The sequence below is a fragment of the Anser brachyrhynchus genome (assembly GCF_964034855.1).
Source record: "Anser brachyrhynchus genome assembly, chromosome: 2".
NCBI lineage: Eukaryota > Metazoa > Chordata > Aves > Anseriformes > Anatidae > Anser > Anser brachyrhynchus.
The window spans coordinates 16,097,313-16,208,203 of NC_137695.1; the positions used below are offsets into that span (position 1 = coordinate 16,097,313).

The 110,891-nt window shown below is 41.6% G+C and overlaps 1 protein-coding gene and 1 long non-coding RNA gene across 18 annotated transcripts; one reads left to right on the forward strand and one right to left on the reverse strand.

The window, feature by feature from the left end:
• The first annotated feature begins 25,940 nt into the window (after window positions 1–25,940).
• Window positions 25,941–103,702, forward strand: ARHGAP12 (Rho GTPase activating protein 12). Of its 17 annotated transcripts, none has more exons than XM_080581718.1 (19): window positions 25,941–26,098; window positions 31,870–32,624; window positions 58,246–58,509; window positions 64,244–64,384; window positions 65,968–66,048; window positions 74,109–74,234; window positions 77,957–78,031; window positions 81,235–81,296; window positions 82,931–83,012; window positions 85,470–85,592; window positions 90,082–90,183; window positions 90,535–90,633; window positions 92,974–93,073; window positions 93,981–94,100; window positions 97,007–97,105; window positions 99,137–99,214; window positions 100,280–100,414; window positions 100,680–100,782; window positions 101,226–103,702. In XM_080581718.1, exons 2-19 carry the CDS (start codon window positions 31,956–31,958, stop codon window positions 101,398–101,400), a joined length of 2,634 nt encoding a protein of 877 aa, XP_080437844.1. In that variant the 5' UTR covers window positions 25,941–26,098; window positions 31,870–31,955; the 3' UTR covers window positions 101,401–103,702. The 17 variants fall into 17 exon arrangements, with proteins under 17 accessions (XP_080437844.1, XP_080437836.1, XP_080437841.1 ...); XM_080581720.1 differs by lacking the exon at window positions 25,941–26,098 and adding an exon at window positions 26,594–26,617; XM_080581719.1 differs by lacking the exon at window positions 25,941–26,098 and adding an exon at window positions 26,736–26,873.
• A 1,226-nt stretch (window positions 103,703–104,928) lies between these two features.
• Window positions 104,929–110,168, reverse strand: LOC308190396. The gene is made up of 3 exons (XR_013947153.1): window positions 108,967–110,168; window positions 107,236–107,668; window positions 104,929–107,018 (listed from the first exon to the last, which is right to left on the reverse strand). It is a non-coding gene; the product is annotated as an uncharacterized lncRNA (long non-coding RNA).
• Window positions 110,169–110,891: the final 723 nt, after the last annotated feature.

Sequence of the window (110,891 nt, forward strand, 5' to 3'; positions counted from 1 at the left end):
GCATCACTGTATATACGATATGCTACACATAAAACTCTCTTGAATCACTTAAGTCCATCACACTGCCAAGGGACACAGCAACCACATCAGAAAAATTACTACTAAAGACTGACTGAATCTATCAGGATTTTTGCCTATGTGGTTCTGAGCTGATTCATCTTCTTGAGCTTCCCCTCTTTCCCCTCTCTTCATCACTTTATTCTAGAATTACAGAATATCTTGAGTTGGAAGGGGCCCTTAAGGATCAATGAGTCCAACTCCTGGCACCACACAGGTCTACCCAAAAATTCAGACCATGTGACTAAGTCAAATGCTTCTTAAACTCCAACAGGCTTGGTGCTGTGACTGCTTCCCTGGGGAGCCTGTTCCAGTGTGCGACCACCCCCTCAGTGCAGAACCTCTTCCTGATGTCTAGCCTAAACCTCCCCTGCCTCAGCTTGACACCGTTCCCGCGGGTCCTATCACTGGTGACTAAAGAGAACAGATCGGCGCCTGCCCCTCCACTCCCCCTCGTGAGGAAGCTGTAGACTACGATGAGGTCTCCCTTCAGCCTCCTCTTTTCCAGGCTGAACAGGCCAAGTGACCTCAGCCACTCCTCATAGGTCTTCCCCTCTAGGCCCTTCACCATCTTCGTAGCCCTTTTTCAACCAATCCTTCCCGGGGGAGAAGGGGCAAGTGAAGTGGGACTGGGAAGAGTGCAGTTTTAACTTTAACTGCTTTTAGTCTTTTGTTCTGAAAGTTGAAAATGCAGAGGGTATCAATTGACTAGGCTACGCAGTGTAATGGGGAGAGAAAGGATTATTTGAAGAAAAATGTAATACATGTGGATGAGACTGTTGTATAAGGCTGTATTTAGTTTATCTTTGAAAAGGAAGATACGAGGGTGATGGCTATCTAGGGGGAAAAAAGGGTGGGTGGAGGGCCACGCAGCGTGGTGTGGCAGACCTGTGTCGTGGATACCTTGAAGGTAAGGAGTGTTGTGGAGTCTGTCATACCCGTGTACACCAGGCATTTTGATATTACTGAATCAAGCTAAATCTACCACATCTTTTCTACCTAAGAAACTGGGGGAAGTTTTGATAAGTATCTCCAGCAAGTAAGGAGAGCAGCAGAACCCAAATTCTCGGCATTCCTGAATGCAGAAGACTGGGTGTGGAGAAGGACTCCTAACTGCCCCCCGCAGCAAGCTCTCAGCGAGCCATCCCTGCGGCCTCTCTTCGAGTAGCTCCTAGCAGGGGCCCCTAATAATGTCCAGAAAGTGAACTCGGACTTCTCTGCATGTGTGGGGTCATCGGGAGAATACGCCTTGTAGCTGGTAACACCGCGTTGGAGATGGCTGTGGAGCCACTCACACTGTTCGGTGGGTGCTTGGCTGGGCTTTGTATCGGCAGCAGTGTCAAAAAGGGAATTAATTAATTAGCTCAGCGAGGCTGCTGAGGCTGGGGCTGAGGTCCGGGCACCAAACGGCCGCCGCCAGCTCCGGGGGCGCCCCCGGTGCCGCCAGGGGGAGCGCGGCGCCCACCCGGCGCCTCCCGGCCCCCGCCCGCAGCCCCGGCGGCTTCGGCCTCAGGCCGCGGTGCCCGGCTGGATGGCGGCGGTTTGCGCTGGGCTTTGTGCCTGCCCTCCCGTCCCGCAAAGGTCTCCGCATAAATCCGCCCTCAGCGCAGCTGGGCCCGGGAAGGCTCCAGCAGGGGGCGGAAAACAGGGCCTGGCCTCCTCGTCGCTGAGCGCGGGGACCACCGCCTTCCTCCGGCCTCTGCCACCGGCCTCCTGGGCCCGCTCAGCTGGCAGCCGGCCTGGTCTTCACCCTCTGCTCACTCGTGCAGAGCTTCGTGTCCTCCCCAGCCCCGTGGTGGCTTCACCCCGATGGGGCGAGCAGCTCAGCTCCAGCACGACACCCGCTTCTACCTCGTCCCCCTGGGCGGAGCAGGGAACAGGGCATGGGGGCTGCGGTCAGTCCCTGACGCTTCGTCTCCGCCGCTCCCTCACGGTCCCTCTCTGCCCCTGCTCCCCATGGGGTCCCTCCCACGGGATGCCGTCCTTCCCGAACTGAGTCTGGGGGGGCTGCCCACAGGCAGTAGCTCTTCAAGACCTGCTCCCACACGGCTCCGTACCACGGGGTCCGTCCCCCAGGAGCAAACTGCTCCAGCACGGGTCCCCCACGGGCGGCAGCTCCCCCCAGACCCCCTGCTCCTGCGGGGGCTCCTCTCCACGGGCTGCAGCTCCAGCTGTAGCACAGCAGTTTGATTTTTTTTCCCCTTCCTTCAATCTGCTCTCCCAGAGGCCCAACCAACATCACTCACTGGCTCGGCTCTGGCCAGTGGCAGGTCCCCTTTGGAGCCGGCGTGAGCTGGCTCTGCTCTGACATGGGGTAGCTGCAGGGCTCACAGAGGCCACCCCTGCAGCCGCCCACAACCAAAACCTTGCCATATAAACGTAATACAACTCCCCATGTCCTTTTCTGCAGGGCTGTTGTGCAGCCAGTTGCTACCCTTGATGCCTTCACCCCACCTGTGGGGAGAAACCCTATCGGCTTTCTAGAGGTGCAGCATCAGGCAGATCCCCTGATGTGTGACCTTTACAGAGTCACTTAACTCGAGCCTGCAGAATTCATACTTATGCTATTTCTTTTTTTCGACTAGCTCTACTGTTGTCATGCAGAACAAGTGCCATTTGTCACAAATAAATGCTCCGGGAGCAGCCCCCTGTGTGTCTCTTTCAATACTGCTCTATGTAAAGTGATGACTGTAAAAGTCTTCTGTCCCACAGAGGTGCATAGAATTGAATCTTGACATTAAAATATTGTGAAAAGCTGCATATTGTGTTTCTGAATAAGCACTGCAGTATTCTTCTAGGCATTTTCTGCTCTTTATTTAAACAATTTTTGCAGGAAGATATTTGGAAACATCACAAGATTTCATATCTTTGAGCTGCAAAGCAGTGATATAAGATGCAGAAAGTCAGAACTCTCATCTGTGCAATGGGTGAATCATTGTCAAATGCACTCACAGGTGAAGCTCTGAGACATTTTTGTATTCCTCTCTCATCTCCAGCTGACTTCTCTCCATTGATCCACAACACATGAGCAGCATGAGAGAGGTGGGAAGAGTCATTCCTGATGAGAAATGGATTTCTTCCCCCACACTCATTATTTTAGAGGACTGTCAGTTTCCCTTGGCAGCCCATACAATGGGCTGTGTAATAAATGCAGATAGCATAAAATTAATGTTTCATTCCCATGGTGACAAGCAGTGGCATCCAGTTCCAGCGCAGGATAATTCAGTGACAATATGGCAGCAAACAAGCGCTTTGCCTGTTATGGGCTAATAAGAGATGCAGAGTGTTTGAATTGGACTAAAAAGCTCCACGTAGCTTAGCCCGAGTTTATTAACCTGGAGACACGCTGGTGGAAACGAGCAGGAAATGAGAGAATGTGCATAAAAAATGAGCTGAAGCACATAAAAATATGCATAAAAGCCCGAGTGGATTTTAATAAAACATTTCCTTCTCCTTTTCATCCGGCTCTAACCAGCGGCTTTGCAGAAGCTGTCAGGAGAGAGCTGTGTCCACACCTGAGTGCAGGAGATGAGTGCATGTGGGGATGAGCGAGGGGATACCTGGTGATGGAGCTGGCAGAGACCAGGCCTTCACGGCTGCCAGCCTGGCACACGGCAGAGACACAACCTGCGGTTTGGTGGTTTGTGTTCGGTCAGACAAGTGGCCCTGCTGCTTCCTTTGGCAACACACGGCGAGGCAGGGCGGCAGGGAACCAGAGCCAGAGGCGTTGGGGAACTGCTGCATGAAAGAGCCTCTGTAGACACGAGCGATTCACAGCAGCAGCACTCCGGGGTGGTTGAAGCCAGGAGGGTGTCCCGAGCCCTGCGGCTGACCCCAGGCTGCTGGGGAGGGGGCTGCTGGCCCCAGGGCAGGGCCTGGCTCTGAGGATCCCCCCTCCACTTCTCCTTGGCTGCCTGTGTCCCCTCCTCCTGGATGCATGGCTCAGCCGTGGCTGGTGTTGGGGCTTCCTCAGACCCGACAGTAAGCGTGCCTTTCTTTAGACTTTATAATACATACAGGTGGGCACTCCAGAGGCAACAAGATACCGAGATCTTGGGACAACCTCCAAAGAACAGATGTGCCAGGAGAGGGAATTCAGCCGGCATGACTTGCCCCAGGGTTTCCTTCTGCGGGGCAGCAGCTCTGCAGAAGGGGCAGGACGGGCTGGCAGCCTCTGAGGAAAGCGGGGCCAGGTGAGGCTCCCCTTCTGCGTGTGCTGGGCCGTGTGTGCTGCGTGTTTCTGAAAGGCCAGTTCGCAGTGTGCGCTCTCAGTCAGAGCAACGCCTCGTTACTGCCTGGGATACTTCGGTTACTGCCTGGGATAAATCTTGTGGGTGCTATTCGCTGTGTGCTTTTCATCAGATTAGTTGTTTAAGAGTGTCTTATTCATGTCCCTTAGAATTATTCAAAAGATTCTCATCACACTTGTTTTTTTTTTTTTATTAACGAAAGCTCTTGGAGCCACATCTGACAAGTTTTGTTGATCATAATCTCGTGGCTGGGAACTGATCTTGGTAGCCATGGAAGCAGAACTTCTGGTTTTTAATGTCAACATAAGTCCACAAAAAGTGGAGTAAGGGGGAGCAGGTCATTTACATTACTGAGCAGTTAAGAAGTCTTTTTTTTCTGTGACTGGTTCCAAGTTTTCTAATTTCATGCACTAAGTAATGGATAGGAACAAAATATTTTGACAGCTATTTCTACTGTGGAAGCTGATGAAAGGGGGTAACGTGGATGCACACGATGTCTTAAGAGGCCTTTCTGCTGACCGTGGGCTGCTCCCTTCTGCGGGGCTGCAAACACCACAGCGGGCTGAGCACATGGGAAATGTTCAGATGTTCCCCGTGAAGGAGGACGGCAGGTGTCTGAGCGCAAACCAGGCTGGATTGGACTTCACAGGTGTTCCTGGAAACCCCCTGAATCCTGTCCCTGGTTCTGAAGGAAGCTGCAGTGTGTCCTGTTTACAAGCCTCATTAAGGTAGGGCCGTTAGTCCTGCTGTGCCTGTGTATTGGGTTTGTGTGGCAAGGTTTTGGTAGTGGGGGGGCTGCAGGGGTGGCCTCTGTGAGCGAGCTGAGCTGTCCCGTGTCAGAGCAGAGCCAGCTCCAGCTGCTCCAAAGGGGACCTGCTGCTGGCCAGGGCCGAGCCAAGGAGCGACACTAGTTGGGCCTCTGGGAGAGCAGAGTTACAAAAAGGGAAAAAGAAGAAAAAAACAAAAACAAAACAAAACAAACAAAAAAACCTGCTGTGCAACAGCTGGAGCTGCAGCCCGTGGAGGAGCCCCCAGTGGAGCAGGTGGATGTGGCCTGGAGGAGGCTGCGGCCCATGGAGAGCCCCCGCAGGAGCAGGCCCCGGGCCGGAGCTGCAGCCCGTGGAGAGGAGCCCCCGCAGGAGCAGGGGGTCTGGGGGGAGCTGCCGCCCGTGGGGGACCCGTGCTGGAGCAGTTTGCTCCTGGGGGATGGACCCCGTGGTACGGAGCCGTGTGGGAGCAGTTCTCGAAGAGCTGCTGCCTGTGGGCAGCCCCCGCAGGCTCAGTTCGGGAAGGAGGTGAAAGAGGGTGTGTGTGGGGGGGGAAGGTGTTTTCAGTTTGCTTTTAGTTTCTCACTGCTCTTGTCTGTTAGTAACAGGCCATAATCTCCCTTCTGCCCGTTTTGCCCATGAGAGCAACTGGTGAGCGATCTCCCTGCCCTTACCTCAACCCATGAGCTTTTTCTATTGTATTTTGTCCCCCTGCTCTGCTGAGGAGAGGAACCAGAGAGCGGCGTGCTGGAGCAGAGCTGCCTGTCGGTGTGAGTCCACCACACCCGGCAGGAGCAAAGTCGGAGGAGCAGCACCATGGAGGTGCAGGGGCAGCCAAAACAAGCGGTGGGTGGATGCAGCTGCCTGCCTGGCTTCCCCTCGGGGCATCCCAGCCCTGCAAGCAGAGAACTGCCCTCAGCCTCCAGCAGATCCAGCTGAGCTGCGGCTGCCGGCCTGTTCAGGTCTGCAGGAAACTACGTATGGGTATAAATAGTGCTCCTAAAAAATGCTGGAGATTTAACCCTCTCCATCATCTTTTGTAGGTGAAAAAAAAGCCCCTTGGAAGTGCTGGGGACCACAATGCTGAGAAAGCCCCTGCAGGAAAAGGGCAGCTCCTTCCCTTGGGCCCCACGGCTGCCGTCAGGTCCCTTGGTAGGTAGGTGATCAGTGCCAAGCACTTTGGTGGCCTCAGCTGGTGCTGGTGTTCCCCAAGCTCCACTCCCTGCACAGGGTTGTGTGTTTTTTTTTGTGTTTTATTTTATTGATTTATTTATTTTTTCCCAGTGATTTATGTTAAATCTCCTGCCTCCCCAGCAGGGTGCTGTGGATGGACCGAAGTGGCCAGGGCTCCACATCCGCCTTTGCCGCAGGCACTTGGGCCGGTCCGCAGCACCAGCATCACCTCCCCGTGCAGCCGGTGGGGATGGCACAGCGGGGCGGCCGCTCACGCGTGCTAATCCCCGCACCGGGTCACTGGCTGGGAACAAGGCGAGGATTGTTCCTCGGGCTGGGGAAGGCACGGCGAGGGGAGAGGGAAGATGTGCTGCCCCCCGCCAGGCAGCGGCGAGGAGAAGTCAAAGGGGACTTCTTCAGAGAAATGGGTGCTGTGTTTGGCTGGAGGGGAGAAAATGTTTAGAGATTATTTTTTTCCCCCACAATCTCATTTCTTCCCTGCCCTCCTGGGCCTCTAGACCACAGAATCGTGCTTACTCGACCCAATAAATATTTATGGCTTCAGACAAAGAAAGGGAGAGTTTCAGCAGGTGGAGCTGAGGGCAGGGAGAGCGTGGAACTGCCCTTGGGCGGAGGAAGGGGCTGGAGCCGGGTTCCCCACACCTCGGCTGACTGCTTTAACCGCGAAACCATGGGTGGAAGCAGCAGCAACAAAAACAAAGCCCGGCACCTAAATGAACCAAACCAGAAAGCCATGAGTCATGCCTGGGTCTACAGAGAGGATTCCTTACTCACACTTCCTTTACACCTTCAAAGAGCCGAAAACCCACCTCTTTGTTGGCGGTGTTGGTCGTGTTTTTGTTTTGTTTTGTTTGTTTCATTTTGATTTTATTTTTTTTGAAAGATGGGATTCGAATGAATATTTGTAAAGAGGCGTTTGAACCTGTTTGAACCCTCACGTGGAGCAGGGCTGGGCTCTGCCCTCCCTGTTCTCGCTGCTCTGACTTTTAATCTCATGGGTGGTACCCGCCTCTTCTGCGTCCGCTGCGTCATCGGGATGTTGTGAATACCGGCCTGAAAGGTACACACCACAGCGTGCTCGCACAGCCCAGGTCATCCCCGTGACCCTCACCCCTGTTTATTGCGAGCCATCTGGGTTGAGTCCTGCGAGCGGCATCGCGCAGCAGCATTGTTTTCTGGGCTGAAACTGATGGATAGAGGAGGAGAGCAGGGCAGCGCGTTTAGCTGAGGAGTTAGGGTTATCGTCTCTCTGTATTACTGATACAATCGTTCATATTTGACTCAGTGAGTGCTCACTTACACATTCCGTAACAAACACCCATTAAAGTCAGATAGAAGCTGGCTGCTGTCTAAAACACCGAACACCTCGAGCTACGCACAGCGCTACACAAGCATGCAGCGTTTATCCAGCTTCTACATGCATAGGTTTAGCTCTACACATACATACGTGCACGTACACGTGTGTGAGTGTGTTTGCATTTCCTGTTCCTCGAGAGAGTTCTGCTGATCCACTGATGCCGAAGCAGCCTTGTGGGTGCTCCCTGGGTGACACAGGCCAATCCAGAGTGGGACGTGCGTGCTGGGGGACACCGGGGCGTCCTCCCGTGGGTTGAGCCCTCACCAGCACCAGGGAGGCTGTGGCCAGAGGCCTCGGGGAACAGGACAGGCACGGGGAGCATCCCTGTGGTACGAAGCTGCTTGCTGCCACCTCTCTTTGCGCCCAAGCTTCCCCAGAGCATCAGCACAACAGAAGATCTCGTCCTGCTCTCTGACTTACTTGGAAAAAGATATGTCACCCCGTATTGACTCACTGTGCAGTGAGACTAATGCTTCCCAAACAGCTGCAGGTCTCTCCTACCCCCTGAAATATTCTTGCGGGGGAGTGATGTGGAATATGTTCCCCTTTAAAATGCTAGTTTCATTTGATGTGTGTACTAATGGGCGTGCAATACTGCCACTGAGATTACCCAAGAGTGTCACATGCTGGAGACTCTGTACCATTTGTTTCTCTAATGACACTTCTTAATGCTAGAAATTTTAAACCTGTTAAAAGTGAAAAGCAAACAAACAAATATTGGGAAACTCTTGCTTGAGATGGGGAAAACGGCTCCTGGGGGAGAAGCTTTTTATTGCTCTCAGTTTATGAAACTCTTCACAGAGGTCAGAATTTTTCCTGTTTGAGGATCGTATATGTGGGTGCAGAACTATTTTCTGAAAGTCTCATAATACCTCAGTAGCAGAGAGAGAATATCTTTTATTAATCAGGCATTAAATAATTAATGTTAATAACCAGCTAAGATGCTGACGAAGGATGTGGGGCTGTGTTCAGACTAAAGCACCTTGCTCTTGGTCTGCCTCTTAAGCTGCTTTCCCGGGAGCTCGGCGATGAACGTTGTGTCTTTACCTCTTCGCCTCTGCTCGCCGAGCGGCGGCCACCCCCGTCTCCTCTTGAAGAGCAGGGCAGCCCCCTGCCCAAAGGAAAGGCACTAGTAAAAGGCAAAGCCAACCAGCACCCAAAAACCAGGTCAGGGCACTGCCTGGGAGGGAGCGAGCTTGCTCATGCTCTCCCCCGTTACTCACGTCCTCGGTGGTGGGGCAGCCGTGCTGCAGGAGGGCCAGCTGAGGCTGTTGGGAGGAGCGTGATTCACAGTCGTGTTCTAGGTAAGCCCCCGGGTTGGGTGATGCTCACCCGGCGGGGGTAGAATCCCCTCTTCCCTTTTTGGCAAGAGCACAGGTGGATTTCCATCCCACAGCGGGATGTGCCCCCAGCCGACGCTGCTTGCCTCCGGGTCACTGTAATGTCACCCTTCCTGGGTGACCGACTTGGACACGTCGCGTATTTGATGTATTCCTGTCAACCCTGGCTATGTGAGCAGGAACGAGCACAGAAGCACTCGTCAGGACAGCAGTAATTAGTTGCAACTTTGGAAATGAAATGCGTAATTACTGCTGTTTCACGTGCCAAGTAGCAGGCATGCAGTGAGAGGGTTGTGATGGTGATTAGGGATTGCAGAGTTTTAGAGCAATTGCTGCTCCCCAAATCCCGCTCAACTCATAAAAAATGTCCCCAGGCAATTATAATCCATTGTGCAGCACCAGGCAGAGGGGCAGTTTGCATCTGTCAGTAACTCTTTTGCAGTTTTATCTCCGAAGAGGTAGAAATCTGTCTGCACTGGGGCATGTCTGTGGGTGACAAAGTCAGCCCTGAGCCTAAGCGGGAGCCAGCCCCTCTCCCTGCAAAAATCAGGCAGTGAGCACTGCAGGTCCTCCTGCTCACCCTTCCTGGCCTGAAATCTCCCCCTGTGCAACCTCTGCGAGCCCCCTCCCTCCCTCACGAGTGTCTCCCTTCCCCAGGGGCAGGGAGCAGATGCGTGACCGGAGGCACAGGGCTCCACCGCTGACCCATGCAGGAGCACGGGGACGGTGATGGCAGCACCCACGCGGTCACCGCAGCCACCACCACGTCATCTGCTCTGAGGCACCTGAGCGATGACAGCTCGTGAGCCACCTCCCAGCAGGGGCTGCCATTGGAAAAGAGATCCTGGAGGACAGCTCCGCCTGGCTGGTGCCACCACGGTTGTCCTCTGGTCCCATGGAAGGCTTTGGGCATCACAGGGATGCTGCCACATGAGGTTGGTTTGGGAAGAAAGCTGGCATTTCCCTGCCTTGGGTTGCTCTCAGGCACGGCGAGTGCAGGTGATTGGGTTATCTTCATCTTTCCTTGAGAAATTATTTCGCATTGTTATCAAATAATTCATCACGGAATCTAATGAGATCACCTTTGCAGCATTAAACACACCTTTACATTGGTATCTGTCTTCTCACCGATACCTTCTGTTTTATTAGTTCAGTTTTAAACCCTTCAGAAGTGAGGTGCTGTGCAGAGAGGCGATTTGGCTGCTCTCGGTTCTGTGGTGCTGGCTTCCAGCGCTGCTTCTGCTGCCCTGCGATGCTTGCCTGGAGGTGTCCGGCAGCGACCATGTGTGCATCAGCCGTAACGTCACAGAGCCGTGTATGGGACCTATCAATACACGTATCGATCAGGACCGTGCCAGTGTTCTGGCCTAGAAAAGCGATAGCCCAAGCTGTTATATAAACATAACTATTCAAACTCCCAACCTCTTTACCCAGACATCGAGAGCAGGTATCCTCACACAGCCTGTGGTGCGATGTGCCAGGGATGGATGTGAATTTTGCCTGTGTTTCTGCCCGAGCTGGTGTGGGGAAGCTGTGGGTGCCCTTCCCCTGTCAGGGCCAGGACAAAGCCAGCCCCAGAGGGACAGGCAGATAAGGACACTCCTGTTCTGCTCTGGTCACAGACTGTGTGTGAGACCTGCAGCCCTGTGATGGCTGGACACAGGTCACACTGCCACTTTTGCCCCAAAAAAACCTTGCCTAACCATGGCTTAGTGCTGGAGCAAAACATGACCAAAACACGGGGGTAAAGTAATCGCTCATAAAAGCAGGAGCTGCTCATGCAGATGGCACAGCAAACGGAGAGAAGCACCGGGATCTCCATGATGCACCACAGGAGTTGTCTCCCCGTATTGCTGTCCGGTGGAAGTTATTCATGCACAGCAGTATAAAATTGCCTTAAACTGCATACTTTAAGGGTCTTGGCTTACTGTCTCCGTGACTGGATAGCTACCCTCTGTCCCATAGCGATGACTGTAATAAAAAGTGTCTACATAAAACAAAATCCCTTTCTAATACCCTGTGCTGTAAAATAGAAGTGTTGCTGGTGTGCTGAGACGTGATGGGTGCTTTTATGTGCTGCCCCCGTCACACCACCCCCACAAGCATTTTGGGGTGGTGAGGGGACATCCCGGGTGACAACCCCGCTGCCTGCCCGGCCGCATCCAGCCCCTGAGTCCTCCACCTGGCCAGGGAGCGCTCGCCTGGGCACAGCGAGCAAGGGGAGGGGGACAAATCAAGGGGAAAAGCACAAATAAAAGGAATATTGAACATATAGAATGGGAAAAGTATTGGTAGATACACCTCGGTCTCATATTGGACAGTCCTGGCTGATACCAAACTACTTTGCTAAGAGTCCACATTACATCAGGTAACGTCATACGGCTTGCAAATGAGCTTCTTTATTATGAGCTTAGAAAAGAAATTCTAGCCTCCAGGGCTGTTCTTTCTTTTTGATTTGCAAGTAAATAAACTTTTTAAAATTTTTCTTTCTTTTGCACCAAATGCCTCCCACCCCTATAGCCCAGGCTCCTCTAGACCTGTGCCTGTCTTTCCTCAGCAGTTTGAACCGCCTGCAACTTTCACGCCTGTCCCCAGCCCCTGCTGCTTCAGCTTTTGGAGCCTCCCACCCCATAATGGTCTTCTTGCAGTATTTAACTCCTCCCACCTTGAATAATGGAAGATTAACTTCATTCCATGTCTTATTTACATAGTAATTGTTACTAAATCTCTGAATCCTGATGCCATATTATTACTGCTGCAGCTACAGGGGCTGATCCAAGAACCAAATATTGTTTTCACTGTAGGCTTCCCGCAAGTCACTAAATGGATGCCGGAAAGTGCCATTATTGTTCTGAACAAGGATGCAGCCCCATCCCAGCACTGTGAACTGGTTTGAGAAAATTACTGTGTTGACTTCAGCAGCTGGACTGAAGTGTTAATAAAAGAAACAAAGGTCAGAGTGAGATAAAATTTTCAGGTGTTTCTTTTAGGTTAAAAAAGCCTTGTTCACCCACCTAAACCATTCCATCTGATGCAAAGCACATCCTTTTCCTGCATTTATTTAAAAAAAAAAAAAAAGAAGAAGAGGAAGAAAAGGCTACCTGCACAAGTCTGTACCAACAACAGTACCTCACGCAGCAGAAGGAAAAGACAGGCTGCATTTTCCTGTTTCCCCAGTGAAACTTAATTCTGTAATTCAGATCTCCCAGTGCACAGCTCACCTCCACTTCTGCAGCTGTGTGAGGTCGGTGTGATCAGGGACCACACAGGGCACACGGGGCTGCGTGCTTCAGGGTCTGCCCTGGGTTCGGCTGGCCCAGAGGGGATGGGGATGAACACAGGGGGCCCCAGTGCCTTGGGAGAGACATCCCTGTCTCCCCAGATCTTTTCTTCCCCGACCCAGCAGGTTTCCAGGAAATCATGTGGATAAAGCCTTTGTGAGGAGAAGTGAGGGATGGTCATGGGGACAAGGTGGAGAGGAGGAAGCCACGCTTACAAACCCACCGAGCCGTCATTGTGCTTGCTGCGTGACAAAGGCTCTGCCAGGTTGTCACGCTGACCCAAACCATTGCAGCTGTGTCTAGCTGATCAATAAATCACGTCTTGTGTGGACACCTCTCCTGAGTAGCTGGGCAACTGCTGCTTGTTGCTTTCCCTCTCCCATCAGGGATGTTGGGAGTGGATGTGAGCTGCTGGTGCAGCTGGCGTGGAGGTCCTGTGGGACACAGACCCAGCACTGCCACTGAAGAGGATGGAAAAATTGTCGGTAAGGGTTATTTGGTTGCCTATGTGAAGGCCAGAGGTGGGAGCCTTTGGGCAGGTGGAGACCACGTGCAAGAGACAGCAGTGAGACAAAACATTTTCCAAACAAAGATCTAATTAAGGATTAGGGAGACTGCTGCACAGTGTAATTAGGAGATTACCGCCTGGCATGGGTTAGACTCAACAGAAAAATCTGTGCCCTGCTGTATAAAATCTTCCAGGCTCGGAAATGGAAACCCATAAGGAAAAGTTCTTCGCTGCCATAACCCCGTGTCCTGAGGCGCTGCTAAGGCACTATGAGGCTTGCCGGTCACGGAGCAAATCGGCACCTGTGAGGCCTCCTGGGTCAGAGGTAGAGAAAGCCACATCAGGAGGTGGCCAGCAGCTCCGCGGGCTGCTGCCTTGTGGGGAAGTGGTCGCTGCCTGGCCTGGCGTTGGGAGGGAGGAACGGGCCTGCGCCCAGCCCAGGGGCTGCAGGGTGTCGGCCAGGCCAGACTCAGTCAGTTAATGACAGAAAACATTGTGAGAAACAGCCACAGCAGTTAAATTCCCAAAGCGTTTCTGAAATCATTAACTAAAAATAAAGCCAAATTGTTCCTCTAAATGGACTCCCAGCAGGATGGGTTGTCTGGAGAGGAACCAGAGAGGCGGTGGAGTCTCCTCAGAGACCTTCAGAAGCCCCCTGGACACGGCCCTGGGCTCCCTGCTCCTGGTGGCCCAGTGTGAGCAGGGGTTGGGCCTGCTGGGCCCACAGCTCCCTGCCAGCCTCAGCCACCCTGCGGTTCTGTGATTAATCCTTGCTAAAGGTCAATAAAACATCGCAGTAAACATCCCCTGGATCAAGCAGCGAGACCAATGCTGTTACTCAGCCTCAGTGTCTTTGATTGTGCCCACAGCTGTGGATTCACCAGACGAGAGCAAGGGGAATGTGGAAGATCAGCGCCCTCCCGCAGCTCCGATCCCTTCCTTGTGTTTCCTTGTCACACAGTAGGTTTGCAGGGCTCCCTCAGCGTCGTCTTCTCTTCCCATACCACTTTTTTCTTTTATCTAGTATTAATTCTTCAGTGTAGGATCCACCTGTTTACTGTGCTGTGTCTATTAGTTGTTTGCAGCAGTACAGACTGTAAATACTAACAATTTTGGCTATTTCAGTTAACTCCTTATATATTCTCCAGCACACAGGTGTATAATACAATAGTAATCTTCATTTTAGTGCCAACTAGCAATAATAAATTAATGGATGAAATGCACGTGGCAAAATCCCAGTAAGGGAAGGCCCTGAAACCTCTGCAGAACCAATTTCTTTTCTCTTTTGGAAACTCGAAAATCAATATGAAGTTTCAAAGCCCATCACAGGTTAGTGTCAGGTAATAAGAGAAGATCTTGAACAAATCAAAGCTTATTTTGCTTTGGGGAACATTGCTTTTAACCAGGTCATTTGCCTTTCTCTTGCTGTGCAATCACAGAATCAAAAATTGCAGAATTTACAGAAAATAGACAGTCATCAGCACGTCATCTTGTCAGACTGATTTGTCTGGAGACGAATGCCTGTCAGATTTCCTCAGCCTTGGAAGCTGATCTGAATACTGTCTGTGGCCTAGCAACCTCACCAAACGCCCCAGCGCTCACACCAACAAAATATTCAGGATACTGAAATGAAGATATTTAAACATGTGGTTTTGATTAAACCATCCTCTTTGAAAGTATAATTTGGAATTATTTTGCAATTTTTATCTATAATATGGACTAAATCCATGTTGTACACTATAGGCTTGCCTAGTAAGGTTAACTGTCTCCCACCTGCACTGTACTTTCTTGGTCGAGATTATTGCCTCCTTGGGTACCTTACTCAGCCTTTTGCTACCTGACAATCCAATCAAAAAATGTTTAAAATTGTAAGGAAAATTTTAGAACTAGAAAAAGTAACCTGCTTGCTTCTATAAAAGCACCTACCTGTGGGATTTTTAATGACTGCAGCATACAGTCAGGAAAAAAAGGTAATAGAAAATTGGAGCTGTCATCTCACCTCCCATTAAGAGATTAATTAATTTTCCTCTGACAGTGATATCAGTTGAGCTTCAACATAAAGACACAAGATATGAAACCATAAAAGTTATTTTTAAAAGTGCATGTTGGTAGTCATCTGCCGCGATGCTACAAAGCACAGGAGCTGTTTTTTATTTTATTTATTTATTTTTTTTTCCACTTTTGGCCTAGCAGGACCATTGGGTGGTTTGTCAGAGGCCACAGAAAGGCAACATCAGTGCTGTGCTGGAGCTTAGCAGCTCTGAAAATTAAAATGCATTCCCATTTCCGAGTGCTTTTTTTATTTTTGTAGGATGTTAAAGCTTTTATTGCTTATAAAATATCTAGTTGCTTAGGGGAATTTTAAATGAGAGTCTTCTCACTTGTGCTTGGAATTAATTAACCTCTGGGAGGAGAAAAGTCTTCTTGTGTATCTAAACAAATGCCCTGGAACGATCTGTGCTTAAAAGAAAGCCTCCCAGCTGCGTGACAGCCTTGCTCCATGTAATAACGCCGTCGCAGCAGCACTGCAGTTGCTTTAGGGTTCCCCCAGGGCCCCGGGGACAACTTGTGCCCAGAAAGCCCCTGGAGATGCCACCTTGTGCTGCCCTGAGGCCCAGCTCCCGGCTCAGCCCCCGGCTTGCTGGCGTCCATCCGGACTGAAGCGTGCACATTTCACAGCTGTGATGACGCCCAGTCAGTGCCTGCTGTTAACAATTTAAGTGGCCTGACTCTATTTCCAGGAATTCGGGCGAGGTTATCTGGCAGTCCACCCTGCCTTTCCGGCAGATGGCAATAACCCATAGCGGGTGAGCAGGAGGGCGGGAATGCACCCATGGCGCTATGGGGCATCAGCAGGGCTGGGGCGGAGAGGGCAAGGCAGGAGAGAGCGAGCAGGTCCATGAATAATAGATGACTAAAATCTAGCCAGGCAGCAAGTGCATACACAGGAGAGGGGGAGAGTGCATAATTCATCTGTAATTGCTTTGGGGGGAATTTTAAATAAAGAGGAGAGACAAGTCACAGATTCCCTTCGTTTCTTTTCTAGGTTTTACAGCTCTGGAAGCGTGTTTTTGTGCACCCATCCAGGCCCTAGATCGCAGAGGTGACCCGGCTGCAGTCAGATATCTGTCAGGTGGCGTGGTGGCCACACACCAGGGTACCAAGTGTGACTGAGGCACCACCCCTAGACGACTGCTGCATGCAACGTTGCGGGCCGAAGGTGGCGAGCGTAGGGGATGCGCCTGCAGGAAGAGCGCGATGCAACACTGGTGCTGCCTCTCTCGTGGCAACTTCATAGCTCCTGGAAATACCACGGAGGAATTTCTATCCTGTGATTCACTGTTAATTATCCTGCTCACTTGGCAAACCATCTGATTTATGTCAGACTGGCTTTTGTCACAGCGAATGGAGTCCTGTTTAACTGTTTTTTTTTTCCCTGGAATAAACAAGGAAACAGGAGAGTACACTACAGAGTGACTAACCTGGAATCTATAAATAATGATTTCCTTGGGAATCAAGCATACTGGTGTCTAGAAGTGATAATTTTATGTGATAAACCTATATCCTGCATTCGTTAAGATTCAGTTCTTCAAAATCTTGTTGGCATTACAGACCCATAAATACAGACCCATAATGCCAGATCAAAGGTCTGTTTGTGCCGAAATCCCTGCTCTAAGAGCCAAAACATTCAAAGTTCTTTTGGAGTAAATGAGACAACCTGCCCTGGTTTTCTATTCACTGAGGGGAGGTACAAAAGACCGGTTTATGCTGTAAAACCTGAGGGTTTACAGCCGCTGCTGTTACACAGGGACCTGTGTAAAGCTCCTTTGTTTTCTGAGCTCGCTACACTTCTGGCCTCAGTGAAAGACTTGGGCAACAAGTCCTGTGTTCTCATCTGTGTGAAAAACATTCTCAGTTTCTAATTTGTAACATTTCACTATCACTGAACATTCCCTTCTTCTTCCTCCTTTTTTTTATTTTTATTTTTATTTTCTTTTATGAAACAGAGCAATTGGAAACTCTTGATCTGCTTTCCTTCTTTCTTTTTACAACATTATATTTTTTCTTATCTTTTTCCTTGTATGGGTCTCTCCCAAAAGGAAAGCACTCTCATTTTTGTCTGTCTCTTAAAAAAAGGCACAATAAAGTAGGAAGAATGGTTAATGCCCACTCATAAAACATACAGAGCAACCCTGAAATATTTTTATGGGAAAAGGAAGTTCTTCTCCTTTTATGTCTCACTTGACCTCTCCCAAGAAGCAAATTAAAAGTGCTGAGAAAGAGAATTGCTTTGGGTGGCGCTGTGGTTGAGATCCTAATAATAACATAATTGGAAGTGCAATAGCCAAAGACCTCTATCTGTTAAAATACAGTGACTTTTTATTATTTACCCACCACCTCGCCAGCAGACCTGTTTTAACTCCTATTGTCATGACAGCTTCTCAGCCTGCACAGCACCAACTTCTTTTGTAATTATTTTTGAATGGTTGGGTGTTCAGCACCTCACGCGACATTTGGCTTGTGGCATGCATGGAGAACGTGCTCTGGATTGCCAGCTCTGCCTTTTTGCTGTTCTGTTACACGGGAGATGCTGCAGTGAGGCGAGTGCTGGTGCATCACTTGGTGCTGGACAGACTGACCCAGAAAACCGCAGTCTGAGAGACCTGCTACAAGTAAAGAGGAGGAATGGATGATACATTTCCCAGTTAGCAGTAAATTCACAAAAAATATGGTCCCATTCATTCAAAAACATAACAAATTTGATCTGAATTCATTTGAATGATGCTGCCTAAGGAGAGAAAAAGACCAGGGATGTGACTGCATTTCCATCGCAGAGCTGGGGGAGGGGGTGCCTCTTTTTGCACGTTCACTAAAGATGTGGAAGACGCAGGTTCAGCATCTGCTCAAGGGCTTTCAAGCCCCCTCCACCTCCCCTTTCTAAGCACGTCACCACTAACCCCTGTGCCATTAAACGTTCGGGGGTGCTTGCAATCCTGTTGCTGCTGTTACAGTTAGCATTAATTATTAAAGATTCACTGGCGGAGGGACGGCGCTTCAGATATCTCCCATCCTGGAGGAGTGCTCCAGGCTGAGAAGCATCCACGGCCTTTGTTTAAATGACTGCTGATGTGTTTTCCGTGATCCATAATGGTGCCAACCAGGGGGACTGAAGGTGGCCCACTTCAGCGCGACTGCCCATGGTCAGGATGCTAATCTGGGGGATATGGCAGATGATTTTCAATCCAGTTTCTGCCGTATTTGAACTAAACTACAAGGTCTTTGTTTTGCCATGAAAACTCTCACATTTAAATTTGTTTTGCCCCAAGCTGGGACTTGTTTTTAATTTCATTTTCCCCCTTACTTTTTTTTTTTTTGTCTCAGCAGGATGCCTGAGAACCCTCCCTCCCTTTTCTTTCATTGCAATTGTAACTATAACAAAGCTCCAGGCCAGTGAACACCTCTTGCTTGGCTTTGGAGTTTATTCCTCCCTAAGGTGTAGTTATTATTTCGTAACTGAAAGCACCTTCTAGGTATTCTTTTATCAGCGGGATAATAGATACTTGTAGCTCTGCTGTAACTTCCTGGTGAAGCCGCCGTGATGCCACCGGCTTTCATCTCGGCTCAGCTGTTTGCAGTGGCTCTGGGACTCCTCCCTTTCAGGAGGCAGTTTCATCACGAACGAAACCAGCATCCTACGCAGCCTGGTTCTGTCGCCAGGGCAGACTGGTGCCGCACCAGGAAAAGATCATGATCTCCACACTTGGAGCACACGTATTATGTATTGCTAAAGTCATTACCTAGTAGGCACAGTGCTCCCAGACTTTCTCATTAGGTTCTGAGCTAATTAGAAGTGGCTAAGATGTCCGCATTTTGGACATACTTTTATTGAGTGGGCTTCAAGGGGAGGTACAAGACTCTCCTCTTTCCAAAAATGTTTATATTCACCATCAACATTTTCACTAAAAGGTTTAGCAATTTTTAGCAAAAAAAAAAAAGACTTTACAAATGAAGTGATTACATCATCCAATGGTTTTGATGAGGAGAGTTTGGGGATTGGCTTAATGAGCGTGGTACAAATAAGAAGTTTCCACGAATGCTTTAGGGAGTGCCAGCACAGTGAACCGATGAGGCCGGGGGAAAAGGAATTAGGCAAAGGCTGTGGAGGAGGCATGCATGCAGGGCCACGGCTAGCACAGTTGTTCTTTTCTCCCTTTTTTCAGGATGCGGCGATCATAAAGTCAAGCTATGATCCAGCTCAAACATACCAGGGGATCCTTCACATCAACTCAGTGTGTAAACGGCTGCTGGCCCAGCCAAAATAACAGTAGCTTTCCATTCTTTCTAAAGACTAATCAGTTTTACTATTAAAAAACACATACAAATAAGGAAGGCTGAGCCAATTCCTTTTTATGAGCTTTTTTCATGGTCTGCTCTCTAGTGAAAAATGTGAATGACTCATTTCTGGCTAAAACCAGCTGATCCAACAGAACGAAAGACAGCATTGACTGCCATCACCAACAGCGTTATTGCTACGCCAGCCTTAGAGCGATAAAATACTTTGTAAGGGTTTCTTTTCCTTTGTCGGTGGAAAACAACTGGGCAAATAGAAAGAGCAAGGAAAATCAGCAGAGAAACTTACAGGGAAACAAACATACAACAAAATGAGGACTCGGATTCCTGAAGATATTGTTCTTGGAGGAAGGAGCGACAGGATTGGAAAGGGTCTGTTCCCTGAACTCCAGTGACTCCTCGGGAATGGCTATGATATGCTGAAATTACTAGGAACTCCAAGCCAGCACATAGTTTCCATCATACCAGCCCACTCAGGGACTTGAAATAACTTTTTTGTCAGAAGCAAAACACAAAATTGAAAGAAAGAAACACAGCATGCCATGGAAATGTCATAACCTTCCACCTGCTTCTTTCTGCAGTAGCTGTCAGCACAGAAAGTTTCCTTTATCTTTTATGAAATAGGGAATGAAACAGACAAGAGTTGGTGCAGGGGCTGTAATGGAACAAAGGGACTGGATAAGGAAGAATAAAAGTTGACATCTATGCCAGCAAATTGAACATGGCCACTGGCACTGGAATGTGATCATCCACATCGTTAACTTGTAAGAACAGTCCCTTCCTACGGTTTGGCTGGAGGGTGGCATACTGTGTCCCACACACCTCCTGCGACGAGACCTTTCCCAGTTTAGATGAGAACACCAGATTTTGAGCAGTAAGAGCATTTAATGGTGTGGCTGTGGGCCCGGCAAGGACGGTTGGCTTCACCCTCCAAGGCCTGTTTAACCCCGTGGTATGGACACAGCCACAGAAGGTGCAGGGACACCCACATCCATCCTTCCTTTCATGTATGCAACGAAGTCATACTGTCTTTTCTCTAAATGCATCTAACAGCACCTTGAAAAGAGTTAGATTTTTTCTGACTTCAGTGTTCCTGATGGCAGGAAGCTTTTTCTTAGGAAAAAAAAAAAAGAGAGAAAGAGAGAGAGAGAGGAAGAGAGGAAAAAAGGTCAATTTGCATCCAATTTGTTTAGACAGAAAAGCTTCTGTTGGTGTTTTTCCTTGATATATTTACACAGAGGAATCAAAATCTCTCCTCACCTTTGCTGTATTCAACTAAATACAGGAGTATGGAAGTGGTCAGGGGCCTGCCAGAAGACAGAGTGCACAACTCACCTGTTTCAAGCCACCTTTCATGCTGCATGCTAAAAAAATAAGTATTTTTTATCCTTGTTACTACTGCTTATTCCAGTTCTTACTTCTATCATAGTTAAAAAGCACCTCCGAATTTCCAACTCACACCTGGCCAAAACCACGTGCCAAAACCACGCCAGGGACCGTGCTACCAGTTTAACACTGTGGGTGGCCGTGTCTGTTTGCCAGCACAGACATAGCTTGAGACTGTGATTAGCAAGAATGTTTACTGAGTTGAGTATCACAGTTACCAAATGAAGTATTTCTCTGAATCGCCTGGATCCATAGGCTGCAATGGGTTTGCAGGATTTGAACTCTCTCATCAGGATTGCTCTCTAGCTCTGTCCTCTCCAAGCCCCAGGGGTTAGCATGGCCACCAAGCAGCGAGAGAAATTATCACACTTAGAACAAAAAGATGTCAGAGAAACTGAAAACCAATACATACACATCCATGTTTCTGAAAACAGGTAGGCTTAAACTCAGTGTACGCAGCTGAAAATCAAACATCTGTCTCTCATTTTTTTTCTCATGAATTTGTCTAATTTTTTTGAACATGTAAACTGGAATTCACTGATTCCAGTAGTAATGACTTCCACTGTTCAACTGCATCAGTAAAATCTAGAGTGTGATCGAGCTGATCACATACAGGCATCCACGATGAGGTGAATTATTCTTCAGACTCTTTTGACTTTTTCTTGACTCCTTCTACTCTTTGAGTAGAATTCCACCGGTCATCTAGGGAGCACAGACATCTGCCTAGATGTAGATACATATTAACAGACACCCACAAACCTTAGATTCTTAGGCAGAATGGATCTCTCCCCTGTCTTGAAGCTATGCCTATGCAGGTGAGATGAATCCTACCTTGTCTATCTATTTCTGGTGTTCCTCAGCAATAACATTCATTATAAACTGGACAACCTCAAGCAACTTCTCTTTGACAGTCCGGCCCTTGAGAAGCCGCTCAAGGCTCAGAGTGGCTTTGTGCTTCCAGTTTCAGATGGGCCTCGCAGCGAGCACGCTGCTGCTGAGCCAGGCCGGGCCTTGAGCTGGAGTCAGCTCTGAACCTCTATCATTTGGGGAACCAGAAACTCCCTAGTGTTTCTTCTTTCACATTGGATTTCGTGCATTTTTACAAAAGGAACTTCAATATAAATAAAACATTTAACACAACAGGTTCATTCTTTTGGCACATCTTTACATTTCTTTTGACTCTGCTTATCAGTGGTTCACAAATGCAATTCCTTCCTTTCCCTTAGACAAAAACAAACAAGCACAAAACCAGTCCACCTACTTAGAAATTAAAGAAACTGGTGCAGGACCCTCCTTAATTCTCCAGTGTATAAATGGACATTTACATTGTGCTTTTTGAATATCAATACCTTTCATTATAGTTTTATCCCAGGAAAGAGACACTATTATTAAAAGAATTAATTGTGCCTTTTGTATGGTTGTCTGTTAGCGCAAACCCTTGCTACACCAAGCACAACTGGCTGTGTGGACGTGACTAAGACCTAGCTTAGTATTTCTGTGCTAAGGCAAAGGGCTTGAGCCAAGGCAGCAGAACAGAATGCGCTCCTTCATCCATTGCTTGCTCTAGAGAGCGTATCCAAAATAGATTTGCTACCTTTCACCATTTTTAATTTCATGCTGTGACTCGGAGGTACATTTTCATGCTCAGCATAAAAGTGGTTCATTTTTGAACATCGTGACCAAGAAGAGAAAGGCGACGTAAAAAGGTAATGTCATGGGTAACTAGTGAGCCTGTTCCTGGCAGGAGCAGACCTAAAGGATCTGTTTGACCAAAACAAGTACTACTTTGTACTTTAATAATGCTGACAATTGGATAGTTGATAGACTGCTCATGCAAAAAAAAAGTCAGATTTGAAATTTTGTCACAGCTTTCACTGGATGGTCTCAGAGAGAAATACAACTATTAAACACCACAGTGACCCTGTGGCAAATGAACAGAAGAAAGCAAAAAAGCTTGCGCTGACCTCAGTCCATTCTAACATGATTTAAAAAAAAATGTGCTGGAAAGAATCTTACAAACTCTTCCCTGCTTTTTCATAGTAAAAGAAATTATCTTCTCTGAACTGTGGATAAAAATTCCTGCTTAAGGCAGAGAACATTCCTCTGCAGTGTAACAGCAAAAGAAGCTCTTCACTGAACTTCTGAGAAATCTGGGTTCCTTTGCTATATTCCTTACTTTCTTTGTTCCCCTTTCAATTGATTTTCCTTTTAATGAACAGTTATATAAATAAAAATGGCTCATCTCTGAGTCGAGGCAGGAGATGGGGAGTAAATTGACAAGTTCATGCAAAAAGCCCACAGCATCTGCACGTCGTTAAAAAGTGCCTTTGTAGTAGTTAGAAAAAAACAGAAAGGAAGAATTGATTGTATGTACACGTGTGGGTGGTAAAAGTATTTTTAGCTAGAGGTGAGAGGCTAGAAGCTGTCAAAAAACTGAGAGTAAGAGCAGAGTAGACAGGAGATGCCCCAGGTGATGTATTTTAGATCAGGCTAGTTGAACCATTTTATAAAATAAACCTGTAAGTAGTACGGGAAGTAAAAAATATTTCCTATTTATATCAGAACAGTTTGCTAATTAAGTGCATTTCTTTGTCTAAATTTAGAATGGTTTCTCTATTGCATAGCACTATTGAGGTCATAGTTCCAAACACAAAATCACTGAAAAATGGGCTGAAAACCCAAGGATAAAGGAAAAGGACTAAAGTGGATACTTGCAGTATCTGCCCATTAGATGTGAGAAAGCCTTTTTTTTTTTTTTTTTTCCTTTTCATCCATTTCTGAAAAAAAGAATCAATGTAGGTCATAATGAGCTTAGCCTGTGTAGTGTTAAATCCAGATTGTTTATTTATTGTTTCCCATCCCCTGATCACATTTTAGGCAGCACATTTCTGTTATCTAACATCAGTTCTGGCACTATGAATAACAGGATGGCAGTGTCCAATCTTAGGTATGCATTTCAAATGAATTAAAACACAGTGCTCATCTAGAATTACTGCAACTGAGTCATGACCAAAATAATGGATAGCTGAACTTGTAGAGATTTGAATTTGAGGACTCATAGAAGAAGAAACATAAATGGGATTTTGCCCTTCAAATTTAATAGACTCAGATTTTTATACACATGACCCTGCTATTTCAGAACTCTTAACCTAAGAGTTAACCTAAGGAGAATAAGTATTCTTTCTATTTCAAACACCAAAAAAAGGATTTTTCCAAGACTGGCTTTTCAGAACTATGACACTTATTTTCTGTGGATTTGTGTTTTATCACAGAGGTCATAAATGAAAGTATGAGGTCAACTTTTTCTCCACGTTTGTGGATTTTATAATGTCACTTTCTTATGTGTCTTCTCCTGCCCTTCTATATAGCTGCCTGCTTTCACAAAACTTTCAAGAGTTTAGCTACCTTTAAGACAACGCCCTTTTGGCAAACATAGATAAATTTGGACAATGGTATTGGAAGATATGAGGTAGCAGGACTGACAGACACAGATTGAACACTGGCTTTATATAAGGAATCAGTTTACAAAGGCAGAAATTGATATTTAATATTCAATTTATGATATAAAAACATTCTAAATGCTATAGATACAAGAATTAAGAGTCTGTAGATTGTATAACAGTTCACAATAGTACCTAAAGCAATTGTATTTGGCAATTCTTTCAATCTGAAGTTCATGCCGTAACTGCACGTACTGGATCTTTTCACCTCAAGTATGTCTCAGTCCTACATGAGGCATCAAGTGTGACAGCAACACTGCACTTGCACATCTCGAGGAAAAAAACAAATCACAGTGAGTAAAGGTTGTGAACTCTAGCTCTTTTTACTCCAGCAGAATTATAGAGAAATCCTTTATACGCAGAATACATAACATGCTAAAATTGGAACTTGAGCTGGACAGTTTGTGTGTGTTGTGGAATCTTTCATGACTGCACTTGGGCAGGGACTCAAAATTACATATCTTCTGGCACCTTCGGCTCTATTACACGTTAGCATTATGTGGGACCATTGGTTCTACCCTGACTCAGAGGGAAGAGTGCCTCATTCTGAATCACTAATGCCATATCCTGCAGCACTCTAGCGAAGCCCTGGCAGTAAGAAAGGATAATTACAATGTGGTTACTAAGACTGATTTTTGAGATGCTTTTATGCATACCTCAGGCATGTCAGTAGGTAAAATGCAGTCAGCTTGCCTAGAAATACCCAAGTGTCTTAAGTATATTATTTTCTACCACAAAACCGGGCATGCGAGCTGAATCTTAGTAGACAAAAACGTCCAGCTGAACACTGTATCCGGAACTACTGTGCATGTATTTTCATACACATATTTGAAAATACTAGGTATGAATACAAAACTATTTGACAAGTTTCTTTCGCCTTTTAAGGATAAATAATGAACATCTATATAAAAGATGTTGTTTCCCTTGCAATAGAAATAGTAGTCTCTACTGTTTTTCTGGACTCTGTGAATAACTTCTGAAGAAAGAGGTGTAACGCTGGTACCAGCCTTGCTCCATCAGCAGACTTCACAGGATTTTAATGACTTTCTGTGAACAGTTAGCCCAAAATCAAACGATCCTTGGTGTCATGGGGACACTTGCATAAATATTCAGGCTAAGATACATAGAAGCAAAGCTTTAAGATATTTGCACTGTTTACCACTTGTCTTGCATGTTGTCACACATCACCAGATACAAAATTGCAGGGAAATATAATTACTGGAAATATGTTCAGTATGAAAATGTGTCCACATGTTCATTTATACATACTCATGTCATTTTTCTCTTTTTTTTCCCCCTCAAATACAGCCTCTGCTTCTCTTTTCCTCAAGTGGAGTCTCTTTTGCTTGCACCCTTCAGGTGCTCTCTTCCCATTGCCTTTCCTTTCCTTCAGCAAAGCCTCTTTTTCCCACCTCTAAAGGATTTTACTGTCTCCTTCCGTATTCCATGTGCTAAAATAATCAACAAAGAAGAAGTTTGGGCCAACGTTAGCCTGGATTATAGGAACAGAGCGCAGTTTACATGTCTCAGTGCCATTGTTTCAGGACGTTTGCAGATCCGCCCAGATACCCCCGCGTGGGTTACACTCAGCTCATGCTTTCAAGGAGGACTAGTTACTATATTTTTTTTTAAAAAAGATAAGATAAATCACAATTTGAAAACGCCGCGAAGGTCACGTAAACGTTCCCACACTGGACGTGTGACGACTCTGACTGGCAGACTAAGAGACACCACACGAACTCCGAACAAGCGAGGATGTACGTTTTTTTTATTCCCCCCCGGTCACACCAAGCACCGGGTTTCTTTTCCACAGGTGACCCCCTCACGGACACCCCCGTTCCCCCCCCGCCCCTCACGCCCGCCATGCGCAGGCCGCGCCCCCCCCCCCCCTCCCGCGCTGCCCCGGGCCAGGCCCCAGCGGCGTCCCGGAGCCCGCCCGCCCCCGGCACGTGACGCGGGGCGGTGACGGCGCCGTGCCCGGGAGCTGGCACTGGGCGGCGGGGACGGGGCGGGGACCGGGGCGGGAGGGGACGGGACGGGACGGGAGGGGAGGGCACGGCACGGAGCGGCCGCCGCTGGATCGGGGCCCGCCGCCACCCCGGGGCAGGTGAGGGGCTGCGGGGCGAGGAGGAGGAGAAGGAAGAAGAGGAGGAGGAGGAGGAGGAGGAAGGTGGGGAGGTGCCGCCGCCGCCGCCGGGAGGGCTCGGGGCACGGCGGCGCCCCGCTCTGCCGCCGCCATCCCGCTCGGCGCGGCGGGGAGGCGGCTCCGGGCCGCGGGGAGGCGGCGGGGAGGCGCACCTGGGCGCTGCGGGGCCGTAAGGAACCGCGCCGGGCCGTACCGCGCCGCGCTGAACCGAACCGAGCCGTACCGGGTGGTACCGAGCCGTGCCGGGCCGTACCGGGGCGCACCGAGCCGTACCGAGCCGTGCCGAGCCGCCTGGCGCAGCCTCCCCTCACCTGCGCCAGCCGCAGCCGGGCTGCAAACAAAGGGAGCGCGGCGCTGCCTCTCCCCGGCTCCCCCCCCTTTACCCCGGTTCCCCCGGCTCACCCCCCCTCCATTTTGGGGTTTTTCGCCCCTCTCCCAGTAGCTCAGCACCGGCGGGGGTTTTGGAGCCGTTCGGAGGCGGTGCGTGAGGCCGCAGCACGGTGCGAGGCGCGCGGTGAGGGCAGGTGGGCTGGCGGTGTGCGGGGGGTCGGCCGGGGGTGCGCCAGGAGCCCCAGAAGTGGCCCTGGGCAGCTGTCTGAAATCCAGGGCTTGTGCAGGGCTCTGAGTCAGTAGGCGATTGTTAAATGGTTACTTATTAAGCCTTTTAATTTTTAAGGAAGTCCGAGCTCCGGGAAGCTGCTTTGCTTTGCGCTTGTGCTTGATTTCTAGCCTGACGGTAGGTAGCTCTGCGAGGAGACAGCGCAGGAGTGAGCTTGCCTTCAGGAGCCTGCAAGTTTCGTCTGTGTTTGTTGGTCGCATTTGCATTTTGCATGTATTTTTATACAACTTCTGCGGGCCGCAAGCGCAGGCTTTGCAGGCGGCAGTTTTTGCAGGCGCTGGTTGGGTGCTGGCTGCTCGTCTGACCCACCAAGTCCCCCGAGAAGGTGGCTGGAAGGGGTCCCCAGGGGAAGAGCAGCATCAGCGGGGAGAGACTGGGACAGACGGGGCTGCTGTGGGGTCGGTCTGCTCAGAAACCATCATGCGATACGTCCTGAAGTGCTGAGAAAGCTGCCAGTGGAGAAGCAGAAGCACAGAGTATACTGCACTGCAGCCAGTTTATCTCATCTGGCCCAAACCGATAATAACTTATCCCAATTTAGCTTCCGTACTTGGGTTTATTTCTGCAGCAGCTCCTCAGAAGGGTTCATTTCAGTAGTGGGTAAAGTTTGATTCTGAAAATGGAAGAAGATGGCGCAAGTCAACTGCTGCTCCTTTGTAGGACATCATGAACAAGGTCACAGGAAGAATTTTAAGGAGATCAGTTAATATCCTCAGTGTTTTGTATTTAGTAATTTGCTGTGTTTCTATTATGAAGTAATTACATGCTGTGGTAAGTCTCCCCCAAGACAAATATAGAAGAGAAAGACTTGAGTTATACAGAAAAGGCTTCTGCTTAATTACTTGGCTCTAGAAGATCAGGAGAAATTACTCTGTGTGTAATAACTTGGGGAGTGGTAGGAATCTTACATTGTGCACCTCCTGATTTTTATTTTTGTCTTGAGTTCTGGGGTAGTGCTGAAGTTAGGAATGATCATACTCGATGCAATACATAGTATTATACATGTTGTACGTGGTCCTCTCTGTGCGCATATGTCTGTCTGTGTATGCTAGGGCTGTGCTTCTTTCAGGTCCATTTCCACACGCTTCAAGATGAGTTTAGTGAACATCTTTCTGCAGTTAAGAGTGAGAGTTTCAAGCAGATGAACTGCAGGGTTTCAGTTTCCCTAGGAAAGGCCTCCTTGTAAACAAATACAAAGATACCTAGAATGAACCACTCCAAGCAGAGATGAATTTGCCATTGCGGCTGGTTGGGTTTGGTAAGAAAAGATCCCGGTTTGGTGAGAAACGCCCAAGTTCCAGCTGGGCTCAGAGGCTGGCTGCAGAGCTGCTGCGTGCCCATGCTGAGGGGTGTTGGAGCTGGGTGCGGGCAGGGCAGAGCTGACCTCAGCGAGCACGGTGGGCTGCCTGCTTTGCTCAGCCTTTGCCAAGTAACAGCTGGGAAGGGTTTGTATTGGGAGCGGGAGCTCGAAGAGATCCACGCCATGGCGTTGGGTGAGAGAACTCGTAACCGTCGGCCCTGTCTGTGTGGGGACACAGACACGGGTGTAATCGTGAACATGCTCGCTCTTTGTAGCAGCCCAAGTGCTCTGTTAAGTGGCAGGATGTATTTCTACGTGGGGATGTGGCCCACCTTAAATTAGTTAACCTGTAGCATTCAGGTTTCACTTGCCAGATGGAAAATGTGGCCTGAATCTGTTCTTTGGCATTCGTGAAAAAAGTTTCTTCATGTTTTTGTTGTCAGTTGGGGGCATTCATTGTTATTAATCTGTTCACCAGGTATTAAGACTTCATTTAAGGTATTAAAGCTTATGGATGTCCTCTGTTTGCAGTCGATGGCTTTTTCATGCCTATCACTCTCTAATTAGGATTCCTCAGCCTTCTTTACTGACGTGGCTGTCATCCAGCATTTCAGGTAACTCTAGAAAAAACAGCTCAGGGGCTGCGAGGCATGACCCGCTGTATCGCTTCCGTGGCTGCCCAGTAGCAACAAACTCACGTGCTCCAAATGTCACTGCTGTGCTCTCAGGTCTGAATTCTTCTGTGCCCTGTGCTGTAGAGGCTCAGCCCAGGCTCCCGGGGCTCTGTAACCGAAGCTCCACGAGGCAGACGGGTGCGTCCTCAGAGGATGTCACCAGTAGCTGTCCCCTGGGCTATGCACAGGGTGCAGGCAGTCCTGTCTTCTGTGGTGCAACAGCTGCATAAAAAAAAATGAAGTAAAACTTCTGCGTTTGGATCCGCGAAGTCAAGGCAGTGCTAGTTGTTTGCAGACTTAGAGGCTTAAGTCAATATTTATTAATTAAACTCGGTGGGAAGGATTTCCCACCTATACCATAGGTGTTTCTCTCAGGGGAGGTGCAGAAGTAGAGCCTGGCTTGATCCTGATGATGTGAGCTATTTATAAATCAGTTTCACTGTTCTGGCCAGCCGCAGAATACAGCCTGTCTCTTTTCATCCGATGTTCAGTGTTACAAAATGCTTGCTATTGACTTGATAATTTTGCAGCTCAGCTGAAAGAACAAAAAACTGTGCCTTTTTTTTCTTTTTTTTTGGAAAAGGCATGGGGTTACAAAACTGACTTCAGAATAGGGTAGAGCTATTTTTGTAGCTACTGCATTTTATTTAACTTCTATTTCTCAAAATTCTGTTAACTTTTTTGAAGTGTAAAATGCAACTTATATTGAGCCTATCTATCTTGAAGAAAAAAATAAGCATTAAGCATGCATTCTCACTAAATAGTTATATGAAGCAGGCAAGAGAATGAAAATTCCAAGCTTTCAAACACTTGGGAGCCCTGTGGGAAACCACGGGTATACATTCTTTCTTTTGGGAGAAGTAAAACCAGCGTGAGTGGGTTGTCTTCTTACATTTTAATATCCAAGGCAGCATACCTTAATGGTAGACTGTAGCTTGGAATCGCTTCTATTTTTCTGGTATATGACCTTGAAGCTGTGAAAGGGATTGGTAGCGATGCTGGAGAAGTGTTGGGAGGAGTCAGATTTAGTAACAAGGAGGAAAATAATGTTTGTATGCGAGAGTTTCCAAAGCTGCGAAGAGAGTGGGTATGTTTACCTGCTGCTGGAGTTGCTAAACAACTGCAGAAGTGCACTTAAAAATACCGATTTATGTTGAGCAGCAGGTAGGCTAGTTGTTCTGTACCCAGACTGTAAATAGACTGCAGTGCTGCAAATGTCAGTGTGCTGTTTTATGGGGGAGAGAGTAAAAGGGAAAAAAACAAAACGCGCACACAAAACCCCAGACAATCCGAGCATTCTTTCCTGCTGCTTTGTGTCCCTCTCGTCAGCTTTGTTTGAATGTGGTACCATCTTTCTTTCTGCCAAGTCCTGCAATAAAATTGCAAGTCTGATCTTGTGACTCCATTTGGAGTCCGGTAAGCAATTGTGGCTTTAAGGCTACCCGTAGGAAGTGCGTCCTGGGTGTCGATGGTGGACTGTGGGAGAAGGGACGACATGGTTTAAACACAGATCGTTCTTTCCAGGCTTCGTACTTGAGCTTTTTAGGGTTGTCTCTTTCTATTGAGTTAAGTGGGAAACGCAACGTATTCGAGGATCGGATCAAATAGCAGAAATGGTGAAAGAAAAATTGAGGAACCGTTAGGGGTTTCTGCTTCAGCTCTCCCCAGAAGTCCCTTTTGTTGTTTGTGCACTTAGTCCCTCTTACAGCCTGCATCTGTGTGCCTGCATGGAATTGCATTAGTTCCGCTGTGTTTCAGGGTAAACACTGTAAATCTCATCATGAAGTCTCAACTTGCAGAGCAGCGAGTTTCTGAATTGTTTTTCTCATTCACAAAACATGCGGGATTTGTTTTAGACTTATCTGTTAATCTTTGGGGGTTAAAATGGCAGCATTTTATTGAATTCTCCTAAACTCTGTTTGAATGTTAGAGGTCTTCCCCATTTACTCGTATGCTTCATTTTTTTTTTTTTTCAAGATTAAGGGACTGTATCTTACAATGAACACAACGAAGTAATGTGGAAGTTGCTAAGACTGATGCTTACCAACTCGTGAATCGCAACTTTGATGTTAACATGATTAACTAGAGGAGAAATCGTGGTAGTTCATGGATATGGGTACAGTTGTCGTTGTCTAGACTGTAGGATGCTAAAAAGCCCTTTTCAAAATTTTCATGTAGTATCCTTTTATTATTTATTTTCAGTTTTGCTTCATAATCCTGTTTCATTATTTTTTTGGGTCTTTGTTTTAGCACATATCGCTCTTGGTTATATCAGGTTTTCTGTGAAGTACATTAAAACTAAAAGCTATAAAAGTAATTAAAACTAAAAGCTCTTCTAAGAGCAAAGTGAATAGGTAGAATTTAAACCGCTAAAACCAGAGTATCTTGGAAACTTTAAATATTTCTTTTAACCTGAAACTGTTTTAGCATTACAATAGTATATTGCAGTTATACCAGCAGTTTATAGAAGTAAATCAGCATTTTTGAAGACTGGCTAGAGGTAGAGGCAACATGACGTGCGTGCTCAGATGGCACAGGTTGCCCAGCTCCTTAGGGATCAGTTTCGGCACTGAGGTGGAGGTCAGCAGAGCCTGTATACAGCGTGCAACACGTGGGGCAGGGATTGCCAGCCCATGCTGAACTTGGTGACTGGCATGTAGCATTGGAGGAAGAATTAAAGGATTTTGTAAGGAATTCTGAGCTCTCTGAAGGGACTTGTGAACTGAAGGACAGCTCAAAATAAGCAAACCATAATCTTTTCCTTTTAAATATATTAAATCCAGAATAGTGATGCAGTTTCATAAGAAATTAAGCCTGTATGTAAGCAAGAGAGAGACTCAGACTAGTCTCCCCAGTGATGGTTAACCTTGCTTAGTAAAAGAAGCAACAGGGTTAACAGGTAACTTGGTAGCAAGAGGCTTCTGCGAATACGAGGGTTAAATCAGGGCTTCGGTTGTGTTGTTGACTTTGTTTTATTGCTGTGAAAGGTACCTGAAAATCTTGCTTTTTTTCATCAATCTCTCTGTCTGAGGTTGACATAAATTGAATATGCCGGGTTATTTTTGAAATTATTTTCCTTTAAAGTGCTCTTGGACAATTACTTCATTATGTAGATATAACTTTTCTTTTTTCCTTGCAGCTCTGATTATTAACAGGAAAATAACACTTCTGAAGCAGAATGTCGCTTACTGTTTGCCGGAAAAGGTGAAATCTTTTCAAAGAGAGATGGCTGATAAGGGTGGGAAGATCCTTCCAGGACAATTGTACATTGAAGTGGAGTATGACTACGAGTACGAGGCCAAGGACAAGAAAATTGTGATTAAGCAAGGAGAGAAATACATCTTAGTGAAGAAAACTAATGATGACTGGTGGCAAGTCAAAAGGGATGAAAATTCCAAACCCTTTTATGTGCCAGCACAGTATGTGAAGGAAATACCACGAAAAGCACTGATGCCACCTGTTAAGCAAGCAGGAATGCTGTCAAATAATGCTTTAAAGTTGACACACGGATTACAGAGGTCGACAGAAAATGTGAATAAGTCGCCAGAGCTTTCTAGTTTTGGAAAATCTTCTCCAGTTCAAGTGTCTTGTTTAGTTCGAGATGCCAATCAAAATCTGGGACCGAACAATAGCCCTGGTCAAACTCTTGGGTTGAGTCTGGACCTTACTCAAAACAATGGAAAACTTAACAACGAGTTGCAGTCTCCCAAAATTTCCAATCAGTATAGAACCATCTCCATGGGTCATTTCCCGTGTCCAGAGTTCTTGGAAATAGAGAAGACCAGCTTTTTGCATGAACAATCTTGTGATTCAGCAGGAGAAGGCTCAGAAAAAATTCATCAAGATTCAGAATCTGGAGATGAACTCAGTAGTAGCTCCACAGAACAAGTGCAGGTAAGCTTAAAAATGGTTTCTGTAAATGTGTGTTTTTTTTTCTTCTCCCTATTTCCTTGTTACCATAATGGTTTGTTACAGTTTTGATTTTTTTTTCTGTAATAAATTGAGATTAAGTCAAAATGTATTGTCTCAGCATGAACTAGCTGTTGAAGTCTAACCAGTTGACATATGTGGTTCTATTACTTGCAGAAGTACTTTGGTTTGGGGATTAATTCCATTTACGATTCATGCGATTGAATGTTACAGAAACAGCCCTTCTTTATTAAGTTTGTTTGGAGATGACGCTTAATTTGGATTATTCTCTTCCAGAGGAAGCGAGCCTGTTGCAGTAACTCACTTGGATTTGTGAAAGCAGAGGAAGATAATAGTGCTAGTTACAGTCAGCTTTTTCTAAATCTGTGTGTAGATAGTGTACAAGCTGTAAATTGACGTATTAGAGGGTTTAATAGCTTAAAAAGGGTACATTTAGATTTGTATGGAGTTTAATTTCTGGCTTGATTATTTTATTTGTAGGCTCTTGTAATGAGTCAGCCTTGCCAATTTTGCTTCTCACAACTTTACACTGGATTAAAACTCAAAACATGTGAGTTTTGTTAATTAGTATGGAAGAATCTCAGGAATGATGTACTCCCACTTCAGGCTAAAACTGAGCATTGATTTCCTTTTTCTTTAGTGAAATGGAAGTCATTTCATTTACTTCCTTTTTTTTCCTTTTTTTTTTTTTTAACACCTCCTTGCCCTTCTCCCCCATTAACAACAACAACAAAAAAGTTATCACTGATTTAGATAATTAGGTCAGACTTCTGGTATGGATAACCAGGTTAATTGGTCTATTGTAATTCCAGATTAGTTCTTGAAGTATTGATGTGTGCATACATGTGCATATTTATGTATTTGTGTAATACAGAGATTTTAATCCCCAATATACAGAGATTTTAAGTTGTTTTAAAATTCTCAGATTAAAAACTCCCTGCTCTTAAACTTCCTTACACTTTATTGTTGCGTGTGTACAAACCGACCACTATAATAAATCCCATTTGTCAGCCACTCGCTTGCCGCATTCAGGACTCACTTAAGGGTGGTATTCAAATGAAAGCTGATGCTAACTTCAGAAATGAAAATATTACTGTGGAGAATTGTGCATCAGCACTGGTTTGCTAATAAGACACAATTTGTACAAAGCTGCTTAGTTGATATGAGTGAGTATAGAAAGGTCTTAAAGATACAAGATAGATTGGGTGATTTACGTAGTCATGAACTCTTAATCTATATTATTATGTAATATGTTGATATTTATTGAAGTACCCAGAATCAGGAATTCTTAAATATCCCACTCTATTCTTGACCTCTTTCTTCAAAGTCAGAGTTCCTCTAGTTAGGGGATTTCATGCCTCTAATATTTGTTACCTTTTCTAACAATTTTACTTTCACTTTTTTTTTTTTATAATGTGAATAATATGGAATAAATGGGATTACTGAATTTCATTTCTTCAATTTTTTAGTTTTAGTTTCATTTTGTACTTCATTAACATAAAGATTGTTATGAACAAAGTGGAGAAAATCGATGTCCTAGCTCACAGTAGCTGATACCAGCTGCTTAGAACTAAGGATAAGATAACTGTTAGGCATTTACTATAGAAACGTGCAGTGGCTCATCTGCTGTTGGATTAATTGAGTGCTGAATGAATGACAAAATACTAAGGAATGGTTTGAAAGTATATTTTACTCTAAATAGTTTATCGCACTTATGTTTATGTTGTGTGTCAAGACAGTTTCCTCTAGTGTGTTGAATAAGCATCGCCTTTCCTAGTTAAAGTAGGTGAAATCGATGTTACATGGGTGTCTTCTGCCACACAGTAATTAACATTCAGACCTGCTGTCCAGTTTTTGTGCAACTTTGTGGTACTGATACAGTGACACAATCTTTTCACCTTTCTCCTCCATCCCACTGCCTCACCACTAGAACCTTTTTATATGTGTGGACTTCGGTGGGACAAGTATGCACGTGTGTGTAGACTTTACGGGGTTGTAAGGAAGGTCTGAAAATGGAAGGTGTCCCAGTGCTTAATATTCCAAATCCCTACAGCTGAAACACCACATTTTTAGGAAAATCACGGTGGCGTTTGACGTGTGTTGCCGTGGAACTTGTCCTAATCACAGCCTCGGACATCAAGAGAGCGGGTGCTCAGTATGCCTCGCAGTTGCCTTATTTTAAAACCATGAAGTAACTTCATCTCGTCATGCGGAATCATGGGCTCTTTCAACACGATAAAAATATTTGACATTTCGTAGCCATAGGGATTAAAGCAGTAGTAGAACTGATGTCACTGCAGCTCAGTCTAGATACTATGAGTGCCAGCCTTCTCTGGAACAGGCCCATGTTTTTTTTATAATTCTCTCAATAATGAGCGTTGTTTAGTACAAATCAGCTGTGCCGAAATTAATGGCTTAGAAAGCTGTTTTTATTGCTTTTTAGTCTGTAGCGAGAACATCAAGTTCCCTGCTTTCGCACACAAACAGGATTTTGCTTCCCAAGACAGTCCGACTGCGGCTCTTCCTTCCCTCTGCCTGCTGTGGGATTCAGTTTTACGCCGTCTGTACTGCAATGAGCTTCAAGCTACAGGTGTTTTCTCTTAAATTTGTAAGGTTAGATAGAGACTAGACTGGCCTTGATAGTATCTCTGTGTGGGTGACTTTTTATTTCTTCCTAGACTCATGATTTAAGAGTCTGGCTGGAAGGGGAGTTGACATCGATGTCAGCACTGAGCTGGTACTGAGGAAGCCTGAGAGTTAAGGGGTGTGCTTTTGTGGTCGAGTCGGTTTGGAGAAGGAACCTTTGAACTTACCCAGCCCAGCGGCATGGTTTCCAGCCAGCCACGGAAATGAGGAATGGGTTAGTTTGAGGTGACGGTAATTTTTTGTCCCTATCCCAACCTGCAGCGTTTTTTCAGTATCCTGAGTGTGAATATACGAGATGCAGAGGAGTGCTTGTATTACGAAATACTTCTGAGAGATGGGTACGCTGTTCTCTGAAGATTATCCTACTACTTCTTTCCAGTAAAGAAGTACAGCTTCTGTGGCTGAACAGCCTCCAGCTCATACATTTGCTGGCTGTGGAAATGTTGGAAGATCCAGTCTCCAATGTACTGCATAAAGGAAGGATTTTTTGAGATGTGGTATGGAATGGAGGTTAGGGAGGTGACAATGTGAGCAGAAGAACTTGCTAATGAAGATGAGGGCAAAATGATCTGATCAAGAGGGAGGAAAAAAAGGAAAGGGTAATGAATACTTCTGGCTCTTTGTGTAAAGAAATTCCAAGTACTGGGTGTAACTCAGATGCATAAGGTGCGCTAAGAATCAGATGTTTGCTTATGGACTTGAACTGTAGGAAGGCTGGAGGTAATTAGAGAAAGCAGGGCTTGAGAGGAAATGTTCCAATTTAACCAGATTTAAATCTGGTGGAGATAATACCTGCCAGTAGAACTGGTATTGAATGAAATGGATCAGGATTGCGCAGATAGAATCACTGGCACGCTGATTGTGATCAAATCTGACAATCAATGGATGTTTTCAACAGAATTTTAGGACAGTGGTGTCAGGTGTGATGTCCAGATCCTATGAAAAGGGCAGAAAACAATCCTTTGAGATGCTAGCAATGGGAAAGAAGGAAACTAAGAGGAGAATGTTGCAGCAGAGGATGCGCAGTACTTGAGAGAAGCAGCTGAAAGGTTAGTGATGTGCAGTATAGGCCAGAATAATTGTTGTGTAGGTGTGGGGGGGAACCCAAAACCTACGCATATAGCCACACCTGATTTCTTAGGAAGGAAGAGTTGAAGCAAAAGTGGAAAAAATTTAAAAGTGGTTTAGAAGGCTTTGGGACAGTGTTTGCAAGTAAAATGCACTCAGAGATTTTGAGAGAGGGTGTGCAGAGAGGGAGAAGTTGGTTAAGTTCAGAGATCGTGCCAAGGATGGTTAGGTGTTATCTTTATAGAAAGATGGTACTTTGGAATAAAATAGCTGCAGACAGAAATTAATCTGCTTTCAGCAATGCTAATGTATAACTTACCTGAAATACTTTTTCTGATGAGGATGAGTGTAACTTCCTACTGTGTCATCAGAGACATGGATTATATAGGTGATAATGTCTGTGTATGAGTAAAATATTTGCTCTGACTTAGTGTTACTTCTTATGCTCATTAAAAGTTACTTTTAGTAGCAGGCTGTTTTTAATCATTATAAATATAGACAGTGACCCATTTGCAAAGATTGTTCTGTCTTTCATCCTCTTTAGTAATTGACTATTGCATAAACTGTCAAGTGCTAAAGGGGATTATCACTAGGATGACTGTTTTGCTTTGCTTAATTCTGAGTAGTAAAGATCTTGCAGAGAGATCCTTCTGTTTTACTGTAGAGATTTCTGTGGGAATTGTTATAACTTCTTGAATGGAGACTTTTTGTGTGTGTGTGTATGTTTCAGTAGATAGTGTGAGTGCATCATCTGGAGGTCTTAGCATTTTTGTCTATTTTGCCACCTAGTTGAAAGGCTGGTGGTAAATCTTCAGTATTAGACTACCTCGGTCAAATACTAAAACTCTAAATAAGTCTTTTGTTACTGTTTTTGTGGCCTTCAGATTTAGTTTGCATAATAACATTTTTTTTTTTAACTTCATTAAGTAAGTTAGAATACGCTGAAATATACCCATTATAATGAGGTGAAGAATAAAGCTTTTAGTTCCTTGTCATTAGAAGTTGTCTGTGGTATTTTGTAAAGCATTAAAACAATTCTTTTTATGTAATTCCAATAACTGCTGTTAGAATTTAGAAAAATGTTTCAGGCTGGTTAGAAAGTTGTATCAGTTACCCTGAACCTGCCTTTTCTTTTAAGCAGTACAAAATACCACCTTCAGCTCTGACAATGGCAGAATCTCCGCAGCCGGTAAACGCTTATACAGAAAAGCAGTACCAGGAAAATGAACTGATGTTTTGTCTGGCTGCTGCATAAACTTAAAGCAGCAGGCGATACTGGAGACTTGCTTGTTCTCCATTGGCAATGCTTCTGTCGGTTTTTAAGTTGGGAACTTCCAGATGCAGAACAAACTCAAATTGCTTTGTAATAAACAAAAACCCTACTTGAGAATATTTGATCCTATCTTGTTCTTGCACATTGCGTAACTCTGAGAATAAACAATTGCATTCTGTATATATTTACCTAGTTGCTTTCTAGACAGTTGTTTAATGTTCCAGTGCTTGTATGTTAAATAAATGTGCTGTTATTTTGTAGAATTCTAAAGAAAGTCTCACTTGTTTCACAGCAGTGTGACAAAACAGTAGGGAACGTATGACTGGATAGAATAAAATGCAGAACGCTTTTTTTTTGTCAGATGGGCAGCTCTCTGGAATAGTAGACGTTTGTGCTTAAAAAAGGAAAGTAAAGTCTGTGCACATCTAGTACCCAAACAGCTGATATTTCTGTGTCTTTGCAGAGGTGTTTGATTTAAAAGTGATAGACAGAAATGCGTTTTGTCCTTACATGGATTTTATTCTAATATTAAAGCCAAATACTTTTAAACAATATAATCTTCTTCTGAATAGTGAGAATTGATGAAGAGTTTCAAAGACTTTTGTGATGATGAGTGATTGGGCAATGTAGTGTTAAATTACACTTATAACTTTGCATTTAATCTATCTTAGTGTGGCTTCTGAGCTAGTTCTTGGGAAAGATTGTAACTGTTGAGTACACCACTTTATGGAAGTGTTAGGTTAATATAAAGAAGTGATCAAATAAGTGTGGATAACGTCAGTTGTAGAAAACATTAAAAAAAAATGCAGAAGTTTGTAACTAATTCCATGGTATTTCAGTATCTTAAATACTTTGCAGTTGCAGTCATCTTTCTCATTGAAAATCTCTCATGGAAAATGAGAGAGTGCTGAAAACAGCACACAGAAAGGTGAAAGGTATGAGCAGAGGCGTGGAATAGTTCCCATGTGAAATCTTTGCAAAACCTTTTCTCTCCGGGTGCACATTTAGTGTTACATCCAGAATAGGTATTGTAATTATTGCTGCTGAAATGGCTGAGAGATTGTTCAGAACTAAAGTAGTCTTATTTTTTTTGTCTTTTAACATTTTTTTCTGCCTGTCTTTTCTGTTGTAAACTCTTGAGGGTTGAGAACTTGTGTACAAAGATGTTCTGACGATGGGCGTGGGTATTGTGAGTCTCTGTTTCAATGAATTGTAGTTCTCCCTCAGATAAAAGTTTTGTAAATGAAACCTTAAAGCTGAGGGGTTGAGCTTATTGCTTTTGTTGGTTTTTGATGTTGTATTATCTGGCTTCAACTTCTGTTTGTAAGCAGAGTTCCTGATTAGAATTTACTGGCACCCCTCTTTAATCTGCAATTACATATGACTTTTGAATTTAATTAATAGTTTTAATTGTTCCCTTTTTAAATGGTTTGCCTGGGGCTTCTGGATGATCTTCAGATCATCCAGTTAAATTAAGTAGCTTCCCCGTGTTCTGTTGAAAGGCACTGCTGAAGAGCAGAGTGTTAGGCAGGTTTTCTGGCCGTGGCTAGCACAAGCAGATGTCATCTTTCTCTTGCTTTCGTGGATTATCATTCAGCTGAATAACTTTGCTGCTCTAGTCACCACACGGCTCTGTAAATATTTATTGCTGGTAGAGCATGGAGATGGAACGGTGCTGGCTGGAGGAGTGCTGCGATCGAGTATGTAAATACCGGTGCAGCAATACCAAAGGCTGTGCGTACTCCTTTATTACAGCCTGAATAGCTATAAATAGTCTAGTGCAAAGTTTGTAAGCCTGGTGGACTGAAGGACTCACTTGCCTTTTTAGTACAACTTAGGGGCTGAGATACCTACAACAAAGGTACTATGTAAAGGACAACATAATGCCTGATAAAAGCAAAAATACTACTCCCCAAAATCTTTCTGAACTTGTTCAATATATATAAGTGTTGTATACAAATTTCTTTTCTAGGCAGCTTGACAGGTTGCCAGGATGTTGTTCAGAATCACTTGCGCTACGCAGAAATTCCACAGCACGTTGCATGTAACCGGTGTGACTCCCTCATCCCTACGCTCACGCCCGTGCAGATAAAGCCGGAGGAGGCTTTGCTGCTTCCTGCCCGGCCCACTTGTCATGGCCGGGCCCCGTGGCTGTGGTGTTAGGCCTGAGGCGAGGCAGCCCGGCCCGAGCTCCCTGAGGCCTGCCAGCGGCATGGCTGTCACGGCGCTCTCCTTCCAGCCCCGTGGCGCTCGGCCTGTCATGGCGGGCAGCCCCTCACGGGGCAGGTGCTCGTCGGTCACCCACTGCTGCCCTCACAGCTCCCGACTGCGGCCTTCGGTCTGACTTGCTTTCTCCCATCTCGTCTTTGTTGGCTGGAAGGATTATGTTCTTCGTTTGTCACCTCTGAGAAGGGAGGACATTTACTGGGGAGCAAATAAAACTTGGAAGGGATTTTTTTTCTTGGTATTCTTCCATGCCCTTCTCCCCAGAAGAGAACTGTCCGTTCCTTCTCTCCCCAGTGTTAGAGTACTTGTTCTTATAGCAGGATGTGGGTTGTGATGTACCGAGGTTGAAACTTAAACTTTGTTTTCAATTAACTGTGTGTGTAAAAACCTGTATTTCATCCCTTTCCTTCTTTTCTAGTTTACAAGCTGCTATTGTAACCATTGACTAAACAAAACTTGGGTATGTTCTTGTGCTCAAATTTATTTTTTTTATGGAGAATGAGAAAAAAAAACAACTCCCATGTGCTTTGCAAGTTACTTGTTTCTTGCTTTGTAAAGCTCTAAAGCCTCAGCAGACTTTGTCCAAACTTAGGGTCTGACGAAACTCCAAGTAACATTTATGAAGGATGTAAGACAGTGCTATCCAGCAGCTGCAACTCTTTGGCATGCTGTTTGTTAAAACAAATAAAGAGAACATTATGAGGAAAGATGATGTTGCGCTGACAATTTATTTCTTTGCAATTGGTTTCAGAGGGAAGATTTTTTTTCCTTTTTATTTGCGATCCATCAGTTGACTCTTCTGTTAACTCTTCAGTTAAACCTCCCTGTGGCTTCTTTCACTGTCAGTTTTGTGGCTCTTCCCTTGCCTTCTTGTAACATGGTTGCTTTCTGCAACAAATGTAATCAATATCCATAAGATATTTCCAATTTTGTTTCTCCAGCACTGTATACTAGGCCAGGCTATATGTTGCTGGTTGTATGCTTCTTTGTGACACATCATGAATTTCCTAGCAGGAGAAAATGATGCAATACTTCACATCTTGAGTTCTGTGTGTATACTTGTTATATATGTAGTCATAATTGGTGGGTAGAAAGGATAGATCAAAATCATGTTGCTTTTTACACTTTCATAAACTTTCTCTTTAGTCGTGATGGGTCATAGCTGTGCTTAGAAAGATCCAGTTACATTACTGCAGCACGTAAGGATAAAGCTCCAAATCCTGGAGTGCAAGTCTCATACTCACCTGTCTGTGGGAACTGTTGTTGGTTGGTAAGTCTTCCTTTTGATTAGAAACTTACCCACCCTTTTCACCTACCGAGCATTTGCTGAAAATTGCAAAGTATCTTTTTGGTGTTTATTCTCAATGCAATCAGTTGTTAAAGGCAAATGTAGAGGTCAGGTAGAAAGAAGACCGACCAATTGCTGTAGCTTGAAGGGCTGAATTTAAAAACTCTCTGGCGGTGGTCTCAGGAATTGCATACACTTATCCTCCCCTCATTTCATCTTTTCACTGTGCCTCCTTACTGTCTGTCTGTCCAGAGTGCTTGCTGCTTTACTTCACCATATATTATGTTGTAGACTGTGACTTGTGCACCGAGGGCCAGGCTTCTCTGTTGCCCTTGCTGTGGTTGGATTTGGGTTGAGTGCAGCCTCAGAGCTGTTGTAAAGTTAATAAAATTCCACAAATACTACATTTTCTTTATATGTTTGCAGCTGTCACAGGGGAAAAAAAATCTGGTTTAGTATCTAATTTCATTGAAGCATTGTGGTAGCTGCAGACTTGGTTTAAATTCTGTTCTAATGTTGAAACACAAAATGGAATGACAAAGTACACTTCTTTACTCTGGATACTGAATTGCAGAAATAACTGTTCTTAAAAATGAAAGAAATTCTTGCTAGTGTAAGGAAAATAAAGGGGAAGAAAGAGTACAGAAATGCGTGGCTGTTAAATGCTTTCTGCCCTAAACCCAAGTGCCAATAAACTGTCTTGCGAGTAGAGAGAAACAGTAAAAAGTACAGTCACAGGACAAATATGTATATTTTTAGTCGTTGCGAGGGGGGAAAAAGCTGCAACCTGGTTGAGATTCCCATGAGAATTTTCTTGCTTTGCTTAGCTCTCCTGTAAGCATTATGTACAGTCCGTTGCTGTGTTCGTTGGGATTTCAATGTAGTTTTTAACAGTACAATTATGTACTTGTTGTTAACATTAAAAAAAAAAAAAACAACAAAAAAAAACAGAAAACTGAAAAGTGATCTTAGAAATCTCTAACTTGTTGAAGTTATGTGCTTTGTTTTCGATGTAATTCTAAAAATATTGATCTATTTCTAAAAATATTCATCCTGTTTTGTATTCCTTTGCAAAATGGAATCAGAACATTAAAATCAGCGGTACTGTAGTCTATTCTAGCACAATTGAAAATGGAGAATTAAAAAAGAAATTAGAAGCAACATGGCACAATTTCTTATAGGCTTTTCTGTATGTCTTTAAACAGCAATTAAAGGAAATATTCTTACTTTGCTCAAATTTTTAAATACCGTATAAATGCACTGGCAATGAATATTTTTTTGTTGCTCTTCATCCTATTACGTCTTTTAGGACAGAATTTGAAGCTGCGGTCTTGATGTAAAATGTTGTCTGTGTCTTGTCTGGCATGAGACTTGCTTTCCTACTTCATGATCAGAAAAAAATGTTACGCCTGGTGTAACATTAGATGTTCTTTTTCTTATGCCTCTAGAATAAGTGAGTTCGGGGGTGGGGTGGGGTGGGGGGTGAGATGGGGGGCTCAAACAGCCCTAACTAAACCTCAGAGTTTCAGTTTTGTGTTGGAGAAAATATGTTGTGTAGGCAATGTCTTCTGAATTTAGAAGGACTTGTGACACTCTGTCTTAATTCTTCATCCCTTCAATTCATATTCATTCATATTCTTCCTTCTCTCCTTCTTTCTCTCTCTGATCAGTGCTAATATATGTGGGATTTTCATGGTTTATTGGGAACTTCATTTCCACAAGTGTCAAAATCAGAAGTATTTTTCCTGGTCAGAGAAGTTTTAAGCAGAAAACTCATCTAAAGTGGGTTTTAATGCCAAACTTTTTTTTTTGCCATTTTTTGCTTTTTGCCTTAACGTTTTCTTGATGAAGGCTGATAAATGTCCTGTTCTAAAAGGACTCCAAAACAGTAAGGATGACAAATGCAGTATCTTGAAATAGCAAATTCCTTTGGAAGTTAAATTACAATCTCTGATTTTGGTTGTTGTACCGTGACTGTCTTGCACCTTCTACAAAATCGTGCTGTCTGTCATGGAACCCACTAATTATATGCAGCGTTAGCATTAAAAATGTGAGAGAATACTGGATATGAATGCAGATTCCGGAAAGAGACTGGTATAAGGCAAGTGGTGTTTAAAGACAAAGGCCAACCTGTTCGCTGCTGGTTGAAACCTGCTAGGTAAAAATCAGTTTTGATTCTAAATACAGAAATGTAAAATCAGTTTTAATAGTGCGCTAAATGATTAAGGGGAAGCGTAGTGTCTAGTTTTAAACTACGTATTTAAAAGGAAATGAAAAATTAAATGTTAGTTGAAATAACATTTAAATATGTGAAAAATGAAGTGTGTGTGGAAACTACTTCTGTATCATCTGAGTGCTTGGCAGAAGATTTATGTGGAGAAAAGCCTGTGGAAACAGGCAATCCGAAAACCTACCAGCTTCATGTCCCAGTTTGTTTTCAAGTAGGGGAACTCTTTTCATACCAGCTTATGCTAAGCGTCTCAGTAAAGGTATGCTTCCTTGTAGTGACAAAAATGTGGGTGTGACATGTCTTTTTTAATCAATCTTTTTTAACATTGCTGCTACTAGACCTGTTTTGTTACGGGGTGCCAACGTGGCCAAAAGCTCTATGCTGCTGCCTTGGTTAAAGGCAGCATAAAATGTTAGCTTCTGCTCTTACATGACTTTTTATGGTACAGCGTGAAGTATGCACTGGTGTTCATAGCAGAGATTAGTGGTTTAAAATCTTCGTGCTGCTCTTCTCCTGCATTTCTCTGTAGGACAAGTGATGGCTGCAAGGCTCGTGGTACCGCAGGTCCAGCCGAATGGCTTTGTTGTAGGTTGGGTTATGATTGTTGCGCCAGATCGATTGCCCGTCCTCTAGTCCCTCGATTTTAATGGCATTCTAAAAAGCGTAATTATTAATACTGATGCCTGCGGTTAGATCTCAGTGATTGGATCTCATTAAGTGTTGTTGAGAAGATGCAGGTAACCCCCTAGACACTCAATTGCAGCTCTCGTGAAGACAAAATAATTGGGAGCAATGCTGCTCTTAAGCATGTATTAAAAGGTATTTAAAGTTTCCAGGTAAGCCATCTATGTTTAATGTAGCTGTTGTACTAGATGTGACTGACCAGCAAATGGAGCTTTATTTAATGGCAGTGGCGTTCCAGGAAGGTTTCTGGGTAGCTGGCTGGCCAGGCGTCGCTGTCACTTCTGCAGACCGTCCTGGGACCTGAGCCTTGCAACAGCAGGCATCGTGGGCTCTTTTTTTCACCATTGTAGAGAAGCTCAGTGGTAATACTGAAAGTATCTCTAGAAAACAGCATTGAAGTCAATGGAGAAATATTCTTGTCAAAACTTCGACGTGGTAATTTTAAATCCATTTTAAAAACTTGTTTTTCTGTCTGCCTTAATTCATGGCAAACTGTCACTTTTCCAGAAATGGTAATACTTTAAATTTCGCTTGTGATATTTGGCTTTAGCGATACCATCAAACAAATGCAATGACCTTCTAAAGGTGCATGTTTATAATAGAGAAATAACACGCCCTTTACCCTATTACCTGTTTTTCTTGGAGACTCCCAGAAAGTTCAGCTTTCGTTGAACTTGGTTTCTGTAGCTGAGCAGCTGCTTTCCATCAGCTTTCAAGAAAACCTTTACGTGCTGAGCTCTGCCATATACCTCAGCGCAGAGATTTTAATGCGTGCGAGTCCTTAAAAGCATTTTTTTTCCGATAGCTTGGCAGATAGTGCTGCCATACTTTCTAATACTTGCAGTTTCAATGGGAATGTTCTGTAGAGGCTCGTGGCTGGCTGATCCGCTGACTGCTGAGCACAGGGTTGTAATTCAGCTGCCTGGGGGAGGGTGCTGTTTGCTCTCAGTGCTCGGGCACCCGCTTGCTGCGTGTTGCTTAATCAGCATGAAACTATTAGCAAATTCTTGCCTTCTCAGCTATAATGCATTGCTAATAGGTTTGCTTTATTGCACAGCATAGTCAAAAAAGAGTCTGGAATGTTTTAGTAATTTTAAGTAGCATAACATTCTGCTTAATGACGTTAGGTGTCATTTTCTGAACTCCCTCGCTTAATGCACTTGTACTCCTGTCGTACGAAATGCTGGTTACTTACTTGTACCTTTTCTTAAGGAAAGTTTTATTACTTAAAAGCTTTCTACGTAATTTTAATTTATAATATATTACATAAAATGGACACCTGCCAACAAAAACATAGTATGAGTTCAGTTTAAACTACTGTCTTAATTTTGTCAGAAGGTCATGCAAACTTTACTTCAGTCCAAAATTTTGAGTTTTCTTTTTTTAATTGACACCCCCCCCCCCCTCGTATTTTAGGAAGTGCTTTGTAAACGGGTGTGCAATGCACGGGGAGTGCAGTGGCCTCGCTTGCACCATCAGCAGTACGTTTTGGGGGGGCTAGTGCTAAATTTCTTGATCTGTCACTTTCTTTTGCCTATTCTCTGCCTCTTGCTTTAGAGCAGTAACTTCTGGTTTTTGTGGCAGTTCAATCATGTCTTCCTTTTACCGATAAATCAGAATGGATCTCTGACATCTACAGGTTGGGACAGTTTTTGGTTTTAGTTGTCAACGTTGAAATTACGAGGCAGAAAGCCAATTTAATTGTTAGTTCATTTTGCTGCTTTTAGTAATTTGAGAGATTGGTCGTGGTCTCCTAATAATCATGGCAGAAACTGGAAGGGCGCCCTCCCACCCCCCTGCTTGCTGGCTCTGCGCTGGATAGACTGCATGAGTTCTCCGTGTTGTGGTCGGAAACGTGGCAAAGAATGAAGCTTCCTATTTATACTGTGAGATCTGGTTTGCTTATGGCTGCATTAACTCATTCGGAAGTGTCCTATCTCGCTTCTGGAGACGGACTTTGAAATAGACTTTTACAATCCGAATCCAGAGACGGGCAGACGAGATGCCACCTTTCTGATAGGTGCAGCCGTAACCGACCCTGTCGGGATTGATCCCAGCGTGACACCAGGACTTTGGAGACGAAGCCTTTACTGGAAATATCAAAATGCTTTTTTTTTTTTTTTGCTATTTCTGGCAGGCTGTAGCTCTTTGTTACTGATCTTCTTAAGGGATCTTTCATTGTATGAAAGCTTTGTTTGAGAAGGACCTGCTGACAAGAGGATTTCTGTTAAACCTCCGACTGTGATTAGTTGCTGATACTTGTATGAAGGAAAGAAATCAATGCAGAAAGATGGAATGAGACTTTAAAAATCACTTTTACTTCTGTGTACTGTTACTTAACAATTTCCTGCTGATGCAAATGCAGCATTTTTTGATGAACAGACAGTTCCCAGCCTTTAAATGAAAAACTTCAGTTTAGGATGTCAAAATTTTAAATAGTGGGCTGATTTTTTCTTTTCGTTTTGAGTTATCAAACAACTCAAAGATAGCACACTCAGTGATACTTGTAATAACTTCATATGCTGATTTATCACTAACATTGTACACATATAGTGAAACAAAAAATATTTTTGACAATGTTAATTATGTCCAGTCTGTTTTCACTGCCATATAGCCTTTAAAATGTGTGCTTAAAAAAAAAGTATAATGAACTATGTTCTGGGAAACTTGGTTGATGTTATACTCTCTAATCTTCCTTTGTTTCAATTTACACCCTAGCATACAGCTGGAAATACTGAAGTGGGGCTGTTTTTTTTTTTTGTTATAGTAGATCTAAGGAGTCAGAAAATAAGTATTTTAATGTGATTACTGAGCACTTGATGAGATGCTCATTCTCAAGGCACCTAATTTCTTCTTTTTAAACCAAGCAGCTTTTTTGTAGAGGGGGCCTGTAGTCTCTCGATTCTCTTGGTGCTTGACCACCAGACTATATGGTTGCCTATTCAAAGGTAGTCACACCAGCATGGGAATGGAGATATCTTCTTGTTTTGTTTTTTTTTCTCATTTCAGTCATAACAAAAACTAGCCGAATGTCAAGGTTTGTTTTACCTTCTTTTCCTTTTTTTTTTTTGTTCAGTTCAGAGCTTTTTAATTTGAATTGCTCAGTAGTTCATGTAGGATATAAGGGACCATTAAAATCTGTTGTGGCAAATGTTCTGTAACGCATACCAGTGAACATTAAGCAATAATTTTCTGTGTAAAATGAAGAACTGTTCTGATTGAGGAAGACTGCTGGAGGGGGGAAAATAGTCAGATAAGTTTTGTTTTTTGGGTGTGGATGGATGTGCTGAGTCTGTGGGAATAGGCTTAGTCCATTGCTGAGCAACCCATTCATTATTACTTTGAGTATTTTGGCATAAACTTGTTAAAAAAGTAAATTTCTAGACTGTGACACTGCCTTGTCCCTTCACCAGTTCTTTTAGTTAAGATATTACAGACAGCAGGCACTGATGCCATTTTGTGGTTCTTTCTTGATTACTGTAGTACACAATCCAGACTTTTGTCTTAATGGCTACATTAAAATTTTATTGGAACTGGAAAAAATAAAACCAACTGCTTCTGGAAAAAAATATTTAAGTTTCGATTGCAATGCAGTCGAAAAGCCCTAAGCCCCAGTTCACTTCGTTTGCAAGACCTCTATTTTGTATTACAAATGAGCAAATGATGAAACAAGTTGCATTTTGTAACTTCTCAAGGAAGACCAGTGACTTGAAGTTTCCTGTGCTGCAGCTGTGGCAGCCAGCAAGGGGGAAATAGCTGCGGGTCTCAGTAAAACTGCTCTTCGTGAAACGTGTGGTTTTGCCATCTAACTTCTAAGATTCTTATTTATTTATTTATTTATTTATTTATTTCAAATTGCACCTGGGAGTTGTCTTACCCAACTCTATTTCTGATGGCTGTGAAGTGATAATTCATAGTTAATGAAGAGTAACTTCAGTACAAGCACTGCCTGTTGTCTGGCACGTTACAGGATATTGGAAGGGGTGATATACATTTTGTGCTACAAAGCTTTCTAATACAGATTTGGTTTTACTGCCTTTCATCGTCTTGGAACACGAAGGTGGATTTGTCCCTTAATGAGCTTCCTTGCTCTGAAAAATCTACCTACTAACTCCGAAGTTTAGTAGTATTGGGTTTATTTTCCTGTCTGGTTTGGTTTGCTGTCATCTTGTTAACTTTTTGGCTGAAATGCCTGGGTGAATGGGACAGGAACGGTTGTGGGGTTGGTGTGACAGAGTGAAGGGGTACAATTTGTCTGAAACCGGAGAAGCCTGACTCTCCTGAGCTCTGCTCTGTGATCTGTGGCAGTGTCTGAAGGCAGAAGCATGACCGGATCCAGTGGAAACTTCTTGATTTATCCAGGGCAGTTTTGCTACAGGTTCAAGAAAACCTCTTCAGCTTAAAACTACCTAAATACATCCCCTTTCCTTACTGGCATATTTCTGAACGTGTTATATCTCTTCTGGGTTATAACTTATTTTTGGTATTGATACACCCTGGAGGTTTGGAGAAGAGCAGAAAATAAAACATCTTTCCTTGCTTAAATTGATTAAGGTATTCCCAGCATACCTGACCCAGGATTTTTCTTTCTGCTGAATATTAGTATTAGTAATATGGGTTTTGTTAATCTTACAGAAAGTGACTAAGCACTCTGAGCAACATAATGTTTCTTCTGAAAAATAAGAAGTCTATAGGCACAGCTGTCCAGCATAGCTAAGAGCATACATTAGTCCTTTACCTAACTCCATCTTGTTTGATGACAACTGCGGCAAAAGCATCCCGTGTCTTTCTAATTCTGTAAAGTACCACATTAGATGGAGGGATAGGCGGTTTTTGTACTTAGCCGTGCAGACCTGTGGCATACTGGAACCAGCGAATGCCTCACGAGGAAACGTGGAGCTTGTGCCCTTGTCCCTGCAGTAGCCGAGCGTGTTGAGGTACCTCGGTTTAGCTTTGCTCGGCTCTTTGCGTCGAGTAGAGGGGCTGGCTGGCCGCTGCTGCCAGCAGTGGGGTGCCGAAGGGCAGGGGGCAGCCACTCGGGGCTGCGGGGCCGGGAGGGGGCTCTCACCCCTCGGTAGCGGTGTGCTGGCCCACCCCCCTGGCTCCGGCATCAGTCTTCTTCAGAGGTCTTTCATTTTCTGAGATCAGTAAATCGGTGTTTTTCTTGGTTTCTAAACATTGAATCGTTGGCCGAGTCCTCTGAACTGCGTGCTGTATTAATCTGGCGACACGAACTGAATTAGCAAAAGTATTTGCTGAACTCTGGGTGTAAGCAGAAGTGTCAGTGTGGCTTCTGCCTTTATGCACAAAGGAAATTCTTCCTGGGCGTGCAGGGGGAGTTAGGGTAACAAACGCGTTTAAAACAGCGAATTACTTTACTCGGCGCTTCCCTTTCTGCTAAGACGAACGGACTGGTTTTTCAAAAAGGAAAAAAGAGCAGAAACCAATTTTTTTATAGTAGATGTTTTGCTGTGTTTAAAAGGACAGCTGTTGAAAAAATCGGCTGAAAAAAGAGCTCTGGGAACAATCGGGACTTCACATACACAGCTTTGAGAACAGTTGCATCCTGAGATCCGTATCTCCCTACCATATGTCTGGTCTGTGTTAGAGTATGACTAAACTACTTGGTGAAGAGTGTTCATCGTAACGTTTCTAGATTTTGGATGTACAATTTGATTTTTAGGTTTGTCGAGATATAGAGCTAGCATGGCAAAATGTGGTGTGTCAATCTGAAATTGAAGAGCCGTGCAGAGTCCTGAGAGCATACTTTTGGGATGTTGCTCAAGTTTTTATAAATCGTGTGTTACTGACGCTTGGTTGTCAGGTTTTTGGTATAATTGCTTATGGAAGTTAATGTGAGTGTTTACAGGAGTTGTTTTCTGAGGTGATTTGCTCCATTTCATCCCAAGTGGGACGCCCATCAAGTCAGCTGCCCACCAGAGGTCTGGGGAACACGTGTAGTGAGGCGGCTCAAGGGTAGTAGTTGTAAATAATAACTGGAGAAACCTCCGAGCAGCAGATGTGGGGTAGCAGCTGTCTTAGCTGTGTGAAATACAGCTGCCTGACTGCTCAGGAGCAGATAAAGCCCGCTGCTTACCCAACAGGTTATATTCTTGTTAATATATGAGTAAGGTAAGCCAAGAGAAATTTTCTAGCGTCTGATTTCCTGCTGTACTGTGGCTGTTCTCTAGGCCAGCTAGCTGTGTTAGTAACTGGGTTTTGCTTTTATATTGATAAGAGTCTTGGTACTTTAGCATTTTTTCATCCTGTTTAAATACTGGTGATGTCCTGCAGCTGCATGTTATTAAAAACTTAGAGATGTTGCAGTTCATAAGAGCAACAAGATATTTTGAAATTATTCTAACACCTAACAAAGAACTACTAGCACAACAATTTTTTTACAGAATTTGCTGCCACAAGCAACATTCTCTGAAGTAGTTTCACACGAGTGAAATCTGCTGTAAAAGCAGAGTAGAAGGACAACAGCTGTAAATAAACTGTGTGGGAGTTCTGCATTTTCTTGTGAAATGCTTGGAATTAAATACCCTTTTTGACAGAGTGCAGTTTTGATGACTGCTATGTTTTGGAACAATAACTTGCAAATTTTTTTTAAAGCTTAAATATTTGGTAACAGCCCTTATTTATAATAAAGTTCTTAGTGCCTGTAGCTTTTTCTTTCTCTTGAAAACTGTAGGATGGTATAATTTTTGTGCCAGTGCATCGTGATTTTTAATATCTTGCATGGTATTAGATTTCATTATATATTTGATCAGGTGGCTCTTGAGCTATCTGTTAGGCTTTCTGAGCTATTAATGCAAGTTCAGCATCTTCTCAGTAACCTGGGAATCTTACCAAAGGTGATGTTTACTTTCCCATGTGCACTTCCTAGGGGTGCCTGGCTTTACTCAGCTTTGTATAAGCACTGAACTCTCAAAAGTACACTTAAATGCTGTGGGATCTGGACTTCTGAAAATAGGAAGCGTAGGAAAAATTGCTATTCAGTTGGCAGTGATGTAAACCGATGGAAACTTTTTTTGACCTTTAAGCTACCATGAGGTCAAATAACACCATTCCAGCCCACCATGGTATTTTGTAAGAGAGAAAGTTGTGGAGATGCTGTGGTACTGTGATGGTGACAACACAGAGGAAGTTCAGAGTTGCTAATAAGCTCTCTTAAATTACTTGGCTTCTATGAGGCAGATAAGATATGGGGCTATACGTTAAATTTTTTAAAACGGTAAATGCCTTGTGAATTTCCAGTACTCTAGAAATTTTTATTCATTTATTTATTGTTCTACTGTGCCAGTTGTTCTGCTGTAAGGCTTCTAAAACATCTAAAGCTCTTTTGCTCTTGTGATGCTGCCCTGTGGTAGCTGCTGGCATGTTAGACTACACTTTTACACCGGAGAAAGGAAGCTAGGTTTCTGTGGTGTTTTCTTAATGTGCTTAGATTTTATTGGAAATAATCCTCAGGAGACATCACAAACAATGCCAACAGCTTTCTTCTTCGCAGACCTGCTTTTAAACATGTACTTCAGGTTCCACAGCGGTCAAGAATTACAAGCATTTAAGCTAAAACACAGAATAAATTTACTGTTTTTACGAGCTTTGTTGAACTTTCATTACTACAAGACCAACTTTATATCACTTCTACGAAGCTTGGGGGAAAAGTGAATGTTTCAAGTTACTGCTGCATGGCATGTCCAGGTTGTTGAAGATGCTGTCTATGTTTCTGAAATATGTTACAGATACTACCTTATGTTTGTTGAAGGCATCAGTGGTTTGTATGATGAATGGACAGTTGAAAGTGAAGGAAATTTACTGGCTGACTCTTTAACATGTTAAATTTGGCCACTCTTTCCTAATTGGGGTAAACTTTCTGTGTAAGCGTGCATGAAGTAAAGTGTTTCATATGGTATTTAAATTTCCTACTATAGGAAAAGCAGCTTTGTCTGTAGCCTTGGACAAAAGCTTTTTTATTAAAGGGACAAGCTAGATTGTGCAAGTGGTGGAGAACAAGTATGGTAAACACTGTCATCTTTGTGCATATTTTACAAAGGATCCCATTGTGAGGTCTTACTTCCGTTTTTTATAAAATATTTGACATCACTGTCGCAGCCCTTCGATCAATTATATACTCCCTTGTATTGCTACAGAATTCATAAGCTGATGTAAGTGTTCCTCACTGGGATGGTCGGGAGCGCTATAGAAATGTGAATGATAAATCTGTATTGTGTAAAGAGGGGGAAAGAAAGGTTTTCCATCAGTTTTCTTTGATCAGTCAATGACGATGGATGGAGTGTTGTCTCTGGCAGGGAGAGGAGTAGCCAACCGCTGCCTGCAGCGACCGGCCGAGTCGTCCCAGAGCTGTCCTGCTGGGGAGGCTCTCCGCTTCTCTTCCTAATCGGACGTGAATGTGACGGGAACAAGCCTCTTGGCTTTCTCTGCTGCAGGGTTTTTGCAGTGCAGTTTCATGAATCACTGCCTTGATGAGTATGAAAACAATTTAAGTTACTTTTTTCAGGTTACCAGGAAAAGGGAATGTGTTTTACTTTGATGTTAGTCAAATAATTCACTGTATGCCACTAAGGTGCGTGTGTAGTTCTGTTTGTTTGTTCTTTTATTTAGTACTGTTCTCAGAGTGTTACAGACTTTTTGCTGAAAAAGCGTTATGATATCACCAGATAAAGAGTTGTATTTTCGGCAACTTTGGGATAATTTTTTTTAATGGCTCAAATAGCACAAGAGCTTTCTGGCAGATGGTGATGTCCTATGTCCTACAGTGCTTTGTTTTGTAATGTAGTTTCATAAAGCAAAATATGAACAGACATTTATAGTAAAATGTAGGTAAATATTAACAGAAATAGAACAACTAGTTCAAATAGTTTTGCTTGTAATTCAGTGCAAGTAAATGTAAAATTGACAAACAAACAAACAAAACGTAATTACAAAAAATAAATTACGTTTGCTTTTTATTATTTTCAGTCTGATGGAAAGTTATTAGCCAGACATTTAAAAAAAAAAAAACACCTTCAGATTATCTGCTTAATTTTTTTAAGTAGGACACTTGAAACATTTAACTGTTGAGTTGCCTTCAACAGACAAATACATGCTGAGGAGGAATCTATGTAGGATGCTTTTCATTCTGTATTACTTCACTAGGTCATTTAAATTTTCTTATCACTTTATAATCACAGGTCAACATGAAAACTGTAGTGGAAATATTTAACAGCATTAATATTTCTTGTCCTAAATTCAAAGTCATCTGTAAACAGGCTTATAATATTTATTGTTTTCTTTTTATGCATACTGTAGGCTTACAGTTTAAAGCAGTACCCAGCTAAGTATTAGGCCAGAAAAGGTTAGGGCATAAAAATTGTTTGGGTTTCCATTTTAACTTTTTTTTTAAAATTAGTTTAGGTTTACTTGTGAAGTAGCAGCAAACTTGCTGAAAATCGTCCTCAAGTATTGTTGGGCATTACAAGAAGTTTTATATGTGCCTCAATATGTTAGAAAGAACGTAGGATCCTGAACATGTTTGTAGAAACCTAGGCCACGAGCAGAAAGAGGAAGGAGGTAAGCTATTTATTCCAGTTGAAGCTGTCACTTCATGAAAATGAAAATGTAGAGTTTTTGAGATTTCTTTTATATCATTCTTATGGAATAAAGCTGGTATTGAAGTCCCAGGCCTTACTAAAAGGACAGTGGCAATTCCTTGGCAAGAAGCTCGGTTGTTGAGGGAACTGGGATTCTTCGTTCTCCCTCTGGATGCTGGAGAATGTGCCTGTGCTTCTGCCTGCCCACTGCTGCAGAGCACCAGTACGCCCTCGGGTTCCTTCAGTGCTATGTTGCTCTTTTGCATGCTGTTGAATGTAACTCAGGGAGCATTAACACGAGGTTTATGTATTTTTTTTGTTACTTTACCAGCGCCTCTCAGCAGTCTGAATGCTGTTACTGAAAAGGAAGTTCTTAATTCCAAATTTTTAACGTTCAGAAAAGCTGTGAAAAGAAGCAAGACAAATAAAACTATTTGTCTTGGAGGGAAAAATCACGTATGGTTTATTCTGAAAAAGCTTATATTTTGAAAGCTAGCATTGCAATCATACTTGAAGCAGTTATGTTCTAGAAGATTTGTTCTAGGATTTAAGTGCTGTGAAAAGAAAAAGGTAAGCATCAGATTAAAAGGAATTTTGTTTTCTCTCTCTTAATTGCTGGCATCCTTAATGCAGAATGTTCTCATTGGATTTAGAAAAACAAATAAGCAAAAAAACACAACACGTTTTTAGCAGTGGATAGGAGGTGATCTGTTGTCCATCTCCCAGAACTGGAGTTTCATGTCGTAGTGTGCATCGAACTTTTTTTGAATGCTTGAACAAATACTGGCATCTGAAGAAAGCCTTTTGTATAAGGTAGTATTAAAACCTAAAGTATTCTCTGAGAAGCTGATAATGCATTTTGGTAATGAAAAGTACCTTGTGAAGTATAGCAAGCTGGCTTTTCATTGCACTGAGTTCAAGTAAGTGTTCAGAGGCCTGATAGCATATCTGGCCTTTGTTGAAAATGTTGACTGCTCATTCATGAATGATTAACAAGTTGTTTTATTTAAAGGCACGTATCTGCTTCCTACTGTGTCAGTGTAAAAACTAAGTCCTGAAAAAGCTGTGTGTAATGTCTGTATGTGAAGAATGTTTTGTGTTGATCCTGGAAGCTTTGTCTTGCCTGTGTGAAAGTCTTCATTGTCAGTTTGCAAGGATTTACTGCTAGCAGTTTTTCTTCTGTGCAGATATTGCAACAAGACTGAATTTAAATACAGCAGACTTGTAATGTGTTAAAATGTCGAGCATTACGGAGTTCAGGGAGAGGTCCCTGTATTCATAAAGTTGTCATTGTGCTTAGCGGGCTATGCAATTTTGTAGCACTGTAGAAGTACTTCTGCTTTCTGATTTTCCTTTATCACTTTTACCGAGCAAGAATTCCTACTGTCTTTAGTAGGAGAAAGCAACATGAAAAAACTTGAAACCATACCAGGCAGCAGATGAAGTTTGAAATGTTTTGAGTATAAGCCACCTTGTGTGTGTACGTGTGTGTGCATGTTGAAGGACATGTTTTACATATTTTCTCACTATCAGAATTAAAAGAACAAGCAGTCTCAGTAGATTTATTTCCACGTTTATGAGCACTCAGAGTTCTTCAGGACAAAAATGAATCTCAGGGAAGGAAGTTCTAACTGGAGCTCCACATGTACATACCAAAATGTTTGGTGGTTAGCATACATTTAAGTTTCCCTTAACTGTATATGTCTGGATATGGGAAAACAGCCAAGGAAGCTGTTATAAACTATTTTGATCTACGTAACGCCTTATCTATTTGGATTTACATATTAGTGATGAGTAAATGGGTTAAGTAAAAGAAATTATTTTAATATGCTTTTTGGCTTGAAACTAGTAAAGGCTTTTGCAGCGTGCAGTCTTTCACCGGAACCATTCACCTTCGAGGCAATGGCAAAGCTGTTTGAAGCCTGAGCGCTCTACAGGGCCACCTGGAGGGAGCTGCTCCCTGTGGCAGTCCCCTTCCCATGGGGGTGAGGGACCTGCCTTCTTGCTGGCACCGCCTGGGAGATGCCATAGGGGTACCTCAGGAAGTGACGAGCTTTGTAAAAGTTGCTTTGATTTGCCAATAAATGAGAAAATCTTACTGTATAAGTTTAGCATTGACGTTGGGCGCTGTTGAACGCAGCATTGCAGAGAGCAGTGTACCTTGTTGCGTGTCCTGAGGTATGAGGAAGTACCGCCGCGTGCTACGTGGTTATTTAAAGTAGTTCCTGATAAGCATGTCGGATCCCTCGTACACGTACTTCACAGCTGAGCTACGTGTTGTACTTAAATTTATTTTTGCGTTTTCCATGCTTCTCTGAGAACAGTAACTTGAAGGGTACCTTTCAAAAATCTTGAAGTCGTACCAGGGAAATCTCTCAGGAGAGGGTGCAGCAGGGAATGGTGGTAGCTGGGCCTTTGGTTAGCAGGACGCTTAGCTGGCCCGTTTGTCGTTCAGCTCAGAGGTTCTGCCTTTCCCACGGGCAAGCCAGAAGTTGGTATTATGAGTTTAGCAGTACTAAACATTCAGAAGTAAAACACTCATTAAACTTTCATCTCACGTTTCTGTTTTAAACTTAACCAGAGTGTTGCTTGGGCTACGTGGCTGTGCATCGGCCACGAGCTCCCTATATCGGCGTAGGGTAATACAGGCCCTGCAGCTTCACCTGGCGCTGTTCTGGTTGTGACGCTGAGACCTGGGAAGACCTCAGAGTGCAATCTCTGAGCCCTGGGCCTCAGGCCTCCTGCCTCCAGGCCACCTCTTGGTGCCTGAGGGGCGGGGGGGCCCTCAGGCGTGTGCGCTGCCACCGCTGCCTGCAGCTGCTCCGCACACACGCCAGGCCCGATGTGCTTCACAAGCTGGCTGTGGTCACGCTCACGGCATCTGGTGGCGTCCTCGGGCATCCCTGAGGACAGCGGGACAAGTCTTTACTTGTGGCAGTGCTCCTTATGCTGTTAATGCCCTCGAGAAACAGAACTTTACCAAAGCCAGGTGTTCCCCCTTCCCCTCTTAAAAACGGGAGACCTTAGATTTCTTTCCTTTGAATTAATGGAGGAGGATACTAATTGTTTTCAGCTGATTTTGAGTGCTGCAGATACTCCCCCCCCCCCCGGTTTGCCTTGTATTCCTATTAAACATACTCACTATATCTAGTAGATTGCCTTTTCTCTTTTAAAGACTTGCAAGACGAGTCCATGCCTGTTCTAATCTCATTAAGTTCCTCTCTAGCTATTTCCCCTTTTGGTTGTGGATATTGCCCATATTTGGTTCCAGCTGTGGTGCAATCACTTTATATCTGATTGTGTGGTACAATATGCTGTCTTGCCTGAGCAAACCCCAATAATTTATGATGAGATGTGGCCTAGATTAGCAATTTAAGATTTTAATGTTTAAAAGCACATTATAAAGGATCTTTTATGTAATGCAGTATGTTCTTTTTTTTTTTCCTTTGAAAGATGCAACAGGAGGCACAAGGACTTGCCTCCAGCAAAGCTTCTGAATTAAAACTGAGCAGGGGGGAGGAATGGTATGAATGATATTTTTACTTCCTTTGGATGCCTAAATAAAGTGCCCTGACACAGGGAGATGGCTCTGTGTTAACAGGCAGCAATTCAGTTTCGTTTAATAACAAGTTGCTCCCACAACCTCTTAGTCACAGCTTTCGTGAACTACTTGTCTTCTGTGTGGTGTGTTTTATGTACTTGTACTTTAAAAATCAGTCAGAAAGTATATTTTTCTCCTAAACACTTCTGTGACTTATTTGAAAGTACTCATGGTTTCGGTAAGAGCCACAGACTTAACATGAACGCCAGCAGAAAGCATGGTTATCAAACTATGAATTTGAAATTGTCATTGGTGTTTTATTTTCTTGTGGACATTTGTTCTCTTTATGTGCATATATATGAACAAAATTAGCTGGGTAAGAATAGCCACTTAATTTCTGTAAGAAGGGAGTGGTAATCAGAACCCTGTCAGTGATATTACATAAACTACTTAAGTAAGCATCTATTTGGAAAGGCTTGCAGGTAAACCACCCAGGTGTTTTCTGGAGTTTCTTTCTCATAACACTGTGCTCGTCTTTCAAACTGAAAAGTGCTGCTTTATATTCACCATCATCTATATGGCAATAGGGGAGGAAAAAGGCTGGGGAACCATCTTTGCTTAACAAGTGACATGTAAGAAATGCTACGTTTGGTCTTGAACAAAAGCATGTTACTTATAGTTACTGAGCAATACTGGAACTGTAAAGCTGAAGTTTTTAAACATACAATTATTTTGACAATGATGCCAGTGTATTTCAAATCCATTGCAAGACATAATTATCAGCTGTCAGCTGGAAAAATGCTAAAAAATTGTTAACTATAAGGTTAACATCACAAACTATATCTATTTAACATTGAAAAAATCTAATGTTTTCGTGCCCTGGCATCTTGTGGCTGTCCTTTGTGCTTTTATATGTAATAAAAAAAAAAAAGGGAGTTTGTTGGTTTGTTTTACAACTGTAATGTATACTGATTTGTAAGGGAGCATTATAAAATTCATTTGCTCTTTAATAATACATTTCTTCTCTCAATAGCCAACTACTCCACCAAGCCAAGGGAGGCCTGATTCACCAGTTTATGCTAATTTACAAGAACTGAAAATATCTCAGTCTGCACTTCCACCTCTACCTACAAGTGCTCCAGTCCAAATAAATGGGGAATGGGAAACCCATAAAGATACTACAGGACGCTGTTATTACTACAACAGAGGATCACAGGAACGAACTTGGAAACCTCCACGTTGGGCCCGAGATGCAAGCATTAATAAAGGGGATTCCCAGAGCCATGCAGATCATGAGGTAGTTTGTTCTGAGATCACAAACAATGAGATTGTAATGCCTATGAGTACTGTTTTGTTATAGAACTTGATATCTCTGACCTTTGAGGTCTCAAGGAGTGTCTTTTTTGTCTTTTTGGTCATATGGCTTGGTATGAATGAGTAAAGATCAACAATTTCTCTCTTCAGTCAATTTTGTGTATTAGTGTGTACGTGAAATGTGTAAAAGACAGGTCACAAATCTGAGTACTAGTTGTAAAAGTGCCCAACAGTACTTCATTAGGTGTTGCAGCTTTGCTTTTAAAATTAAAGGAAAGCTAAGAAACCTTGAAACTACCAGGGCTTTAAATGACAATTGAGTATGAAGGTCGTCATAACTTTTCTGATATGGTGTTCTCTTTTTCAGTATATTCAGCATATTTTTGGGTGAGAAGAGGGAGATTGGGAAGGAGAGGGAGTGTGGGAAGGGGGATGAAAAAAGCAAGGGATTTTTTTTTATCAACCTCAGTTAACTATACAGTAAAACAAAGGCAGACGATATACAGCTATTTGCTACTACTTGGTTAATGCTGTGGCAGTAAATTTAAATATGAAGTATTTTTCTTAGAGGAAAATACTTTTTTTTTTTTTCAGAGAGGAATTAGGTGGTTGTAGAGATGGATGTAGAGAAATCCAGAGTCTAGGTGTCAAAACTAGACTTAATAGAGTTCCATAGCATGTTCCTGCAGGGTCAAAAATACTGATATAATTGAGGCTTCTATTCAATTCCATCCATTTTATCTAACTGTTTGTTTAGAATTGAATTTACATGCTTTTCAATGATTTTTGTGTGGAGCCTTGGATAACTCTTGAACAAACTGGAGGAGAAGGCAGTCAAAGGAGCAATACTTGGTTATGGAAGTGTGTTACCTGAGAAAATCCTTTTCTTCATTCTGTGAATGATAACTGGGTATCGCAGAAAAGAAGAGAAGACAAATTATGGTGCTGGCAGGCCTGCCAACCAAGTGTCTAGGTCCAATAGTGGCAAATGCTTGGGGCGGGGAGAATCTGTCCCAGTTTTTGGCAGTTGGCTGTAGGAACTTTTGACTTGATTACATTCCAACCATAAATGCTATTCTGTAGGTATGTCAATAGATTTTTTTCATTATGCAAACGTTTTACTTTTTGAAGCATTTTTCAGTTGTTCAGCTTTGCCACAGATTTTCCTTAAGAGAATCGAAGCTTACTATGAAATTATTAATGTTAGAAGATTGTTTAGGATAATGTTTGAGGTGCAAATATATTCTGTGCGACTGATTGCTAGGGAGAGGCAAACAGTAGTGTTAGTCTATTTGAGCTGCTACGGTTCAGATAAAGAAACGGGATAGTTGGAAGATGGATATTACTGTTTAAATATGCTTAAAATAGTGCTCTTGTATTCAAACAGTGCTTAGGTTAATCAGTTTCTTGATTGAAAGAAAAAGCAAACATATTTGTCAAAAAGTCTTCCACTTTTATATACCCTTTTCAAATATGTATAGTTTAGGTGGATTTCCTCCTGAGCTATTACACTATTTAGTTTTAAAATTTAATTGTGTACTGCTCAGGAATTTTAGATTGCTAGGAGTTCTGTTGTGGAAGTCTGCATTTGGGCCAGTAGTGCCAGAAAGAGGAAAGAAAGGAAAAGGGAACCTCTTCATCGCCACTGGGAATGGCCTTCCTAGCAGCAGTGACATTTGCAAGCATTTAAACAGTCTTTTGTTGTCACAAGCTAGTGGCTGCAACAGGTAAACTGGCAAAATGTCTGCAACCATCTTACAGTTCTCCGTTAATTTCTCACTGGCTGTGCTTTTGCTGGAAATGACTTTGTTCTTAGTCAGGATGAGATGATTGCTTTTTTGAGTAGTAACTCACCTAGCAATGAGAGTAACCGGTTTTCTAGTGTGATTACTATTCCTTCTTCTCATGGAAGAACTTTGAATAATTCTTTCTCTTTCCCCACCATCTGCAAATAATGCCTGATTCCTATTCCCACCTCTGTACCACCACTTCACTGTGTAGTTGCACGTTGAGAAAGCCTGTTTACTGCCTGTGTATTATATCAGACAGCTCAGTTCTTCCATTTATTTGTGATGCTTAAGGTATCACAGTGTGACCTTCAAACAATTTTATCTGTTAAAATTTCATTCTTTGTAAGATCAATGGATGATGCGTGCTTTGATTAACATAAACTTGTGTCGAGCTGAAAAATTTCCAGTAGCACAAATTCCTTACATTATTTGTCCTCTCTGACTAAGGTATTAAAGTTTTTGTTGATTTTGAAGTCAGTTTTTCCCTTCTGTTCTGCATTTGGGAGTGTACTTCACACTCCACTGGTTGTGTTCACCATTTCATTTATGACCTTTAAGTACTTTAAGTACTCTAATACCTTAGAGTACAGGTTAAGATCCCAGGCTAAGCTACAGTAAAATATAGAACATCCCAGATTTTGTCTGACCATGAGGATTTAGATTGCTGTTGGAACAAATATATCTTAATAATTAGCAAAAACTGATTTAATGTATTTTAATGAAATTAAATAGGCTTTTACATACTAGTCAGTTCTCCTCATTCCCTTCAGATTTAGCAATACAGGAGCATATGCACAAAGGTTAAATGCTAGTTGTATCTCTAATGATTTGTCCTCAGAGGAGGTTGTATCTTATTAGGTAGCAAAATGACAAGGTGACATCAATATGAGAACTGTATATGGCTATATATTATAATGTATGTATTCATTTGTAATTTATTAGAACATAAATAGCTTGTAGTTGGTCTTAAAACTTTGTGGTTAGGATTTTTTTTTTTTTTATAATTAAGAATAGGCAAAATTATACTTAACATGTTGAAGCTGATAAGAGGTATGACACAAAGAAAACGGCCTTAAGTTACAGCAGTTATTTGGACTTCGGGGTGTGGAACAGTGCAGTCCTAACAGGGCCTCTGGTAAAGGAAGACTAAATATGGATAAAATTTATCAGAGGCAGTGACTTGCTAATTTTTTTGAGGAAAGAGCTCTAAACGGTAACTGGGAGAAATTGGTCAAACTGCGGAGTGGTTTAATTAGGACTGTAAGTGAAATGAGACGTGATGTCGGATCAGAGAAGGGAAAAACCTCTGATGCACATCTAGGAGACCAGAACGTGGAGACCAGTGAATTAACCAACAGCCTGCTGTAAAGCAGCACTATTTCGTTTAAATTGAAATCCGCATTTAAAAAATGTGGCCAAGATGCTCTTTCATTCCCTGTTTTTAATTTGTTTCAAAATAAACAGGGTAATAAAGGGATGCTAGCTTTAAAGACTCGTTTTTTTTCCTCACTGTTTTTGAAAGTAGTGGTAACTTCCAAAACTGGTTTAATGATAGAAGAGAGACCATAAACATTCCCCTTTTCTAAACACAGTGTGCCTTGGTCTCTGCCCTGATTTTCAACGTAAATGGAAAAAAGGCAGGAAAGGCATTAGAAATGATGGTGTGGGGGACATTTTTGTAATTCGCTTTGTAATGTCGCAGTAAAGTTCTTAGGAGGGGTAAGGTTTTGGCAGCTGCCTGCGTAAGATGGTTTTAGCTAGATGTGGTATCCTGTGATTGAGGATGGGACCCTACAAAGTAGCACGGAGGCTACATGAAGGGAGAGTGGGGTAGAGAGCTCGCAGGCAGTTAGTGCTGGGAGAGAAACTGAACGTAGTTGAGCGTGGTTTGGCCAGTGTTCTCTTTAATCCCCATTTAGGCAGCTTTAGCAGTTGTTCCTAGTAGCTGGGGGATGAAGGATGCCTTGGTTTGATAAACTTTGAAACAACTCTGGCATTTCATTTAAGTTTGTCAGCCAAGGTTAAGGTCTGAGATAGTGTGGTAGGTGGGATTAGCTCATCCTTGGAACTTCAGGCATGAAATAGGGGGTTACAGACATGTGTTAACTCATTCTTACTGAACAAAAGCTTTCTTTTTCTTGGAGAATTTTCATTTTTAAGTCTTCTGTTTAGTTTTAAATGTGTACAGTGCTTCTTTAGTATCAGGAATTACTTGGAAGAAGCATTATGTTATTTGTTCAGAATTCCTGTTAATGAAAAAACCAAAACCATACCCTCCAAGTCTTCTACTTTGATTGAACAAATGTCAGTGTGCTTGTATTTAAGTATTAAAATATAATGTAAATTTAAATGCGCATATACACTACAATTATCCTATAAAACAGTTGTTCAAGTGGGGCCAATAACATTAGTATCAAGTCAGTGGTCTCAATTCAAGTGTAAAAGCGTGGCTGAGGACTTTCTGTTGTCCAAGTAGTCAGAAATCGGCAATTCAGATTTTCATGTTATCCTGTGTCCGCGAGGTGAGATTGTTTAATGCATAGTTTAAGTGCACCCATCCTTTTCGCTGCAGAAGACACGCTTATGTTGGTTTGTTAATGACCAAATTGCATGCTATGGGTTTTGCTGTGCTTGGTAAGCTAGCTTGTGTCAATTTAGGGAGTCTCCCTCATGCAAGTGGTAAGCTACTCTAAAAGCTAACACGAAAAGCCCATATAATAATTTGGAAATGTCACTAAATATGTAGTCTCTAAAAACAGTCTCTTTAAAACTGGTGAATTTCAGATGCTTGGATTTTTTTTTTTTTGGTAAGAGTTTAAGCTTTTCAGGAGAGAGAAGCTTGCCCTTTTTTTCCTAGTTTAAAACGGGAATTTTGCCTTTCTTCCTGCTTTATGGCTTTCTTTTAAAATCTTTACATTGTGTTGTTGAACCTTAGTCCATATTTAACCATCATTTTCAAATAGCAATGATGCGTTCCCTCTTAAGATTTTGCCTGCTACCGGCCTATGATCCATGATATTGTGAGAGGAAATGCGTGCTGATTTCCTCAGGAGACTCTGTTGTAGAAATATTGTTGTGGAAGATGAATGTAGAGAGGGTTTTTTTGATGCATGGAGTGGATACTTGGAATAATATCTACAATACCTTAGGAAGGAGATGAACAAGGTGTACTAAAGAACAGAAGTTTTGGTGTGTGTGCAAAATCTTTACTTCACATGCCAAACGTGTTCTTTACATTATAATCCACTCTTGCCTTTGGAAGGTAATCTTGTAGTTCAGCTAGCTGTGCCTTCAGTTGGTGGAATATCTTGATTTATGAATCAACTTTTTGTCACATTTGTCAGCATTGGAAGGAGAAAGGTGGAAATTCCTCATTCTTGTAAGATGTATTGCAGACCTAGATAGGTGGAAATGGAGTTTAAAGTTATCCTAAATGATTATTGTGTTTCCAGGTACTATTTGGGAAGGGAAGGAAAAAATCCAGGTATGAAAGCAGGGACGTACGTTGCCAGGAAACCAGTAGGTCATCCAGGTTTTCTGCGGCAACAGAGTTTACTAACGCTGGCTTTCTTCATCAATGAGTAATGTAAATTTGTGGGAATAAAATTTAGATTGACAAAAATTGGAGTCAAAATTATATTTAAAATAATTGTATGGTATTGTTTAAATCTGAGTAGTTGGAATCTGGTATGGTAGAATAAAAAAATTATCAGTATAAACTCTGTTCTAAAAATGTTTTGAATTACCTAGCAATTATCAAATCCTTACGAACTGTAAAAATGTCTGTCTTATTTTCTGATGTAAGGTATAAATATGTGAACTTCTCTCAGTTATTGCTATTCTCGTTCTCTCCAAATAATCTTTGATCTTTCAGATTTTAAAGCATTTTCATTCTCAAAACTGCCTTATGTTTCTGACTACTTGTAGCATCTTTCATCAGAAGAAAACGACCACAGTTCTTGTTACAGCCAGTCAGATAGTCAGTATGGTTCTCCTCCAAGGGGTTGGTCAGAAGAGTTGGATGAACATGGTCAAACCTTATATACCAATGACTATACTAATGAAAAGGTACTTTTTCCCTTCTTCTCATCACATGTTCAGCTAATTCACTGTTAGAAATTCTGGTTTCGTTTCTAGAAGTCAAAAGCATTCCTTAGTGGTATCTCCTTTTGTTTTTAAACTTGCATGAAAATTTCACAACTGAACTAACATTTTTTTCTTATGTATGTCCTTTGCCATGCTAAGGACATACTTTTTTCTTTTTTTTTTTTTCCCACCTGCCATCCTCTTGGTTACACTTCAGGAATGAACTTAATACCAGTATGATGCTCTTATCTTTTTAAGGGTTTTCTTGTCTATGAGATAGGTCTTCCAGATAGGATGGTTTCAAACTGAAAATAATGCTGCTTTCTCAGTTTCATTCTTGCCTTATTTGAGGTTTTCAGTACTGGTTTCAGATATAGACAAACTTTTTACTTAAACCATAGCAGTATCAGTAGATTTATGTTCTATTCTAAGGAGATAATTGCTACTGATAACTTACTGTGATTCTGGGCATATCCTAGAAATTTCTACCACGCAGGAAAAATGACTATGATATTTGTATATATTTGTAAAGAAGTCTTTTTTTAATTGCTGACTGAAGTTGTGTTTTGATTTTTAACCTTCAAAAAGCGTTTATGGCAACAGTAGTATAATTACCATGTTGTAGCACTACTTCTTCTCTACTTGATATACGTAAGTTTTTTAAAAGAAGCTTTTATGTGATTGAGTTTTATGTCAGTTTTGGAGTTTTGTCCTTCTTAATCTATTTCTGTGAAAAATCTATAGCTCATACCTCTTTTGGCAAACATGCAAGTATTGTTTTAAAAAAATAACACTGGGACTGAGAGAGAACAGTATTTCCTATCACAAACCTTTCATTGAAAGGCAGTTCTGTGAAACCTACTTGACCCAAGAACCCTGATGTGAGTTTTTTCTATGCATGTTTTTGTGAGACCATCCTGTAGAATTTTACTCATTATAATTCTGTCTGTTCTGCACAACTAGTGATAATCACCATAGTTTTACCTCTTTGGTTCTGGGAGCTGCTGATAGAGGTTACATAAGTTATATTCTTCATGATTTATTTAGATACTGCATCTCATGCTCCTGTCGATGGTACAAAAACGTAGTTGTTCAAATTGTGCAATAATCTCTTAAATTATCAGTTGCTGGTTGAGCTTCTTATAATTCTGTAATTTTATCTATACAGTTCTTACTCAGATCTGGTACAAAGATTGTACCTCCTTAAACTGATGTCATAATGTTGATAAAAGTGAGATGTGTAATCTTCAAAATATCTGTTGATCACATTGTCTTGGTAGTTTATGTGAGTCATCAGGAATTCCATAACTGTGATATTGCAGGTGTTTTTCCTGAGGTGTTTCAGAAGGAAAAAATGATAGTGAGCCCTATTCAGAAAGCAGAAAACTAAAATGTTGCTCCCATTGTTAACTAACCTTGGTTAGTTAATGGAGGTTGCTTGCTAGGCACTGCTGAAGTGGATGGAACTTTAATAAAAATTAATTTTAAATCCCAAATACCAGAGACTGTCTATGTTATGACTGTCACACTAATTATATTGCCTGTCATCACATTTCTTTCTGCAGTGGATAAAACACGCAGATGAACAAGGTAGACCATACTACTACAGTGCCGATGGTTCCCGATCAGAATGGGAGTTACCTAAGGTGAGTGACCTAATAAAGAAACTTTAACAACTTGGGATTTTCCTCTCCTCCTCAGGAAATGTTCTATGAGGCCCTTAATGGGAGTTATTTGCAAGAAGAGGGCTTAGTTACTTCTAGCATTTTTGTGGAATTTCCGATTGAGGAGAGAAAAAAACATACTAAAGGACATAAAAAATAGATGTATGTAACTATTCAGATGTCAAAAAAGGTATCTTTTCTGAACTGAGCTTTTCATGTACGAATGCAAAGTATTATCTGTGATTCATCCCTGAAATAGAAAATCTTTGTAGGAAAAAAGTTTTTTCTTACAAAACAAAATGTTCCTTAAAAACTGCAGTCTATTTTTATTACCCTCCAAAATGAATGATTTTTCTGTCCTATATTTCTAAATTTGGTGATTTAAATCTTATACTGAGAGGTGTTAAAAAACAAATTTCAACAGTTTTGTGGTGTTTTTGAGGATGACACTTGAGAGCTTCACCAGAAGTGTGTTCTGGTATTTATTAATTTTGGAATAAAAATAAAAATTTGTAGGAAATCGACATATTTAGGTAATCTGAGAATGTTCCTATTATTACTTAATTTACATTTTCATGTTGAAAAACTATAGAATATTTGTCATAAGGATGTAGTTGTACAACTTTTAGTTTGTTTGTTTTATCTCATATAGTAAGGTTATAAAAAAAAGATTCACAGGGAATTGCATGCATTGAACATATCGAAGTGTGTGATTCTCAACTATTGTTCCTTTAGTACAAAAAACAGTGTCATTTCTACTTAAAAAGGAGTAACTGTAATAGTGCTTTTGTAATAGTTGTGGGAAAATATTTAAAGTTACAAATGAAGCTATACACTACCCTATTGTTACATCAGCTAAAGGATTTGTATCTGAGCTGAGCTGACATTATGAAGTTTCCTATGTTGATCTGATGTGTTGGGTATCTTGAATTTTGTAACATGTCAAAGCTATCTGATCTGTAACTATTGTTTTTAAAAGCTACTTAGCGATTGATTAGCTATTAGATTAGCAGTGTGCAAATCTGCTAGGACAGGTTTTACCAGAAGCAATTGATAGTCTATATAGTTGAAGGTAATTTGGGGGAATGATGTCTTGGGTACTTCATTCGGTGACTTCTGCACTGAAGATTTAGACTGTGAAGAAGTTGCTTTCCACTGAAATAGATTGGATTTGGATTTAAACTAAATAGCAAATGGAGTTGGCTTTAATCCAACTGTAACAAGTCACGAAGAGAATCCAGCACTGTTAACCTGAGGCACCTTAACTACAGGGGTGAGGTCTAGTATTTGTGTGTTTGTGCATGATATTCTAGTGGTTCTTTGTAAACCTCTGGGCTCCCTTGTGTTACTAACCACCTACAGAATGAAACAAAGCCTCTGTTTCTTGGAGTTAATGGTCTGATATGATTTAGCTCATATTTATATGAAAATCATCAAATATTTTTGTTAGGAAATTTGCTTAAATTGTTTAGCCTGGGCTATTTGAGTAGCAAATATTCTTAATTTCCTTACTGAGCATTTTTGAATGTACTAAATCTTGGTTGGAAGCAAATACGAGGTTAACAGAAGTAAATGAGCAATTGACTTCTCGATTCACAGTCCAACTGCCTATCTGTTGACAGAAATCCCTAGCTTTTAGCTTTGAGTGCAGTGGAATAGATTAAATGTTTTAGCAAAACATTTAGCTAGTCTGTGTATCTGAAAAACATACAGTAAAAACAAACGTTAAAAACTTGTGAGTAGTTGAAGCATGATTGAAGATCAGTCTTTTGAAAGACTCGCTGAAGCGTGTTCTAAAAGCGCTTAGGAGCAAATGAACTGGAAAGACAACGCAGACTGCAGAGCGACTTTGAAGAAAAATAATCTCTATCAAAAACTCTCATGAATGGTGAGACGACCTTAGAAAGACTTCAGCGTTTTAACTCCTGCTTAAATGAAAATTAAGTTACTTCGGAAAAAAAGATCTTTAAGAAGAAATTAGATACACTCTACAGTGGTTCTCTAGATCAGTTTTTTCCCCCAACATATTTTGGAAGGCAATATATGAACTAAATATTTTGTGAAATAAACAAATAGAATAGTATGGTCATATAGTGTTGTTAAACCAGAAAAAGATCGTAATTCTTTTTGAGGTGATTCTTAGTAATCTGGACATCGATAGAACTAAAAAACATGCAGAGGCTTCTGGAAATAGCACATTAGCTGATCTAATACGTTATATGAAAAAACTTCACGTTTATAGCGTTAGCTGTAAATGTGAACATGCTCTGGAATAACACTTCAGTAGTCTTGAATGTGTGTTTAAAAAATATCTGATATTAGAGGAGTTAGGGAGAGTTACAAAACAAATTACTTCAGACAGTCTCATAGAAAGCCCTCCAGTCATGTATATTTACATGACATCTAGGAATAGCTGAATGCCTCTGGCTAAAAGCAACATCTCGGATGGAGTAGCTTTGACAACTGCTAGAAAAAATTCTATTAAGACTCATGAGTGTGACCCAGCTTTTTGTAGTGGAACAGAAGAACATGCCGAATTATTCTTTATATTGGATAATAATATTCACTCATAACTTGCCCTACCTCTTCCAAAAGACTTTGTTTTCTCCTGTGATTTCTGCTGTATTCAGTTATCAGTTCTTGCTGATTATTTAAAAAAAAAAAAAAAAAGTACAAGGTCTTCTGTGAATAGTTTGTGATAAAATTGGTTTATTTCCTTTTTAGTGAATGAGTAATATCTAAATCATAGTGAGGAAGGATATGGCCCTATTCCGTAAGCCTAGTAGTTTTCTAATAGAAGTTTTGTATTTCCAGCAAATGAAGAACTCTGTATTAAGGGGGGAAAAAGTTAAGTTGATCTCAGGAATAAAAACCTTCTAAAGTTTAAAAATGCAACTTATCAAGATGACAAACAAAAAAAAAGGCAAGGAAACCTACATCATAAATATTGAATAAGTAGCTGAAAGGGGAGGAAAAGAGGACAGGCTAATAAAAACTAGAGATGCTGAGTAATTGTCTTCCCAGTTTTCCAAATGCATTCCTAGTCTTGTATCTAAAAAGAAAAATAGCATAACAGCATGGTTATTGGACATCAGCTGAGTTCCCTTATGCAAGAGTAGACATCAGAAGAAAATGCTTATACTATAAGCATCAGGAGTGAACTCATAGTTCTGGCTGTTAACATTTAGAGACTATGATATCCCAATTACACTTTCTGTTCTCAGAAGTTAGTTCACCATTAGCTCCCCTCACTTACTGCATGTACAGAGGCGGCAGTAGGTAGAGGAGCTTCATTTCGGGATGTCATCTTAGACTGACAGTTTTCTTTTGCCATCTCTGCTCTCCAACATCAAGCGCGAGCTCAGAGGTCTCAGTTCTGGTGCTCAGGTGAATGATTTTGCTGCTGGAGACCTCAGTGCTGTCAGACAACGAATGACACCTGAAAAATTATAATAAACACGATGCTGGTAATAGGAAGAAGATACTGTGCAGTCAAATGGTGAAAGAAAAAAGTGAAAATATGTATGCATGAACTTGTCTCGTGGCCGGGATGTGAACAGGTCCTACCGTGAGCAGTGCTGCTTGGTTTGAGGTAACACATTATGTGTGTTGGCATTTGTGTCTACTGTAAGTCTGTACACATTAGTAACAGTGAATAACCCTCACATTCTTGTCATGAAGTTTGGGATAGCTTGGAGGAAGTTGAGACTGCCTCAGCTGATGTGATGACTTAGAGGTGTGTAAGGACAGAAGTGCAGGTGATATTATGACAAACCTGAGATAAATCTGAAGATGTAGTCATTTTTTTTTTGTTCCTTTCTCTTTAATGTGTGTACCTGTATTGAAGAGGCCTGGTCTGGTCTTCCTCACTTGTCCTGGTGTGGTGGTTTCCAGCCCCCTTCATTCCTCCCAGATAAGAGAAGGGGGGGGGTAAAGTATCCCCAGCTTTTGCTGAGGCAAGCAGTGGTGCCTGTGGCAATCAGTACTGACTTGGTGCTGGTCCTGACTCAGTGCTGGTCTTTGCAGGCCAGCAGTCCTAGCGAAACAGTGGGTAAGAAGGTGAAGCAAAGAACATCCAAGGCAGCAAAGTTAGTGATCCAGAGGGGTCTCCAGTCGCTTCTGCTTCAGGTGGAGCTGCCTTCTCCAGCACCCTCCTGCCCCTGCACAGCCTCTGTTCCTTCAGAGAGGCTGCTGCCTCAAACGCTGCTGCAATACAGATGGAAAATGAGTCTCATTTTCTCCAAGGAAAGAAAAGTATGAGGTAGAGATGAGGTCCGTGAAAAGACCAAAAAAAAAACAACCCAACCAGAAAACTTATATTTATGTGTTAAGGAAAACATTGTATTGATTTAGCTAGGAAGAGCAAAATGTGTACATCAGTGGTACATTAATCACAGCACTAAAAAAATGTATTCAAAGCCAACGACTGTTCTAGCATTGGAGAAATACTTCTGTTCTGAGGCAACATTAAAAAAAAAATATTTTTTTAATATATGATTTCAGACTATCCGTTGGGAGAACTGCAAATGCTAGAATAAGGTAGTAAAGATGACTAGGATATCAGAATATTCTTAAATGTCCCTATTTTAATCTAACTGCAAGAAAGTAGAGTAAAATGTTTAACTTTGGGTCTTTACCAAGTTTCACTGTCAGTTGCATTCCGCGCTTTTCTCCCTTCACCCGCTTGTTCCTTGCATTTGGCTGTGGCTGTTGTTAGCGCAAACAAAGAAGAATCTTTGTTCTGTTTCTTGAAGCTGACAGATCTGTGTCATCTCCCTAAAAATGGGGACAACTGCTACAAATAACTCGGAGGTGTTGCATTTATTCCAATCGCAATTAGGCTAGGACAGAGCCTTGAGCCATGCCATATTATCAGGTTAAAATTAAATATAAATAATTTAGCTAGTTGCGAGGGTTAGAAAATTTTGTACCAAAGCAAAGAGAGCTTTCAAGTAGCTGTGAAGGCAGCTGCTTGAAAAATTCAACAATGAAAATAACTCTGTGTTACCCAAATTTGCACCATTAGTGTCCTTATCCTACACCAAGAGCTGGTGTAACAAGAGGTCAGCGTCACTTGGCACATGTGGTAAGGTTATGAACAATTTGCTGATGTCCTTATTTCCTGATAAAAAGAAACTGGTAGTAGAATAGGGAACAAATGGAGGCGATGTGCTAGAGGGGGTAATGTAATAGGACAATTTTTGATTTGGGGGGAAAACTTTAAAGGAGCAGCAGCCTGCATTCTTAGAATTCTTGGTCACGTTATCAAAAATTTTAGATTTAAGAAAATAATAGCATCTTCTTAGGGTCTGATGTTTAGATGCATGGTATCATCAGATGATCTTTGTATGGCCCTTCCCTAATCTCTTACTTCAAGATTACATCAGAGACGCCAAGGAGGCATCTGACTGCATCACCAATAGCTCTGGCCACTTCTCTCTAGACAGTGACATCTGTCCAGTCTAGAGGATGGCTAGTTCAGTTGGATAACGTGGAGCCTGAAACAGTATCTTTATCTCACTGTGCTTCTCTTTGGAAAACCACAGATCAGACCATTTATTTCAGAAGCTGAGGCTTGTCTTGAGCCCAGAAATATATTTTTTATTTTTTCTCTTTGTAGTTCATTCTACTGTTTGCAGAGAGGGTGGGGAAAAAAAAGCAAACCCACACCTGACAAACAGGCATGAACGCTTGAGTGAAAATTGTTTACTTGACACCTATATTGTGAGAAAATGGGGGAAAGATGTCAAATGTTCTCTTTAAAGAGCTGTCAGTTTATTAACACTGTTTGTATCACCAAAGCAAAGTATTGAAGCTGCTAAGATACGTGGCACAGTGTTCCTGAACTGTTGGAAGTGCATTGTTAATGAGCTCCATATATACTGTTTCTTTACTTTCTCGTTAAATGTTTTGTTAAACTGGAATGTCACGTTGTGTTACAGGCCCTTTCTCCTTCAAGATGGGGTTGTCTGTAGAGATAAGTAGACTCCTGCTGATTTGTGGTGGTATAAAAGGCACCTTTTAAATATAGATCACCTGTAAGTAGGCTGTGCCCACATTCTGACTCTTAAGACAGATTTAAATTCAAGACGCTTTACATTAAAGTCTGTATTTGACTGTTGTTAGAACCTGAATTCTTCAGGTTACTCAAATGGAAAGTGTATAGAGGATTTCCATAAATAATATTCAACAGTGTCACTTAAATATAGATATTTTAAAAATAAATGGTTCATTTTATGGCAAAAAATGTTTGAACTGTCCATTTAAATTCTCTAGAACTGTTGTGAGGAACACTGTGGCAGCTTTCTGCGGTGTAGGCATTGTTTCGTCGAAACTCGGTTAGATTTTAGTTGTATGGGCATTTTTTGCATATTGCAAATTGCGTATTTGTTTATTGAGTTGCAGAAGTATCTGCAGAGTGGATGTTTCTAGAACAAGAAAGTCAGCTGGTTTTAGATTCCTTGTAGCTTGAATGAGAGTTCAGCTTTGATTTAACAAGGGGGCAACCTAAAAGTTTCTTAAACCTCACTGTTAAAACATACCTATTGTCATACGAATATAAATGTGCTGAAACCAGTGCAAAGTCACTGCTGTCTTGGATGTGGATCTCTACAATGATAATCAATACGCCTCTGTCTGTACACGAACCACCAAATCTTATTCTCTGTACTGTAATATTCATTCAACTGGGAGTATTTTATTACCGTTATGCATATTGGAATAAATTAAATACTAAATTTATCATTTACTTTCTAAGTATTGACATTGTTGAAAAATCAGTTTGTGTTTCAAAGCTGCTATCGTATAGTGTCTGCCATGGCAGTAGTAATGACGGCTCTTTATTTAGACACTAACTGCATTGGGTTATTTAGCTTAAATTTGGCATTTCTGTTATTTAACTTAAATCTTACTTTGCTTTGTTGGAATGTGTTACTGTCTTTGAAGACCTCAAACTCCAGGATTACAGTGGTAAATCTGCAGCAAAACTGTGGAATTCAATGCACTTACAAAGACTATCGTTTTAGCCTTTTTTAATAAAAAGGACATTTGATTTTCCTGTGTTACATCTTACCCAGTGGGTTCTAGTCCTTTACGTGACTCCACAAATACTTCCATATGTCCCTATGTGCAGATTTTAGTCTTCTAACACTGAATAGAGACAATAAGAATTTTATTGCCCTTGTAAAGCAAACAAAATTGATGTTGTTTTTCCTTTTTTGTATTTTCAGTGTTAAACTCTGCTTGAAATATTTTTATAATTCTTTATAGTGCTACCCTGGTGATGATGGTGATTATTTGAAATGACTGCACTACTGACAAGTATGCTGCAGTGCTGAGATGAAATTAATTGCTACGTCCTTCTACGGCTTTCACGTTTTCTTAACCTCTTGATCTTTTGGGATGCTGTTGAGTTAGTGGATTTATCAGAACGTAGGTCTTCTGTTTCCTTGGGCTATTAAAGCTCTGCCAAGTCCTAAAGCTATTTCCTGCTAAATACTTACTTTCTGTGCTGAGGAACAGCAAATCCTTCTATCAGTAATTCTGTGTAGTTATTCTGAAAAGCAAATCCTCACCTTTTTGTGTCTCCTCTCCTAGCCATACCAAACGCTTGGGTCAAAGAGAATTATATTCAGTCAATCACCACTCTCAATCTGAATGGCTTATAGTAGAATAGAAGGGTTCTCCTTGTTTTACACGAGACCTGACAGGTGGTATAGTACTGTTGGTGCGATATGAAGACTGAATGTTTATATCTTGTATTTATTCTAATGCCACGGTGGTTCTCAATGTGCCAGTTGGTTGCAGAATGATAAGCTGTTGCCTAAGAAATCGAACATCTGTCTGTTGCCCAAGAGAGGCACTACAGCAGACAGGAAGTTCTAAAGGAAGACTAAAAACAAAAGAAAAAGAAGGCTATTTTGATACCCTTAAGTGAAATAGGGAATCTGAACATTTGTACTGTTAATATGTATGAATGGCATGCTCAGGTGTTGTTTGTATAAATTAGATTCTACTTATAGTTTGATTTTTCTTTTCTTTAGTATAATGCTTCACCACAGCAGCAAAGAGATATAATAAAGAGTAGGAGTCTGGACAGGAGGCTACAAGAACCAATAGTTTTAACAAAATGGAGGCACAGCACAATTGTGTTGGACACCAACGATAAGGTAGGAGTGAGTTAAACAGCATGCTCCAATGTGAACCGTTTCTGATTTCTAAAGTACTTAACAGAAAATCAGTGTGCATGAATTTCTGAAATCTCATTTGTTTGTATTCTGCTGTATTGCTGTGTATAACATTCAGTGAATACAAGGACTGGTAGATAACTTCACTATTGTTTCTTTGTAAGTAGTAGCATTTTTCTTGTTATCCTTGAAATATTTTAGAGTTAGTTCAGATTTTGATGTGTACAGCCATTTTACTTATAATTGGGAATTTCCTGTTATTCAATTCAGGCTGTAGAGTATAATCAGGGTTTGAGTTCAAGAATTATGAATATGGGTGAGGTTTCCATGTAAGGTATATTGATATTTCATCTCTGAGTATCTTAATTATAGAAGACACCCAGTGTAAGTACACTTTAAGGATTGCAGATGAATAACTGAAGTGAAATATTCGTAGAATTGAAATAAAAGTTGCACTTGCTAAACTAAAAATTCTTCTCTAAAGATAGCAGTAATGCTATTACACAATGAATTTATCCCTTTAATGACCTCTCTGCCGATCTCCACTGTGATACGTAAAGAGGAAAAGTTGTGCTCGATTGCAGCAGGGCTGTAATGTTACTAAAGGACAGAGGACAGTACTGAAAATGCTAAAACTCTTGGTTTTAATCCAGAGCTGAGCTGGGAGTTTAGTCTGAAAAGAGCTGTGAGTCAGGGGTAACAGAAGCTGTTTTCTGTGCATTGTTAATGGCACATTCTTGGAAGTCTGTTTCGGACTATACGCTAACAGATGCTGCTTGAGCAAACATGGAGACAGAGCCTCTCCCTTGTTCTTCCTCTGTCTGTTTCTGTTCTGTTTGACTTTTGTCACCGCTGTTTCTGCCTATGCTGTGACGTTCCGTCAGCACGCGGGTGTATATAGGGAAGGATGTATACAGGAGAGCTGATGTATATAGGGAAGAACTGAAACTGGTGGCACAGGGTGATGACTTGCTTTTCCTGGAACTTCACAGGAGTCAGTCCCAAGTTTCACGGAAACTGAAATATGTTGTAATGCTGAAATCTTAGCACAGGCTACTCAGAATAAGATGCCAGCAAACTGGCTAATAGACTTCCTTTTTCATAAGATACAGGTAAAAATTTTGAGAGTCTGGCAAAAGCCCTATGTAAGTTGGCCTACGTAATTGCAGATGGTAAAGACAAACTTAAATGACAAAACACAGCAGTAGTCATGAAAACGGATCTGCTGCCCAGAATGTTACATGCTTGACCTGTTGTTTCTGGTATATTTTAATAGTTTTTATTGTTGAAATGAAGAGTTCCTTGTGGACAAGGAGTTGAGTGGGCTATCAAGAGCTGATGTAGTTCCTCAGAACAGAATTTATTGGATTTGATCTTAGGCTTTTGAGCTGCCAGGTTAGAATATGTCATACATGGTGCTGAGGAGCCATGGACCGTGCTTGGCTAGCAACTGCCCGCTCTGCACCTGAACGTGTCAGTTCAGTGTGAGCGGTTCCGAGGTCCCTCTTACTGCTCCTTCATCCTGCCTTCATCTCCTTATGCATCTTTCTGCACCAAATGTGCTGTCGCATGTGCATGGAATGCTAAATGGAGTACTGCAAAATCAAGGCTGAGAGGGCTCTCCTAGTCTCATGTGACGTTTACGCTTCATAGGTATGAACAATTCTGTTGGTGAAAACTTAAAATTTTGGCCCCGCTTTTAAAGGAAGACTTCTTTCTTAAGTATAAGATTTACTTTTGGAATGACCTTTATGTAGCTCAGCACTGAACGAAGAAGCTCTTGTAAAACATTGAATAAGAGGAGCTGTTTACTTTTCATCAAGACCCAACGTTCAAGTACCAAGACCTTAAACCCACTGAAGTAGATGTGCAACTGTACAAATGTCTGGTGTAATAACCAAAAGAAACTGTGTATATAAGTCAGACTTGTAAAGTCTAAGCCAGCAGCTTGAAGTTACTTTAACAGCTTCAAAATATGCAGGCAATGTGCATTTGTTAATGGTAAGGAGTCATATAAAGCACAACATTAATGCTTTTGGAAAATTTAAAAATATGTAGTAGAGCAATAAGCTAGTGTTTTGTGGAAGGACTCGTGGATCTTAAATATTAGTGCATTGATGGACCCATTTTATTACCACTGGCAGGCACACTCTTGTATGAACTGCTTAGAATTAGCATCTGGTAAAGGAGTAATTCATACCTATGTAAGTTAGGCTTCTTCCAGAGCTCCAAGTGTATGACAGTTATCTCAAATTTGGAATGAAATAGAAGGAGGAAAAAACAATGGGTATTTGGCTGGATAGGTGCATCAACTGCAAAACAGCTTTTAGCTGACTCCTAGGGAATTTGTTTTTTAAAGATGTCTGAGTTTGTTTTTCCTGGAAAAACAGCAGAACTCAATTCTGTGAAAACATGCTGGTGAAGAGTGGTTAAATGTGTCAGAGGGAAGGTTGTGGGTTACCAGGGCTGACTGGGACTGGATGATACCAAGTGTACTTGCTGATTGTTTGGTGGCTGTGGCACATACCGGTATATAGCCATCAGGATTTGCATAGCTAAAAAGTTTCATTAGCAGGGAAAAACATACTTCTCTGAGAGGGAAAAAGTTGATTTCCTTAGATTGAGCTTTCTTTTTTTCCTATGAACATCTGAAAATACAGAATACTTAGCTTATTCTTAGGGATGCTAGTGCTGTTTGTCAGTGCAATAGTAAAAGAATTAGTGGGCCACTACTTGGAGGTAGATTTATAAGTGGATTTTAAATTGCAGATGTGCAAGGATTTTATGTAATACTGGAAAAACAAACGTTTTGTTCAAGCTGAAGCACAGAATTTGGGAGAGCTATCAGGGGAATTAAAAGGGGAGAAGAGGAGAAATGTACAAATAGAAAGCGTCAGTTTTCTTCTATTTGAAGTTCTTTACCAGATTTTCATGCAGTATATTTGTGCAAAGCAGCAGTACTTCAGTGGAAACACGCATGCCTTTTGGTTTTCAGTATTTTTTCTAGTCTTCAGAGATCTAGTCTTCAGAGATAAATTTTCTTTTGATCCATCATTAATGTTTGGTTTAAAACAAAAACCTGAATCTGTAGGAAATCTCAGTGCTTGATTATAAGGAAACAAACTGTCACGACTCACAAAAATTAAATAGAGCTGGTATACACTGAATGTATGAACCGTGCATGTAACTATTTATTGTGTAAGTTTCTCTGCATGTATGGGTATTTATTGTACTAATCTTGCATGTATTGACCACGCAGAAACATAATCTGTTCTTTAAAATCTTTGTGTTTTTTCAAATGTGCCTTGTAATAAGTTAGTATTATAAACATGCTTCATAATTTGATAGCCATGTCATACAGAAAAATCTGCTTCTTAATAAGGATGAAAGCTTTGCTTTAAGCTCATGAATTATGTATTAATTTTTTTTTCAAATGGACATGTGCTAATTAGCCTGGATTGATTGGTCTGTAAATCTTGTCATAACACTATTTGGTAAGCAGGTTTATGATACAAGTATTTCAGAATATCATGAATACTTAAAAAACAAAACAAAACAACCAAACAAAACAACAACATAACAAAAGACACAACTTTTTTCTGTAAAGTGTGAGTGGGGGGAGAGGAGAGGGTGTTTTTAGGGGTGAAAAAAGTTAAAATTGTAAGAAAGAGAATAACTTTTAATTGCATTTTTAAATTCTGTAGGAATCATCAACTGCTTCTAAGGCCAGTTTTCCTGAAAATGAGTCCTCTCCTTCTTCACCGAAGCATCAAGCCACAGTCAGTATGGAAATTGTTTAAATAAATAAGTAGATGTTGTAGAAACTTGGCTGTTCATGATTAGATAATTGAGGGTAAACCTTCTTGTTACTGGGGAAAAGTAGGGGGATAAAACTAACATTTTAAAAGGAATGTGCTTTTAAAAAAAAAAAAAAGGGAAAGAAAAAGCTGGATATTTTTGATTTCAAAACAACTCTGTGATGGGAGATGATTCCACAATGAATTTTTAGCTTCAAGTTATGCCAAATTACGTAGTTATTCCCCAACAGTCATGTCTTCACACCTAGCAACTTGGAAGGTTACAAGCAGAAACAAACTGTCCTTGCCCACAGAGTTTATCGCTGTCAGTAGTCAGTAATAGTTCATATGATCTGATGTCTTTATTTTTAACTTGTATTTTTCATCTGCTTGAATAGATGTAGGAATCATGAGAACCTTGCGTAAATAAAACCTTGTCTTTTTAATAGGATATATGCTGGGACGAAAACCTGAGCTTGCTAAAGTCTTGTTATGAACACTTAGATATTCTTGCTTTAGTTTAAATTTTAAATGTGATCATTGTTTTTTTTAAACAGTAGGGAGTAATTTAGAAATATATATATATTTTTTTATATATATATATATATATATATATTTCTTTTTGCTTGTAAGAACTGCATTCCAATAGCATTGAAATATGTGCCTTTATCAGTTTTAGCATTTCTTTAGTGGGTAGCTCAGGGCATTAAAGGCAACCAGTTGTGTTTCATTCATATGCTGCACACAGAGGAATGGTTCTCTGGCTTATTTATGGTGATCCATTCTTACAACTCTTAATACTGTTTTCCACAATGAAATTAGCATTGCTTATCAAGCAAGCATAGCTGACAGCCTTACACACAAGCAATTCTTGCTGCATGTGTTCTAATTTCTGTAAATATGTTTCAGACCTTGAAATATTAAAAACTGGATTTTTGTAGCAGAACTCACTTCTGGCTTTAGATGATAGTTAAAGGAAACAGATTTTTTTTCTGTCCCTGGAACATAAATGTTACAAAGAAGCTCTTGAGTTTTTGTTGTGATCCGTAGACTTTTCTTCTCCTTTTACCTAATTAAATATTACATTAATTTTCCCATTAGTACCCCCTAGTGTTGCTCCTGAGTTCTGTGTTATGATACTTTTTCTGAATAGTTCTCCTTTGGAGCATTCCCACTGGTTCCACGTGTAACTTGGTAATGCCACAGACTATTTGAGAAAGTGGGCGTGGGTTGTTCGGTCACTGCGAAAGGTAGTGACAAACTGTTCCACTTCCTAAAGCCAAAAGTTTGTTAGAAGGGTGCAACGCATAGGACTGCTAGTGGTGTTCTGCGTGGATCATGAATAAAATGATCTAAAGAATTTGCTAATTTCTGTGGGAGGGGAGGGAGATGTGACTAATTTCTTCTGTTGAAAATTCTGGCCCAATGGAGACATTAGATTAAGAGTTGCAGTGGCTGATGGATCAAAACAACATATGAATCACTAGATAAGTGGTGTTATCCTTGGAAACATCCCTTTTGTTTTATCCACGCTGCGTAAAACATACAGATAAAATTTGTAAGATTCCTGAACTACAGGTCAGACTGGTAAGAGTACTGTCAGAGTTTTTGAGTAAAAAATTTCTGTGCTGTATTATGCAGTTCTGGTCCACTTAAATTTGAGATTTAGAGGAGGATGCTGGAGAGAATGTATCTTCTGTTTTCATCGGATCTAAAATTGAGGACATTTTTTGTTATGGTAAAGCTAATTTGGATCCTTTCCCTAGTTGATTATTTCAACTAATAGCTTAGTTCTTAAATTAGGAATTATTAAGAGCTGTTACTGAAAAGGAATAAATTTAAAAATAATTTAAGATTCCTTTAGTGCAATTCACTGGTAGGACAACGCTGGGGTGGCAGGAGAAGATGATAGAATTCATTACCTCATTTCAAGAGTCACAAATAGTACAAATTGACAATTTCCTTTTTATCCTAGAATATTTTTTCAAACGTGGCTTTATGTTTTCTTATTCTTCTATAGAAACTAGATATATTCACTCCTCTGAAACTTGAAAATACCCCTCTTGTTCAATGTTCTTCTTTTTCCACCATTCACTGCTTGATCTCCAAATTTATACAGACGCGTACAAATATAAATGATTTTCATCAACAAGACATAACTAAGCAGATTAAAATTCTAATGTTTTGCTTGGGGTTAGGAAAAAATAGGGCATGAAATGTTTCACTCATCTGTTTTGGAAATGAATATATTAATATGAACTAATAATATTATCCACAAAGATGATCAGAGGGCTGGAGCGCCATGCCTATGAAGAAAGGCTGACAGAGCTGGGGATGTTCAGCCTGGAGAAGAGAAGGCTCTGGGGAGACCTTTTTGCAGCTTTTTAATACTTACGGGGGCTTGTAAAAAAAAAAAAAAAAAAAAAAATGTGGAGAGCGATTTTTTTGCTTGGGTAGGTAATGATAGGACCAAGGGGGAATGGTTTTAAACTAGAAGAGGGCAGATTTAGATTAGATGTTAAGAAGTTCTTCACTCAGAGGGTGGTGAGGCACTGGCACAGGTTGTGGATGCACCATCAGTGGAGGTGTTCAAGGCCAGGTTAGATGGGGACCTGGACAACCTGGTCTGGTGGGAGGTGTCCCTGCCCATGGCAAGTGGGAACAAGATGATCTTTAAGGTCCCTTCCAACCCAAGCTGTTACATGATTCTATTAACATTTTTATGCAGTTCAAGTATGGTTTATTTAAAATATACAGCTATGTTTGACAGAACTCTCCCAAGTTATTCTAAGAACTTGGGCTGGCTGTTTGTCGGATACCTCCTTTTTTTAGTAAAAGACACAAACACATTTGCTATTACACAAATTATTATATCCTTGTTTAAAATTTCCACTGTATTGTACTACAAAGGATTTAAGTTTAGCTTGTCAAAAGAACTTAGGCCAGGAAGAAAGAAGGCTTTTTACCTCCTTCATGTTGATGAGTACTTTCCCAGAGTAATCTTGACTTTGCTGATCTCTGTATATTTAAATATAACTTCAAGAAACTGCCATATGTAATCGTATAACATGTGCAAAGATGGCTTGTTCCCAGAAATTGATTATTTGAGCGATTTAATTCAGTGATGTGATGGCAATGGAAGCGGATTTTCTTTTTAATTTATTATGCCTTACTACATCTTACAGGGTCAAGAGAAGTATGGGTTATTGAATGTGACGAAAATTACAGAAAATGGGAAGAAAGTTCGGTAAGTCTTGGAGTTCTAGAAGTACATGTACATAAGACTGTGTAAGATATCTGACTTCAATATTAGGACAGCATCCAGGCTTTTGCAATTACTTATATTAGGACAGCACAGAGGGTTTTGCAATTTATTAGTTTTTCTCTGAATTTGCCTTAGAGATTTTCCTGTAGGTTGTGTATTTCCTTGACCCAAAGTGAAGTATGTGCTTTTCCCAGTGACTTAATAGTGGACTTTAGGCATCTAGAGGCTTGTGTATGCCAGGTCTTCATAGAGGGCAGTGATTTCATGAAGGTGTACTGATGAGAGACAGCTTTTTTTTTTTTTTCTTTTAAATAAGGGATTTATTTATTTAAGGCAAAATCTATGTAGCTTATAGCCTGTCTTGTTCCTGGAATAAGAGGGGTGTAAGAGAGGTCTTCAGACTTCCACTTTGTCTTGTATAATATTCAAGGAGAGTGTATTTCATGTTCCCTCTAATTCTTCCTTCACTTCTCTTGTGAAGGATTTCCTACATAATGTCTTACCAATGTTGGTTTCCCTGTAGGTGATGAATGACCTCATTTCTAACTTCCTTCCTCTGCCTCACAGGCAGGCATCTGCATAAATCGTAATGTAAGACCGAGTAATGCTGTGTAACTTAGAATTCTAGCATTTTGCAAAGAGTCAGTACTAAATAATGTGTGTTTTTTCCTCAGATTTTATTTAGGTTTACTTTTTTACGTTTAATTAATTTTTATCTCTAGTATTGTGTTATAGACATCAGTGGTCCCAGATTTTTGATACATGGAACATACTTTTCTTGAGTATTAAATTGTTATCATGTAGCTATCTTCCAGAGCCACCCTGACCAAGTCCAATGCAGATGGGCAGCAGATCTTGCCCCCAGCTTGGTTCCCCAGAGCTGCTTCTAAGAGCCTGGTAGGAAAGGGTGGACTCATGGACAGTGGCTCATGCAAGCTGCTGCTGGTGCAGTATAATCTCGCCACTTAAGTCACATCTGTTGGGAATCACTGATCTGGATTACTGGGCTGCTATACAGAAAGATGCAACATGTCACTGTGAGAGCTGTTGAATAATAATTCATGTTTGGGCAGTAGGAATAGATTGTCAGGGCTCGTCAAACTTTTTTTTAACCTCAGGACAGATATTCAGGCACAAAAATATATTATCAGACAGCTGGAACAACTGATTTGTTCTTTTTCCGTATCTTTTAAGATGCGTAACAAGTATTTCATTGCCAGTGTAAATTAGCTTATTGCATACAAATGGGACAGTTGCATCCCAGTTCGATGTGATCAGTCAGTTTCAGAATTATGCGGTACTTCGGCACAATCTCCTTAGTACACAGTAGGCTGAGCATTAGCCCTTTTGAAATTACAATTGTATGGTATTCCTCCTGGTGAACGGCTTCCACTGCTAATTAGCTTTGTTTGATTTAGATTTTGATGGTCAGGCTGGGACTATTAACATATGTTGCCTTCTACAAATACGCTAGCAATTAAGACGTTACTGATGGCACTAATGACTGTATATATGGTTAAGTTTTATTAACATGCAGGTCAACTGGGCAACACTGATAGCTTAAATATCTGCTTTCAAAGTCAATTTATCAAATGTTTGTTTACAAATATTTACAGAAAGAATTGGATGTCATCATGGGCGGTATTACAAGGTTCATCGCTGCTGTTCACTAAAACCCAAGGAAGTGGAACTGGCTGGGTAAGCTTGGGAACGAGTCCCTGCCTTCATTTAAGTGTTAATCACATAAACCACAAGAAGTGAAAGCACTGTTTGTTGGCCTTGAATACCAATATATATGCGTAACTTAGAAAAAAACCTCAAGGTGTGAGTACGGGAGGTAGAGTGGGGAGGCTGGAGAAGTTACCAGGAGAATAGTTATGATGTAGAATGAGAAGAAATACAGATGTACTTTCTTGTAATGCAGAAACATTTTTACATTTAGTAAGTATGAAACAGATAAAGAGGTATTCAGATGGTCAATAAGCTGAATCATTTTTGCTGCAGACCAGGTATTTTTGTGTTCTTTACTAATGTGTTTATCTAAACAGTTCTTCTGTTCTACTGTTCCTAGATATTTTTTATAGAATCCAGATAATTTTTGATGTGGTACATGTAATTAAAAAAAAGTCTGATGCTGACACTTGGCTTATTGCATTGGAGTATTTGAATAATAATATAAACAAAAATGACTGTCTTAAGTGGTATTGGTAGGCAGCAGTGCTTTGAACTTACGGGAGAAAGTGTATGTTTAGTATTGTTGTCGTAATGTTGTTTAGTGGTTGCCTCGTTGAACTCCTTATTTTGTTTTATATCTGTATAATGGGTGACAAGTATTTGTATCTGTTATGCCTGATGAAGACCTAAAGATAAAACATCACACCAAACGTGATGATATCTATTCAATTTTTATCATTTCTAGTTTAATTGCACTATAATTAAATTGACTATATTTATCCAGCTACGTTCCTACATTAATCAGTATAGAAATGGTTCATTAACTATGTCTTAATTACCCACTTTCGGAGGTCTGATATTAAAATTGCATGTGGATCTCCTATAATACCTAAAGACAGGCCAGATAAAGTGTTGGTTATTCCAGGATATTGTCATGCTGATTCCAGCAAAATTGCTGATCTTTCTACTTGGCTCACTTTCTCTTGCTACACTTCTTTTTGGACAGTGAGTTGATACTGACCATTCTTTTCTAAAACATTGAGTTCATTTCAGAGGTGTAAACGTCGTTTTTCTGCCCTTTTGTTGCTGTTGAAGAGGTGGTTGCAGGAATATGGATGAGGATGGATGAATAACAACATTGGGAGTAGTAGAGAATGGAAATAAGGGAGTTGAGTGAGATGGTCAAGCAGATTGTAAAGAACGGGAGGAAAAGAATAAGGATTAAGGCATAGGATAGGGTGAACTGTAGGGCTGTCTGTAGTAGAAAATGGACCTAAGGAGGTCTGCCTATGATGTATTTGGGGAGGGGAAAGGAAAGTGATGCACATCAGAGACAAAGCACAGAAAAAAATAAATAGAAACATATGTATATCTGAAAGTGACTTTCACACCTGTAAACATTGGGACACTAGGTAAATGTAATTATTTTTCTCATTTGTGAATAATATTAATAAGAAAACCTGTGAACTACTTCCTAGTACATAACTTCCATAACAAAATGTTGAAGAAATATTGGAGGACTTTTAGAAGGTGAGCCTCAAAGCAGGAAGTACTGCGATCAGAAGGCTTAAAAACTTCCTCCCTTGTCTTCCTTCATGCCCTTCAGTTATTGTCTATTGTTCAGTTCAGTTTTATCACCCTACTTTATGAACTGGGAAATTCCTGGACATTCAGAGGTGAGGTTTAATGTTTAGTCTCTGTACACAAAGAATACTATTATTATAGCAATAGTGTTATTTTTATTCTAAAATTTCTTCATACTCTTGATCCGAATTTAGCTGTAGATCAAAAAACATTAACAGTATGTTGATTATATCATACTGGTCATGAACGTATGATACAGTTATGCATGGATGTGTGCCTGACTGAATTATCCATAGAAGATAGTCGTGCAGATCTGCTTACTGTTTAAGAAGACTAGTGTTAAGTGTGTTACGCCTTATAAATACAGTCATTCAGCGAAAAGGGAAAAAACAAAGTTATCAATTCTTCTGATAATTTAAGTGCAGCAAAAAGTACCACGGTCACTATCTGGTAAGAATATTCCTGTGGGAAGATGTCAGGTACGTGGCGTGCTGTCCAGTACCTGACGCTGTACACAGCTGCATTCAGTTCATACTGTTCATGTCTATGATTAAGTTGAAAATGTCAAGGGAGAACATCTTTCAAGGACTGTGTGTGCATACTTACCCTAGGTTTTCTAAATGTGTAAATATTCAGCACACGTTCTTTTTCGTCTTTGTATAGGAAATTTTTTGGGAGTGTTAAAAATTCTGCTTCACACGTCAGAAACTTGGAACTGTATCAGTATTTCAATAAGGTGAAGCCAAGTCTAAGTCTGACGTGTGAGAAGAATTACATTTCTCCCTCATCTTGAGAGAAGAATATTTGTTTAGCAGTGGTCTAGCGATTGATATAACCATATCATTTTTTGTGCATTGTTTTGTGACTTCATCACTCTTCTTCCTTTTTCTCATCAAGTCATTTTGCCAAGTGGGCTCAATCCCTGAGCTTTTGCTCTCGCTGCTTTCTTCTTGGAAAAATGCTCTCAGTCGTCGACCTGCTGTCACCTATGTAAACTCTGACCGAGTTTCAGCTATCAGTGTATGTGTTCTTGTTGCATGTCTCTTGTCGCTGTAAGGCTATTTGCCACTAATCTGGAAAGTAAATTTGAACTTTTCCAAGTTTCATCTCTTCATATAACACCTTATGTATACTATTTGTTATTTTCTCAAAGTTTTTTTTTTTTAAGGTACAAATTAACAAAAGTGAAATTACAATAATCCTGTAATTGTTCTAGTAGAACAAAGTACAAAGATTGTCTGGTTCATCAGTGCCAGAATTGTATTATAACCCAAATATTAATTATAACCCCAAATTTGCCTACTGTTTGAACCATTAGTGTCTTGACTAATGAACAGCATGATATAAAATATCTGTTAAAAACTGACCATTTCTAATTCTTTCTAACACAGCTAATTTAGGATGTTTGTAAGGTGCCTATGGTGCCTTTGATACAGTGATGCACATGGTATTGCTTTATTCTAGCTATAATTGAAATACACAAAAACAAATATTACACTTAAAAAAATGAATGGAAAACTCAAGGATGTTCTGGCTATGTACCACATATAGAAAGCTGATGTAAATTTGTAGGACTTGTAAAGTATAATGTAAGCATTTGTAGTTAGTCATATTTTGAAGTGTAGGTGCCAAGCATAGAAGTGGTGCTTATCAGAAACTGGTAAATGCAGGTAGCTAATAAAGTAGTTTGTCTAAGATGGATGAGGAGAAATTAATACTCTTTGTAGAAGAAACAAGCATGTTTGATTGGCTGCACTAGTTTTTAACATCTTAGTTCTGGTTATTAATATAATTAGAATCAAATGAAAGGTTTCATTTTAAGTTATATCCTGAAAACATTAAAAGCTGTTTCGTTTATTTGTCGTCTTGAGGACTAAAGTATCGGTGGTCATTAAAACTGTTTTGGTTCTTGGCTATATTCCGTGAAGAGTGTGGAAAGTGCTAAAGATCTGGAGTTTAGGTATGATTCCCGAGACTTTCCTTCAGTAGTTGAAAAGTTCTGTCTCTTGGTGTGAATGAGTTGTAGTAGCTACTGACAGATTTTAGTGATGGGGCTTCAGAAAACACAGGAAATAGTAATTACTTAAAGGTTTCATCTATCAAACTTCTGCAACAGCTGCATGTCACCAGTGTCAGGTATGGTGGCGGTAAACCAGTGGTGGGTAAACTTCCCATTTAAAGATCAAGGAAGTAAGCAACCTTCAAGGTTGATTTGGGCAAACTCTGTTTATTGTGTTATACCACTGCTTACAGACAAGTGTGCGATATGTATGTTACTACAGTTCATCGGTGTTGCACGGCTGAATATATAGGAGCTCTGATGATTATCAAGAAAGCTATTGGTAATGTAAGTACTGCTATTGGAGACAAATTTCCAAGAACTTCCAACATTTTGCTATGACAGTAAAGAATATCTTAATATTTTTCATTTTCTTGTCAAAGCTGTAAGTTCTCAGTCTCTGTTACCAGCCCTAAAGCAGCCACTAAAGAGCCCCACAGTACTATTTCTGCAGTTGATTGCAGGTGAAGATGACTTGGAATTTAGAAGTTCTATTAAACCCTAATTAGGAACAGAATATTGAGAATGACACCTGTCATCTCAAAGCCTTCCTACAAGTAATATCCGATTGTTTCCAACAAATGCTGGAATATATCACCATACAGACTGCATGGTTCCTCCTGGGGAGGCTCCCATGGCATGGAGACAACCCCTGAAAACACTGAAAAGGCTTTCTAGCTATCGATGCCAGCACACACCTTCAAGGCAGTCCTTAAGCTACTCAGCATCTACTGTGTCTAAAGCAACAAAAAAAAACCCACCTATGCTTTCCAAAAAGTGAAAGTTATCTCTGCCATGGAAATAGCATAAGCGCATCCCATGACTGTACTTTTTTTGTTCCTAGAAAAAAACTGTCAGAAGTGAATGTAGGACAACTTCTCTACATAGGACAGCTCACAGCAAAGTGTTACAGACCTCCCCCCTCTTTCTGTCTCATTTCTGCTGTCCTTTCCAAACTTCCCAGACAGCCGAAAAGAGAAATCTGGTAAGAAGCAGGGGTCTGCCCAGTAGGAACTGAATGTGACCTGACCGGTGCTGGCTTGACAGCTCACTCTGAGAAAGCAGACTTTGTCTAGGTGGCAGCAGATGCTAAAGGGACAGGTTTTCTTTTTACTTCTCCCAACAAAACGTGTGCGCTGCAGGAGGATTCGATCTCCTTTAGCTAACCTTTGGCTGCTGAGCATCTGAGCTGCCCTGGATTTGCTTCTGGAATCTTTTCAGGAGGGAAATGACTGCTGGCTTCTCATTTTCATGCAGCCAGGAGCAGAAAAGAACCATGGCAGAGAAGCTCATAGGAGAGACTGAATGCTAAACTTAATTTCTTTGTTCAAGGAAATTCTAAGTTTGACTTATCAGTTGTCAGAGGTGTTTTGCAGAGAGGCTGGAGTATGTGCTTTGTTGTTTTCACCTGCTTGGATCCTGATACTGGAGCTTTGACACTGCTCATGTGAAGGAGCTGGGGAAGAATTCTTTTTATTTCCTACTCAGGGAAATGTGGCTTCTGTTTTTTGTGTTCTGTGCTTCTCTGATATGCTGAAGGTAGTCAGCCTGAAAACAAGGGTAGAGTGCAACAGTGCTTGAGGTAGCACTGCGATCTGTCACCTGGAGTTCAGCGAACCAGACCATATTGGAGGGCAGGAGGAAGGCTCTCCTTTTGGTCAAAACAGTCATGACTGCTGTTTGTTAACTTCCCCTGTAGCAGGTCATCTTCTGTGCTGCTCAGCATCACGTGGGAGGTGTTTTTAATAAATCCCTTGATCTTGCAGAGGACTTTGGCACTAATCTTCTCTCTCCAGTGGCAAGCTCTATAAGTCTTTTTTCTTGTCTTTTCCAGCATGCAGCAAAGTTGTTGTAGGCTGTCAGGTGTGGCTGGTGTGCTCCAGTCGCATGTGAAGCAGTTGTGGGTCTCCTAAATAGACAGTTGTTGTACAGCTGCCCATGATTGCGAGAGGTATATCTGTCCAACATTTGCTTCTAGCTTCTGTGGACTCCCATTTCTGAACTGGACTACCAAAAGCTATTAGGAAATATTCTTAGATGAGATATCTGAGAATCAGGTTAGAAAGCAGAAGGTTTTTTCAGAGATTAGTTGGCATTGGGTAAATTAGAAATATTCCCCACTTCTGATATTTCACACATTAAGTTGTTTCTTTCCATTCAATGTTTAATTGCCCTTAGGAATCAAACAGGGAGATTTTCTAGTGGTAAACAGCCTTTCTAAAACACAATTAGCATTAATTAACATCCTTGCTGGGAATTTAATCAGAAGCAGCAGATTAATTCTGTTTTCTGTTTTTTCTCACTTTGGATATGGTTGTTGTGGTACAGACTGCAAGCCTTGTGTTCACAGCAAGGAGGTTGTCCTGAGGCTCAGGTCATCCTGAGCTCTTGCAGAAACATCAAATTTCTTTATTCTTTTCTTTTTGTTTTCTTTCCAGAAATAGAAAATCTTTATGTTGGATCAGATGCTACAGGCTTACCTCAGATGTACAACATTAAATTTCTGTACTGCAGCCAATTGACAGCTTTTCCTGATGATTTTTTTTTTGCTTATTTTATTCACAGTTGGAGCTTCTTGTTTGTGTGGCTCCCTAAATTGGTTTCCTTGAGGAATGATATTTCAAAGCTATGTGTTGTATGCTGAAACCCTAGTAAAAGTACTTGGCTTTAAAAATTTGCCATACCCAGCATAAATATAAAAGTAGGAAGTAAAAATAGCTCCCTCATGCGTTCCTCGATTGTTAACCCACCAGCAGCCCTTCAGAATGCTTTTTTAAATCACTTTGCTTATTTGTTGTTTTTCTAAGTAGCTAGACAGTGAAATTGATTTGTGTTTACTTAGCGGAGTATGCTCCAGTATTGCATTAGAAGCATTAAAGGAAAACATTAAACAGATTTAATATAAAAAGCATCATTGGAAACATTTAAAAAGAGTATTTGTTCTGAAAATGTAAGAACTGAAAGTGCTCTTTCAGTGCAAGAGGGGTGTATTGTGTGTAGTGGTTCCTATCTGGCAAAGCTGCTATTTCTGGTGGGATTTTTGTTTTTATATACTGATGTTAACTGACAGAATGATTTGCGTTCAGTTATGCGTTAGCCTTATTCCTTTAAAGCTTGGGACTATTTTGACTAAAATCAAGCTGTAATCAAAATCTCTGTGGACATCTACTACTTGTGACAGGAAAAAGCCCCTGCTAGAATCTGGCATTTAAAGCTATTGAATTTTAAAGTTCTTAGGCAGAGCAGTTTCTAATACATGTTTAGTTTTTTTCCGGTATGTTTTTTGTTTTTTCCTGGTATCATGTCAGTTGATACATAGCAAAGAACTGTATTGGGGTTAAATCGTTTAGGCTGCAAATAAAGTGTTGGTGTGTTGCATTTAGAGAATTGCAAGGCTATTTGTTAGAAGCTTTTTTCTCTTTTCTTCATCATTGTTCATTTTTCCAGAAGTTTGGTGTCAATCAGTCTAAGCCAGAATTTACAGTGGATCTCAAAGGGGCATTGATTGACTGGGCTTCGAAGGACAAATCCAGCAAAAAGAATGTTATTGAGGTAAATTATTTTATTTAAATGCAAAATTATAGGCACTTCAAGTGACTTCAGAAAGTGTCTCTAAACTTAGCATAAACTTCAGTTAGTTCAGTTTTCTGCATTTCTTCCCTCTCAAATGTATGTGTATGTTTGTTCTAGTAAAGAAATGTCCATTCTTGCATGTCTGCATAGGCTATGTATGCATTTAAATTTTAAGCAAATGTTTGTACTGCTTTCACTGATTGTTGAGTAGCTATATATCATCTAAAAGTTGTGCCAAGGAGATGTTTAACTTGGTTTAGGTAATTTCAACTGGGAATTCTAGTAAGTTTCTCAATTCTGATGACATCTATTTTTTCTATTTCTTTAAAGCTAAGAACCCGTCAAGGAACTGAGCTCTTAATTCAGTCTGATAATGACAGCTTCATTAATGAATGGTATAAAGTTCTTAACTACACCATCAACAATCAGGTGTGTATTGGAATCATGAAGGTTCTGTTTTCAGGGTAATACTATTTAGTAAAATAATTTATATAATGACTCCAAATGCTTCATATAGATCTTTGTTTCTTCATTTTCTTGAGCATGGGCTGGTGGTTGAGGATGTGGCAGTTTCCGGTGATGACAAGTGAAATATAACTAATAGTGACAAGGGAAGAAGAATGGTCCACTGGACTAAGAAACAGGAGGTGTGGACTGATCTCCAGCTCAGAAATGAGCTTCCTGCTGTGCCCAAATACTTGTTCCATCTCAGCAAGCTGAAAGGTTCTGACGGGAAGTAGAAGGGGGAAGGACTGCCAAGGGAACGCTTACCATAGTGACTTACCTTAGTCAGCATCTGTTACTGCTATTCAATTAATAAGACTACATTAAAGTGTAAATCAAAAGCCCTGGCAAAATACTGTGTTATAATGCCAACTCCTTATCAACAGAAAGGTGATCAAGCTTTTGCTCTTGACACTGCTGAACAAGATTTTACCATCTTTGAATTCAGAAGAAGTTGGAGGAGACATTGGAGAAAATATTACCCTCAAATTGAGTTAATGCACGTACTTAATTTGTGTAGCTACAGCTCCTTGCCAGAAGAGCTGCATTTATGTCATAGTCTCCAGGCAGCAGATAATTAAAGTTGATGCTTTGTTGTCAGTCGGTGGCCTCCATTTCTCTTAACCCTTGATAGTGTTTTCCACCCAAACACAGCAGGGTAATATAAATGGTTTAATTTCCTTGTGCACGCAGTTTGGGCCCCTAAACTTCTGGTTCAAAAATGTCAAGACTGTTGATAACAGGCAGTCACTCAGCAGCACATCTCTCCTGTCTGTCACACGTAACACAGCTGAGGACACCTCTCCCTTGCTGAAATGTAAATGAAAATGGAAAGGCTGGGATATAACTGAGGCAAGAGTGGGGTATTACATACCAGGTTGAGGAAGTAGAGTAGAACATAGCTTTGAAATTTAACAACCCTAAGGAGCTTAGAGGCATCTTGAAGAGAATATTGTCCAAACGATCTCAGTGATGGAGACTTCCTTAGGAGGTCCAAATGATGGCAATGACAGAGATCCTTAGCAGGGACATTAACTGAACTGCTGAATGTATTGAACTGTGACATATAAAAAAAGGCTATCCAAAGCTTTTGAAAAGCAACAAGGAACGAGGCTTTTTTCAAGTCTTCTCAACCCAACAAGTTAACGTGCAACTTTGTTTTATGTCACGAATAGTCATGTTTCTGTTAATTTGATGTTTTAGAGTACACAACCTTGCATTATTTTTAAGATGTGAGACACTTGTAAGAAAATAGATTACTGATGTTTTTGTAATTGCGTAGAAATGAAGTATTTCTGCTTTAGTAGAAGAGCAGTTAGAAGAACTCAAATACAGAATGGATATTTTGCATTGAGACCAAAGGAAATTTATTTTTCTATTCTTCTTCTATTTATTGATGTGTCTGATGTCATGTGCAGCGTAAGTATGAGGCTGCAGATAGGCAGTTGTACAGACTTTGGTGTATGCCTACACACTACAACGTGATTTACATTTTCACTTAAATGTGTGTTGTTTTTTTTTATTTTTTTTTCCCCGAGATTATCTAAGGGTGTTGAGGCAGTGGCACAGGCTGCCCAGAGAAGCTGTGGATGCCCCATCCCTGGAGCTGTTCAAGGCCAGGTTGGATGGGGCCCTGGGCACTCTGATCTAGTGGGTGATACCCCAGCCTATAGCGGAGGGATGGAACTAGATGATCTTTAAGGTCCCTTCCAACTCAAACCATTCTATGATTCTATGAATATGCTGAGAGAACAAGAACACACAGAGCAAGGCCTGGAATACTTACTGTGCTGGAGTGAATTCAGTGTATGTTCTGACAGTGATGAAGTTCTCCAACTGGCTGTTTTCTTTTCTGTCACAGAAAATTTTAGTCAGAAATTACAGATAGGGTAAATGTTCTAGAAATGTTTTTTAGACCATATAAATCAGGTGCTTCTGTAGTAGACCACATGAATAAAATAGCTGATGTTTGTCTACTGATTTGAGGAAAAAGTCATTTATTAGTTTATGTAATCAAGTTTTTGTCTGTATTGGGTCTTGTGATCAAATAGTTTTTGGCAGAGTTACTTGGTGCCAATGAGAATGGTATAATACCAGATACCAGCTGAAAGATAATTTTAGCATCTAGAGTTCAGGAAAGAACCAACTGAATATCGTTAAAGGGGAAACAAAAAGTGTATTTTAGAACTGTCTCCATGAAATGTGTTTTAATGCCATGTTCTATAAATTGGTAAACTGACTTCTATGTCATCTTAAATCTAATAGGTAGAGTCTGATGAAGCTTTAGAAGATGAAGTACCAGATTCGCCTGGGGTGGAAAAACAAGACAAAGAGAAAGAGAATAAAGACTCTAAGAAACTTCGTTGTGAGTAGAAAATTCTCCAATAATTGATTTTAGGAATGAAAAAAAAAGTCTTCGCTATTAAGTGTAAATAGAAAAGAAATCAGAAGGACACTTAAGAATGAAACTACCCTGATTTGTAAACATGCTTTGATATAGTTCCTTCTCCACCTTGGTGACAATTACTAACTTTTATTCATGTTTTCCTAATCATACTTAAAAAGTAGGAGAGAACAGGCAGTAATGAAGTGGATTATTTTCAAGGTGTTGTCAAATGTACAGAGGTAATCAGATGTTTTCTCTGACTCTTATAAATGGTTTTGATAAAGAATCTTTTTGTCCTGTTACCTGTTCAAAACTGATTGGGTAGTTTTACTCATTTTATTTGTGGTACAGCATCTGTAAGCATTTTCACTTAAACTTCAATTTCACTAAGTTGTAAGCGATGTTATTTTGGCTTGCTTACAGAAACTAAGCAGTTTTAATCACACCTTCAGAGAAATTTCTTTCTGTGCAGAGAAATACATAAGGCAGACTATTTTCAATATTTTACTTCTGGGCTTTATGTAATTTACAAGAAAGTATTTCTTTCATTTAAAATACTTAATGAGTGGTAGGACTGGTTTTGAAATATAGCTATACAATTTAAATTCCATGTTTAGTTTATACGCATGTAAATTACCATTTAGTTAATTTTACAGATGGCACTTGGTTTTAGAAGTTTTATGTGAAAGGTGAGTGTCTTGGCAGTTTGAAAAGTGGATGCTATGTACAAGGAGTTCAAAAAAATGAAAATGCGGATGCAATGCAACTTTGAATAGGTTTTTTATATTCATTTGTTTTTGAGATATTTTTTTCATATTGATCCCTTGGCAGAGAAATTCAGTGTTGGTTTTGTGGATATTAATGCAAAGTGCGTTTCTGTTTCCAGCAATGAAAATACCTAGCAATATAGATTCCACAGATCAGAAGAAGACCAAAACGAAGCTAAAGAAGTTTCTTACACGACGACCTACATTACAAGCTGTCCGTGAAAAAGGCTACATTAAGGGTAAATGAACTTTTTTGACAAAGGAAATAATTTGAAAAACTGAATTTCATAGTTCAGGTGTAAAATGGGGTTTAAATTGTCTAGTTTTAGAGTAAAACACATGTATATAGCTGGCTTAACAAAAGTCTTGTATGTATAGTGGAACTGGTGTGTGTTTGTCATTCTTCTGAGCAATGCTGTTAGCTGCTAAACTTCATGAAGGATGTCCTCTTCAATTCTTATTACTGGCAAAACTGAAGTGGAAGATGAGAGCCCAGGGACCTATGTGGACTTTGAGTGTTTCTGAACTAGGGAGTCCATTTGGTCTGCAATTCTGAGCTGGAAATTTTGGATAGCCAGATAATCATTCCTTTATACAAGGGAAAGGAAAGTTGAGCATGTGCATATGCTCATATGTTTCACAAGGGTGTTCTTAGTCTAAATGGAACCAGACAATCTTGTGCCATCTCATAAGAAATGAGATATTTAGGCAAAAAAAAAAAAGGAAAAAAAAAAAGATTAGGCTAAAGGAATCTTAACTCTAATACCCTTTTTCTCTAACCTTTTTCTTTGAATGTATACTTTTTTTTACAAACAAATGTTTGATAACACACATTCTTAAATGCAATTTATGAAAGAACTGATAATTTAATATATTATACTTTCATCTGTTACACATGTAGAAACTCTGAAAAAGAACAGTATTTGCACAGGTCAAAATTAATGTGTTTGTGTAAATTTCTTCTTGTTAATTTCTGGTACTTACTGTAAAACTTCCTTTGCTTGTTTGTATGCTTTAGCAGGACTTGTAGGTGGTGCTCTACTAGGGTCAAAATAGCGTATGGGTAGGCAAATAGCCCAAATCCGACTATGATTTGCCTAACTGCATACTTTAACAGGTGTGCTTCTGTTGCATGTGGCATTTGATATATTTGTGTATCTGCAAATACAACTTAACCGTAAATTATGAAATTTTTGTTTGGGATAAGAAGGCATTATTCCCAGACTTGGTTCTGCTCTGCTTTACAGCTTAGAATTCATGTGAATTCTTCATGATATCACTTCTGACATTAGCAACAGTGAATGCTAAGTCAAGTTCAATTTGTACGCATGCATGCTGATGATTGGATTTTTAATAAAGATATTAAGGAAAGAAGAGTTTGTTTTTATTTAAAAGCATGATGTAAACTTATGAAGTTGGATCTGCACTGTACAGTTTTATGTTTACTGTATGAGTGAAAAATACAGAGGTCTATTTAAAGGCCTAGTGTACTTTTGTGGCTGCTACAGAATAAGCTTAGTAAATGACGACTTGGCAAATGTAATGCGAGTTGAAAAATGAAAAATTTTGGCAAACGGGCTTGAAACAGCATGCATTAAGCACAAAAGTAACTGTGGTAAAGCTTTGGTACATGGAAAAACAAAATTACAAAAGCTACTTTTAAGATGGGAGGAATAAATACAATTCTGGTACATGTGGGAATTATTAAAGTCAGAAAGAGTTGTAGCAAATCCTTTTGTTACGTACTAGTATTTTCTCTTGCTACCTAACCTGCATTGTTCTACCTGCTACAGCTGCTTGCTATCCTGGCTTTCTACTGTGTGGGCTTTCTCAACCCTTTGCTACTGATTCTGCTTACACAGCTGGCTGCATGAGTAGCAGCAGCAGGAATGAGGTGTTTTGGGTCGCTGACCTTATATGCCTACTGCTAATATCATTATATGCCAATTTTCATGCTGTATGGTTGGTTTGGTGTGCTGTTTGGATTTCCCAAAGCGCTTGTCAGATGCAAGTGTTCTAGTGAACCTGCCTAAATTTCTAAACATGAAAAGTGGGTTAGATGTTATGCATGATGCAAATGCAAGAGCAGTCTCTCTCTTGCATAAGCTCTGAAGTAAAATGTACCAGATATTGCAAAGATGGTCACTTACATGCCATGTTTAAAAGGTAAAATAAAACTTTCTTTCCTTTAAGAGTGTGAGCTTTGCCTCTCTATTTCAAGACCTTGTTTCAGTCTCATGCATCTGAACCTGGGAGGTCATCAATTATTTGGTCATCATTGATAAAACCATAGAAGTCGGTCTGGGAAAGATTTCAATGCTAACATGCAATCTGAACAAGGAGTTAACATGTTGATGACATTTACTAAGACATTACAAGAACATGTTCTCTGCCCAAGCTGACTTTCATTTTCACTCCAGTTGGATAGAAAACACTACACCTGGCTTTTGTATAATTTTGAGGACAAGACTCAAAATGATGTCCAAAAGTATGGACTTTGCCAATAAATACCTTTATTGAAATTCCATCCTTGTGGCCAGGTTGCATATACATAGTCACGCTTCAGAGCTCTGCAATATAAAGGTTCATCATTTACAAATCCGTGTCAGAACTTAGTCTTTAACTCCTACATTAAAGCCTTTCTCTGTCAATGAATGTGTAATGCAGGGTTAAACAGTAAGTGCAATGGAGGATGACTTTTTACTTTTTTCCCCCAAAAAATCCACAAAAGCATTGATTTTGGTTGAAGTTCCATATCTCTGTTCAGATTGTTTAGCAAAGATTACGGTAAATGTATTTTGAACTTGGAACAGGAATGAAGTACAACAGGACGTTTGAATGTTACATTTCCCATTACAGCAATGACTATGACTCTTATAAGTGTTCTTCTGGTGGATTAAAATTATTTCAGTACTAAAAGTTCCCTACTTATGCTTGGGTTACTGCTGACACTTTTTCCCACTGGGAGCTTTTTCTTACTGGGAGCTGTTGGAAACGCTTTTCAAAACTTTTCCCCTTTTCACTCTAATACTGCGACAATTGTATCCAGTAGCCTTTGCTCTTTGTAGAGGTTTGTTTTAACCTGAACTAGTTCTGTCACTTGAATCCTGTTCCACTGTAAATCAGTCTCTTTACTTGGTTCCAGATCAAGTGTTTGGTTCCAATCTCACCAGCTTGTGTCAAAGAGAAAACAGCACGGTGCCAAAGTTCGTGAAGCTGTGTATTGAGCATGTTGAGGAACATGGTATGGTGAATTTTTTTTTGTTTCCAAATCTCTATTGCTCATCACACTGTCTAATTTTGAATGTTTTAATCTGTAAAATGCTGTAGATTACTTACGGAAAATAATCTGAAACCTGTATCTGTAGTTAGCAGTGAGTTTTCAAGAGTGCGTGGGTGGGTAGGTGGAGTACAATTTGGGGAGAAGAGAGGAAGTCTTGCATCTGAGGAATTATCTATTTAATATCTTTCAAGATAAGGAAAAGGCAGCCTCCTAACAGTAGGGGTCTAAAAGAGGAGCGATTGCAAGAAGTAATAGAAGATCTCATCTCATCAAAATTTTCTTCCAGGTGAAGAGAGACTGTCTGAATGCAACCATTAGTTTCTGAAAGGTTTAAGCATGTTTACAAAGTCACTTATATTAACACTTCCTTGAAACAAACTTATAGAAAAAATTGGTGTTCTTGCTCTGTATAAGCTTTGACTGCCAGAAGAGGAATCTATTATTTTGATCTCCTTCAGCCTCTTGCACGGATTGCTATGTGAAGTTTTACGCTGTTCTGGAGATTATCAGTGTCCACATACTGACTCAGTTTTTGTTTGCTTTCATTGAAAATAAGTCTCTCCTACCTAATAGCTGGGAAGATGGTATGTTTGAAAGCTGTATGTGGCATTCTGGGTTGCCTGATGTAAAGGACATCTTCACTTTTTTCTGTTGGAAATATGTTGGTTGTGACTTCTGATTTGGCTGTAGTCTGGGTTCGTTTCCTTGCTTGTTTCTTGCTATTGCCATTGCCATATCACCTGAGAGTGGATTTGCCATAACTATCACTCAGATATACCAGTCTGTTAATTTGAGAACATTCTCTTGAGAATCAGGGTAAGTGTTTACAGGGGAATACTACAAGTGAATTTTAAGGTATTTTCCATGGGAACTTCATTTAGGATTTTGTTGCAACCCATAGTTCTCTTTCTCATCTTATGGCCTGGGAGGGAAAAGATAACTGCTTACTGCCATTTGTGGTCTGCAGTTTGAGAGAAAGGGGTTATTTTGCTTTGTTCTGTTTTTAATCTTTTGTATTTTAAAGACAGGACTGCAGTGAAGATAGTGGTGAAGTTTTCCCTTTTTAAATACCCGAGGGGAAGCTGACAGAAATGAACAGTTTTTTTCCCCACTTCCTCAACTCTTCTTGCTACTGCCAACACACTTCAAATCAGTTCTTTCTGTAAAGGAGTGACTAGTGGATTATGGGGAAAAGGGATATGTCAGATGGTGCTGGTAACTGTGCTGTATTGCATCAGACTACTCCTTGAGGAGCTACAGGGACTGAAGGTATTCTGGCAACACTCACCCTCTGTGGCACTGACTCACATGCTGCATTCAAGTGGCATTTCAATTAAATTCTTTACCTGCTAATCAATCACTTCTGAATAATTGCAGTAGCAACTACAGGGACACAGTTTTCTTCTTTGCCTGGTTGAATGTTCAGTGCTGGCAGGGGCTACCTGTCTACTTTTGAAGGCTGTTGAATAGTGAGTGTGCATGCATGTCATCCTCCTCCTTGCAAACCTGGTCACTTGACAACTTTGAGATGCTCTGTGCATGACTTGATTTGATTTTTCTTAACCACCACGCATTAAAAAATTGAACATTCACAAAATAATTGGTTCTTGCATGTTGGACTCTGCATATACCCTGCCCACCCATGAAAACCATTTGAGATCCCTAGTCTCATTGGGAAAACTTGGAGCTGTTGCCTCATGTACTACTGTTCTACTGGGTAGGGAAGCTTAGAGATTACTTTTGAGCCTGATGTTACCAAACGTGTGTCTGAAAACTAAATCTTCTCCTATGTGCCCTGCCCATCAAAAAAGCTAGTTTAACTTCATTTTTTGACGATGACTTCATTTTGTTGAACAGGTGGTCATTATTACAAGATTAGGTGGGTTGCTTTTGTTTTTAGTTTTGCAGGCTAGACCTATAAGCAAGGAGTCTAATAATTCCAGAATCCCTATGTATGTAAGGTATCAAAATGGATTTATCCCTTTGTTTTAGGACTTGACGTTGACGGCTTATACCGAGTTAGTGGTAATCTTGCAGTGATACAGAAACTAAGATTTGCAGTCAATCATGGTAAGTTTCCGTGAACTATATTGCAATTACATAGATTTTAGATTATTTGAAGTTCATAGAAAGCTCGGGGAAAAAAAAACTCTTAATGTATAATTACCATCTTTCATAATTGTCATCCTCAAAGTAAAATTACTTCAAAATAGCAGAAGTTAGTGTGTAGTAGACATACAGATAATTTAAAAAGACAAACAACAAAACTAACATCCTGGAGGTTTGTTCTTGCATGGAGCACAGAGGTATTGCTAGAAAATAATTATAAAGAAAGGTGGTATTAGAATTCAAGGGGGCAAAAAGATTTAAAAAAAATAACTGCATACCTTATGAGAAAACAGTAAGTAAGCATATTATGTTTCCACTAGCATTAAGCTTGCTTTTTAGCAAGATTTGCTATGCCCTTTTAGTGTGGGGATTGCTAGGTGTTGTTGACTGTACTCTATTGTAAAACTCTGTGTATCTATACCTTAGTGTTTTGTTCAGTGGGAATCAAGGTGGCTCGCAGCTGGGAAAAGAACAGTAGCCCATCTACTATCTGACCACTCGTTTCCTGATTAACAGGTTCTAGGAGTAAATTTTGTATTATATTGGAGTTCATATTCTCCTCTGGAAAGGGAAAGTGTCCTTGGTAAGGGAGTGAGTGGTATGTATCGCCCTACACAGTTTGGCTGCAGAAAAGACCCTGCTTCTAGGCTGAGGTGGAATTACTGTTGAGATTTCTGTTGTTGGTTTCTTTCTGAGCAGTTCGGGGCCTCTAAATTGCTGCATGTCTCCCAAGGGCTAGATTTTTTGACAGTGTTTTAGCCCTTCTAAGAGAGCATGCAGTGTTGTTATTAGAATGCAGCCATATGAATATCTCACACAGTGCTTGTTCTGAGAAGTATTCTCCTAGCCACCTATAAATACGAAAGGTTTTACACTGCTACTGCTCTGTACAAAGCAGAGAAAAGGCTGAAGGGGAATATAATCTTCACTGCTTTAACAATACTGTGGGAAAGAAGGCTAAGTTATATATTAAAAAAAAAGACATAGTTAAATTATTATCATTAATTGTTTATTTTTGTGTCTCAGATGAGAAACTCGACTTGAATGACAGTAAATGGGAAGATATACATGTCATCACAGGAGCTCTAAAGATGTTTTTCAGAGAATTGCCGGAGCCGCTCTTCACTTATAATCACTTCAATGACTTCGTCAATGCTATTAGTAAGTCTGGAAAACGTGTGCATGCTTTTTATGTAACTTCTGCTCAATATGTGCAATTCAGTTATCTTAGTAAAAAGAACGTTTTGATTCTGAGTGTCTGTAAGGGTCACCTGCAGTTTCCGGCCAGTAATATACAGGCTGGCCAGGAGGTGGCAGTATGTTCTCTAATATTAGCCCTGAAAAACGAGCTTTTAGTCCCAGTCTCTTAAATTTTATGGTGAAGTTTTAAACAGAAATACTGAGGTTTTGTTTCTTCCTTATGCAGAGCAAGAACCAAGACAGCGTGTCCATGCTGTTAAAGATTTAATTAAACAGTTGCCAAAACCAAATCAGGACACTATGCAAGTACTCTTTAGACACTTGAAGAGGTAAGTATTAGAAAGAATACTGACCCTCCCTTAAAGCTAAATAATCAAATGAAAAATAGTAGGTGACACTTTCCACTGTGTTTTTCTTGCAAATATTGGACTTGATAAACACAGTATATGGGTCTGTTCTATACAAACTTGCAGAGCACCAATGGACTTTAGACAGTATGTGTCATAACTGTGATATTTACTGCAAAATCCATAAGGGCTAACAACTGATTTCTATAACATAAGTTAGAGAACTTGTGAGGATTTCAAGAATAATATTTCAAAGTAAAACTTTTCTGTGGAGAAGGAAATCACAGCAGGTGTATGTCTTAATTACAAGCCTAGTAGGTAAATATTATGAATAGTCATTTGCTTTGGACTGTTTCTTTTTTCCTGTCATCCCATCACTCTTAACACTGATGTCTTTTTTGTGTGTGTGTATTTTTCCTTTCCAGAGTTGTAGAGAATGGAGAAAAGAACCGAATGACCTATCAAAGTGTAGCAATAGTTTTTGGTCCAACCTTATTAAAACCAGAGAAAGAGACCGGTAACATAGCAGTCCACACAGTATACCAGAATCAGATTGTAGAATTAATTCTGCTGGAATTGAATGCCATCTTTGGACGCTGACATTTTTCTCGGAGTAGAAACTGGAAGTGATGAGTTGGCAGCAGTATTCCATCAGAAGGAAAATCTCTCTGTATATGATGTATTATGTTTGTGGACCAAGCAGCAACTTGATTTTTGCACTTTTGGGAGAGGGGAGAAACAGGAGAAATGTTTTACCACTTTAATGCAAATTAAAGTCAACATTTTGTTTGGATTTCTTTGAAAAAAATCAGCGTAAAAAGTGAATTGAAAAAATTAGTTTGCCTTTTTTTTTAAATAGCATTTGAGAATTGCAATATAGGTTCATACACTGGATTTCTTGAAGAGTAAAGCTAGTAATCTCAAACTGGATAATCTGGAATTTAATCTTAAAATATTCCCACTTGATATGGAAAAGTTCTACCAACTGATATGAAAAAAAATCAGTGAAGTTACACTTTAGGCTTGTGTATTACAAGCGATACAGATCTGTCTGATGCTTTTTCCATGAAATTTCTGCATGCAGTGACTGTCTTAAACTTGTGCTAACAGTTTGGTTTAGTTATTCTAGTCTAATTTCTTACATGACATCTGCTGTCCTTTTTCCTTTTTTCTCCCCCCCCTCCCCAGCAACCGTTCTGGAACTTCTTAGTTGCTTTATAGAACAGCACACTATTTCAAACACTGAACTTGTACCAGCATCCAGCTATGGATATTTGTCCTGTGGCATAACAGAAGTCATATTTAATACATATGTTCATTTTTTTTTCAGGGCGTTTTCTGAGCTAGGTTTTGTGTTATACTGATTTACAGCTAAATCCTAAGTAAATACTGACTGTAACACTGTACTGAGTTCTTGGTATAATACTGTGGTAGTGGAAGTTTCTTGATGTAAATACAGGCTGTCCTTTTGACTCTTGTATATAATTCAGTTCTTGTATAGTTCAAGAAGAACGTTCTAGTCACACATTTCTAATCATGGGTAGATTAGCTGCAGTAGCATAATGTTTCCAGTTGATGTCTGGGTTTCAGCAGTGAAACAGGTTATGGGGAGGGAGGGGGGACCTAACTGTGTGCACTTTTAGATGTTAATTACATTTGCGGGCAAATACCTGTAATGCAAATGGTACTGGAAAAATACTGAGTGTGCTTGCTAAACTGTTAATGCACTACAAGAAGAGCCTTTTAGGTTATTTAATATGTACAGGATACATTAGAAAGAAATGTATTATGAATTCTAACATCTGCAAATAGTGAAACTCATGTTTTGATAGATGTTTGATGGAATCCATGATGCTAAATTTAAGAATTTCTTTTTACATTAATGTAGAATAATTTGTAAAATTGGTTTTGAAAGATTTTGTTACAGGGAGCATGGTCTGCTGAAGATTTTTTTAAATGTATTTTTCTAGACTAACTGCTGTATCTGACATATTTGTTATGTCTAACCTGAATAAAGAAAACCATTAGTTATTTTGGAGTTTGCCATTCCCGCTTGAGACAACATGAACCCCATTTAAACAGTAAGACTGGTGTATTGTGCTGCTTAGCATGGACACTACTTGCAGCAAAGAGTTGTCATGCTGGATTAAAAGATGAAAGGTTACTTTATACCCTGACAAGTTTAGGAATCTTCCCGTCCCTCTCTTTAACAAGTTAAACTCTAACATAAAATTCAGAGACGGCAGAAGTAATTTATGGATATAAATTTGTGGTCTTTAAAACATCTCGGCTCCAAACCTATTGTAAAAAAGCAGATACACTGGGAAATAATTTCGTTTCACTTTTTGATCTGTTGTATGCTTTTCACAACAAAGTTCCAGATTGCAGCTAAGGGGATATGTGGTGAAGTAGTGAGGTGTAATCAGATGACTGGTACAAGAATTTCATGAGCATAAGGCTTGGATGAGAAGTCTTCATAGATAAAAGAGAAGACAAGTTACCTTGTGGCTTTCTCACTGTCTTGTTGTGGTAATGGTGAAGTCTTGTGGTTTGTTGCAAAGCAAGGTGGGTGAGAATTGTGATAGCTACATCTGTGTTGTGTTTTCAGCCTCCTGTTAGGCTTTCAAACAAGAACGGTGCTGAGTGGCAGATGTGCCCCCATCTACTGGAAGATATAAACAAAATTGAAATATGTTGTTGTAGATTATTCAAATCCCAACTTCAGCTGTAAAATAAAGAATTCCCGTTGCTAAGGGAGATAGCTTATCTACAGGTCGCCTTTTCTGTATGAGTGTTTCTGTATTCAAAGAAAGAATTCCTTTTTAGAACCATTTGGTAATGAGGATGGCCATTACGCTTTTCCTTGTATTCCCAGAAAATAAAGCATTTTGTTATTGCAATATATAGTACGGTTTTGTGCAGTGAAATTGTTGTAAGTTTTAATTTTCTCACTTTTAGTTTGGGGAAGTGAATGTATTTTTTTTTAATCAAAAGAGGTGCAGCTAAACACTCAAACTGTTCAGAAAGAGGAGGCTGTCCAAGCTGATGGTCTTGACTAACCTGAAATCGTGTATGTCGGCACATGGTGTTTCTTCCCTACTTGAAATGCCTTGTTGTCTTGTTCCTACACTTAGCTTTCTTTTGAAAATCAAGAACAGATCTTTGCGCAAACACGGGGAGGGAAAGCTGTTTGCATTAGAAGGAACAAATTTAAAGCCTGAACTGAGGAATAGATGAACCAGATTAGATTTTAGACTAGAATCCAATTTTAAGACAATACAAACCCTTGCAGTCATAATTGCTCAAAGGTACCATGCATTGATGCCACTTCAAATTTTGTTCCAGTAATAGAGCTGCGTGCCTCTGCAGATCAGCCATGTAACATTACCACCAAGCGACTCTCAGACTTGCTTGATCTATACCAGTTATGATTTTCTTCTCTTTAAAGCTAGAGAAGTGGACACAGAGCAGGCAAATACACTCGTTTCGTGTTGAACTGAAACTAATTTTAAGTCAGAGGCGGTGCGTGTAGGTAAGCCTCCTCAGTGCAAGCTGCTAGGTTGTGCTTCCTGCCCAGAACCAAACTTTCCTCACCATCCTCACTGAGAGCCAGGATGAACCCCCTTTTTATTGAACCTTTTGTATTCCAGCAAGGAAATCCTCGACTCTTGCAGTGTGGGAGAGAAGGGAGTTCGTAGGTACTGTAGCATCAGTTTATTCTTACGTGGAGCACTGACGTTTTCCCCTTTAAAGGGAACAGCTTTATTTAGCCCCAAAGTAATGATATTTTCAGAATCAATCGGTTAATTCATCAGCCATGCCGTAAAGCAGGCACAGTGGGGCATTCTGCTCGGGTGCGGGGGGAGGTACAGCATGTCTAATGAGGCGCTCTGTAACTGCCAAGGAGAGGAGAGCACCTCTGAGGAATCTTAATTAGCCTCCACAATTGCAAAGTTTTGTGGGCAAGCAGCTGGTAGGACTGGATCAGACCTTTACAAAAGTAGCCCTATGCGATTGTGGGACTTAAATGAACTTTTTTTTTTTTCCGTAGCATTCTCGTAAACAGAGCACTTGTAAAACAAGATCACACTGTGTAACAGACCAACATGAAAGACACGCAGAGGGAACTTGGCCTCTTGGTCCTTTTTATTTCATTGAGAATTAAATGGCAGCTCTAATATTAGACTTTCCTAGGACTTCCCCAAATGCAGTTGGGTTTGTTAAAGGTACTTAGCTACTACTTTCAAAAGAAGAAATCTACGTTGCATTCAGCACGCTCAGAGCTGCAAATGAGAACAATTAGGGATAGCACTGGGTTTATTTAATCTTGCAGCTTACTGCACTAAAATGTCATTCACCAGGGAAGGGGAGAGCAGATCCTTAGTGTGGGAATAAGTACATGCAAAAGAGCGAAGGCAACCGGACAAAGCAGGTGTGATGGACAACCAGGAGAGTAAAGAAACAGTAGCTTAGAAAATCTGCAGGAATACAAGCCAGAGACTTGGGAGAAAGCCAGGCTGCTAGGAGCAGGGGTTTTTCTTCCCTTTTTTTTTCTTTTTTTCCCCCCTTTTTTCCCCTGTATGCAATACAGATGAAGACGTGGCAATGTTTTATAAGGGTAAGTGTCTCTCTAAGTAGGTGGAGTTCAAGTGACATTGCAGAACAGCAGTGCCCGCCTTTCTTCAGACTTTTCCAGAGCAGCTTCTGTGTCCGCTCGTCAGGGGTGAGCTGCAGTCTGGGTTCACTTGATACAAACACCTGTGTGGTAATGGGAGTCAAGAACTCTGTTCCTGCAGTGTAATCATGGATGCACAGCCAGAATCTGTGCAACGCAGAAATAAAAGTTGCTGCATTGCTCCAGTGGTACTGCCCATGCCAGCCAGGTGTCTGAACCCTGTGGCACCAGGTCCTGAACAGCACAGGTAGCCCTGGATGTATAGTCTTAGCAAACCAGAAGAAAAAAAAAAACAACGCATAAAGCTGAAAAGTGGGAGTATGCAGAAACAAAAATAAGGTCCTGAACTAAACTTTCTTCAAATCCATTTTAGATTTTTATGTATAGTACAAATCTGCTCAGTCAGAAGTTTAATTGATAGTGTAAAGGAAACAGCTGTCTTCTTAAAAAAAATAATCTGTAATTAAAAGCTTTCGTTTTTTACATCAGGCAGTGGAAGATAACGTTAACCACTGACACATCTCATTTCTCTAGCTCACCACGTGCTGCAGCCTGGGGTTTGGTCTCAAGCTGTGAAAGCTGCCTTGCCCCTCCTGCTTGCTCTCTTTTCCTTTACCGAAGCGTTAATCCCGGACATCTCTCCTCTTCCTACGTGCACCCCCAGCTCTTTCTGCTGCCTGTCCCATCCCTGTGCCTCGGGCCATTGCCTTCCCTGCCTGTGCAACACCTGCCTGGGGCTGGGCAGTGCTTGGTGCTGCCCGGAGCACTGCTGTGCTGCCAGGGGCTGCTGCACGCTCACACCAGCCACGAGACTCTTCGTTAGCAAGCAGTCATCAGTGTTAATGCTAAATTTATTGTAGTTAAAAAAAATAGAGTAGAACAAGACAAGGGTCCCTTCCAGACAGTTACAGCAGGCTGCGTGCTGCTCCTGTTTCCCAGAGGGTCTGTCCTCCTCCTGGATTGCAGAAATGAGTGTAAACTAGGCAATTAGGTGTTGTATTCGGTGTTATGCTGAGGCACAGCAATGTAATCCCCTGCTCCCATTTAATCACCACCTGTGTCACCTGTGCAGGCTGCCCAGAGGGCGGCACAAACTTGGCACTAAACCACTGTGGCTACAGACCAGGATCGTGCTTTTCCCCTTTGTTAGCCCTAGCTTACCGCTCCCACCCACCAAATACCCCAAACTAAACTTTCTGCCCACCTTTCCCCCTCACAGGGTACATCACAGTCTGCAGCGAGCTGAGTGCTCGGGGGTGTCCCCGGGTGCAGCTTCTGCATGTACGCAGTTGGGGTAGGAGGGGGAGCAGTGCGTTTGCTATAAACACCGAACAGCGGGCGGCATCATTAGCTCTTCAAATCATAACCAGCTCCCCAGGTGGCTGCCTAATGCCTTCTGGGCTTGCTTTGCATCCCTGAGTTAAAGGAAAGCTTGAGCGGGCGAGGGAGGGACGTGGTGCCGGGGTCGAGTGCCGCCGCTGCTCGTGAGGTGAGCTCCATTTTGCCAGCACCGGCCCTGGGCCGTGGACGGACAGAGATGGGCCTGCGGGCCACGGGAGGGGACAGAGATGGGCCTGCGGGCCACGGGAGGGGACAGAGATGGGCCTGCGGGCCATGGGAGGGGACAGAGATGGGCCTGTGGGCCAGAGGAGGGGACAGAGATGGGCCTGCGGGCCACGGGAGGGGACAGAGATGGGCCTGTGGGCCACAGGAGGGGACAGAGATGGGCCTGCGGGCCAGAGGAGGGGACAGAGATGGGCCTGCGGGCCACAGGAGGGGACAGAGATGGGCCTGTGGGCCACAGGAGGGAATGGAGATGGGTCTGCAGGCCAGAGGAGGGGCCTGGTGCTCTCCTTCCTGCCTGCTTCCTCTCTCCCGCTGGGTTGTGAGCTAAGGCTCGTGGTATGTCACAGGCCAGACAGCGCGATTATAATGGTCCTCTCTGGTTTTAGAGATCTCTGAATGAAGCTGGCAGGTAGCCTGCCGCTTAGACATTGACTTCCTTGTTCCCACTTAGTCATTCATGCCCCAGATCAAATGAAGGCGCTTCTGCTGGCCGAAGCTGAATTCCCGTTCCTCTCCTGAGGTAACGCAGTTCAGCGGGGGGAAGCCGTCGTCTCCTCCGCCAGCAGCTCCCACAGCTCTACCGGGCACCGGGGGTGGACGTGGTGGCACCAGGTAGTGCAGCTGCTTCTGGCAGCAACGGTGAGATCAGGAAAACTGCTGTTAAAGCTGCTTGCTCTTTCCTGCAGCCCGAAATGAGAGAGCTGGGCTCTCACAGCAAAAAAGGCTTCCCTCCCCAAGACGTTTCAAGTGCTTTTTTTGCATCGCCGTGCAGCAGAGCTGGGCTCAGAAGGCAGCTGGCAGCGGCGGGGTCCCACTGTGGGGTTGGGGCAGCGCAGCCTCCTCCGCATCCCTGCGAAGGAAGCCACTGTGGGAAAGACCCTGCACAAGGAGCTCGTGGGCTGCCAGCCAGGGCTCACAGCAAGCACATCGCCGGCCCGGCTGCTGGCACCGAAATCAGGGCTGGGAGGGACACAGCACCGTGTTTCTCCTGGTCCCAGCAGCAGTCTGGGCTGCTTTCACAGACCCCACTAATGGAGAGGGTGGAAACTCCCAGACAGCCTTTTCTAGCACATAGCTCCCCTCCCATTCAGAAAGTTTTTTCTTTTTGCATATCTATGCACTCATTGCTGCAATTTACTTTCGTCTTTTTCCCTATTCTGTCCATATCCATGGCTTTTATCCCGTTCCACAAAGCACATGGAGAGCTATTTCCCATTCGTCTCTGCGCACGCAGTAGCAGCCTACAAAGCTATAAAAGGTTTCTGCGTCTCAGTTTTCCCTCCTGTAGACTAAGCAAGCCCAATCCTTTAAATCTTCCCTCGGCTGCCACGCAGCCTGCTGATTAGGGCATGGGACGGGGCAGCACGAGTTCACGTTCCCCCCAGGGACAAGCCCTCAGCATTCCCCCACCCAAGAAGCCTGGCACACCTCCTGCTGCCCCTTCGCCCTGCGGTGCCCCCTGCTCGCCAGCCCCATCTCCCGAGCTTTTCCTCCTGAAGCACTCGGCCAGCACCGATGGCACTGGGTGTCAGCAGCAGCCAGGTGGCCACAGCCCTGCTGCCAGCACCAACAGAAGCTCTGCTGGAGCAGCAGGGAGCGCAGCGGGTGGGAGGTGCAGCTCCCAGGGCTGGGCTGGGGGCGAGGGGGTACAGCCAGGGGCAGCGCCTGCAAGCTGCTGTCCTGGCTGTCAACGTGCCACTGCAGTGGGATGCACGGACCCCCACCCTCCCCAGTGGATGGGCTTTGCATTGCTTGGATTTGCTCTTCCAGGAGAGCAAAACAGCAGCCCCGGCACTGCTTGCTGCTGACTCCCTGGAGCACCACACGAAGCCTTGCGAGCATCCGAGATAGTGCCAGTGCCACAAATCCTCGGTGGGACCCCGATGCCGGGGCTCCCCTGCTTGCTTGCTGTCCCCATCACATACCTCTGTCTTCCTGCTGCCACATGCTGCCCTGCCTCAGCCTGCAGCTCCCAGAGTCCATGCTGGCTGCTGCACTGGAAGCAGTGCTGGTGACAGAAACACTGTTTGAACTCATTGAACTTCGTTATTGTTTTGAAAAAAAAAAAAAAAGTCAAGGTTCTCTACATTAAGAAACAAGATTAAAGAAAAAACAAACAAACAAAAACAAACAAACAAAAAACAACAACAAAAAACGAGGTACTGCCTATTCTGGCAGATTCATTTGACAAATTAAAGGCTGCCAGAAACGCTCTCATTTGCCCTGGCCCAGTGATAGGCATTACACCTGCATCACCACGAGGAACACGACTAATCCTGAATTCCTTTCACTTCCAGGCACCCATGAAAAAGCTTCATCTATCCCAAAGCTACAATTTAAATGCTGAAAATAAAATACTTAAAAGCCACGCAGTGGTAGTTCGGGGCTAGTAATGATTTCGCCTGGCACCGGCTGTGGTAGCTGTGTCTGTGCCACCTTGCTGGTAGCTTGCTGGCTGCAGCCAAGCCCTCTGCTCCCTTTTGGTTCCTGCACCGTGCTCCCCAGCCAAGGCACAAAACTCTGTGCCAGGCCAGAGGAGCTGGAAAGGCTAACCAGGGGCAGAGCAGGTGGCAGGGCCGCTGCGGATGTTACTGTGCTGGTGACACTGCCACAGGGGTCCCTTCCTCCTGCCCTGCAAACAAACCCTGCTGAAGATTTTAGCCCCCCCCCCCCCCAAAGCATTAGTTCCCACCTAGTTGGCCAACAGCATCTTGTCCTAGTCCACAGAGCCACTCTTTATGTTGAAAGCATTGAAGAGAGAAGGAACGTGTAATTAGGAGGCCCTGAGTCCTCTCTTCACAACCTTAACTCAGCTCGCGTTCAGCGGTGCTACCACCTTCCCACAGGATAACGCGCATGGGGCCGCTGTCAGGCTCGTTCCCAGGGAGGTGAAATATTTAGCAGATGCCGGCCCATTAAGCACAAATCGCTTCGGAATTGCCTTGACCCAACCGCAGCGGTCGTCCTTCCCCCAGGCATTGTCCTCTGCAGAGCAGAGCTGCGGATGCAAAAATGCCCCCTTCTCATCCCGCTCCATCGTTCCTAACAGGGATGGAGAAGGAGACCCCAACTCCATGCCGAAACACCCGTGGTCACCCTGCCAGGCAGTGGGGTAGCATGAAAAATACACATCCAGCTATCTGTAGGGCCACGGCTACCCTTCTGCCATCGGGTTGTTTTCTGGGCTGCCAGGACTTCTGGCGGCAACAGCGCCGAGCCCTCGGTGAAGCAGCAGACCCTAGCATCAGGTCTGCTTATCCTCCCCCCGAAGGTGTTGCGAGAGGCTCTGTCTCCCTTCCACGGGGCTCTTGCAGCGTCCCGAGCACGCAGCAGCCCGTTCAGGGCAATTATTCTCCTTTAAGGCCTCCGAAACTGTGAGGTTCCTGGCATTTCTCATTCTCTGGACAGGTGCAATTTTTCATCGCTTTCCTGAGGACTCTCGTGCTTCGCCACAGTAAGGGAGCAGCCCTTAAGGGAGCGAGCTGCAGCCCGCAGTTTATTTTTATCTCATGATGGACATCAGCTGAAGGAGTTCCCGTTAAGTCAGGAAAATGGGGATGTGTAAGCGAAGCCATTAAGCAAATTGTTGTGGAAGCCGCGTGATTTCGCACGATTTTGAAATTGTACAGTAACAATATACACTTCACCCGATACTATAAATAAAAAGTAAGAGGGGAGACGAGCCGTCAGGCTGCCCTAAAATGAACGAAGTCCCAAAGGCAGCCAACGATACCCTTCATGCCTCGGCTCTGCCCGTCCCCAGCCGCAGGGCCAGGGGCACTTGGGCAGGCCCTGTGCCCACCGTGCCGCTTGCTGCGTTTTTCCCTGTGGCCTGCTGAAAAGAAGGCAG

Bases quoted from the DNA above. Each gene is read 5' to 3' on its own strand.
- ARHGAP12 (XM_080581709.1), top strand. The intron at 64,385-65,967 runs GTACTTTTTCCC...TTCTTTCTGCAG, and splicing joins ATGACTATACTAATGAAAAG to TGGATAAAACACGCAGATGA. The intron at 94,101-97,006 runs GTAAATGAACTT...ACTTGGTTCCAG, and splicing joins TGAAAAAGGCTACATTAAGG to ATCAAGTGTTTGGTTCCAAT.